This window comes from Carassius gibelio, chromosome A15 (assembly GCF_023724105.1).
Source record: "Carassius gibelio isolate Cgi1373 ecotype wild population from Czech Republic chromosome A15, carGib1.2-hapl.c, whole genome shotgun sequence".
Classification (NCBI taxonomy): domain Eukaryota; kingdom Metazoa; phylum Chordata; class Actinopteri; order Cypriniformes; family Cyprinidae; genus Carassius; species Carassius gibelio.
This window is the reverse complement of record NC_068385.1, coordinates 14,126,535-14,229,181: the sequence shown is the minus strand read 5'-3', so window position 1 is coordinate 14,229,181 and position 102,647 is coordinate 14,126,535. Positions and strand designations below refer to the sequence as shown.

Below are 102,647 nucleotides of genomic sequence, written 5' to 3'. Positions count from 1 at the left end.
CAGGCGAACTCAAAAGCCAAAAGGTTTTCTTTAGAACCGAAGCCTTTAAAGATTATGATTAAATTCCCATGTAATTTAGGGAGCTGCACGTGCAAAAACAAGGGCCTTGATACCGAAAAACTGATAACCAATTAATGGTATACAGATATTAAAATAACATTTTGTTTAAATATAAATCAATTTAGGCATCATGACACTGTAATGTAGCCTAGATTATAAAAAAATGGATATTCATTTTGAGATTTAATAAAGATTGCATTGACAGTTTTATCAAATGATAATTTTTAACTTAATAGCAAATCATTTAATTTAATTACCATTGAGTGAGATGGCAACAAAGGCAATCAAAAAGTATAAATAGGCAAAATTTGCATGTAAAGTAAATCCAATACTGAGCGATATGATAAAATAAAATAAAAATCTCTATATCGGTAGATATATTGTGCATCTCTAAGAAAAATGACTAGTGCTTACGTAATCTCTACATCCTGAACTATTAATTAACTTTCATTTTCAATGTCAATACAAAACAAAAACTAATACTGATTATCCTCATTAGTCACTTAATCAAATAAATTTTGATCGTTTTTATATATACTAGACTATTTGTTCTGTCAAATCAAGACAATTGTAGAAATGACGACAACACTTAAGCAGATGGGATGTTTCTTGTGGTTTCAAATCATTTTCCTCCTTGGCTCCAAGATTAAATGGCAGGGGGTGATTTAGGCACCTTCTCTATTAGCGATCTTGGAAGAATAATGTGAACAGCTTTTATTACATGCTGGTTGTTACTCCGACACCTAATTTACAAAGTCTGTTCATGTCTAAAGGGAAATAACAGATCATTTAGACCAGACAATCAATCCCATAAACATGCATTTATCAAGCTCATTTGTGAAGCCTGACCTAGTTCTTTCACGCCATATAACAGGACAACTCTATAAAAGTCTGTTCAAAAGTGGAGGTAAATCACAGCTCATGAAACCCCCCGACAAGTCTCTGCATTTTAAAGCAATCTTGACCCTCAAACCTATGTTATTATTACGATTGTTAGCAAGAACACTCTCCAAGATGCATGTGGGGTTTTACTGATCCAAAGGTTTTTTAGATGGACAATAAGCAAGCCAGCCATGACTTCCAGAGATAGTTAACCCCCCAAAAAAATGTGTTTTACACCCAATGACTTCCATTGCACAGGCAGATGAAACATTCTTTAAAATATATTTGTGTGTGTGTGTGTGTGTTCCACAGAAGAAATAAAGTCATGCAGATTTGGAACGATTTAAAGGTAAGTAAATGATAACACAATGCTCATTTTTGGGGGAACTATCCCTTTAAAAACCAACCCTTCCTGGATAACTGATGTTTGTCATCTTTAAGTCTACAGCTTCTGAACCTGCAACACTATTTACAAGAGTTACAACCGTTCTGTACCAATACGACCCCTAACAACCTATTGCTCCTCTTGCACTAGTATATTTCAGAGAACTCTAGGCTGTCCTCAACTGCTACATGGTGAGAATGATTGCAGCAGATCACCTTGAGGACATCCAGCCCTAATGTAGTGCCCCAGTAGTGGACCATGAAGAAAGATGAGAGGACTTCAGAGGTATTAATCACCACGACAGTGAGAGGCTGAGCCCCCAGCCACCAAGGGCTCAGGATAAGCTTGTAAAAACTGCACGGCCCTCCACAGGGTGCTCGTGTCTTACTTGTTTATGGCAGCGAGTCCCAGAGGACGTGGCAGTGATGTGCTTGCCTCTAAACCCACACTGTCAGGAATGATGTATGACCGTCATTACCAGAAAATATCACTTCAGCCGACCCATGATCTTGCTCAGCAAAGGGTCATATTATCCATGAAGAACAAATTACCGTCCGCTCCGCACATTTAAATTACTAGCAAAAAAAAATTAATGCTAGTGCGGAGATGGTGATATGTCATCAGTGACAATGCCCCCCAGTGTAACGCAGATAAAAACCCACCTGAGAAATCACCATCCTACAGGATGCTAAAGTTCACTTGCGCTTGCTGTCGAGCAGAAGCAAATATACAGGAAAGGTTGTGCACTTTAATTTCCCCCCATTTGAGCAATTCGATTATTTACCCAACAAAGACAGACATGAAATGGAATCTTCAGATTTTGCGGTTTATTATAGAAGCCCGTTTCAATGGAATAAAAAATAATCATAATAATAGGTAACTTTGAATTTACATCTCGCAGTTCTGAGTTAATATCTTGTCATTCTGATTAATTGCTCAAACATGGAAAAAAAAAAAAAAATTGAGAGATAAACTTAATATTACAAGATAAAAAATTCACTACCTTTTTTATTTTCCATAAATAACATTTTAGTCTTCCATAGTCTATCACTAAATTTTAAATATCATATTATTTTTTATATCAACAAGACAAAGTTATCATTGTTTATCTGAATCTAGTTAATTGTTATACATTATAAACATACGTTTTGTGAAAATACATTTTTTTTATATTGAGCTTTAATTAATGAATAATATGCTAGCAGCCAATTATGCCCTTTCTGATATTTTTTGTTAATCTTGGCAGTTTTTCAATGTTTGTATTTGTTAATAGGTGGTTATGTTCATCAGTATATCCTTGTTTTCTCCATGCTTAAATATCATCACCTCAAAGAGCTTTGCCATCTGTGCTTTTAAGCCATTTCAACTCTCTCAGTGTAAACGAATTTTATATATATTTTATGTAGAGTACATTTATTAAAATTATGGATTTGGCAGACACTTTTATTTAAAGCAACTAACTTACACTCAGGGGATACATTTTTATCAGCGCTTGCATTTCCTGGAAACTGAACCCATGACCATGGCATTGCAGAGATGGAAACACGACTTTAAATCATGAATATAAAAATAGATTAAAATGTACATTATACTTTCTTTTCCAAATCTTTCACAGATATTCATATTTAGATTTAATCACTTTTTTTTCATTCTTGCTTTTTTTTAATGCTCTCATATTTATTTTAAATGCCAATAACTGATCATTCAAATTTTGAAAATAATAATAATAATCTAATATTTTGGAAAAAGTACTGTTGAAAAGTTAGCTATGAATATGGTATGATGCACATTTATGATTTCAGCACCAATAATGGAGTGTCAGTGGAGAAGGTGTATTCAATATAAAATGCTTTTCTGTAAATTTCAAATGTAAACATTAAACTGAATTACTACTGATATGATATGATATGATATTATATATGAGGATTGAATAACATGGTTTAATAACCAGCGGGACCAGAACTTTTATTGCGTGCTGCTCCTATGTAATGCAACAGAATTTACAATTAAAGGCACAGCAGCATGGTCATTCTTCACATTCTCATTGCCTTTGGAAAATGGATCCCCTGATAATTAATAACCAAAGAGAAACACGCGGCTGATGAAGAGTATCCATTATTATGCATCATTTACTGTAATAACAGGCTGCTATTTCCATGCAAAAAATGACAAAAATCCTCCATGAATTAGTTTCGAATTTCGCCTGTGGATGTTGGGAAGAGAATAAAGGAGCTTGTGAGTTCTACCACCCAATATCAATTTCAAGGTCCATTTACTTCCTCATCCCTGATCCCTGCCACGCTGAACAGACGGAGACCCCTGAGTGGGCGCATATGGCAGAGGGCTGGGAGTCCACTGGAGCTGGTAATGATGGCAGCGGTGGACTGGTCCATCACCATGCCAGCGCTGGGGCTCCATTTGCGCAGAGTAATTGACAGCCATGAGCTTCCCTACAGAGCTCAAACACCGCCGCCTGCTTTCTGGCACACACTCCCTAATTCACACACGCAGTCTTGGCTGCTGGCTCAGCAGGGGCAGGCCATCCAATTTACAGCTCTGTCCAGCACTGCCCCGGGAGTCATCTCCAGCCTGCCCAGCCGGCCCAACAGAGACTAATGAAGGGCTCCTCCAGCACCTCATACATTATGGAGAGAGCAGAGACAGATCCGGAAAACACTGCCAACGCACTCCGCTTTTCTAAACGGAAAGAATCAATTGGGTTGTTGTGGGTAACTGCTCCCCTGCTATGACACCGCTCTCCATTATAAACAGTGGAGAGAGCACAAACGAAATATTATTTCTGGCACTCATTTACTTCATATTTTATGCATCACATGTAATACCACTTAATGCTTTGTTTCCACTTACCATCTGCGAAAGCAAAGATGCTTCACCTATCCAGGTTAAAACAACCCTTTCTAGATGACCACCTCTCTTTCCGTTAATCTGTAGGGGAAAAGACTCATAATCCGTTATTGTGTCATTGCATATGCTGCTTAATGTTGACTACAGAGATCTGTCTTCATAAGCATACTTTATGTATGATGGAGCTTTGCTTCATTCTGTTCTTGCATACTTATGAGAGCATAGAGCACACCACCCCACTGCTGAGCCTGCCTTGGCATGCTGTTACAATGAAACAAATTGTATTCTGCGATGGCTCCGCATGAGTCTTGGCTTCACTAACGTCCTTGGGATGCTTACCATCTGGCAGTCCCATCACTGTGCTCAGATACACTGCATTACAAAGCGAGACAGCAGACAATTCAGAAAAAAGAAAGTATTTTCCGTTTTTTTTTTACTATGTTATGCTTACTAGTCAGGTTAATAATTCAATAATCATTCACTGGAGTGTTACTTTTGTTTATTTATGGCTGACAGCTACAACAACTGGCGTGTTTAGGCCAGTTTTGTTATTGTCGACCAAAACAAACTTTTTTTTAAATAAAGCCGAAAATAAAACAAAATATGTTATGTAACTAAAATAAATATGGGATGCTATGTAACTAAAATAAAATAAGTTTTAAGATTGAAAATGATTAAATTTGAAACCGTTATTTAAAATGAAATAAATAGAAATAATATACAAATGACAAAAGCACATTATTACTAAAACTTACAATGAAAATTCAAATGAAAACTGAAAATATAAAAATACAAGCTACTACAAATGATTAATAAATAGTATAAACGTACATAAATAATAATAATAAACATTGATTTAGACACTTAAGTCAAGAATGTCATTGCGCTAGTTAAATCTAGTAATATAGCAATTGTTGTCAGGATCACTGTATATGTAAATATATATATACATTATATTATATATTATATAAAGTCACATGAAATACCTACTAACTTCTATGCATGTGTTGTTTAGAGAGCCTTAGGAATGAGTTGACTACCATGGTCAAATTGGTCAGAGAGGGAATTACTCAGAGTTGAGTTTGACTCTCATTAAACAATTGACCCTTATTTGTGCCCATTTCTGGCCAGGAATCAGCCAAGTTCATCCATCAGCTTTATGGCGGGTGGCAGTGGCTCCTTATGCTCAATGTAGTGGAAAGAAAGGCTTTATTATCTCTGGTTTCTCCCTGAGAGAAATTAAGACAAAAACAACAGTGACAGTATAGAGTTTCCAAGGCTGATGGTCACGGTTGATGTGTCAATATAACTCCATATGTTCTTGAAATCTGTTGTTGCACCCCAGCATTTCAGTCTGAGTGCAGACAAGGATGGCGTCCTTCACAAAAAAAAACCCCTGTCTTCTCGATTTTATCGGCCCCACCAAATGGCGTCAGCCAATTATTCATGACAGGTGAGAACTGTCACCGTGTTTAACACCCTGAAGATGAGCCGATGTCTTTTGACTTCCGTGGAAGCAATGAAATCCACGGATGACAGCTTACTTGACATTTACACACTCTGATTCCTGTCCTTTAATAGCTACGCTCCATCTCCCTGGGGTTTGCCAGCCAGGCCGACTGATAACAAACCTGTCAGGAGGGTTCACGAGGGATATGAATCCAGCGCTGGCGGAGAAATGATGTGTTCAGTGGAGGAATATGGAGAATGACATGAGCTGCACAGCGGCTTAGTGACAGATGATTTGTTACACCGCGTGCTAAATGGAAGTCGCCACAACGGCTGATTAGGTCTTATCAGGGCCGTTTCGAGCGTGCAACTTTTTCATTTCACCTCTCTCCAAGGAGCCACCATCAAAAGAGATCACAGAGGTTTCCTCGGCGAGCCTGTCAGCTCAAGGTGAAGCCGAATTGGGGAGGATAACAGGGATGAGGAAATAAACTGCTGTCTCAGATAACATTAATGCTCAAGCTTCATGGCTGCCAGTTACCTGATAAGACATGATCTCAGCCAATAAAAGACAGGACAGGACAATCACGTCCCCCCACACACAGTTTTTATAACACATTTGGCCAGATTACAGCAAACCGCTATTCATCTGTGGGTCATATTTTGACTCTATAGATCCTTTTAATTTTTTATGGGAAAGGTCACCAATCTCTTTTTTTTTTTTTAGCTGTGAAGGAGGTAAGACTAAATGTATTATTGGACCGGGGCTCCCTAATGGGATTGGATTGGGCAATATTTCAAATGAATTTCAGTTCAATACCATTATACATTTAGTAGTTATTACTATATTTTATATTTATTGTAATATTGTGCAGTCAATAAACAAGACACTAACAGTTCAATAAAAAACAAGATAATAAAGAGTAAATTACATTTTAGATGCAATATTGCCAGTTTAGGCCTGTTTACACTAAGAATGTTTACTATACAGTATAGCGTCACACCAATGCACAATAACATTGTGTGAATTGTTTATTATAAACTTGAACTGCGGATTTATTTTATAAATTGTAAATGCTTTTATCACTCATCAGCTGCTAGAAATCATTCTCAAAAGGTGCGTTCGCATCAAGAATGATTACTGTTAAGATTATATAGTATGTTTATATGACAATGATTGTACTAAAAAATGCAAACGGTTTTCCTTTGCGTTTTTGAAAACGTTCATGTGCAGACATTGTCAAAATGATCGCCATTCACACAGATCCATGAATATGACTAAAAACACTGTATTATGCTACAAGTGTGGCGTACACGACCAGAAAAGTGAAGCTACTACATTTTGATCGCCATCTGGTGGCTGGAGTATAGGTCATATAAACTGCCAAAATAAATAATCAAATGACACTTCAAATAAATTTTTCCCAAAGATGGTTTCTGTTATAATAGGTAGTTCTTGTCAAACTAATGAATGTTTAAGTGTTTGTTTTTCTAATAAGTTTGCTCTTAGTTATTCGACGCTATTAAAAACAGGGTGTGGTGTCATGATTGTGATCTTGTGATTGGGTCCATGGGAGTTTGAATGGGACTTTGATACCACAGCTCGTCCTCATGATCACTACTGCGCAGACTCAAGCTCAAAATGTTTGCAAGACGACAGCGGCCATATGAATGAATCCTGAATCTGCATTTGTGATTGCCCGGGGGATTCGACGAAGAAGCTTGAGGCAACCACATGTGATGACCCTGGGCTGGACTCCGCTTTGTCCACGATGGAAGCCGATCCAGCTATTCACAGTGCGAAGTTGAAGTATTTCCTCAGCTACCAGCACGGATCAGCTGACGAGGCATGACGAAGTAAATATCATCCTCTTCTTGAAGTCCAAACAAAGTAGTTTTGCTTTCACAATGAAAAACACAGCATCTCCACAACATAGCGCCGGCGGCAAAAGAGAGAATCAAAGTTCTGCCTTCTTTCTTTGCGTGAACATTTGGGTGGTGTTATGCAAATATCCCCACATTGTGATGTAGACATGTGGGGGCGTGTTTAAACGAGCCATTTTAGGGGTGCGTGGACAAGTCTTAACTTTGATGAAGAATATCTCTTTGGATTTGAGACTTTAGTCTTTGCAACTTTACAGATCTTCTTCATGCACCAAGTGCTTGTAACACTCCAAGAGTAAGGAAAACTTGAAATTGCATCATATGACCCCTTTAAAATGGAACACAGAATCAGAAATCCTCTCAGCGTGAGCAGATGGTCCTTTCTATATGCAACATCATCCAAGTATTGATTCAATCCAGATGAGACCACATTAGACCGCAAATTGACATCTATCACAAAGACTGAATCTTCCTCTTAGTGGTGCAAAGATCTATATGATGGGCCCCTCACAAATCAATAGCAACAATAATGATCTTGTTTCACAAATATGTAGTATCGATGAATAGAAAATCCATGCACTTCAACATATTGGTAGCTTAAAGTCTTGTGCACACTTTTTTTATGGAACACAAAAGTTAAACCAATCGGTTGAGTTGTGACGAAAATCCACACATTTGCTGGTCTGTTCTCATTAGGACTGCTTGGCTCAATCTACACCCTCAAAGTGTATCTGTTTACCCATGGATCTCATTTGATGAGACATAAGGCAGTAATTGGATGAGGCTTGTGATCAGATGTTCTCTTGGGGAAGCTAATTCCACTCTTTCTGACCTGCCTAATCTTCTAAGACCAAGCTGGGGTTAATGGGCTGTGCTTCCCTCACCAACTGCTGAGCGGTGAGTATATCCAGACTGCTGTATCGAAAACGCTGTATTAGAGCTCTGCAGAAGGATGTGACAGTATAAGCTGCACAACATGATCCAAGATAAAGTAATTTATGCATGAGTACTGGACTGCAAGTGAATAGAAGATACATTTTCATGATTAGTCGAGCAGAGGTCATGCGTAAATGGATATCATATAGCATCCCTTCTGACAAAAATCGTTAATCTGACTGTAATAGTTCCCATTTACTGGAATGTGTGTTTTTTCTCTCTCCACTGGGAGGTAGCTAACAAAACATTATATTTTAACAGAGAGAAACCACATTTGCTGCTGCCTGGGATACTTGTATATGAGTTTTTTTTTCATATTCTCTCATTTAAGGGGAGAGGCTGTAAGTGCTGGCAATTTAGGAGTGGACTGGACAATATTTCAGATTGATTCTCACATATACTACAATATATATCGTTTTAGTGTGATATTTTGTTCAAAACACAAGTCAGTTATAATTTATTTAACGATAAGTTAAAGATAAATTTCTTAGACACATTTTAAAGACTCAAATGAAACAAAAACAGGATCATTACAAGTTTCTGAACAACATAGTGGTGTTTTGTTTCTGAATGAATCAATGTTTTTGAACATTCCTTGAGTGAATCATCAGTGACTCACTCATAAAGATTAACAATATAGTGCAAGAATTTCAAATATTGGGGGAACGTCTTTGACTGCTACAATTGGTTAAAATAATTTAAAATAAGACAGAACATGTTTGAAAATAAGCAAAAACATCTAACAATCAGGATGTAAGATGAAATTGCATTTAATTTTTTATATAAATTTATTTTAACATTTTATTGGGTAGAAATCATGAACAGTGAGTAAAAATAAATAAATTAACAGCTGTAACTACAAACTAGAAATTAATGTAAAAATTAAACCATAACAAAACAAAACAAAAAAAAGTCTAAAGAACATTCACTGATTGGGTTTATGGAATTTGGTTATTTTAAGTATTTAATATATATAATTTAATATTCCACCACGACTATAGTTTCTGTAAACAAAAGTTTGAAATTGTGCTGCTTTGTCATTATTGCAGAAGCACCAGAAATATCTCGGGGTTCCTTTAAATATAGTCCTTGGGAGTCCACAAGACATCTGCTATGAGGTTTCAAACTGGTCCTTGACTTTCTTTTTATTCTCTTATTTAAGAGAAGAGATGGGAAGTGTTAGCATAAATACAGTTTTCCAGCCACTTTTCTTGCCTTTATCTCAAATATCATATAAAAAATCCTCTACACAAACACAATGGCTAACGTCGAGCATGTCGGCAATCCAAATGTACCACCTGCCTCCTCTCAGAGTCCCAACCCTGTAATTGTACGTTGATTTGACAGACAGCTACATTATGATCATATGAAACCGAGCTAATCATGCCTTCCTGTCTCTTTCATCTCCACCAATGAGCTCCTTCCATACGGAAATTCAATGACATCTCGTTTCAGTGCCACAGATGAGAAAAGGTCTTCTGTGACCCCCCTTTTTCAGGCCCGCTCACATGCAAAGCAGGTTATACAAGTCTTAAAAGTGCCTTCATTTCAGCAGGCGACCACAATCGCAGGCCCTCAGAAATAAAAGTGATTATAAACGTCAGCATTATTTTAAGCCTGTATGCCTTTCCATCTATTCTACCCAAAAATGTGTAGGCAATTAATTAAATTCCAATGTCTGTGCCTGGCAGACATTAGTCTAATAAGGGCTTTCAAGGGAGAACAGAGTCGGCGGTCGCAGTGCTCGGTCACATCACAAGAGACGGCGAACCTCTATAGTTCTCATTCGTCCTCTCCTTTTTTCATTGCCATTCATTTTCCATCAGCAATACGATGCCAGCATTACGCTTGACTGATGTGGGGAGACAGAGCAATTTCCTGAGAAACTTAACACCAGGTCACAAGGGGTTGAAATGCGATAAACGGATACTCGAGATGATGCCAACCCAGATGTTATGTCAATGGCCCAGGGTGAGGAAAACACTTTCTCAGTGCTTCGATTTTCAAGGACGGTGAAACTGCGCCTCGAGTGCGCTTTCAATTTGCCCAAAGGAACGAGGCGAAAGCGAGACCTCGTTCGAGTAGACAGACATTCAAACGCATTCATTCGACTGCCTCATGGAGGAGACTAAATATGGAAATTAACTTTGACTGCCAGATGTTTCCTCTGTGTAATAGAAGTCATTACCATCACATTTAGCACTTCGTTACCAAAGCGCCTCACATTATGAGGTGAAACGTATTCCTCTGCGAGCTCGGTAACAGTGCATTACGAGCAGATAATGATGAATTTGTTATCCTGTGGTCTGTGAGGTCCATTTCCCAGATCCCCTAACTACAAATGTCAGCCCCGACAGGCAATTACAGGAGTCCGATTACTCCCTTCTCTGCTATCGCTCTAATCTCAGAGACCCCTGGCGTGGTGAAGAGCTAGAGGTTGTTTTCCCCCGGGCCTCAAACAAGGCCATGAACTTGGCTATTAGAGGCCTAACAGGTTTTGTCCAAGCAGTCTGCTGGATGCCTGAGTGACACCCAGTCGATATCCTCCATCCTCCTGGGTCATCTCAACTCTCAGTGGTCTGAAGGTAGAAAATGCTGCACAAAAAATGCTGAAAGACATGATTCATAAGTAAGGTTGCATAAGGTTGCAGAGGTTAAAGGTTTGCTGCATTAGCTGGAGCACTTCAAATAAAGTAAATAAATATATGTTGTAGATCATGTACGTGTACTGCTCAGTAGACGATAGCGTTTTTTTTTCCCCACGTGAAAGGTAAAGTTCTTCTTCAGCGGCTTCAGGAGGCAATGAAAGCGCGACAGCTCCACCTGCTGCTGGACACATACAGATGCAGGAGGAAATATACTTCACGAAACATGCACTTCTTTTGTCAATTTATTATGGTAACCAAATTATCAACAGGATATATGAAGTTGTTATTAATTTTACACTTATTTTTTACTACTCAAAACATTTTAATAGCAAAATAAAAAATACTAAAACGGTTTTAATCTCGTTTTTGGGACGTTTTTGGGACGTGGTTGTTCTTTTTTAATTAGATACTTTTATCCAAAGGGAATGAACAATGTGAAAAGCGATTGTTATGTAATTTTATGTAAACATATATAATGTAGCTAATAATCTCTCATACTCGGTTCAAGTAGTTTTTGTTCGGGTTGTATACTATACTACATAACAATTTTAAAACTATACATTAATCAATACGCAGCTTGGGAGTTAGTGTACACTTTTGGACTTTAACTAAAAGATTAAATTAAATGACGATTATAAAAACATTTTTTAAATTAAATTTCCGACACCTCTGTACTACCAAGGCTAATTTCAAAGCTAGCTTTAACGAACATTCAGTTTTCACACGTTTTGAATAACTGTCCAAATTAGTTTGACTGGAAATTACGGACAATAAAGACGTTCTGTTCACAGGGATATTTACCTCTTTATTCTCCCCTAGTACTCATATCTCATCTTAAGTTATTCAAGATGTAAACTTCTGAAAAAGCTTCATTAGAATTCATCAGAATCTTTGGTTGTGATAAAAATGACACGACCTCTCTGACATGAACTGCAAGGAGAAAAAAAATCATAATTCCTCAAGAGCCATAACTACATTAAGAGTAGGGATGAAAATATAATGTGTGATGCAGTGCCCAGTATCTCAATGAACAGTAAGAATACTACGAACACAACACATTCACAGCTAAGCCTCTGGTTCAGCTCTATCAGTAAACGAGCACATGCAAAACCAGTCTCCAGGACACACAAACAGGCCTGATGGGAATAGCACCTTGTCATTTCACAGGGATTTGAGGAAAATAAATACACTGCAGTTTCTCCCTCGAGGGCTTATCATATCTGGAGAGTATGATGAAACCTCCTGTAACATGAGGTCTCATTTTTTCCTTAGAAACCCAAGATATTTGTTCAAAATCAAGCAGGATGTGCAATGACGACCACAGGTTTCAGGTTTTACACACTTTATTCCTAAAACATTAGCTGCACCATCCATAGCGGCACACAATTGTATGTACACATTTATATACACACACAATTCTCTAAATTTGTGATATAAAATATATAATCCGACAATGTACCTCTTGTCCTCTTATTTGAACATTAAATTGCTGTACAGGAATTCTGTAGCTACAGCCTTATCTTAAAGTCCCCACCACACAAAGGTAAGAACGGGAGCTCCTGTATACTTCATTCTGTACACTGTGACAGTAAAAATTGTGGAGAAAATATTTCTCTAAATATTCCTCTAAAAGCAACCAACAGCAAATTCACTTGTCGGTTCTGTAATTAAGACAATTACATACATGACAAACCATTTTTAATTCATTTAGGAAGGCAATATGCAGCTTCCTGTCTTTATATAATATAAAAGATTAAGAAATGACATTTAAAAACGTACAATAAATAAGATATATGCAGGCATTTCAACTGGATAAAACCTGACCCAGACTGCACTTTCAGGCCATTATCAGGACTTGAGTCCACTGACATGGACTAGTTTCTTTCCCTCCAGTTGTTGTGAGATGGACACTTGGCATGAACTGGGCAGCTTGGCCTTGCCGTAAGTGCGCGGTCTGATTGAGGTTGGTTTGCCCAGCCGTGTCCACAGCGTGGAGGCCTGCGGCGGCAGTGCAGTGCAGTGATGCTGTGTCTCTGCAGGCTCTTTCGGGAGAAATAATGGCAACAGTTGTGCAGAACCCCCTCGTTGGTTAGAGCATGTTCATTATTAAGTTGTACATTTGGTTGAGCACAACAAAGTGCACAGGCAGACAAGAGCGCCGGTCCTGAGTCGCTGGGTCACAGGTCAGCCATGAAAGGGCATTGTACTGTTCCAGCACAAATCTGCATAAAGAAAAAATGTGTGAGAATACACATACACATTATACTATATATAATACACATTATATATATATAATTTAAAAAATTTAAGAGTTCATTTAAAAATTATTTCATTAATTACACATCTTCATGTCATTCTAAATGCACAAGAGTTGCTCTCATTTTCAAAAGACACAAAAAATATTAATAATAAAAGGCGTAAATTTAAGAATTATGTATCTGAATTGCGTATAAGCTTTCCATCCATTTGGATGGAAATGGTGTTCCAACTTTTTTGAAAGCCAATTTGATCATAAATCAGTTGCGATCCTTGTAATCACAAATTATCGAAGCTCCAACAAGCACTGTTGGGAACGTTACTTTAAAAAAGTAATTAATTATAGTTACTCACTACTTGTTCCAAAAAGTAACTGAATTACTCTATAATAAAAGTAACTCATAACCAGGGAAAGTAACTATTTGCGTTACTGTAAAAAAAAAAATTTTTTTTTTTAGCAGTTTTCACAAGTCAGTTGAAATGAGTAGAACAGACAGGTGTTCATACATAACTTTCGATATTTATTTCACGTCAGCAGACAGCAAGAATTTTATCAAGCACTTCAAGTATTATCTTTGTCACACATTACATGCACGTTCCTGCCTTTGACCACAATGAATTTGAAGTAGCGCTTATATCTCCACTACATCTCCAAAATGCCAACTTTTCATCGGATTGCTCCTGACTCGCCATTTCTGCTGCTGCGAACCTCTGTGTAGCTATTGCGTGTGTGTTTGTGTGTGTTTGGCGCCGCTGGTGCGTGTGCCGGCATGTGTAAAAACACTGGCTCTGATTGGCTACCATGAAACAAATGACTCTGCTTTAGCCAATCATAATCGTTTATCTCGTTTTTAACCCACCTCCACACTCGCTGTGTGAGCCAGGGGTGCGTTTGGATTGCATAGTTTATTAAATCAATGCATAGTAACGCACCGCATTTAACGTTCAGTAATGGTAACGGCATTGTAACGACGGGAAAAGTAATTAGTTAGATTACCCCGTTACTGAAAATATAACGTCGTTACCTAACGCCGTTCTTTTAAACGCCATTATTCCAAACACTGCCAACATTATAAAAAAAAAAAAAGAGCATTACACCATGTGGGAATTTTTGATACATGTACAGAAATACATTAGAGACATGGGATATAGGGAAGAGTGTCTGTAATATTGATACCTGAGCACATCTGAGGTATGGCTGGAGTCCAGAGGGTGAGTGTGTTTACTGTGCAGCAACTCATCTGACTGCACTGATGAAACATTAAGGTGCAGAGAAGCCTGAAAGAAAGACAGAAACATTCATTATATGACACCTGTGCAGGTCTGTTAAATAGATTAGATTGTGAACTTGATTTGGAAAATAAAGCTGTAATGTATTGCTATAGTGAATTGATTAATACATTTACTGAGCAGCTTACCTTCAGGAAGAGTGGACATTGGTTCTTTGCCTGTGGGCAGGAGGACCAGAACCAGTCAGGCAGTGGGCCAGCTTTAGCCGTCGACACAAAGTAGCCCAGAGCCATGGGCTGCTGGAGGATGTTGGGAGACTCGTCGTGAGACTCCATCCTGTCTGTGCTCTGGCCCTGAGGAAGGGGAGAGAGACGGTGAGAGGGTGAATTCACAGCTTTGAGAAATGATATCAGCCACTTAAAACAGTCATGTAAAAGTAAGGGTAAGATTCAAAATAATTTATCATTACTCCTAAACTTAGTTCCTGATATTGAGATATTCAGAGATATACAAGATATTGAGTACACCATTAAAAAAAAAAAAATATATATATATATGCATTTGAAAGATTTCAAATAAATGCTGCTCTTAAACTTCCTATTCATCAAAAAAGTGTTTCCAAAAAAATATTGAGCAGCAAAACTGATAAAAATAAGACATGTATCTTGAGTACCAAATCATCATATTATAATGATTTCTGACGAATCGTGTGAAACTGAAGACTGAAGAAATGATGCTGAAAATTCAGCTTCACGTCACAGGAATAAACTACATTTGAAAATATATTCAAATAAATGTAATAAGAAATTGTTAAAATATTTCATAATTTTTACTGCATTTTTAACAAATAAATGCAGGCTTATTGAGCATAAGAGACTTCTTGATTGATATTGCATGTAGAAATTCTTCAAACGGTCAGAGCAAATCAGTTTACCTTGCTGCCGTCTCCTCCGTGGTGGTAATGTGAGCCTGGCGACTGTACCGGGGAGGTGTTGGGAGAGTTGGGTAAGATGTTAATAAGATCAGGATCAACCAGGTCATTCTCTGACAGCAGGTCTAAGATCCCATCCATGCCGCCCATGCCATCTGTGACATCTGCAAACACAATGAGAACTGTCAGCCTGCTATAAACACAAGAAGTGTTTGGTGGGGTGGATGTGGAAGTGTCTGACCGTTGTTGGGATTGAAGGCCTGGAGGCCGGCAGAAGTGGGGAACACGAGGATGTGAGTGCAGGAGGTGTCCTGAGGAGTGTTTAACTGGGACTGCATGTTCAGGGTCGTGCTGCGGCCAAACACGGAGCCCGTGGACACGGAGTCTATGGAGAGAAAGAAAATGGAAGGAAATCATGAACTTTCATCAAATAGCCATCAAAAGTTTCTAATGGTTTGAATGGATACAGTAAACAAAGACAAAGTACAAAACAACCGCTCTGTGTGAAAGCGCCAAATTAATTACCTGGCATGATGACAAAGGATGCCTGTGGTTCCATGGCGACTAGACAGGTACTGAGGATGCTGGGACTGTCTGCTGCAGAGATGCCGCACATCCTGCACATTTCCTTCAGTCGTCTGCTGAGAGACTGCAAGTTTCGCCTACTCAACATAATACTCCAATCTGATTGGAGCAAAAACAGCAGTTAGATCAATGGCAAAGGGCACATGATGCCAAAAAAAACAAACAAATTGAAAAACCTACCACGCAATTCCCCGTGACCTATCCTTCCGAGCCGGCCAATCACAATGCGCCAAGGAAGTGAGGTCATCTGTACGAGACCGAGGCACCATTCCCAAAGCTTCTGAAGGCCCTGCCGTCGTGCAGAGCCCTTTTTCCTCCGAGCTCTGTGTGAAAACACACACACACCCCAGTCAAAAACAGAGGCCTGGGCTTGAGCAAACAAAGACCAGCTCTTGAGTGCTCACCGGTTGGGTACGTCAATGCTGATGACGCAGGTTTCCAGCAGCTCTCCGTACTGGTCTGTGCATGAAGCCAGGAGCCACCTCTGGTCATGTGACAGGCAGTAGGCCACAAACAGCACGTTGTATTTCTGGGCAGCTTCTCCAAAAGTCTCACCCAGCTCTGTCTGCTTGTCCTTCACTGGTGCCAGGACGAACGGTGGTGCGTAGAGATGTAAACACTCTGGTCTCTGAGGAGGACAAGGACCGAGAGGTCAATATTACGATATTTACACAGTCCTATTTCTCAATATTTTTGTATCTATGAAAAACTGCAAATTGGCCGTTGTTCCAGGAAAATGATTTGTCTCAAATTGAATTTGCTGCCCTATTTTTGATTTATTGATGCCACAAACCCCAAAATATTCCATTAAAACAAAGGCACCTATACACATCTGGTTAAAAGCTTAAACTTATTAACTCCCTTGAGCCATGTGGAGTACTTTTCATTAAGGATGGATGCACTTTATTTTGCTTCAAAATCTTGACCACCATTCACGGTCATTATAAAACTTAGAAAAGGACATTTTTAAAAAGAACTCTGATTGTATTTGTCTGAAAGAAGAAAGTCACATACACATACAAGTTATAGGTGATTTATACCTTTAATATTATGCTTGAGGGGAAACATGACATCCCCACCATTCAAAAGGATTAGGGTATGAAAGATTAAAATTAAGAAAGGTATGAAAGAAAAAAAAAAGAAAAATGTATATAATGTATATATATATATTCAGCAAGAAGTATATCAAAAGTGATTGTAAAGATATTTAAATAATTTAACAAATGTTTTTTTATTTCAAATAAAATATTCGAAATAAGAAAAGAAACCGGAAAAAAAAAAAAACTGGTAAATCTGTATTGAAATATATGTAATGTGAAATTGAAAACCCTTTGCCTAATATATTGGCAATTATTAAGAGTACCTCTTTGCTCTGTAGTGCAGTGTCAATGGCCAGGCCGGGGCCGAAGCCTGTTAGCGTTTTGACATTAGTGGAGGTTGGCAGACGCCGTCTGCACTGAGTGTAAACTGAGAAAGCCAGAGACTTCAGGTGCTGTGCGTATATATGGCGCTCCTCACTCCAGACCGGCTGCAGCAAGTACTGACTGGGAATAATCTGGCGAAGAAAAAAAAAAACACAGGTTGTTTAGTTCCAAGCAACATGACGTTTCAATCAGAAAGCAGTGATCAGATGGATTCTTACTTGGACATATACAGCATTCCTGATGTGAGGAGGAAGAGTCTGAAGCATCTCTAGATAACAGCGAAGAAGACCCATTGTCCACACGCTAGAATTGCCGCCTTGGCCTGTCTCCTCATAGCTGAAAGGGTTTACGATGTAGATCACTATAGCAGGAGGATAGGTGACAGCGTGGGAGTCTCCATCAGTAGGCACCCCCACCTTCTCTCTCTCCATTGTGCTGCCACACAGATAAATCACTGATCAGAGATCACATCTGAGAGAATCAGTAACATGATTGTTTGGATGTGAAAGGTGGTACCTTTCTGCGGGCTCAGACAGGACCTGAGGTTGGCTGGTGGCCGATGTGCCATCATCCAGAGTTCCTGCACTCTGACCAGCAGTCGGCTGGCTGGACTGCAAGCCTCCATAAGGAGGTAGAGAATTGGGCTTAGAAGATGGCATGGGGCCTATGCCCTGAGAGCAGGAGGAAGAGGACGAAGGGGTGGACGTGGTGGTGGTGGTGTTAGTGTTGGAGGTGCAGCTGGTAGACGGGGTGGTATTCTGAGTGGCTGTTACGGGGGTACCAGAGCTGGAAGTGTGTGTAGAGCTGGTTTGGTTTCGTTGGGAAAGCAGTGAGCTGTCCAAAGACTGGGATGCTAGAATGGATGCTAAAGAGATAAGAAATATTATAAGACTGTTAGATTTACCTTGTCCGCACAACATCGAAAAACTTTTAATTTGCATCTGCACATACCCAAGTCGTGACAGCACACTTGTGCGTAGAGTTTGAGTTTGTTAAACGCCTCGCTGCTGCTGTTTATGGTTTTTGAGAGCCAGTCAGTGAGAGTCTGATCCGTGAGAGATTTGGCTCCAGCATCACTCACAGTCACAATACCATCAGCATGAGACTTAGCGATGGGCTTGTGCTGACCGAGCCGACACGACTGTCGAACAACAATAAACCATCAAGTCAATTTTATTTGTATATTGCTTTTTACAAAAGCAGCTTTACAGAAAAGCATATTAATGTTCAGAACATCTTAATGTAACATCTTGCCAAGTCACATTCAGCAGATTAGATTTATATCTACATTTTGCCCAACACAGGTATACTGTATGTCTAAAGAGTTGGAAATATTTATATATCCAACTTCATATAAAAAGATGGGCCATAATATGTGACCCTGGACCACAAAACCAGTCTTCAGTGTCAATTCTTCATTCATCATCCGAAAGCTGAATAAATAAGCTTTCCATTGATGTACATTTTATTAGGACTGGACAATATTTGGCTGAGATACAATTAGAAAATAAACATAATACTGAGAAAAATCACATCTGAAGCTGTCCAAATGAATTCTTAGCAATGCATATTACTAATCAAAAATTAAGTTTTATAAATATTTACAGTAGGGAATTTACAAAATATCTTCATGGAACATGATCTTTACTTAATAATATCCTAATGATTTTTGGCATAAAAGAAAAATCGATAATTTTTTTTGGCTATTGCTAAAAATATACCCTCACGAATTAAGACTGGTTTTGTGGTCCAGGGTCACATATAGTTGTTTAATTTTACAACAAAGCTAAATCAGGTGGTTGAGACTATATATATATATATATATATATATATATATATATATATATATATAGAGTGCTGTACAAATGCAGAAAAAGTTGGATATAATAGATATCCAACTTCTTATAAAAAGCTGGGCATTGACACACACACACAAATACTTTTTTTTTTTTTACTTTGCAATTGAAATAAGGTAGTTGAGATTTTTGCATAAAACTATTATATACTATATAGTAAGTGTACAATACAAAATGAGAATAAAGCTGGACATAATACATATTACGCAGCATTCACTAGTTCTTTAGCACATTCTAACCTCATATACAGCTGTCAAGTCTCTGAAGAAAGTTTTGGCTCCATTAAGCAGGGCTTCGTTATCGGGACACACAACCAAATATTCGATATCCCGCTGAGAGCTGTACGGGTCCAACAGAAGCTTCTCCCAGTATGGCAGAGCGAAAGGTGACAGCACTACATAGTCATACTCGTAACCTACCAGTAAGGTGGGAATGGGGAGGGGCTCTGGAGATTCATCCGTGCCTGAGAGAAAAGAGTTGTGTAAATGTGCCTGTATCATTTATAAACGACGTAGAGGATGGTGCCAGTCGAGTTCTGCCTACCATACGATCCCCTGCCAGCCATCTTGTGGAACTGCTGCCAGGTGAGGGGGCCCTGGACTCCCCAAGAGCGCACGGACCTCTTCTTCTGGATGGTGTCCTGCAGGACAGGCTGCAGTGACAGCAGCATCCTCAGCACGTCCTGAGAGAACAGCATGCTCATATCGAAAGCTGCAAGAACAGAGAGACAGTAGGGTTTTACAAACACACCAGATTCGACTTCAAACAGATTCACTGCTTAACACATTTAGTAGAAAGCTGTTTTTCAAGTTTATTTGCAGAATTTGCTACAGGTCTGCATGAAATGAAAATAGACCAAATCTACTTTTTAAATGCATTCTGATCTTTTTGTGAACAAATAGTCATAACTAGATCACTCAGGTAACACTGTTCTGCCTTCATTCAATCAACAACTGGTGGACTAAACCAAATCCTGCCCTAAATTTGTTTATATTCCGATGATCGGTTTCATTCGGATGTATTTCACAAATACAGAACAAATGATCTGTCGCTACTTCAAATTCAGTGCGACTTTAAGCTGGTCTTCGATTGATCAAATTAAAAATGAATCCTATTTAAATTAATACATTCCTGGACTTAATGAAAATTTTTGCATGGTATTTCAAAGAAAATATTTCAACAGCTCCCCCATAAATATACAAATGAATACACAAAAAAAAATTGAATATGAACAATTTAAAAAAATACCACAATTTAATAACTTCAAGTCCTTTTAATTTAGTTCTACTCTCCAACCACCAAAGAAAATACTTTTCATAAGCCAATTAATCACTGATGGAAACAAGATCAACTCTAGACATTGCATTTTATTCCAAAATTATGTCAGTAAATTGGACTGTAAACTGTTTCATGTTGAATTTAAGACCGGACTAAAATTACATGCTAAATTCGGACTCAAATATGTATTGTGCTCAAAATAAGTTAATGTTTTGAACCATAATAATAATAATAATAATAATAATAAGATAATTTTTCCATAAAAATATAAATTAAAAATTAACAATCTCAAAGCCTGAACCACTGTGGTGCAGTTGGGCTTGGACTGTGCAGCAGACCTCTACAGAAGTGGTTGACTCAAAGCCCTCCCTTTGTCCAACACCATATTCAAGTCTATTTCTGGTATTTATGCTGTAATTTTGAAAAAGCTGCTTATTTTCAAATTTATTTTATTAACAGAACCTGGGGGTACTGATATTAAATGAATGCATCACAATTCATTTTGTGACTTTAGAAGTTAAAAATAACAATTACCGAATAAATAAATTTCAGTTTACATTTTGATTAATGCATTAAAGGATTTTAAATTAAATTATTTTAATATATTGCTATGAATTCGATTCTTCTCAGTCATCTTGTGGACTCCTGGTGGGCACTGGCTTTTTGATTTTAAACCGCTGCTAAAAACTGTGGACTAAATGAGCAGTGTAAAAATAAAAGAACAACAACAAAAAAACTCACCACTGCGTTTGGCCCAGTGGTGTAAAGAGGAGCTCTTGACCAGCATCTCATCGACTTTTCCCCCAGACATGTTGTCCATGAACTGTCTGCCATGCTCCAGAGCCAAGTAGCAATCACAGTAATAGTCCCTCTCCTCCAGGCGCATGGGGGTCTTGAGACTGGTGCTGGGATGTTCTGGCCTGATGATGGGGGAGAAGGGGTTAGTGCACAGGTCCTGCAGCAAGAGGATTAGATCATCCGGGACCTGCTCTTTAAGGGCCGCCCCTATCTGAAGGGAGGCCACGCGTACAGCCTCAAAGTGCTTCTCAGTCTCCCGACCAGCATCTGAACCCCTTCCCATGATGTCCAGCTCATCCTCCAGAAAGAGGCCGGCACCATTTCCATATCGACGGTTCATGACCGCGCTGAAACCGCAAGAGCAGGGGTCCATGCTCGAGTACTGTGAGTCCATGTTGGGATCGCTGATGTAGACGCCCACATCTGCCCCCGTAATGTTCATGTTGCAGACGCAGATGCAACAGCTGTCAAAGTTGCAGTCCTTGAAGAGGTTCATGACCGACTCGGAGAGGATGAGGGTGACGTATAGGCTGTGAGCTTCCGGGATGGAGGGCACGGTGGCCGGCTCCACTGAATTTAAAGGTCGGCAGGTGGAGGGTGTAGAGGCGGGAGAATAGAGGTCGGAGTTCTCGTATTTCAGCGAGCCCTGGACGCTGGCAGGGCCTCTGGGGGTGCGTGGGGTCCGGGGTGTCCGTGGCGTCGGGGCAGAGATTCGAGGGGTGGCCGGTGAGGGCAGGATGCCAGCGCCGCAATTGCTGGGTGGTGCGCTGTTGGACATAAAGGTGTTGTGTGTCTGAGGGGTGCAGCTCTGGTCCTGCTCAACTGCACTTCCTACACTAGGGATGTTACTGTTGAAGAAAAGGAGAAAGTGTCACATACAGTGGTTAAAATATCAAACCAACTGGCATTTATTTTGCTGATAAACAGCACGAGCATACGTTTCAAGCCAAAGTGTGAGAGAAATAAGACTGTTTGGTTTAAAATTATAAAACAATAGAAATACTGTCAAATTATGGGGAAAAACAAAGTTGCTACTTTCTGCTTGTCACACAGTGGGATATTTAGTCACCTCCTCAAATCCTCATCAAGTCAATTCAGTTCAGGGAGACATGATCCAATTCCCAAACGATACCTGAGTCACTGCACACTAAATTATTTAAAGTGATTCACCCAAAATCTTTGTAAGATTCAACATAAAAGCCTCTTATAAAGCATAAAAGCATCTTATGTGTGCTTTAAGAAAGCATAGTTAAGTGGCTCTTTGGATGTGCACAAGGAAGATTTTTGAGTGTGATGCACTGAAAAAATGGGCTTACCATGGGCTGGTAAAATGTTCTTTCTGTTTTTGAAAGAAGTCTCTTAAGCCCCATTCACACCGCCAGTGATATAATCCCATGCGTTTTCAATAGAAAGCTGGCGACTTGCGGCGACCCGAGCGACAGTGACCGCTGGCGACGGAATGTGGGCGTGTCAAGCGATGCGAGTCAAGTGACAAAAGTTGAGAATTCTTCAACTTTATGCAAATAAGCAGTGAATTTCACGAAAGATAACCAATAGGAGTAAAGAATCTGTCAGCAGCACTCATATATTACTGTCTCGAGTGCATGCAAGACAGGACAGATTTCCTGAGTGATTTTACTGTTTTATATGATTCGACTAACCACATACATGGATATAAAAATGATGTGTAGAAAAGAAACAGTTGACTTTCTAAATGCGTTTGAATCATACACTCATGGTTCAAGTTGTTACTTATTTGATGCAGTGAGGAGTTTAAGTTAATGATTTAATGCACGAGCACTGCTGTAGTTTATATAACAACACTCTCCAACAGCAGAATGGCACTTTTATGTCTTTACCCACAGTACTCCAGTTTTCAGTGTCACATGGTCCTTCAGAAATCCTTCTAATTAGCTGATTTGGTGCCTAAGAAATATTTCTTACAATTATCGAAGTTGGAAATAGTTGTATGGAAATATTTTGGTGGAAAACTTATTTTTCAGGATTTTCCAAGTTCAAAAGAGCCTTTTTTTAATCTTTTATAACATGGGTGTCCTTTTCTGTAACTTTTGATCAATTTAATGCATTTCTACTGAATAAAAGTATTTAAAAAAATCTTACTGACCCCCAACAACAGAAGTGTTTGTCTTCTGTGAATGGCCAATAGAAACTGATTAGGTGGGTAAATACGGAGTTAAAAAAGTGACGTGACATACAGCCAAGTATGGTGACCCATACTCAGAATTCGTGCTCTACATTTGGGGGTTCAGTGCCTTGCTCAAGGGCACCTCAGTCGTGGTATTACCACCCCAAGAATCGAACCCACAACCTTAAGGTTAGGAGTCAAACTCTCTAACCATTAGGCCACGACTTCCACTTTAATGACAGAATTTTGATTAGTTGCTTTTGAGATAAAATAAACCATATTCTATGTGCTTTGTTTGCTTGGACAGTGCACATTCACTATAAAGCCATTTTTGAAAACCGCTTATTTGCATCAAACCACAAAATTCACAAGTAGTATAGTCTCGTTTGAGAAAAACAAAAAACTAAATAAAAACAAACAGTGAATCAATGTCTTTTTCTCTTACAGTTTAAGTGAAAGTACACCTGTGGTTACTCTGCTGGGAACGTACTCAACTGTAGGAACGGACTTCATCAATTCACTAAAATTACCTTGGCACCAGTTAATAAGTTATTTGCCAAATAGCATAGTTTTTGTTAGTTTTGAATAAGGTGTTCAGAAGTGGCAGGAAAACATATCTGCATGAAAACAGATGCAGGTACACATTGTAAAAGTTGAGTGTGCTTGCCATCAATGCTTTGGACAATTGCTCAATTAAGGCTGCAGTATCATTAATACTGAACTGCTATTTTGGTCTGGCAGCTGCTTGGACCGCAAACAGCAGAGAAGAGTGTGTCATGTGCTTGTTAAAAACCTGACCCACTTACTTTAACCACCACCCGCTCAATATGTATCCTCCCAAGTAAGGTAAATCAATCAATTAAAAGCCTTTTAGGCTTCCATACATGCCAACAAGCTGATGAAAGCTTTTGTTTGTTGAAAAGGTTTGTTCGTTACAAAATAATTCTGCTAGGGAGGAAGAAAAATCCCTAATTTCTGGGCTGTTGCACCTGTCCTTGTTGAGGAAGGTCATGGCTGCCATTGGTTGCAGCATCTCCAGTTTGCCGACTGTCCAGCTGGGCCGGTACACACACTCTTCTGGAAGCTTGATGGGAAGCAGACAATGGCTGGGCAGCATCTTCAGAGGGGCGTAAAGGGAGCAGCCGATGAGCGCTTGACAGGACTCTTGTTTAAACACATAGGAGAAGTCCTGAAAATACAATAAAGAAACAGTCTTGCATCACAAAATGCCTCTTCACGAAAATATCCCTGGGAATTGACAGCAGTAATTAAGTACTACCTTAATCTCTGAGGGTTTGGGGCTGCAGAAACCCTCCTCCACCTCCATCTTAAAGTTCCCGCTGATGGCCCCATCCAAAAGAGAGAAGCCAGCCCCTGACTCTGTATTGCCCATGTTTATAGGAGAGTAGCCCATGATGATGTGCTGCTCCAGTGATGGAGGGGTTGGGAACATCTGGTGCAGGTCCGCAGAATCTAGATCAATAAACACACACACACAATGAAGGAACAGAAATTTGGCACTATAAATAGAAAATAGGTAACAGATGTTTGCCATTAACTTATCAGTCTGTGATGACTTGTGCAGCACTAAAATGGTTTTTGTTTGATAAAACATGTAGCTCTTGGATTCTGTAGCTTTAAGTAAGAGCAATAAGTAGAAGCCCATGCCATGACTTCTCGAGAATTGCACAGATATTAAGATCCTATACTATTTCCTAATAATAATAATAAATTGATTTAAAAAAAAAGCAGTGTTATTTTACTTTTATTTATATACTATTATAGTATTAATATATTTTTTCATTATAATTTAAGTTAACTTTAGTGTTTTAAGAACTAAAATTAACACTAAAATTATATACATTTTACTTCATTTTTATTTTTAATTTTTAGTACCTTAACACCAAACTTTTATCAGTTAGTTGCCAAAGCAACACATTTTTGTCTTTATATTTAAGTTTGATGTTTCAGTCTTATAATATTTATATTCTATTTTATATCAGTTTTTAATGAAATTAATGAAAATTTTAATAGGAGTTTTGAAGTGAATTTGAGCATCACAATATTATAATGTACAAAAAAATAACATTTTAAGATTTGCTCAAGACTACAATTAAGTGTTACTGTTTTAAAAAATAAACTTTAAATGAAAGAAGCTAAAATATGAACTTGAACAATATCAGATACATTTTTTTTATCTTTAAAATATACTTTTAAAATGCATTTTAAAAAAAAACAAATGTGTGATGATAAATAATTAATATATTTTTTTAAATATCACTCCAATATCAGCCAAAAACCATTGTGGTACAAATATATATAAAGCATTTCTACATATTTAACAGCATAACTTTAAAAATTCCCACTCTCTATGGATAATATGAACTTGCATTAAAGCATTCTAAACCAATCTGCTCACACACTTCCAATAACAGTTATTAGAACAAATGCATCAGTAATGATGCAGATACAGCAGGGGGCATGAATTGAGGCACATACAAGGCAGGGGGTCTGGCGCTGCTGGTTTTGGTTCTTTCCTACCAAATTTTCCCTCTGCTACACCAGCAGCTCTTCTGGATCCAGGCTGTTTGGAGTAAGACAAAGAAATGTTCACTTTAATTGCTCTACTGTTCCACTAATTCAGCAAATAAAGAATTTTATGATCACCTACAAGGTTTTATAATGAGGCAGGATATCCAGCAACAAAGCGGTCTCTAATGGCGCTTTTCCACTGCGTGATACGACTCGGCTCAGTATAGCACAGCTCGGTTTGCATTTCCACTGTCGTTTAGTACTGCTTTAGAGTGGCCGGGATTATTCACGTCATTATAGTTGTGCCGCCTCTACTGTCGCGACTCCTAAAAAAACGTTTTCATTTCGCGTCGCCCCATCAAGCTCTCGCTGGATCCACTCTGCTACCAATGAGAGGAACATCTGTACTTCCTCAACAGACAACGTACTGGGGTTTTGGGTTGTTAAAAAAAAGGTGTGCTCATTCAAAATAGTTGCGTTCTCTCCTTCGCTGGCCGTGCTGATTTAAATCTAGTGGTTCTGTTGTGTTTGTGACGCAAGTTCAGTGATGGAGGTAGTCATGAGTCTCTCTGGCCAGAGTTTACATGTCATGTTTTGGTAAGGGTAAGGATCACTTGGAACCTCAACCGAGGTGGTACAAAAAAAGTACCAGGTACTGCTCCCAGTGGAAAACCCCCCAAAAGTTAACAGTACCGAGCCGTACCATGCAGTGGAAAAGCGCCATAATTTGCTTCAATATGAATTTCACTGTATCCAACTGATAATGATTTTACACTTTGTTTAAATAAGGACAGCTAGCCTTTTCACTTTCCACTTCACTGTTAGAGTACTAACCGTCAGGTCATCCTCGTCAGAGTTAAAGAGGTTGTCCAGGTCATTAATGGACACAACCAGATCTGTCTCGTGAATCAAGCTGGTGGTTGGAAGTGATTTACTGCCAGCTGACCCCTGGGCATCTGTGTGAAAAGGTGTGTTCAAAATGACCCTCAGGAACATTTTCAGAAACAATGAAACATTTTTTATCAACTTAAGTGTAAGGAAATAATACTCACCATCAGAAGATGACAAACTGCCATCATCCCTCTAAAACAAAATAAATAAGATTAAGACTTCTCACTTTGAGAAACATGATATCACAACATTTTTCTAAGAAAAATCACTGCCTGACCTTATTTTTCTTCCCGGTCTCCCTCTCGGCTCCTGTTTTTTTGTCTTTATCAGAGAAAGTAAACTCATCGTCTCCTTCCACAAAAGCATAAGGGTCAGATTCATGCTCCTGGTCCCCATCGCACTCAGCTGCTGAGAGATACTGTTTTTTCTTTTGCTCGTACATCTTCACCAGCTCTTCCGACACTTTCAGAGGCCTTTTGGAGGAGGACATAAACCTGCAACAAAACACCCCACACTATGTTACACTCTAGCTGGAAGAAAGTCATATTGGATAACCGATCAGTTACACAAATACTACTTTGACATTTATTAGTGTGTATTTAGCACTTAAATATTAGTAGCACTAAAAGATTTAGACACATCAGTGTAGTTTTTTTTTTTGTAAGAAATTAGTACTTAAACTATATACATAAAACTTTTAATTTATTGTTTTTAATATATTTGTGGTCTAAAAATTTTAATAAAAAAAAATTAAATCTAAAACATGCTTATTATATTTTAAATATAAAATGCCACATATCAATAAATATATTTTACATAATAATATCTATAATAATGGTTATAAACCTGTTCTATAGCCAGTCATAGCCACTAAATCAAAACATCAAGTGTGTAGCAAAAACCTCAGGGTAAACTCTGCAGAGTCGCTGTCAGCAACTGTTGACTATTTATCTGTTCCAGGAAATACATTATTAGGTCACAGAGAGTGCACCAGAAAATTGGGCCAGGAACAGGGTCCAATTCAACCCATCTGCCCCTGCCATCAACTAACAACCAAACAAAGCTTTTTTTTTTTTAGTTACTGACAATCACTGAAGCAAAATGACTTGCAAAAGGGCCAAATAAATGTTCTTTATGGAAGAGTAACTTGCCTTACAGTCTGTAATTAAGATGTTTAAAAGCTAACCTATTCACAGGCAAGTTAGAAAAGCTTCCTTTTTCAAGAAGGCAAGCACTTGTTTTGAACAGCAATTCAGTTTTATTTTTTTTACAAGGATCCATTCTGCCTGCCAAAAGAAAACTGTTGGTATTCAGTTCAACAAGCCAGAATGACTCAATTTATTTTTAAAATCACACTTCCCAAAGTTGAAGAGGTGCTCCTGTGGCTCAGTGGTAGAGCACTGCGTTAGCAAAAGGTTGTGGGTTCAATTCCCAGAGAATACACATACTGATAAACAACAATGTATAGCCTGAATGCACTGTAAGTTGCTTTGGATAAATGCATGAATGTAAAAGAAAATGTGTTGGTATTTAGTGTCACAATATCACTATTTTAGTGCACAAGGCTAGAGAACTCACTCTGTAACTGACACAACAGCATCCTGGCCTCCAGCCCTGTTACCATCCTCGAATAGTGTGACCCCAGGAAGATGAGGTGTTTGGAAATCCGCATTCTTCCTACCAGGCACCCTAAAGTACCTCCAGGGGTTGTGTGTTGTGTCCTCGTTGGGGTTTATGGCAGAGCCCATGTACACGGAGGCTTCTAGGGACTCTGGGTACGGAGGTGGGCAGGATAAAGGCATTGGGTCTAGTGAAGAATCATCGGGGGGTTTCTGGGGTACCAGGCAGGGCTCAGAGGAAGGAGGATAGAAGTGTTGGTGCAAGGGTGAGGAGGAAGACTTTAGGCCGTCGGCAGTCTCCTCTCCGTGCTCACAAGGGTGCGGGCTGAGGGGCGGGGGTTGAGGGGAACCACCCATCTCATCAGTTGAGCTGTGCAGCATTGGGGTCTTGCTGGAGGTGACGTCAGCATGGTGGAGGTTGGGGTAGCAGCTGTCCTCGTGGCCCTGCAGACACAGCCTGTGAACGCCATCTCCCTGCTCCAAGTTGGGCTGTTCTTCACACAGAGAGCTGCGGTGGTGGAAGGGCGTCTGGGGCCTCTTTTGCTGCTTGTCTCCTTTCTCCAGCTTCTCCGCCATCTTATGTTTGGTAGAGGGCTGAGGAGGTTGGCCAGCAGATGGAGGATGCCCGGGGGTGCTACACGCCCGCTGTTTCTGGTTCTTAAGCCTGGAATGAAACGTGAAAGCTGTCATCAAGCAGGCTTTCATTCATTAATTTCAGTTAATTACATGTCATTTGTTGCAGATGTGCAGCTTGAGAATACCTTGAGCAACTGCACTGCGACCTTTGAGATGACTCCACAAAGTCCCAAACAGAAGCTTTGTCCGTTTCTTCCTCACATACTCCATTAGACATGGTTGAAAACTTTCTCCTGCAAAAACAAACCATACCAAACACCTGAAGTTGCTTTGTTCTTACTCGACAAATTTCCCATTGCCATGTTATTTGCTCTGGCTGATCAGTTAAGCTGCATACTTGTTCTGGGCTCGGTTAATATTGCACTCCTGCCAGACTCTCTCCACCATTTGGCTGGCTAGCCGGCGGGGGATCTTGCCTCCGTGATGACTGCTGCTGTCCACACTAAAGGCGCCTGACATAGCGGAGAGTTTCACCCATTTCTGGGCAGGCTGAGAAACTGCAATAGAGTGGGGGAAATCATTACAACTAAATGTTTTGACAGTAACAGAGAATCCAGGTCTTTGGCATTGAACTTTTTGAAAAAGAAATGCATATAAAAACAAAAATAAACCATAAAAAATTACATTAAATTAGAGGTTTATGGATTTCATAGTTGAATCTGAATTTTCGAATCTTGCCAATATTCGACTGATAGTCGAATCATGTGTTTGAGGACGGGGGCTAAATACATTACTAAGAGCCAAATCAGACATTCGACAGCCATAATTACTGACATTAACACACAGGGAAAATGTGTCACGGATGCCTCGCAGAGACAAAAATAAACTTTTGATGAAAAGCTAGTTAACATTAAACATCAGCAAAACCCTTTTTATAATAGTGCTCTCATTATAACGTTATGTATGTGACAGGAGCCTAGTTATTAATGTTCTGCATTTTTGTTTTGAGTTGTGTGCGCTGAAGATGACCAGTAGAATGAGTCATCTGATAGCAGGTTATTAATCAGTGGGATTTAGCTCATAAGCCCCTTTCACACTCTGGAAAATACACGGGTAATGTGTCCTGGTGTTCTGTCGATTTGTCCTACCCTGTCAGATTTTCCTACCACCCACTAAAACAGTGGGTAGTACAATTATATTTTATTATTATAGTGTCCTCCTCATAATGTTATAGTTATTAATGTCATCGTTATTAATATCATGCATTGCTGTTTGTCCTGCACGCGCTGCAGAGATAATCACAGTAGTATTACAATGAAGTGCTTTAATGCAGTGCAACTCAACCAAATCCATCTTATACGAGATAAATAATGCACAATATATATAAACTGGCTGAAATGTTTTGAAGTCACTTGTACTCTACCTGATCGAAAATATCCAGTCTTTCACACTGTCTGTGTGAATCGGAGTCGTATTAAAGATTTAAATCCCTGCCACCAACATGCTTCTCTATTGGTCACGGATTATGGAAAGTGAAACTTAAATATAGGGGTGGTTGGATTGATTCACGCATGTTAAAATATTTATTTAAAACTTCTTTCTTTTCAGATTCTTATTTACGGCTTCGTTCTTTTCAGATTCAGATTCCCCATATACTCAAGATGGCATGATCATAACACCGCATGAATATTCGACTGTGAGATTGGTAGTCTACTCAGGCTCCTCCTATCGAAGCATTGAATCGTTGACTATTCGGGGTCACCCCTACATTAAATGTATAATTACAACAATAACTACTGCTACTGTTATATGAAGTTACAGTTAATAATAAAAATCACATATACACATTCACAATTTCTCTGGCTTTAAAATGATTCTTATGCTGCCCAAAAAAATACATAAAAATAGATAAGTCACATCATTTATTGATTACATGATTAATATTTTTTTCTTCTGCATCTAAAATGTCAGTTAATGCTGTAGTAAGAAAATACAATCAATCACACAACGTTTGCATTAACACAACCCCAAGTGGAGGGGAAAAGAAATTACTTGTGTAGAACTAAAGTTAAACTTTTTTTTTTTCATTCATTCACAATAACTGAGAATGTGGTAGTGGTACCTGCTTGCGCCTCCTCTGGTGAAGTGGGAGGAGTCAGAGTGACTGAAGAGATGCCAGTATCTCCATGGATCATGTGACTGTGCTGACCTCCTGAGTAAGAGCCCGAGGAGGTGGAAGAGCTCACTGTAGCCATGACTGGGATGTCTGACTGGGCCACCAGCACCAGGCAGGCTGGGTACACCATCCTCACCCCAGCTGTGCAACATAAATGATTACTTGCACTCGTACTTTACTTTAATTGAGATGATGTTGAACTCTCAATATTTACAGCTGACTTACCAACAACAACCTCAACAGCAGCCAAGGAGTCATCCTCCCAGTCGAGGTCATCCATCTTGTCGTCTGTGACCTCCTTGGTGCTGGGGCCTATGGGATAGAACTGCTTCCATTCTTCGATCAACTTCTGGGTCGGTGGATCTGACAGCTTGAAGGACTGGCCCGTCAGAGTCCCACTCAAACCATACGGAGAGAGGATCACTGGAGGAAAACAAGCAGTATACTGTCTCAATGTAATTGCAAGTGTGATACTTCCTGGTAATATCTCTGTTCACTTCGTGGTTTCCCGAGAACAAGAGAAAGAGAACGAAAATGCTTAGGGCCACAAAGAAAGCTATAAAACGAAAGTCATGAACTCTGTCAATAATTCAGTTCACACTAGATCTGAAACAGGACAATAAATAAAGAGCAAAGGTATTTTCTTTTTGAAGTGTATTATGAAACATGGTATTAGATGTTAACATATGTCTCGTAATTATTCTATATGAAAACAAATTAAAAAAATTATGTTTCTTTGTGTGATATAAGTATCATTAAGATAATATTTAGATTATTTTTCATTCTGATTAGAAAAAAAATTATTATTTTTTTTTTTCAAATAATTTTTATGGTTTTAAATTTTAGTTTTTTATATTAACCCTGATATATACTAAATATAACTGCATTATTAACCTCTTTCCTGTCACTTTTGATACATTTTAGGCGTCCTTGTAGAATAAAAGTATGAATTTCTTAAGTGTATAATATATTTGCGAACATGAATTGCAGTGTGCATCTCCTTTAAAGCAAAGGAAACTGACTGGAGCACAAACAGTTGCATTATCTCCACTCCTCCTCCTACAACTTCCGAAGCTTTTCTCACCTACGATTACACATTATTCAAAACTGTGGTGAGATCGGACCTGTGCTGACACAGGTAGTTTCATGACACTTTAACACAAACCAAGCACAAAAGGCAAGCGAAAACTTGCCATGTCTCAATACATGTACAAATAATAAAAATATTCACAATATGAACAAAGAGTTCATATATGCTTGTATTAGGCCAATCGTTAGAAGCAAGAAAGATATTCACGTTGCAGTAATAGTAAAAAGAGCAATTTCCATGTAGATAAGTATTACTTGAGAGAATGTTTGGGTCCATTGTTCAAGACAATAAAACATGATGGGATAATAAGAATGAGTGCTCTTGGCATTCGACATTATTGCTTTTGCAAATACATCTAACAGGAGTCTAACATAAGCATCAGTTGCCCTTTGGGAGATGGTTAATGAACTAACACAAGCCAGACAAGTGAACACAAGCCCCGTGAACAAGCCCTGCCAAAGTCAATCTTCAGCCATTACAGTGAGAACAACTGGAATAAAAAAAAAATTAATTAAACTAAATTAAAATCGATCAATTTGTGACTGCTAGCCACTTAGAATGGAGAAAAAACAAGCTTCAGATAAAGAGGTTTGTCAGCATCTCTTGAAACAAGGACACTTCCATTAAACAAATATTTTACTCTTAATTCAAGTTCAGCCCTATGAGAACTGTGAAATGACTATCCACACATCAGAACTTAATTTGTACTTAACCTGGAATATTGCTTTAAAAAGAAACAGCATTTCCAAAGGTGGATTAACGACTGACGTTGATCCCACATAGGACAACAGGTTGAGAAGAAACACAGATGCATCTTGTTAAGGGTAAAGCATACTGTGCAAGACACGAGCTTGTGAACTCGGCACCTTGGAGGGAACGGTGGTGATGTAACAAAGCTGAAAGCCAGAGAAGTACTGAATCTGGAAAACACCTCATCAGCCACAGTGGGGCTACACTGAGATAATGACTATCACAAGAGAAGCAACGTCTCAGAGGTGTTAACATATTGCAGGCCTGACATTACTGTGTCCTTGAACAGAAGAGAAAACGTGTTTGCCACCAGTCTGACTGCTGGGGCAACGACAAACCACAAAAAAGACAGCAGAACGAAGAGGAGGGCCTGTCATCTTTTGAGTTTCAACACTAAAGTGTAAAATTCCCTCTCATGTCTACTGTCATTATGTGCGTCGCACTGAGTGCTAAACTTTCCGCTTTTGTATATCAATACAACTGTGTCTTAATGTGAGTCAACAAACAACAACAAAAAAAAAACTATCTACAAATGAGTTTAACAGCATTATTTTCACATAGACACTTAAAGGGATAGAGTTAAACCAAAAATAAAAATTAGCCCATGATTTATGCACCCTCAGGGCATCTTCAGACGAATCCAATCAGAGTTATATTAAAAATGGTCATGGTTCTTCCAAGCTGTACAATGGCAGTAAATGGTGCCCCTGTTTTTGAAGCCGAAAAAAGTGCACACATCCATCAGAAAACTGCTCCACATGGCTCTGGGGTATTAATAAAGGTCTTCTGAAATGAAAGATTGCGTTAGTTAAAGAAAAATATTGATTTTATCCCCAGAGCTTACATTGTGCCTTCCACTACGTCTATGTCATACGCTCGAATGCCTTGTCGTGAACGTGCCAGCTTGACTAACCGGAAGCTGGAGATTACAGTTTATACATTTTATATTTTTCATACACTAACACATCATTTCACCTCAGAAGGCCTTTATTAACACCCCGGAGCTATGTGGAGAAATTTTATGATGGATGGATGCTTTTTTATTTTGGCTTCAAAAACAGGGGGACCCATTCACTGCAATTATACACCATGGAAGAGCCAGGAAATTTTTAAATATAACTGATGTCAGATACGCCTAGGATGCCCTGAGGGTGAGTAAATAATGCGCTAATTTTCATTTTTGGGTGAACGATCCTTTGAAAGGGATAGTTCATTTTTGATGTTTATCTGCTTACCCCCAGGGCATCCAAGATGTAGGAGACTTTGTTTCATCAGTTGAACACAAACCACTGCAATCTGTCAGTTTTATAATGGAGGTGAATGGGAATCATGGCTAAAACATACAATAAAAAAAAAAAAAAAAAACATACACAAACAAAACCATGCAGCTCATGACGATACACTGATATGTAAAGACAAAACAATCGAAACTGAACAGTATTTATACTTTTTTTTTTTTTTACCTGATGCACTGCAATGCCTGAACTGTATGAGCTAGAGGTCTTCACAGTGCACCCGAGACTCGTCGACCCAGGACCCGACCCGGGACCCGTACGGGTTCGGGTCTATATTTTAAATCATCAGCCGGGTCCGGGTCGGGTCCAAATCTATTACCTTGGGTCCCGGGTCTGTTTAACATTGTGTGTAATACCCGTGCGATCGCCGATCGGAGTCATCGGACTCGGAGAACATCCGGCCGTTATCAAAGACTGCTTGTGTTTTTTGTAGCTTGCAACTTGTAAAATTAGGAAAAGAAAAGAGTGAGCCAAAAAAAGTGATCTCTCTCTCTCTCTCTCTCGCTCGCAGACTCAAGAGTTAATACAAGTGCACACACGGTAATGCTTGCAGACTTGACACACTCCTGTTTAATATATTTCAAATCAGCAACACAATCTGAAGTGAACTGTCACATGAATGTTTTCTATTACGCTCAAATTGCGTTAAGGCATTTTAGGTTGATAAAGCTAGCACGCATGTGCAGTCATGTTTCTATGGCAAGCAGTGAGGGACACTTCGACCGCCAAACCGCGTTTTACATTTTCTCCCATTTTTATAATATTATAAATGAACCGTTTAATCTTAAAGTTTTAGTGGTTCAGATTAGAGATCGACCGATATGGGTTTTTCTATAGCCGATGCCGATGTTTAGAGGTCAGGGTCAGCCGATGGCCGATATGTGCTGCCGATTTTTAGGGCCGATATCTTGGAGTTTTCCCCTTGATTTGCATGCTAAAATGTCACACTAATAATAAGTGGATGCACAACACATTTTTTCTAAACCTATCATAATTTATTGAGCACTGACTTGAACCATCTCTTCATTCATCTTAATTTAGTGCACTAAAATTAATAAACTGACCAAGTATTAAATATATATATATATATATGTCAATCATTTACATAAAAGTTTTAGAGCATTTACATTTATCAAGTAGAATTTTTCAAGTTTGTTGGAACATAAATGTAAACTTAAATATACATTTAAATAAATACAATTTTAGAAATAAAAATCAATTAAACTGAAAAATATAAAAAAATAAATATATAAAAAATAAATAACAGTGGTGCTGCAAAGACACTAGCAACCAGCAACATTTGTGTTTGGTATAAATGACACAGAACACCTAAAGTGCATTCTAATTTCGAACTTACATCGCAGTCTGTTCATTATTCAAATAAAGTAGAGTCAACCAAACATTTAAAAAGTTACACTGGTCAGTTTAAATACACCCTATACCGGTCCTCTCTGCTGTTATGCAAAGGACGTTTTTGCTCATGTGAAGAGGATGATTTTTCCGTCTAGTTTACATTAAAAAAATATATTATAGTTTAACATTCAGATACATTGCGAATATGGAAACATTTGGATATGTGCAGAACGAGACGTGAGCTATAACCTCCAAATACATCTAGTCAAACCCGCGCTCGCTCGTCCTCGTATGGACTTAGTGCACATGGCATAATATCTTCTTTTTAACATAATAATAATAAGGACTTCTCATCTGCCAGTCTGCTGTGATGAAGTGAGCAGTTATCATCACAGAGCTCTCCGTCCCCCTGCACGTCCACCCGTCTGTCGTCAGCGCAACAGAGGATGCTCGGGATAGTTCATCCACAACTTTTTTCTTCTCCTGTTCATAAAGATCTGGCACAATCTTTTCACTCTAACCTCTTTCCTTCATCATTATATCTGACAGGGAAGCCAAAATGCGCGGGGCGTTCAAGCTCCTCCGCTCGGCATTATCACTGAGTGTGGACTGAACATGCGCAACTTTTTTTTTTTTTTCATAAATCAATCCGCGGGTCACGCGTATGCCGAACTGAAGATATTGATCGGAATGGATCACGGATCAATGATGATCCGTTGCACCACTACTATAGTGTCATTTGAAAACATTGCAGTTGCGTTTCAAAATACAACAACGAGCACCACGAAACCATTTAAAGAGGCGCATTCAGCGGTCTCCTTGACAGAAAACATTCAGCAAAGTAAAATGATCTCAAACGTATGGCGCGCTCTCTTCATTTTATCAAACGATCATAATCACATTTATTCATTTTACAGTCCTGCTACTAGCATTTTATTAATACTAAAACCCCTTTAATTCAGGTGAGAAAGCCTTTTTTTTCCAAGTGGCTTTTGCACATAATAATAATAATACCGCTGCAGACGCATTTTGCAGCATTAAGGTTATTGATTGACCGTTAATTTAAACGACGATCGATCATGGAAATTATCAAATATTGACATCCCTAAATACAAATGAGTTGGATGGAAAACTGGTTATTGTCTGCATCAAACCATGCTTCCGAACACATGTGATTCACCGTTCTGGGCAGCTCCAGGACGGCTGTCTCTCAGAGCGCGGTGCTGTCTGTGAGCGGGGCGGAGTAACGGAGCCCTCAATCACGCTGCAGTGTTTGTAAGAGCTGCCAACTTCTCCACCCCATTTACAGAGTGAAATTCTCTGACTGCCTTTATCTCGCAGCCAGGTCTGTTGTTGAATCTTCCAAAAGCTTCACATGCAGTGGCTGCAGCAGCACTTTCCACCGCGCCAATAACACGGGGCTGCCCGCCGACGTGCCTGACTTTAAATCGGCGCTACTAAACACGGATATCGGCCGATGCCGATATATTAAAAAATGACAAATATCGGCCCGATATATCGGCCGAGCGATATATCGGTCGACCTCTAGTTCAGATTCAGACTCGATGCAGAGCAAAGAGCACAGACAGAGATCAGATGATAGTAAATAAATAATGTCAGCGGCCATGGCATTGCACGAGCTATCGTTATTATAGTTCAAAAGACAAACAGTGTAAGTTATTATGCGAATTAACTCGAGTCAGAATGTACATGTGCACAGTAGCATTTGTCATCCGTCACCGTGACATCAAGTGGACTTTTGAAGCTGAAATAATGAGTGGATTCAGCTTGGACTTGGAATAACAAGAGGAATAACATGAATAACTTTCTTGACGGAGGATTGTAATGCATCACAGGCAGTCAGGTACAAGGAAGAGAGACCACGGCTCTTTAAATTAGGTAAGACAAAAAGCTGTATTCTTCGCAACAGGTTTATTGACTTGTAATAGCAATTTAAGGTGGAATATGTCAACGTCGGGTCCAGTCGGGTCTGTGTCTTCCCGGCGGGTTCGGGTCCAGATTTCAAGTAATATACGGGTCCGGGTCGGGTCCGGGTAGGCATTTCACGGATCTACACGGGTCCGGGTCCAGCTTTTGAAATAATAGACGGGTCCGGGTCGGTTCGGTGTAGTACATTACGGGTCTCTGTCGGGTTCGGGCAAGAATTTTTGGACCCGTGAAGACCTCTAGTATGAGCGCCTCCTCAAAACACAGCCTGCATGTGAGAAGTCTTCTTGCTTTACTGCAGATCACAGACTTATGAGTGCATTACCACCACCAATCTCTCAAGTGCACCATTGATACTCTATCTACAATCTCAATTAGGAGTGTCAATGGTCCACATGAGAGAGGTGTTTTGAGGAGTCGCTCATACAGTTCAAACAATACAAGCATTGCAGTGCATCAGAGGTAAAAAAAAAAAAAACTATATAAATACGGTTCAGTTTGTGGACAGACCAATCGTTTTGTGTCTTTACACGACTGCAGGATTTAATTTTGATTTTTTTATTGTATGCTTTAGCCTTGATTCCCATTCACCTACATTGTAAGACTGACAGACTGCAACGGTTAAAAAAAAAAAAAAGTTGAAAAAAATGTGTTTGTGTTCTGCTGAAGAAACAAAGTCACCTATGTTTTGGAAGCCCTGGGGGTAAGCAGATAAACAGAACATTTTCATTTATGGGTGAACTATCCACATTACAGCTTATTCGGGCTTTCTATATTAATAGAAAGTTCAAAAGTACAGCATTTATTTGAAAATTCATAACATTATAAAATGTCTGCAGTTTTGCACTCACTTTTAATCAATGTAATGCATCCTTAAATAGAAGTATTAATTTCTTTAAAAAAAATCTTATTGACTCCAAACCTTTAAACGGTAGTGTATATTATACTAATATTATAATGTGCAGCATGATAATTATATTTTAGATTTGCTGAAAATTACACATAAATCATTAGTGTTATTAAAAATTGAACTTTGAGTGAGATATAGATCATGGCAAAGGTAACAAAGTAAAAACAGAGGAAATAAGCATGCACAATTAAACAAATCAAACAAATAATAATAATCATATTATATATATACATTTTTTGCAATATTTATCAAACAACCTTTGCATGTCCTGAGGTTGAGACTACAGCAGCATGACATCAATTCAAGACACAATGTACATACAGATTTCACCCGAGTCGACTGATCAGCAATGCTCCTACCTTGAACCGAGCTGCTGCTTTGCTGGGCCAAAGTCAGGTGCTCCTCGCTCAACAGATAGACAGGCTGGTGTTGATTAATCTCCACGCTGGTGCACACATTACTGTCTCCGTGTACGAAGAAAGTAAAGGAGCAGGACAGGTGCTCACTGCAAAGGAGTAGGAACAAATGGAGGATTACTGGAGGGTCTGGAGAGAAAGCAGCACACTTCCTGGAGGTCTCTGGGAATGGTGCGTTGACAGCTGAGGTCATCACAGTGTGTTTACAGGGTAAGTGCCTAAACCTTTGTGACACTTGTCACACAGAACATGTGTTTTAATACATTCAGAAAGGGCTGAACGTTACATCTTGTCTAGGAGTACTATGAAAAGGATACTAGGTGAGTACCCTGTTACAAGTTAAGAGATTTGAACTTTGGAGTTTTATAAAGTGCTGAATTAAATTCTAGAACACATAATGGATGTCTCACACTCTGACTCGCGTGTAGCACACATTCTCAAAGTTAACAACCCAACACCTGTGAGTGTGTGACCTGCAAGCAAGAGTAAACAGCTGTTACAGTGGAACCAAACATGCAGATGATGAGTGATCAAATTCACCCATTCAGGAAACATCAACTGAACCCACAGTTTGTTTGTTTGTTTGTGTTTTTTTTTTCCTCTGAAGCCTTAATTCTGAAGAAATTGTATATAGATTAAAATAATCATAACATTACAAACTTGCATTTGATAAAGCAAAAATCTAAAATGCTTTTATAAGGGATTAAACTATGCAATGCTTCACAGCAGATAACAATCAAACAACAGTAAACTATAAAAAAATAGTTAATAATCATTAAGGACTTATTTTTGGACCTTGTAAATTTATAATGAAAATGCTAACTTGATCTCCCAGTGAAATTACAGCCTTTTCTCTGACAACGTATGCTGGAGTTCTTCTGTCATTTAGTCAACTTAAGATCAAGCCCCTTCTTACAAATGACCTCAAGCTTGCATTCACACCTGCCTACAACCATTTTTTTTTCCTTTTTCAAAAATGAGTTTTACTTAAATGTGTCACAATATGAAAGAAAAGATCTGTCACTAATTCCAATACATCAAGAGACCACCTTATGATAAAAATTCAAAGTCGTGGTTTTATTTCTGATTCAAATTTATTTATACTACAGTGTATGTGCGACGTGACATACAGTGAACACACACCCGGAGCAGTGGGCAGCCATTTATGCTGCGGCACCTGGGGAGCAGTTGGGGGTTCGGTGCCTTGCTCAAGGACACCTCAGCCGTGGTATTGCCATCCCGAGACTCAAACCCACAACCTTAGGGTTAGGAGTCAAACTCTCTAACCACTAGGCCACGACTTCCCTTCAGACAAACAATGCTCTCTGTAATGGCATTTACAATTTGACTTTCTAGACCTTTACAGTGGCAGCTCTCTTTGCATGCCTGTACACTGTAGCCCATTCTCATTCAGAAAAACCAATGCGGACAACCAGAACTTCCTGCCTATATGCCAACAACGCAATGCTCTCACTGGAGGGATCGAGTGATGACCCACAGTGCCAACATGAACCTATGCAATACCAGGGGATGTATGAGAGAAAAAAAAAAAAAAAAAAAAAAAAAGAGCGAGACAAATGGGGAAGCCTGCGTTCCTCAAACGTCTGTTGAGCACTCTTAGTCAAATGCCACCAGCAAACCACTACAAACATCACACTACAAACATGGCACTTCAAAGCATGTGAACTGCCCTATGCACTACCGTTCAAAAGCTTGAGGTTAGTTAAATTAACACTTTTTGGTAATGATGCATGATAAATGCTGTTCTTTTGAACTTTCTATAAAAAAAAATAAATAAACTGAAATAAAAATCATGTGACACTGAAGACTGGAGTAACATTCAGCTTTGCCATCACAATTTTTTTTTACTATGATATAGAATATATTAAATATATTAATATATAAATGAAAGATATTAAATTGTAGATGGTAATGCTCAATAGTAGGGTAAATATACATATAGAGCTCAACGTGACCTATGATCATTCAAGCTCACCTATCTGCCTTAGGGGAAAAAAAAAACAAAAGCACCAGAAATGCTCAGCCATGAGTATCACTGCTTATTAGGAAGAACTCTGGATCTCTGACATCTTTTCAAGCTCAGGCAGAGCTGAACAAGTGAAAGTGAAATAGCGGTTCCTGTTGACCTACCTAGTGTGAAACCGCATAGTCAGTGTTTTGTGAGAAGAGTAAGGTCTTCATTAAAACTTAGACAGAGGAAGCAGCCACACTTTCCAGCTCTTGCATCCTCAACTGACACTGAGCGCACACAGTGTGCACAGCCACAGCAGGAAGTCGTAAACTCCCACCCACAGCCACACCACAACACCTCTACCCTGAGGGAGCCAGTGACATTATGCAAATGAGACACACAATTAGATGGACCGCACCTTTTGCCCCTCCCTACATTTTTCGAATGTTTCACTTAAGACATGCAGTTCATTAGGATGACGACATGCTCTAGTGCAACTCTCATGCAAACAAACAGAGTATCCCGCGAGGATACGTGACAGAATCACTGGCTTCCAGGAGCTCTTCCTCGCACAAGAATGCCAACAGCCTGATGTCACTCGTCTGCTGCGACAAACAACGAGGATCATGCTGTTAAATGCTGCAGCTTACGGCATGCATCCGCATCGCTGGGCATGAACACACACCGGGTTATCTCCAGAATTTAAACAAGGCGCATAGCAGTCACAGTTTCAATCGGCGGTTTGCACAACTTCTCTTTTACCTCTTGTTGATGGGCTTCTCATCCTTCTCGTAGGGTTTGACAAACCACTTGCCGATACGAACAAAGGATCGGTTCATGAGGCAGCGCTCCAGCAGGTTATGGATGGCTTTGAAGAGCAGCGTCCGGCACTCGTAGGTCAGGCCGCTCTCCCACGAACCGTCCTCATAACCTGTGAGTCACAGAGGACAGATCAGTACTCGATTATATCCACATGCTCAACTGCTGTTGGCCCAGTTAAGAGCCTTAACATGACTTTTTAGTTAATCATAATGCACTGGGCAAAGACAGATGGATACTTTGGAAGACCACACATATTGCAATGTCAGGCCAGTAGTCAGTTTTCATTTTAGGAACAAATTATGCAAAGAATCAGGAAATTAACCCCACTTAGCTCTTCATTGACCAAGTATTGATCAAGCTATTATGGTAATAAAAGGTAAATGAGAAACAGATGTTTTGTCCCCTTCAGACTGGAGTCAAATTGCACCTTAAAAAAAAAGAATGAATCATCATTAACCACAGTTTCCTCTTCCATATAAGACGAGCTGCTGCTTATATATTGAGTAAGAATTATTTGCTATGCAGATGAGGTATGCTAAGAAAAATAAAGTCTCACTGCAGACATACTGAAATCCTTGAATAGTTTTGCTTTGACACATCTGCAATGAATGCAGTTAGCAAACCTCAACAACTGCAAAATCAATAACCAGTCTATGACTAATGTCTGGAAAAACACCTCCAAGCTAACTACCAATTTTGCTATTTACAAAAATCAGCATCAAGCCCTTGCTTTAACCCCTGACAAGCAAAATGTCATCTCTGACTACACAGATTTCTAATGGTGTGTGCTCGTGTTACAGTTTGGCAGATGTGTCGGTTTCACATCCAAGCAGACGTACATGATAAGTCATGGTGGACGAGCTCGGCAAAGTTGGGGTCGTCTCCCCACCAAAAGATCCAGAGCTCCCGCCGGCCCGGGGTCTGGTGCCTCCGCCACACGCTCAGCACGTCTGCCTTCAGGCAGCGACTGAAGCTGCACAGGATGGGGTCCTCCTCCGTCACCGGGAAGAGGATGGGGGACGAGGTGGGGCCCTGCCATACAAAACACTTCCATTTGATCCCAGTGAGGTCAGCCTAAAAGCAAAGAGAGAGGGAGAACGTTTGTGAAGGCTCAGCAACCAGTGATAAAGCGACACCTCCACTAGGATTAACAGGCATGCTTATGCAAAAGCACAGCCAAAATGGCAATTTGATTGTGCAACTTTGATAAATGTAGACATGTCAAGTAATTTTTCTGTGACTAATGCAAGATGACGCCATCTAACCATTTAACAACGTGAATCAACATGTAGGCCTATGTGAAATTCATTGTCAGCATTAAGCTCTGAAAAACTTTGACTTTTGCTAAACTTTCTCACCACTTTGATAAGTATCTGAAAACTTATCTCAAATGCATCGTTTGCTTGTCCCAGATTCATCCTACAATTTAAAGTACATTTCATGTTTATTGAAGACAATAAAATGTTTTTTTTTTTTACATTTTCTTCACAAAAATCAAAAATCAGATTACCTCACACAATATTCTGTGCTTGAGATTACTTTGATGTCCCTTAAATTACATCTTTCACAGTAAGTGGATCTTGTATTTAAAGTTTTTTTTTCTTAGATGACTTTAAATGTAATTTAATTCACATGGTTAACATGTACACGGAGCAACAAGCAGACATTGTTACCCTAATTCAATTATATAAACTGAAACCAGCAGTAATTTTGCTGATAAAGCATACTGATTTTGCACTTTTTTGTGAAATGTAGCCCCAATTATAGAATAAGCCCCAAACCAAGACGAGATGACATTTCCACTCATTATTGCATCAAAGATCACTTCAATCAAGTTCATAGTCTGACCTGGATTTGTGTAGTAGTGTAGTTTATCCAACATGTCCATAAAAATATGAGAATTTGGTGCGAGAAGGAAGTGAAATAAGGCCAGCTAGACAGGAAGCTTATCATGAATACTTGGCTCTTGTTTACAGATCACTCTACAACCACAAATTGAAGAAACTGACGTAGGTGTATATAGGAAAATTAGACTTCTATTACCACACAATACATTTACAAAGTTCAACAAGCATTACTAGAAGAACATAACCGATAATAAGACTAGTCCATAACAGACAGAGACAAAAAAACAAAGTTAAATAGCTTTTATAATCTGTCCTTTCTTGACAAAGTTCACACATACTGTCTTATCAGGAGCGATGCAACGTGACATGAAGAGTTATTTCTCCAGCTGACTGATCACAGTACATTAGAACTTTTAATTATGAAAGGTTTTCTTAAATGTTACGTTTAAATAAGCAAAAGAGCCATTATCTAATTAAATATGCATATATTTCCAGAACAGAAACCTAAACATTCAATTAAGACTCATTTCACTCTGTTGACATATTAAAGGTCTTTACAGAGGGGATCTCTTTTTATTACTCCATAAATCAAAAAACACCTTCAACAGCCAGAATTTTATATATATATATCCCATCTTTACAAATAAAATATTATATAAATCAGGCAAATGATACATAAACGAACCCCTCCAACTAAATATGATCACAAAGAAAACAATGTAGAAAGTCAGTTATTGTGCCACTATTTTCATTTTTCCAAGTCAAAAAAAAAAAAATATATATATATATATTTTTAAGACTTGGTACAATTAAATTTGACACAAAATGTCATGATGAAAAACAAATGATAAAAAAAAAAAAAGAAGATCTCAAAAACAATATGTGCAATATAACGTTTTCTCTTGTTGTGTTCTAAACTTCTTTTTAATCGCTCCATAAATCAGAAAACCGAGTCAACAGCTAGAAAACATCTTAAACACATTTGCACCATGTTTTTAGTAATTGAGTTATAGGAAAACTAGACGAGTTATTTATACATAATTAAACAAACAAGCTCTGTAAAAACCTTCAAAAGTTTGTCAACGTTGGTGTATGCAAGTACTACTGAAGTGGAGGTTTCTGACTCATTTTGAGAAAATAATATATTACATTTGAAATCTAAAAGCGCAGATAGAACAGTGTTAATAAAATGAACACTGTAGATTAATTTTGGATGCTTTTTACTTAAACAAAAGAAGGCATGTTATAAAAGCAAACCATCCTACAATCTCAAATTATTATCCAGTGCATGAAAAAACCAACAAAAAAAAAAAAACAATGGTTTTGCCTGTATTGTGCTGGATTTGACTGTTGATATTGTCTCCCAAAAGCTGTTTTTCTACTTAAGAATAACTTCATGACAACAACTTGCAGCTTGTTCCAGCCAGTTAAGTTCAGCAAGTGTTTACCAACGTTAGGCAAACACGACCTAAATAACACAACAAAGCCGTTTCTCATGCGCCAACCTCCGTCTACACGACACAAACACACACCTGAATGTCTAATATATATTTACAAACCGGCAGCGGTTGAGTTCGTATTAAGATCAACAGGCCTCTGTTTGTTTGATTGACTGGCCAGCTAAATATGGCTTTGGCCCTCAGTCAGTTGATCTCTTACCAGGCAGAAGAGATTGGAGTGGCAGTCCTCCAAGCTCGCCCCGTTGGGTACAAAACAAGAACTCATCATCAAAGCTCAGTCCAGCGGGCCATCCTCTCTTTCAGATCCCAGGAACAGATAATGCGAGGGGGGTTGGATAGGGTCTCCGTCTCTCGGACACAATCGGCTTCGCGTCCAGCGAGCTAATTAGCTTAGCTCCGCTACGACTCCGCTAGAGGTTACTCACTTACCAGGAACAGTTGCGCTAAAAACTCCCTGCTTGCATTTACCATGATCCGCGGTGAGATATTGTTCACCCCCAAAATTTGTTACATCAATTAATATGTAATTTTAGCAGTCCGAGAGAGTAGGGAGGTGAATTCAAGCCCTCCCCCTTTAGCTTAGCATAGCATCGGGCTAAGCTAAGCGAGGCAGCAACAAACAGTTCAAGACAGAAGACTTCAGCTTCAAATTTGACTAAAAATCACTCGCTGCTTTCTAGGTCTTCACCGGACGCTCGTCAACGGCCTTTCGCGGAGACGCTGGCGATAGAAGTAAAAGGTTCTGGTTAAAAAATACAGTTAAAAGAGGCAAGGCTGTGCTGTGCTCAGCTGTGTCTCACTGGTTTGTTTGAATACATTGGTCGCATCCTTTAATGGCGGCCACAGGGACACAACTCTACTCTACTCTACTCTACTCTACTCGGCTCCGATTGGCAGCGCTGCGACTCGACAGAAAGAGGAAAGAGTCGGTGCTGGACTCTATAAAGCTCCAGAACACTTGACTCAACAGTAGAGCTGTCAACTGCTTTTAGAGAGATTCTCGATCTTTTAGAAAAAATACTATTCTAAATTTGATCATTATGTGGAATGTGTAGTTTCTATTGTTACATTTTTACTTTTTTATATATAATACTGTACTTTTATATGTTATGTATCTATTTTTTATTTAAACTTTTTTAATTATTGTCATTAATCCTCATAACGAGATCATTCATTCATTCATATTTTTCTAAACCATTCCACAGACTCCCTTGAGTCCCCTTGGAAGTTCCCGGACTGTCATGTGAAGTTGCATTATTTTTATTATAATTAAATAAATAAAATTGTATTCTTTCCACACAATATTCTAACAATATTTGTCTTTATATTATTATTTTATGTACAGTATCACAGTCTAATGATATCATATATATTTTATTTATATAATAGAGTCATAATATAATGATTATATATATATATATATATATATATATATATATAGGTATTTCCAATGATTTCTGGCTAACTGATGAGTTAATGATTGGGTTGATGCTTAATAAAATAAAAATGTTAAAATACTTTTCATATTCATTTGTTTTGATTGACGGTGAAAAGTTCACACCGTGTAAAGTGAAAAGCTGATGCTTAAAATTAAAAAACTTACATTTTGCCTTAATGTGAGACATCATCAAAGTGCTTCATAATTTTGTGTATTTTCACACCCATTATGGGTGCATTAAGTTTTTAAAATGTGTAATGTAATGTACTGCATGTGTCTGACATGACATGACAATAACAACTAATGGTAAATCTAACCAGGCATTACAAGAGAGTGGAAATTAAGTTGTTGCCACTAATTTCCTTTCTCCATGTCAGAATGAATAGTTTTGTAGCTAATGTTAATTAAGTTTGATTAATATAACTAAGATTTGCACTATGCACTAAATAAATACCTAGTTATTTTTCTTGGAATCTTGGAAGCTTATTCATCCCAATTTCACTTGTTATTCAAGCTTCTCATCTATTAACATTTTTATTGGTGAGCTGTGTTTATTATGAGCATGGAAACGAAGCTTTCTGAATCATTCATGAGAGAAGCTGGGCAGGGACATATGATGACATTGACATTAAAATACTAGCATCTGTGCTTGGCTGCATATTGATGGAAATACAAGATCATGCATGAAGTATTATGGCATTTTAAGTTATTCAATGTTTGATGAGTATGGCTAACGACTCGTGGTAAGCAGTGAACTAGCTATTTTAATCTTATGACTCCTTAAAAAGTCTCATGAATTCATATTATAATAGACATCTATGCCACATTAAGTCATGTCAGCTGGATGAAAAATGTCTGGTTTTAAAGCAGAGCCAGTAAAAGGGTGAACTGCTATTTCAGATAAACATTTATTATTGTTATTATTTAAAGACTTGTTGCTTCCAAGTTTGAAATAAAATCAAGTGATGATTGAGTTAATACTTAATCAGTAGAAGAAAAAAAATCTTTTGATACTTTTCAAATGCATTCGTTTTGACTGACAGTGAAAAGTTCAAGTCAAAAGCTGACGCTTAAAATTAAACAACTCACATTTTGCCTAAATGTGAGACATCATCAAAGTGCTTTGTTATTTAATATAGTTTATTTTCACACCCATTATGGGTGCATTAAATTGACCCTTTCCCACGTTCACCCCTGCTGTGTATTTGACATGCTAAGGGAGCTCTTTTGTGTTTAATTAGGTTCAGCAAATCCTTGACAACCTTCTTTCTCCTAAATACTTGGACGTGTCTTACAGTAAAAAGAAAGTGCATCTATGACAGGGCTGCTATTAATCACATAGTGAGCTAAATATACACACTGAATAGATTCTTTAGAATTCATGTGATGTCAGTGTTGTGTGTGTGTGTGTGCGTGTGTGTGTGTGAGAGAGAGAGAGAGAGAGAGAGAGAGAGAGAGAGAGAGAAGCGCGCCATCTAGTGTATACACTGAAAAGGATACACGTACATTTTACATAATAAAACATAATATATACATGGATATATAATCACATGTCCTCACAGGTACGTATGAGTTTATGAGAGCGTAGGTCTACCCTTGCAAAAAAAAAAAAAAATAATAATAATAAATATATATATATATATATATATATATATATATATATATATATATATATATATATATATTTATTAATAATATATATATATATATATATATATATATATATATATATATATATATATATATATATATATATATATATATATATATTAATTATATATATATATATATATATATATATATATATATATATATATATATATATATATATATCATTATAATGCTTTAATTACATTTTAAGTAGAACCACGTGGTGCACAGTGACTACCAGCAATGTTAAATTGATTGCAGTTTTTCTAATCTTTTTTAATTACTGAAACGAAAATCGATTTAAAACAACACAGTTTTATACAAGACAGTTAATGGTTGAATGAATCTGCTCCGACAGATGTACTCGTCAGAAGCCCTATGGGAGAACTGCTTCCAGATATATGATGTTAATGGCATTTTATTACATGACAGTCTTGCATGTATTATTTTGCAAGAATTAGGGGATCGTTGCATGCTGCTCATGAGTATCGAGATGGATCACTTGTTGTATTGACCAAAGAAATGGTTTGATATATGTTTGCTCAAACATTCACAATTGTGTTATTTTTTTATTTATCCACAAGATTTGTTTTAATCAATAGTTGGTTTGTTTAAATTTTGAATGTAGCTAAAGACATGTATGCTGTTTAATGGCACTGATGGACTCGTTTGTCTTTGGCAAGACTTATTTAAAACTTATATGGCTATAGCGAAATAGCTAGTACAAACTGTTTCAATTAAATGAATGATCGCAGTATAGCTTAAGGTTTAAATAGATGCCTACTGCAGATGTTCAATAAAACAGAACAAATAAATAACAAAGACATACCATTCTCTAAAATCTGATTGACTACTGTGCTCTTCAATGTTACGGTGTTATAAATCATATTAAGTGTGTCTCCAGTTCTTGCGCATGCGTCTTTGCTTCGGTTTGGACTTTTGCTCAGCACCAAGGACAGCGGCGACCAAAAACACGCGGAGCCTAGATGATGATGATGATGATGACGTGAGGGTCGATGTGACGTCAAAGTCAACGAATCACAGCAACACACAAGCTCCCAGTGTATCTGACTTACTGTTGTAGTCAGTGGAAGATTTTCTCATGGTGCTGTATTTAACACACACACACACGTTTGTTTTTTGTGAAAAGTGGGGACATCCCATAGACTTAATGGTTTTTATACTGTACAAACTGTATATTCTATGGCCCTACACCAACCCTACCCCTAACCCTAACCCTCACAGGAAACTTTGTGCATTTTTACTTTCTCAAAACAAAAAATCTCATTCTGTATGGTTTATAAGCTTTTTGAAAAATGTGGACATGGGTCATGTCCTCATAAGTCACCCTCTCCTTGTAATACCTGTGTCATACTCATGTAATTATACAAAGTTGTGTCCTGATATGTCACATAAACAAGAGCACACACACACACACACACACAGACAAAATAAAGGCTGAAAAATCTGATCCTCTGTCATTTATTCATATATGGTTTAATATATATACACTGTAAAATATTATATTCCTATAACCAAAAAAGCAGTTTACGTCAAAGTCTTAAGTCTTTCATATGTAGAGTACCCTAAAGTTTACTGAAATTTTCTTTCTTTTCAAAGGCGCTCGCACAGCAACATATACAGACTCATCAAACATATGCTGAAAACACAAGACGGATGAAAAATGTTTTTTTTTGGAAGACAAACTAAATAAATGCAGAATCCTTAAATGTTTGAAAAGTTTCGTCCATCAGGATTTTAGGTAAACAAACCAAAACTTCTATGGCAGTACATTGAGCACAGTGTCTCTAAAGTGATACAATTATTCATGAATTTTCACTAATTTGATTTGGTTGTAGTTATTTGTCGTTGGATTGGTTTCCATTATTGTGGTTTTATCAGTATTTATTACTGATCAATGAAATTACTGGTGTAATAAATAAGTCTTGCAATACATAAATATTCCCTCTTGATTTTTTTCACAGGTAAATCTGAGTGATAAAAAAAAAAAATCTTTCAAGACAAGATGATAGAAGACTGGACCACAAATGATCCATTTAAATGTGATAAAAAAGCTTACAGATAATTGCAGTTGCATAGTACCTTAAAATCAGTCTTCAGTCATGTGCAACTAAAACAAAACATAAAAAAAACTATTTCATAACTATCAATTACTGTCACAAAAGTCAGGAAGATAAATGGTATGATTAAAAAAACATCAATCCCAAAACCAATAAGTGTTTTGATCAGTAGTTATATATATTTTTACAATGTGCACTCGGACCCCTGCAACTTAAGATCATAAAAGACATTTCTTAAGGATGGTTGCACTATATATTCATACAATAACACACATCAATGCCAGAAATAAAATATATATAGTGGCCCCAAAGATTGTTTGGCCATTTCTAGATACACAGAATGTATGAGTTCCATTGCATTAGGCATGAAATGAGGCTAGACCTTTTCACAGAAGTCTTTTTGACATTTTTGCAATGCCTTTTAATAACAAACTGGTCCTTAAACATTTTATTGAGAGACATATAAACACTAACATTTTACAACCACAAAATGTTCTGTTAAATGTTTTTCTTGAAAAGTGTGCTTTTAAAATGAGCTTTTTATTAATATAATAATTTCTATATTTTTTTTATATTTAGTTTTTTGAATGCAAAGACATTCATTTTCGGTGCCACTGTATTCCATAGCCTTTGAAATTAGTTAGTTGTGCAAAAACAGTTGTAGTGATGCCAACTGTAGTGTCATTTTCTCAGTTTTCTCAGATGTTCCTATTTGTCCTTATGATATGACAATGGCACATGCAAACATTTAAGAAACAAATGCTGTGCTGATGGGCATTGCTCCAGTGCTCCATGAGTGCTCCACCTGAGATGGTTTACAGCATGTCTTCCTGGTTTTCCCTGGTTGGAGTCCTTCTGCGTCGGAACCGTATGCTGGAGAAGAGAGACGAGGCGGTGAGGGCGACACGGCTCAGGCCTACATTTAGACAGTGCACTTCTGACGTCACTGGCACCTCAGCGAAGAGAGCCCTGTCACGGGACACCCGCATGACGCTGTCACTGTTCTCGATGTCCTTCACTATATTCAAGATCTCTTGCCTTTCTGTTTGTCGGGTCATCCCACGGATATTGAGCATGGCAGAAACATGCTTCCTCCTTCCAAACACAAGAAAGATTCATGTATGAGGCATATTGTCATATTAACAATAAATGTACAGTGTAATAATACATGTCTAAATAAGTAAAATATTGCATTAATTAAACAGAACAGTAATATGACTTCATGGTGAGTGGTCAGTACTGACACCATACTGAAAAAGATTGATTTGATTTGATTTGATTGTCTAAAGTACAAGCCTATTTTTTTTACAGAAAATATTTTTTGGTTTTCATAACTTTGAATATTTTTCTAAACAGAAAGCTTTTCAAATACAAAGAAAAAAAGGTTATGTTTTAAACTAGAGCTTTAATTTGAAGTTTATTCTATAGATTTGGCAAACTGTAAAAGGAATATAAAAAAAAGACAAAGTTAAGGTCAAAACTGCTAAAAGTGGCAGTAAAGATATTAAAAAAAAAAAAAAAAAAACACGGTGCAAAGAATCCTCATTTAAAGTTGGCTCCTGATCATTCAGAGTTTCCCAAGATCATAAAATGTGTGAAGATATATACAGTGGATTGGAAAGATTCCAAATGTTCACCGTTTTAAAACCCAAAGGTGTTGCTAATGCTAAACAATGGAGCCTGCAGCACATCTGGGTCACGTATTTGAAGTTTCAGGCTTTTTTTTAGCACACATTCCACAAACGAGAGTTTCCTCTGGATTCTGCAGCCGTATAGGGCTCTTTATTAGGCGACTGCCCTCTCTAGGTTAAACCATGGCGCTTTAGGTCAGGCCCTGGCAGGATGCCTGTGTTTTTGCTTTGTCTTTGCGAGGATCCAGAGCTGGACAACTGTACACCTTTCATGCGAATCTAGGCTAACCAAACAGTCTCCCATAAAAATCAGGAAACCTAAAAGGTCTTGTTTGCTTTTACAAGCCCCTCGTTTGCTGTCAAACAGAAGGAGCATGTTTTGTCAGATGACCTGAGATCTCTGCTTTTTGAACTCGATCGTATCAGGGGCATGCTGTCCCTCAAGACACTCACCGTATGTCAGGGAATTCCCGTACCAGGATGCCAACTTCCATTTGGATGGAGGGAGTGTCTTCCAAGAGAATGATCTCCGATAAGTGAGGAATAGCGCTGTCGAGCCATGAGGCGGAGGATTCCTGGATGGGGGCAAACAAAGATAGCATCAGATCTGTCACTGGATCCACAGAATCCTTCATATGCCGAAACCGATCAGCAACTGGAATTTCTATCAGCAGATGAACGTTCAGATTAAACACAACTGCCTGGTGCTATAGACTTTTTCCAAAAGTGCATTGTACAATGACTTCTGTCACACAGCCAAAGACCACAGGGCCCAAATGACTCCAACATACAATTAGAAAAGGCTATTTTTACCCTTGTCTCTGGAAAAATAAAAACCTAGAGGATTAGGAGCACATGTTGTTCCAATTGAGGGTAAATATCTGTATGCCCACGACACCGAGGCGGTTCTTCCTGACTCCCAGTTTGACCTTAAAGGCAAGTCATGACTTCAAAGGCCCGGGCCAGGACATTCTTCCATAAACAAAGGCATCCTGTTGTCCACCGAGGTGACAAACGGATGTTTTAACTGAAGCAAGGGGCGGACGCTGCACAGGGGAAAGGAGCGTTTGGGTGGGTCACAGAGATGCCCTTTGGAGCCAAGGGCCTGTTTGGCCATCTGCCTCCGTGCCCGCTCCAGACGTGCCCATTCTTCAGAATCTCTTTTGTTTTGAAAGTTGTCGGCTGTAGACGGGTTTTAAGTGATTAAAAACAGGACATGGCATTTTGGCAAGTGGGATGAATCTGGGAATAAGGATTTCATGAGAAAAATATATTTGCCAAACAAATAAAAATTAGATGAGGTCATACTTTAAATTTACTTTGTCCCTTGTTACAGTGTAATTATACATTTAAGTGCTGATTAATATCAATTAACTTACTATGTGGTTAGGAGATGGTTTAGAGTTAGTTGCATGTAAGTAAGCATGGTTTATAGTTATTAAGAAGTACATGTAACGTGTAACAAGGACACCATAAAATAAAGTGTTACCTAAAATAATTCAGAAAACAGTAAAAAAAAACAAAAAAACAACAACTTTACATTTCCTAAAGGTCCAGTAATTTTCCATGTTACAGTAACATATGAGGTGGTTAAGTTGTTTCACACGTTTGTGATTAAACAGGAAATCATAATAGCATAAGAGCAGAAGAAAGAAATGTCAAAATGTTTTTTTTTACTCTGCTGATCACACTCAAATATATTTAATTTACCAGTACTAGCATATTTTATAATTATATCATAATTTATAGCATATATCTTGCTGAAAGCAGGGTTGTTATTGTTAAATAAAAATAAACAAAAATTAAAAAATTTGCCTTGGAAAGTAACTGAAATAAGTTTCAGTTAAAGCACTAATATTAGTTAAATCTTAAAGCAAAATCCGAAAAAAAAAAGAAACTAAAAAATTCAAATAAAACCCGAAAAATATACAAATAAAAGCTACATCCGAAATATTAATAAAAATATAAAAACTAACATTCTTTTAACAGAACAGGGCTGGCTTTCACAAAAGCAGTTATTGTCCCAAGCATATCCAATAGTTCAATGGAACTTGCGACCACAGTTACCTATCGATGCTTTTGGGAAATGCACCCCAGTTCAGCAGGAGATAACGGATAATCAGCAGGATCTTTCAGATAAGTGACTCACCAACTCTTTGAAGAGTGTTTTGAGGTGCTTTCCTTCATCACGAAGGCGGCCAGCCATTCTCTTCCTCATTTTGAGTGATGTGCAGATGATTCTGCCCCTCATGATGGCCCGCACATATTCAGTCATCACACGCCGGTGCACCTCCCCAACCAGGACCTGGGAGCACACAGGAAATCAGAGGTTTCTCTCACATTAATCCCAACATAATCATATTTGAAAGAGAAACATCTTATTTCACCCTGAAGAGTTTATTTTGGGATTATGCCTGACTGTCTGCACATCATCTACTCTATTATATGGCTAAATCGACAATTAGACACACAGGTTATTTGGGCTGAAATTGTTTTATGTAAAAAGAAAAGGCTGAGAAAGACAGCTATATAGATTTTAGCAGTAATTGTACAAAAATATTTAATCTCAGAATTGTGATGTACTAATACGAATTTTAAAGTCTGTGTGGATACAAGGATTAAAGAATCAAAATGTACTTGACAAAGCAGTGAAAATACACATTTTTAAGAATCGTTTATTATATTAATTCGATCGAGGGAGGATATTCATGTCACTGGCATCTTAGTTTACCTCATAAGGTGGCTTGTCCATCTTGCAAAACCTCTTGAAGTGCTCTTTTATGAACGCCTCGATTTGCTCAAAAGGTTCAGTGTTGCTCAGCCATTTTCGTTTAATCAGCTTATCAAAGAAGGGCTATATGAAATCAGACAGAATTGATTAGAAATGACATACACAGTACACACTAGACTAAAATGTACTATATTTGCCCTCACCAGGATGTGAGGGCTTTCGTTTTTTTTTAGAGACAAGAGAGAGCGGCTAACTTCCTGTTAGAGCCCCATCTTGGAAAAAAAAGGATGCAGCGAAACTATGTGGCCCTTGAGAGCTGGTAATGCCAATCTGTACAGCAGACACTGAATACTGTTTGGCGTCAGGCCAAAAACATCTAGTGTTTTTCACATAGCGCTGCTATTTTAGTGTCTCAGAGGCAGAGTAGCTGTGCAAAACAACATCCTTGAGAACGGCCCATAGGGGAAATGCTGATAAGATATTCTTTATATTCTTGGACAGATACGCCTGACAAACATGTGCGTGTGTACATGTCTATGTGATGAAGTGTGGGGTGATCTGTGGCAGCCTCACCCTGATATGTTCAAAAAGTCTGTCGCTCAGAACTCTCACACTCAGGTTGACTGTCCTGTCCAGAGCTGTGTTGGCTCTACGAATCGAGTCCTCGCTGGTCGAAGGGTCACACTGGCCGCAACGCTCCACAAAGCTCCTAAACACACCAGTTTATATTACAAAAACACTTAAATAATTTAAAATCATATAAATAAAGTACTTTGAGAAAGCCTACCTGAAAGGTGGACAGCAGTTGACAAGCGCGATTGTTTTTGTGATGTAACCTTCTTCATTTTCTCCACAGGTGTTTACGAGCATCTCATGGAACATCTCCACCTTTCGCTGAAAACTGCAGCAAAAGGATGGCATGATAGTCTGACACATTTCTTTGGGAATTATCCAACTAAAGATATGGAATATATTTATCTAATAAATGAAAAAAGCATTTCTTTAGGCATTTACGACATTACAAAGGGTTGGTCATTGATGGGTTATAATTTGGCCACCTATCTTGGAGCCCCATATAGGGTCCAAGATACAGGAAAACAGTAAGATTGTGAAATAATATTCAAATTAAAAGTACATTTTATATGTTATTTATTCCTGTGATGACAAAGCTGAATTTGCAGCATCATTACTCCAGTCTTCAGGGTCACATGATCCCTCAGAAATCATTCTAATATGCAAACGGCTGAAAAAAAATAGGAAACCAGCTAAATATTTGCTAATAAATGCTTAATGTTTTAGAAACTGTGATATTTTTCTTTGATGATGAACACAAAGTGCCATATGTAGTTGAAATAAATAATGTCTTGTAACTGTAAAAGTATTAAGTGTCACTTTTGATCAACTGAATGCATCCTCGCTGAATAAAAGTATTCATTTTGGCGCGTCAGTGTCACATTTCAAGTATCACTTTCCCACCTGTACAAGAAATCTGCCAGTCCGTTGAGACTGCATTGAGCAACACGTGAGCCCAAATCTCTGTTTATGGCTGCAGATCTCTCAAGGTCTTCTTGTAGACTCTACAATCAAAAAGCATAATTCCTCAATTTAGTCTTGAAATATCTTGCTCAATAATCTTAACAAAGTGACTACTTTCTGGAATATATTTGCTTAGTTTCATTCATGACCACTAGGGTGCAATACAGAGTCTGCAAAAACAATGTGCTGTAATGGAAACATGCGCACGATGGGAAATGTTTATTTATTTTAGCTCCAGCTAGGAGACGATTTTCTTGTTACACGGAGGTGCACGGATAACATTCAACATGTCTTATGTTTTTTTGGGTTCTATCAACAGACCCAGTGTCTAAAACCTGATTCAAATATTGCAGACGGGCAGGAACAGTGGGCTATTATACACAAAATCAGTACTGAGAAAATGGATTTAAAGTAACATGTGATGTCACCATATGTCTAGCACAATATCCTGTTTGATATTAATGGGCATAAATGGTGCATGTGTCCATGCGCTGACCTGAATAACAGTGCAAGCCAGAGGTAACTGATACTCTTCGACATTCAGGGTGTCCAGCCATCTCTTTTCCTCCTCCTCCAAAACCTGAGACAGCTCATTGGTCACTTTCCCCTGGAAAACACAACATCTCAACAGCTCATTAAAAGCGGCCTTGCTGTGACAGGGGACGGCAATATTGGCACCAGTATTGGGTATGTTCGAAGTTATCATGCATGACATTGTTTTAGACTAATGTCACTATTTTCAGGATGAGCTAAATGATTAGTAAAAGCCCAAACATTCACGTTGCTTAATGAATGAAGGGGAAACCTATTGACCTATTGTGTAGTGTTCAATGTCGACAGGAAAACCATTCTTTGACACCAAAATGCCGCAGTCTAATTGACCGTGCAGGTTGCAGTGACCAGCCATCTCTCTGAGTGGACAGGATGTGCTGTTGTTCAGTGTGCACAGAAAATGGGGATGAAGTTTGGGGATTTGGGTTCTTACCCTGACTGAGTTGAGGCAGTCGAGCTGGAGTTTTTCCACCGTCTCCGCCGGCAGCAGTGGGCCGAGCTGCGAGAGGTTAATGGGTGTTGTTATGGTGACTGTTCCAAGGACATCTCTGCGGCAACAACAGGAAGAGCAAATCACAAACCGAGTCTGGACTTCACTCATAAGGAAACACTGAATTATGAAGGAACAGGAATGGGAAGGTACAAGAGTGGCTTTCACCTCCTCATATCAACCAGAAGCTATTTATAACAATCAGTTTTAAGGTTGCTGTTGCTGTATGTGGACTGACAACTGGATACAGTCATTAATAATTAATACAAAATACAAACAGGCCATTGCTGATGTACATTGCCACCGGATTTTCTTTTTATATCGTTCAGAATTTATGGAAAGATAAAAAAACAAAAAACAAAAACAAAAGATAACTGTTTATTTTGCTGTTTTTGATTAAAAATACAATAAAACAGTAATATTGCGAAATATTATTACAATTTAAAATAACTATAAGTTATCTATATTAAAATATAATTTATTTCTGTGATGCAAAGCTGAATTTTTAGCATCATTACACATGATCATTTAGAAATCATTCTAATATGTGACCCTGGACCACAAAACCAGTTTTACGTTGCTGGGGTATATTTGTAGCAATAGCAAAAAAAAAAAATTATGTGTCAAAATTATTGATTTTTCTTTTATGTCTTTATGATTAGAATATTAAGTAAAGATCATCTAGCATGAATATATTTTGTAAATTTCCTACTGTAAATATATTAAATCTTGATTTTTGATTAGTAAAATGCATTGCTAAGAACTTTATTTGGACAATTTTATTTTAGAGGAGATTTTCTCAATATTTAGATTTTTTTTGCATCCTCAGATTTCAAATTTTCAAATAGTTGTGTTTCTGCCAAATATTGTCCCATCCTAACAAACCATACATCAATGGACAGCATATTCATTCAGCTTTCATGTGATGTATAAATCGCAATTAAAAAAAAACTGGCCCTTGTGACTGGTTTTGTGGTCCAGGGTCAGACATAATGATTTGATGCTCTAGAAAAATTTCTTACTATCATCAATGTTGAAAACAGCTGCTAAACAGCAACAACAACAGCTATTTTTTTATTTATTTTTTGGTGAAAACTGTAATACATTTCTCAGTTTAAAAAAATATATATATTTTTTTACTATTTTTAAACAATATGAATGTCTTTACTGTCGATCAACTGAATGCATCCTTGATGAATAAAGTATTAATTTCTTCCAAAACAAAAATCACTTATTGACCCCAATTTTTTCTCTCTCTTTTTTCTAACACAGCTTTTGAATCACATTGTTTTGAGTGAACGATCCTAGTCAAACTGCTGGTGTTTACCTGTTGTAAATGTTGTAGAGCCAGTCTAGTAAAGAGTATATGTCAGTGATTTGCAGATCTCCATTAGTGATAGATTGGAGACGACGGGTAACAGCCTGATGGTAGCTCTCTGTGTACACTTGGAAGGAGTTGTATTCTACAGGATATACAGACACCACATTACGCCGAGCCGCTCCGAGGTCCTCCACCATACGCACTCTTAGCTTATCCAGATAGGCTGCGAGCTCGTCTGCCAGTGCTTCTTCATGCTGGGGTAGGTTTGCATCAGCCAACTCGACTACTGCCTCCCTCCAGCGTTTCTTGAACTCCCTCGGCCTTGGGCCTCCTGGAGCAGCTCCTTCACTCTGAGCCCAGTCCCGATCGGCTTGCTCCTCCTGCTGGAGCACCTGCACCACCAGGCCCAGGTTGGGCCCGGCGGTGGGGCAACGCAGAGCTTCCCTCACCACGTCCCACAACTCTTTCTGCAGGGCCTCGTACAGCAGCTCCACATCTTTGGCTTTGCGCCGACTGCTGTCTTTGCTGCTGGGGCTGCTAAAATCCTCAGTGCAACCCGCTGTTGGGGATTCAGCCTCTCTACACTCCTGCTCCAGTTCCAGAATGTGAGTGTCAGCCAAAAACAAATCTCTTTTTGTCACCAACTGCAGGATTTCCAATACTGAAAAAACAAAGAAAAAGAGGTTATCCATTAGTCACACAGCAGAGACAGAATACTGAATTCTTTCATTGTTTAGTCACCCTCATGTTCAAACTGTATGCTGATATGTTTTCTATGAAACTGCATTTTCTTTACAGTAAATGCGCATTTCTATAACTTTTTCCATAATTAAATTTTTTGAAATGATTGCACTTCTGCATTATTCTTCTGATTGTCTTCTTTAAATATTTAATCACAATTAAAGCACACAATTCATGATCATGACAGGCCTAGCCATAGAACAATTACTTTAAACTTTGAACTCATACACCTGAAATTTATAAATCGTCCCCTTGGAATTATAAGGTTCTATCTGACATTTCTGTCAAAATTGAGTTATTCCTATATTGTTATTCTGTGACAACATATTTATATTATGTTATAGATTTTTTTTTATGTTGTATACATTATGGGATTTTTATTTAAAAAAACCCAATAAGGTTCTATCAACACAGTTATATGTAATGCAAAAACTTTGAAGCTCATTATCTCAAAACTACTCGGAATGCAGATAGAACCTTATAATTCCAAGGGGATGAAATTTAACTTAACTTAAAGCTCTTTTTGAATCTGGGATCTGGACCATGCTCTAATCACCAATGATAATTCTGTTAAATAAAAACTAAAAGAGCAAAATAATTTAGTTTGAACTCGCATGTGTGTGTATGTATAAAATCATAAAGTGCGAGTTTTAAAGGTAGTTTGCTGAGGCTTTAAATAACTAATATATATATATAAGTTATTTATCAAACTACCTTTAAGACGAGGCAAAACAAAATGGCATTATCCCAAAAAATGTCCTTGTCCATTAAATCATGAGAACTTGAACCTGAGGACCACTGTAATTAGATAAGATGGATGTATATGGGAACATTATTTTGGCCATTCAATAAAGTTCTTCAAAATTCCCCCATTAGAAGATTTTATGCCATTAAACCTACAACATAAATGCAGTATATCTTCCAGATGGTCAAAAAGACTGCCAATGCACTCTGCTGGCTATAGTTTATAATGATCTCACTTGTGTTTCTTACATGTAGCAGCACTTTTTGACATTCCTAAGAAATCTTTGATGAAGCAGACAGGCCCTCACTGAGGTCAGCGCTCACACCCATCCTTCATTATATCCCTTCATTTCCTTTGGGATGAACACATTTACTTGGGCTAACAAATTGATCCGATTACTGGTGATAGATTTTGACAAGCTTCAAGTATGGAAAGGAAAGTCAAGAAGTCTACAAGTTCATCTACTGAAAAGACTAGCCGAGCCTTATAAATCATTCATATTACATATTAACACAGTGAATATTATATATTGGTGACATATTTGATCAAAAACACAGTAAAAACAGCAGTACAATAATAGAAAAACTGTAAATAGAAATAAATTGCAATAATATAATATAAAGTACATTTTTACAGTTTTTTTTTTCTTTTTCTTTTTTCAAATAAATGTTATGCCACAACAGACCCCACAACCTTCTCAAGCGTCTCGCATAATAACAGCCCGAGTGTGCCAGTCCATCGGAAGGAGATCTAAATATAAAATACAATACCGGCATGGTTATTACTAACACAGACGGGGGTCAAGCTGGAAAAATCCCTGTTAAAACTTAAGAGTCATTTCCTCTGCAACTCATTCACGTGAAAAGTCCTCCACCCAAGGACAACATGTCACTGTATCATCTCGCTGACTTTGAGACCGGACTACTGATGTTCATACCTGGAGGAAGAAAAAGTTGACCTTGTAGACTTCAGTCTGAGAGGAAGAGTTAAAGAACTGGATTCCTTTTAACTGATAAATGAGAATATTAATAAAAGTGGCCATGCCCCAGAGGAAGTTGAATACAAATGGGAATAACAGGAATTGGAATTTACTGCATTGCAATTCAGAGAAATTCAGCAGGTAATTGCATTCTGGGCAATGAACTGTTTGTTTACCCTTGTGCATGAATCAATCTGTTTGTACGGCTCATAAAACCTGCGACTTTTGCAAACTTTTTAACTGTAAAACAAAGTTTAGTGTTATATAATATATACTTATATATTGAAACTTACATTGAAATATTAAAAATACCATCCTCACACTTTGAACAGTACTGATATATATGCAGTTGGTTGGAATGATAGACATTACTATTGGAAAAGCAATGATCCAGAAGTTGAAATCCACGTTTAAATGGTTTTATCCCACAGTCATTAAAATGCACTGAGCTGTACAGTGGACAACACTAGCTCTTTGTTTCCACAGAGTTTCACGCACTAAATTCATGGTGCGGAGCATACTTCACTTAAGCATGGACATGTCACCACCCTTCCTTAATGAAAACCACAGGGATTGAAGTATTGCCTTTTAAGGGCACATTTGGCACATACGCTACACAAATACCACCACTCCAACTTCCAAGAGGACATAACACTGTTTGCTTTTGGCTGATGATTTAAACTCGACTGAAAAGATCTGACTAAGCAAGATATCCTCTAACAGAGCTCCAACACACCTGCACAACCAACACCTCTCAATCAGCCGTTACAAGGAAAAGATTAGCCTTGATTCTAGGAATGTAATGCAATATGATCTGTTCTTCATTGTGCCACAGGTTCGGGACTATTTTCCATTAACCCTCTGTGTTTCAGAGTTAAAACCCTCCTGTCAAGCCGAAGCACAAGAAACAGAAGAACTTGAGGAATAGCAGCCCACAGAAACTCCTGTTCTCATTTATTTGATTCATTTCCCCTATTTAATGCTCAGCATGTGCAGTATAGACATATTTTCCCCAGAATTGAAATATTTAATAAATAGAGGATGATTGTATTTCCTGCCTCTCGAGCAACACTGAGCCCGTCCTGAAGGAATTCCACATGCTAAAATTTTGTTTCAACATCCAGGTCAAGTGAGATGAAGTGGCTTCCAAGTGACAACTGGTCTCGCCTGCCACTGGAGACCCAAAGGTTGCAAAAATGACTTCATGATCCTTCTCAGGACCGATCGGTCCTACTCCCTTTCTTAATTTATTGGACATGGCCAACATCGATAGAACAAACCTAAATTGGACCATTTGGAAAATGCTAACTCCACCTTACTCTAAGTGCTACCCTGCCCTCACTTAATGTTGGTTTATTTGAGATGCCTTAACAAATCCTCCTGCCAAATGTTGGACAATAGCTGGATGAGGTGGAAGTGTTGGCTATTCCTTTCACGGGTGACTGCCAATTTGCATGAAGGAATATTTGCTTTCATAAATGGGAATGCATTGACTGCAAACATTCCACTCAAGATACGGATTCCATGGTGGCCATGACAGAATGGTTCTCAGCTGTCTTTATGGCTTATGGTTGGATGTTGCGGATTGTAATTTGGAAAGCTCTGGAAATCATTCTCTAGGACGAGGGGTAAACGCCCTTCTATATGGTTTCTTTATCAAATCAGTTAGATGTCATCTTACACTCTGCCAATCCCTAAGACAACTATATTCTTTCAGTCTTGGTAAATACCAGCAACCCGAACGCAGCATAGACCTTGCTCTCTTAACACACAACAAAACAACGAGTTTAAGTTGCAACATGCTTCGTATACCAAGAACATGTTTTTTTTCATTATATTGTTGTGACATCCTCGAAAGGATGGTACTGTTGTTAAAAAAATGCCTAGATTAGTACCCTTGGTGGAACTGTATATACAATATCCTATATTTGCTGTATACTGTATACAGTGGGGCCTGTTGGCAAGGCAATGGGATTGAGAATGCTTTGTCAACTCCTACTAAAGTGAAATCAGATTCTGGCAGCAGAAGCTGACATTTAAAAATTTGAAACACCCTCCACAAACAGCATTCCCCGACCTGTTCTTTGCTCCATTTTCTGGATTTTCTTGCATGTGCAGCGAACAAGGCATGTGTGGCATTACAAGTTATCTGAAGCGCAACTTATGTCCCATATATTCTTTTAATGCATCATTGTGAAGATGTTTGATAGCATTCTTCAAAAAGGCTCTCGATCTGTGAGTTAAATCATTAAAGCCACTCAGGAATGTGGGGCCACTTGAGAACAGCTGGGTGGATGGTGCAATGCTTTCTTTTTGTCACAACACTTATGTCTGCAAAATAAATGAGAAGTAGTCCTATCATTTAAGCTCATACAGAAGAACTCTCCTGGAATACTTAAGAAACTTAAAAGCAGACTAAACTAAGAAAAACGTGTTCACTGTTGGAATGTTGTAGTGGCATCTGATCAACGCATCAACATAAATGCTATTCACCCACTCTCTTCAGCTGAGAGTTACTGAACGATTAACTTGTAAACCCGCATGACTGTTGCGAGAGGTCACAAGAAGGTTTCCCGTCAACATAATGTGGCTAAATACACAAATAAAAAGTGCTTTTTGTGCTGTGTCAGCTGCGACATGCAAACCAGCAAGAATCACTAACCCTGTCCCCCCTGCTGAAACAAAGCAAAGACATGACCAAACATGACACTGTGGGGCACATTCAGTTCCCCTTTGCTCGGATTCCTCTTTTATCATGTTCCATGCTTCATTTACACAAGGGGAAGAGATTGATGGTTTTAAATTTGACAGCCCTTTAGCCCGTATGGTGAAAACAACAGAAAAGTCTTGAAAATCAGCTAAAATGCATGCCGCTCTGAGAGGCATGTTCCCTAGTTATCAGTCTTTCTGCAAAATTTAGTTCCAACTCTAATCAAAGACACATGAACATGCTAATCAGAGTCTTGCTTAAAATGATTGTGTAATTATGTAAGAGCAATTGTGTAAGAGTAGGGCTGAAAAGAAATTCTTCTAGGTTGAACACCACTAAACTCTGTTGACTGTTTAACAAATGCACAAACAAGCAACCACTTACAACTGAAGATATGTTTGCAAGCAGCCCAGGACTGTACCTCTAGCAAGTGGTATTGTTACTGTAGGTTGACGGTCCTAATCTGATCCTTCATTAACATCCTTTTTGCTTGTTTTCTTGAACCAACAGAGCCTGCAAGTTGTTGCTGGTTTTGAACCTTATCTCTCCTTGTCTTTCAGTAAAACGCCTGAAACCTGAGCATGAAATCATGTGCAAATTCCTGCCTTTCATGTACTATGCTCATGCAGGACAAGCTTATCAATCAACCTCTGGTACAGTGCAGCTGTGGTCAAAAGTTTAGGAACAACCATTAAAGATAGTTTTATAATTGCATATAATCCCTTGTTTATTAATGCTTTCACAGTTATGGAGACTTTAGAGTTTCTAGAAGGGCAATACATTTAGGCTTCAAAAGTATAGTCATAAATACTGTATTACAATTACAAAACAACTGTTAAATAAACAGCTAAACTGCCAATGAATGTTTACTGTTTAATGTTATGTACCGTGAGGAATATGAGTCTATGAGTTGCAGAATGGTTACTCTACAAATGCACAGCTTCATATTCAGTTGACTTATTACCTGAGAGTGGCTCCCTGGGTTTGACCTCGGGCACCTCCTCCACCGGCTCCTCCTCAGGCCCCTGAGATGAGTGGTCCTGCATGGACTCCCTCTTCATCTTGCCCTTGCCCACCATCTTCATGAAGGAGAGTCTGCGACTGGTAGAGTCGGCATCAGTTTCTGAGCACAGGTCACCATTGGTAAAGCTCTCCATGCGATCTTTGCACTTTCCGGCCATTCTATAGAAAGGAGAAAGGTGATGAGGAGAAGTCTGTTGAGAACAGTGTCTTTTCTACTAGTGGCCACAAATGTAACTGCAAAATTACCTCCTATTTGCAATAAATCAGCACATAAAAAAACATTGGGATTCAAGTTATTAGTCCTAAAATGTTTATCTCACTATGTTTCTTTCTCATCTTAGTGCTTTTCAGCTGCCTTTTTTCCCATAAGTATAAGTCTTTTTTGAGGAGCTTATATAACATATAACATGCATTTAAATCTCATTAAAATGAGCCAATCTTCAAACAAATCTTCTGCTGTGAGTTGCAGTTCTTTTCTGCACAAATACTAGCCATAGAAACACAGATGAAGAAAACAACACAGTCCACTAAAGGAAAGACACTGGTCTTAGTTTGTCTGCATCTTGCCAACAACAACTGACTTAAAATATTGTAGAGAATGTAGAAAAACTGAGAAGATGTACATAAAAGATGGGAAAAGCACTGACAATATCTGCAAATGATGTTAAAAGAGGTAAAATTGTGAAAAGACTCGATGCGAGGAAGTGCTTTCGTTTGATGTGTGCTGTGTTAAGTGGATAAACAAAGGGAACAACAGCATGTTGTTTATCTTCAGAAAGTGATCGGAAACGACAGAGCAGCTGCTGTGTGTTCTTCTGCGGACTGCAGTCACAGTGCTGTGTGCAGTGTTGGGAAAGTTCACTTTCTCATGAACTAGTTCAAAGTTAAATTCACAAATTTTATAATGAACTAGTTCAGTTTAATAGTTCAAACTACAAAATTTTGAACTAAGTTCACTAAGTTCACAGTTCCAAAAATGAACTAGTTCATAGTTCTTTTTTTCCATATGTTGCTGCGCCATATGTTGCTGCGAGCTATTATTTTTTTTTTATTATTGCAACAGCCCATATAGAATCACAGACAGCAATTATTTTATCAGTTTTAACAATGAAGCTATGTGTCAGATTTCATCTTCATATCCAATTTTTAATCCTTATCCAACCAGGGTTTACATTAGCATTGAGGGGACAGCATTTCCCCATTGTTGCTTTAATGCTTTATCTCCCATTCTCACCGCCCTTGTCAAAAACACATTATTTTTTATTAAAACACATATTTTTAAATGATCCTACGCCTTCTTGCTACATGCTGCTGTCGCCTCCATGCTTTTTTTTTTTTTTTTTTTTTTTGGATGACGCGTCACGCATGCGGCGTACGCCGCTGCGACATTGGTGGCTGGTGTTGCCAGATTGGGTGTTTTTCCGCTACATATTAAGACCCGTTTACGGTGTGTTTTAGCCGGGTTTTCGCTTGGAAGGCTCTATAGAAATCAGGCACCCTATTGAACGAAGTTAACCTGAGAGAGCGTGCCGTTCACAGACACCAGAATGAACGAGTTGACAGTAACATTCATCAGGCATTAATACAGCACGGTCAGTTCACGGTCGCCCAAAATATGAACTATATGAACTAATATGAACTATCGTTCAATGAACACGTTCAGGCACAACACTGGCTGTGTGTCACCCTCAGGAATGAAAATGTGACCAATGAGAGAAACCAGATAATACTCAAGAACACTAACCTAACAAATGAGAGAGAACAGCTAAGAAATAGACATCTAACTCTTGGTAAAGTTTCTTTAGTCTATGTAGTTATTTGCTATCTACCTTCCTAACATATTTGCAAGCTAAATGTGTCCAGTTTCTGTTCTGTTCTTAGCTGAACAAAACAGCTCTTTTATGCTGCTTGATATTGTAAACTGGTATTTCTTACCATATTATTTTAATGTACTGCTGTAATTATAAACAAGCTGGTCAGTAGTGAAAATTATTTTACCGCTTATACTACACTATGTTATTTTTATTCTATTCTATATCGAACATTCACAGATTAGTTCCACCGTTGGATACATTAAGATTAACTTGAGAAAAGTTGGAGTAATATAAAAGTATTGCTTTAAAGATTCTGATAATATATACAGAATTAATATATTTTACATATATATTCATAAATACTCAAGCAACTGGGGAGTGCAGGGAGACTTGATTACACCATTTGTAGTATATATATATATATATTAGGGGTGTAACGGTTCACAAAATTCACGGTTCGGTTCGATACGATACACTGATGTCACGGTTCGGTTCGGTTCGGTTCGGTTCGATACGTTTTAGATACAGCAAAATGTAAAAACATCTCAACTTTTCAGAATGCCGCAAGCGCACCGCGGGTCATGTGACAAGAACTAACCAATCAGCTTCATCCTTTCCCGTAACAACGTTGAGAGCTCAGCCAAGATGAAGGAACAGCTGATCATAGTTGTATATGGATTGCAATTTTGAAATAAATTCAGTAGCAGAGCTACTGCAAGCGATTTTTAGAGCTGCAAATCCATTTATCCTTCGCTGAAATTTCCGCGTCTCATGGAGAGAGCACGTCATTGTTGCTTAGCAAAGACAGACGCCTCAGGAGAAAGACGCGCTTAGCGTTTTCCATGCGTTTTTAGGCACGATATGTGAACGGCCCCTAAGGCGCTCGCTCACTCAGCACGCGCTGAAGGCTCGTTGCAAAATGTCTAATGCATTTAACAGACCAGAAATATAAGATCCTAAAATAACCAACAGGTCTGGTGTTTGGGTTGGATTCCCTGTAAGCTATAGTGTCTAAATGCTGCAGGGATAGTTTGCTGCGTGCATGTTTCTCCTTTTTTTCGTCTTTTCCCAGATAGTACTGACGCATATATCCCAGATATTCCCGCTGGTTTTTTTTTTTTTTTTTTTTTTTTTTGTAATCCCGCTGGTGTACCCTGTCATGTTGCAGATGCGACATACCGTTGTTTTTTTATCCACCACTCTCTTGCCATCACCATTATAGCTTAAAGGGAATCCAAAGTGCACCCAAACACCAGACCTGTTGGTTATTGGAGGATCTTCTCATTTCTAGTCTGTTAAACGCATTGGCTATTTTGCAACGAGCCTTCAGCGCGTACTGAGTGAGCGAGCGCCTGCTGAGTAGCCTAACATAAACATATAAGATGGTGTTTTTTTCTTCTTCGGGAGTGTCAGGGGCGTTGCCTGTTACGTTGTTTGGGTTATTGGGCTACCTTGTTGAACGCATATCATTATATTTCTTTCTCTCTCTCTTTTTTTTTTTTCAAATATAATTAATTACTCCAACGAACCGTTCGGTATACATAATGCGTACCGCGTACCGAACCGAAAGCGTCGTACCGAACGGTTCAATACGAATACGCGTATCGTTACACCCCTAATATATATATATATATAGACCATGACCATGAAGCACTAAAAATGGTGTAATCAATATATATATATAATTGTTTGTGTGTGTGTGATGCAGTTTCAAGTTAAAGTGATAGTTCACCCCAAAATTACAATTCTGTCATCAGTTACTCACCCTCATGTCACTCCAAAGCCATAAGAATTTGGTTAATCTCTAAAACTTTTGATTAAGGCACTTGATTCATATGAATTTGCTATACAATGCTTTCATAACCTTGTTGGATTGTCTATTTTGAGTAAACTATCCCTTTAAAGGTCTATTGTTGGACTGCATTTATGCCACTCCCAAACAGTTGTTAAGAGTTTGTGTAGAAAACCTTGAAGTAATGAACTCATTAATCAACCATTAAGGAATCATTAAGAGGAATTGGAACTTTTAAATTCTTTGCAGCCCATAATACCTAAGTAAGCTCCCTTCTGAACTCCGTCTGCCCTTCTTCTTCCTCTGCATGGGTGAGGCCGAACCTATAGAGCCGTGTGGGGAGGGGGTGTCCTTTCCTTTGCTCCTGCCAGACATGCGCAAGTTCTTGCCCAGTTTGCCCAGGGTCTTGAGGGGAGAGACTCCTTTCATGCGTTCCAGGGTGCCTTTGATGGAGGCTCCTTTCCCTGATCCTCCACGCCGCACCTCATTGGCCTCATTTTCATCTTCCTCATCCTCAAACGGGTTTCTGTCCCGGGGCACACGCCCATCCAGAAGTGAGCCTCCATTTCTTCTGGGCCAGTCCTCATCTGAGCCAGGCTCCTTAAATGGACTGAGGTTAAGACTCATTTTTCTGAGGATGAACTCACTATGTGTAGTCGACAAATCCACGCTAAACCTGCCTCCGTTCAGCCGAGACGGGAGGTTCTTAAGGACTGGCATGTTTGCGCTGGGAGGATGTATGCTGGAAGAGAGATAAAACAGTTAAATGCATTTCTATCAGCATCACCACTACCAGTATGAACTGTTCATCCATTACAGATCTAATCTTCAGGAAATTACTACCACACAGGCCAGTACACTGGCACTTTTACTTTTTAGGAAAACAGTCCTTGGTTTTTTCCAGTTTACAACACATCTGAAATTACATAGTACAATGCACATAGAAATAAAAGAGCGCAATATCAACGCAATATCAGCATTGAAAACAGTATTACATAACAGAGATAACAGATCTGACAGTTTACAAATGAAAGATTAATGATTTTATGATAGGTAGAATCAGAAGCACACCCTTTGGTTAATACTGAAGAGAACATTTGATGTTGCAAGGGTCATCAAATATTTTTTATACTCAATGGGAAGAAAAATGACACGTACAGCCCTCTGAATGAGAACATCCATTTATTCTGGCTAGAATAAGCCACCCAAGACTTATATCTGACACTTTATTTCACGACACAACTCATCTTGTGTAAATAAACAAAAGGAGGCTTCAACTTGATGAACTGAGTCTATTTCAAGAAAACATATTTGCCTCTTTCAAAGGCTTCTAAACTAGAATAGCCCTCTTGGATATTTATGGCTATAGTGACAAAAGGGGATAGGAACAACGCTGAATCACTTCCGTTTTGATAATTTGTGTGTGTGTGTGTGTGTGTGTGTGTATACGAAGGGATGATACTTAATGAATGATTAACTTTGGATTAACAGTCATCTACCTGGCTTCCTTGTGATATAAAAATGACATTCTCCAATTTTAAAAATAATTCACAAAAAAATATATATATTATATTACCAATATGTATCTGAGATTAAAGTCATATTGCATACAGTAGCCTGTAGACCAATTTCACTGTATAACAGCAAACAAGCTTTACATTCCTATAGAGGGTCTATTGTTTGTGGCTTCCTAAATAATTATGTCTGCATGATTTTTCCATATGGGTCACCTACCATTCAGGGCTTATTCTTTCATGATCATTCACACTGGAAGACATGAGTTAGGCCATGAAAGTCTTTCATTGTATGCACAAAAAACAAAACAAAAAAAACACTGAAACATTTGTGTTTTACAGAAGAATTAAAGTCACGCAGGTTTAGAATGGCATGTGCTTATAGTAATGATGAGAGATGTTTCATTTTTTTTACCTGACTTGTCACTTGATCACTGAATCATCAGTGGGATTTAATTATTAAACAAGAAGGGAATTTACACAGCAAATGGAGTGAATGAGGAGAAAGTACTGTAAGTTACGCAACCGCTCAAGTGTTCATTTATGCTTAAACTGTTTAACAGGGGATTTACAAGTTGAGTTAATAAGAAAAATGTGACTGAAATGTCTTACGGCATTTTAAGTTCTATTGCAGATCATCATCCTCTCTCAAAAAAATCTCTGAAACTCCAGCTCTAATTATAAACCTTACACTGGAGCCAACATGGAACCTCGGGTTAGATCATTGGGTAAGATATAAAAGCCATACTACCGCTTTCCCAGACCAACTCCTCTTCCTGTCTCATTCAGGTAGGGGACAAAAGGGACAGGTCCCCCTGGCATTATCTAATAAGTGGATAACTGGATAAATTCAAGAAGAAATCAGACAAGTAATCTATATGTCACTGTAAAAACATATTGGCAGCTGTGATTGTCCGAAATTCACTATAGAAAATACAGTGACAATGTTTCAGGTATTATGGGATGACATCTTGGTGCCTATACAGTATGTTTTTTCAACAGACAAACACCAGATATTAACTATAATAAAATGCAATGAACATTAACTAAATAGATAATGTAACACAAAACACTCTAATGTACATTTGTGATAACATAAGAAATTTAATAAAATATAATCAGATTTGATGTGCCACACCGGGACTTCAGGGAATGCTTTTTTACAGTTTTTCAACGATGTAGTATTTTACAGTACAATTACATATTATGTGATAATAAAAGAACAATTCACAGCTGACAAGATGGGGTTGTAATAAAAATTGGCTGTCTATGCAGTAGAAACATTTTTTTTTAATCAGTGCTACATAACTAAAGTAAACAGAGAAAAAGGACTGTGGTGAAAAAAGGTAGGAAAACTTCAATGACCATAATGCACTGGGCTCGAACAGACTATCAATGAACCGGGGTTACAAAAGTTCAGAATCATGATCTGTGGTTTTCACAAAAACCATCAAGCTGTCAAAAGTCTGACGGATGACCCATATTGAGACTTCAGTGGACGGGAAAAATATACACATTGTTAATTTACTTATATACTACAGAGACTGTAAAAATACAAAGCTGGTTGAAAACTGACATTTTAAACCATTTACAGTTTTTTTCACTGTATGTGATAAGTAACAGTTGACCAATTAATGGGATTTACTGCATTTTAACAGTTCATTTCCCCCCCGGACTATATTTTATATTATTGTTTGTATTTTTTGATTAGGGTCAGTGATGCTTTGGATGCCAAAATACTGAAATCTTGTGAAATCTAAGACACATAAGCTTAGTCTCACTCTGTTTGCACCATAATCCTCCTCATCTGCATCTACCATTTCAAAATGATAAGGAGACACAGACTGCAGTGCCAGCACGGTTCAAAGTCTACAGCAGGGCTGGGCTACACTCAAACAGAGGGAGGACTGCTCTTAATATGTGACAGGCAGAGGCACTGCTTCTGTTATAGCTTTGGGTTTCAGGCTCTGGTTAAAGGAAAAGCACTGGAATGTTGGAGAAAGCCAAAGACAACCTCCCAATGACTTTCCCCAAGGTGAAGTTTCAATGCTCCTGAAGTCATGGGGTAATGCACGCATGTGAAATAGAAATTTAGAGAACTGTTTATAGCCTATATGTTTTAATTAGATAGATAGATAGATAGATAGATAGATAGATAGATAGATAGATAGATAGATAGATAGATAGATAGATAGATAGATAGATAGATAGATAGATAGATTTTAGTTTGCGTGTCATTGAAGCCATAACAGTGATTGAGGACGGTGTTAAAAGGGTCCCTCATGCCATCATTCATCACCAGTATATTATGAACTCAAAACAAGCACATCATTATAAGAGTACCACAAGGTCAGATTACTTGTTTTGACGCAACCAACATTAGCAAATCTTAGTCGTCCATCTTGACATTGGAGTATGCCCCGCTATAAAGGCTTGTGCTTTTCCAGGATATATTATCTTTCCCTTGGGAGTAAATCTTTAACTGTACACCAGGAGAACAAAGTTAGCCTACCTCATGAGATCTTCTGTGAATGAGGATGGAATGTTTCGTTTTTAAAAAACGGGAAGGCTAAACATTTTACTTAATAAGCAGAAAGAGAAAAGTATTAAGTCAGCTACTTTTAAAATCAGCCAAAGTAGGTTTTTTTTTTTTTTTTGACAAGGTTGAAAAATAATATATATATAGATGTGTAAATGGGGATTTAATTGAGTTGTATTCAGTTTTGTTCATATGTTCATATGAGATATTTATATTATATGTTTTATAAGTATCACGCCTCCGATCCACCGATCTAATTCATCATTTTTTTAAAGAAATATTCAACATAGCCGTAGTAATAAAATCCGCCAATATTTCATTTATTTAACACAGTTCTGATCAAAGTTGTGAACAATAAAAACTGCAGCGTTATTACACGCGGTGAAGTCTTCAGAGTTTAACATGGTTATAAATTACACGAGAGCTCATTACAGTGAACTCTACAGGTCCAGTGAAATTAAACACTTTATAATAACAAACGGAAAATAAAAACTTACAGAGTCCATGTCGATCGATCTTCATGTCAGGAACCAGAAGTAAAAAATTATTTGAATGAAATAATGAGATGTTTATTCAATTATCGAGGAAATTCACCCACGCCAGCAGCGTAAAGCAGAGCAAGTGATGTGGAGCTGCGCTGGCAGCACTTCTGCTTTAGTTCGTGGGCTGGACTAAGAGAAAACACATTCATCCGCGAGCACACAAGAGCAGTAAACTACTGAATGAATTTAAAATAATAATAATAATAAATTAAAAATAATTAAATACAATGTTATTTAAACTATTTAAGAATTTACAAAAAAATTATAATGATAAATCGCATTTATCTATTAAAAATGAAATCAGCAAAATTGTTAATTAAAAAGACTTTGAGAAAATTTTTTTTATTCATTTAAAATGTATTATTAGAGTATTGTTGTTGTTGTTTAAAATATATTTTGAAAACTTTTACGGTAAAAGATTTACATAGAGTTAGTGTGTGTGTGTGTGTGTGTGTGTGTGTGTGCGCGTGCGTGCGTGCATGTGTGTTTGTTTAGATAGTTTGAAATCATGTACTGTATTCATGTATTTAGGATATTCTTCATTAAAGTTATTTAAAGGTATATGCGATTTAAAGGGCCATGGGTCATTAAAATTGATCGGTAACCTCACCGCTTTTCCCCCTCTCGATTAACATTTTTATATTTCACAAAACAGGCAGCACACGTGCCAAGGAGAAGTCAGACAATTTGTATCCCTTTGTCTGAACAAAAGAAATGGCTCTGTAGTGTGTCTTGGAGGTCACATTGCAACTGAACAAGGCCTGAATAAAAGAAACTATGCATATTGGAGGAGTGTGAGCTTCTCCAAACATTTGTTGTCTTAAGCATCTTGGCAGCCCATTGAGTATTATGAAATCTGTTTCCTTCAACAATATGATGAACAGTACAGAATAGCTTATTCGCTGATGCATAAACAAAGGATTGCAATGTCACGCCTCCAGTGAATCTCAGGGACTCTTGTGCAGGTCACAAACTTGACATGGCTATTTAACATTAAAAATGAGAGCGCTGACCAGTTGGCCTGATCAAATGGACGGAATTACAAGATTTACATATTGTACTTTCAGGCTTCAAAAAGGTCAAGCATTTGTCTTCTTTTTTGCTTTTGCAGCTCACTTATCTTCATGGATGCACTTTCTCATGTCCTTGACCTTGTATTTGTCTCTGCTAATTATGCAATTATTAGATGCATCATTTTTCAGCTGAAACTGAAAGAGGACATCACATACTTATTCCTGTTGATTGGGCAAAACCAGGAAAGGAAAGCACAACTGGCGCCACATCTAAGACGAGCACTAAATAAAGAGACACTGTATAAAGAGAAGCTGCAAACTGGGGTGAATTCTTGGCTCGGGGAGCAGGAAATAGCATCAAATAACATTAACTTTGTCATTGTTGTGTGTGTTTGCTGGTGCATCCTTTGCTCCTCTTCTGCCTACGATGTTCACCTTGGCGAAGTTTCAAATATTTCTCATCAAGTGATCCAAAAGGACAATCTGGCCCATGTTTTTATTTGGCCACATTTTGTGTTTTTCAGATGTAAAATGTTTTTTAAACAAGATTTTTACCCTCTTTGTGAGGGATTCTCTTTCTAAAATCTAATATCAAATGTTTGTACATCATTTATAAAGGACCATACACTGGTAAAAATACAGTTATCATAAATATGTGTAAAATATTTCATTTCTATTATTTAGTATTTATTCTATAATTTATCTCTTATTATTTTATATTTAAATATAAAAACATTATGAAAAATAATTGTATGCAATTTATTTATTTAAAACATCAGATCATAAAGTATTTATTTATTTATAAAATATAATTTATAAAGACCCATTTATACTGGTAAAATACACTTGTTATAAATATGTATGAAGTATTTTGCATAAAATATTTACTTTTTATAATTTATTATTTCTGCTATTATGTACAGTTAGTAATGCATATTTGTGCATTTATTTATTTATTTTAAGTGTATACCTTTACATTATAAAAATTTAATAATTTAATAATAATCATAAGTATCTAATCTAATCTAATCTAGTGTTAAAAAATTATTTTAATGGCATAGTTCACAATATTTTTGAATCTGCAAAACCTGTTTATTTAAATGAGACTAAATATTTATTTATTTCATTATAAATAGTGAAAAATATTTTATATCATTTACATTAATTTAAAATGCGTTTAAATAAAGACATTACTGCTGTTTTTAAATGTCTGTCCATTGCTGCATGTGAAGTCCTACTGTCATTACATTAAAACACACTATTGTTAGTTTCTCTCCCAAAGTGGTGTGTTCACATCCCTGTTTGTCACTACTATTATGCAACTTCTTGCTGGCACCTTAGTGAAGGGTCAGCAGGGGATGGTCCAATCAGAGGCTGCCTGCATCCTGCAGTGCTGCTCCATATGGACCACAGGAAAAGCCCTCTGCATCTGTGCTGAGAGAAGTGCTCTATGTCATATCACTACAACAGCAGCCCTGGCCACAGCGAGCAATCAGCCACAGCCTTATTGACACACTCCAGTGTGGTGGATGCCAGGAGAGGAACCGGGGTTATCCTTTATAGGGCCCATTTTAGCTGGTAGCATCCTGATTCCGTTTCGCTGGAGTGTGGGCATCTGCAAGCGGGAATGGACTGGATGGACGTCACAAGTGTAACCTTTTACATTGAGCAGGTCAGGTTAAAGCTAATTTGAGAGGTTTGTGGGGGAAGATATCAGTCAGCATGTGAGGAAAGATTGATTATGGCATGGCTTTGTCAATGGTTTTATGGTTGTTATTGCAGTACATGTGTTTTCTGTCATCAGCATTGTCTGTTTACTCTTGGCACAGGTGTTTTTCTTCTCTAAGTAATTACAGTGTATTACTTTTTTATCTGGTTTTGTTATATAATGAATGTTAAGAATGATCATGATAGTATGGTGTTGTACATTAAATGTAAGTGTTTTTATCATTTTAATTAAGATATACCAAATTGAATTATTTTTTGTATATGACATAATATTACCTGGAAGTTTGCTGATGCCCCCTGGTGGGCCCCGGCCCCCAACTGAGAATCACCTTTCTATGGCATATTAATTTGTGAACTAGCAGAAACTATTCAAATAAGGCAGATGCATATGTGGAAACAAACAAATAAACAAATCCCATCCAATCCAACGAATCAAAAGAGAACGAAACTACACAAGGTTAAAGAACACATTCGCCAGACTAAAAAAAAACACTTATTATTCAAATAAATTCAGACTTTTTTTGTTGTTTATTTAAGAAAAACAAAAACATGGTTTCCCGTGTCATTTAAATGCAAATTAATTTTGCACATTGTTAGGCCTATGCAATTCAAGGTAACATGAAAACATTTTTGACAGTTTGATTTGGGGGATTTTTGTTTTTTTGTTGTTTAGAATTTTTAGTATCAGTTAAGTGCCCACATGATGCTCAAAGTCAAATCTGAAGGGAAATTACAAAGTCTGGTATCTTTGACTTCAGTCCACTGAGCCGAGACGTCCAGAGAAAGTGATTTAATGAGAATCAGTACATGACACATGTGAACATCAGGACATAGACAATGCTAAATAAATCAAGATGTATTTAGTCATATTCCTCAATCATAAAGATCAAAACAGCTTTCCAGTTTTGTTAATACAAGAAGGGTACGAAAAGACTGAAGTATACCTGACATTAATGTAATACATTGGCACTGAGACATCAAAAAAACCTTCTTCACCCAAGAGAAAGAGGTGAACCCCACGCCATTTAAACTACTGCCTCCACTTGTCATTTCAGCAATTTTGAACCTTTGAAAAGTCAGAAAGCCCCGTCAAACCAGAAAAACGTTCTTCTTACCTTGTCTGGCAGTGAAGCGTTGGTAAATCCCTAAAAGACTCAGAGCGGGGACATCCCAGTGTCCCAGAGGTTTTGTATCTGTGTATGTTTGTCTGTTAGTTTGTCAGACAGTTACTGTAAGTGTCCAACTCAGAGAGTAGCTAACTATACATGTGCAGCCGTCCAACTGAAAGTGTGTCCGAAGCTAGCTATGGTCGCTTCCTGAGTTGTTTTGGAGTGCAAAAGACGATGCTTTTTCCTCAGGAAGCCGGCCATCCCCTTTCCTTTCCACCAGCTCTGAGCTTCCCCCACCACCTTTTAAGCCTCTGGGATCATGGGCACTATGACTAAATTAATTACTCTGTTTATTTCTTTATTGACTGGCATGGATATGTGTTCTTCTGACTAGCATGATTGGTCATCATTGGTGTGTGGTGTGAGGGTAGTGGATCTGAGTGTGTAGGAGTCCATTCCCGCTCGGCTTTTGTCTGGAGAGTGTTTATTGATGCTAAACGTCCTAACACATCTGAAGGTGTTTTCCCAACTGTGGGTTGCAATAAGCAGGGCAGACTCGCTGGGTTGCCGTGCCCGGGTCAGTGAGTGCACCTGCACCGTCTCTGCGTGGGCTAGTCTGTTTGTTTTCTTACAGCGAGACTCGGCATTGTATTAGACCCACAGATCTATAGAGGCTTTGATCACCACTGTGGTTATCAGTGCTATTTATGTTGTTTACATCATAGGAACAAGCATTGCTTGCACTGCTCTATCTGAAAAGTAATGTTTCTTTTGGTTTCTTTTATCCCTTTGTTGACAGGCCTCACCGTTGACATGGTATGCTTCTGATATTGCATGTGTTTACAAAATGTTATCTTTCTACAGGGTTTAAAAATGCCATTCATGTGTTTCCATCTTTCAGCAAGCAATACTGTTGATTGATTGGCTAACTAGTTGTTTATGAAAGCTGAATAAGAGCTCAAATTTAATGCCAATGACCGTGAATGAAACTATTACAGTGATGATATTAAATTATAAAACATCTTCTGTGCTGTTTTTTAATAGTAAATGTTTTTTTAAGTCAAATGAAACACATTTATGTTATACAATAACATAAACTGTACTAGCTTGTGTTACCAAAATATATATTTAAGAAGATCCATGGTATGAACAGATGCATTACTGCCCTCTTCTGCCTTTTTTAGAAAGTGAGAATACTGTTTTTTGTTTGTTTTTTTACAGGATAGCTCAACTAATTTTGTTAGATAGATATATCCAGAATTTATCCTGAAAATGTCTTGATTTATTGTCAAAAAAAAAAAAAAATAAATAAAAAATCACAAAGTCGTAAATCTGTTTCGTAAAGTCGTAAATGTGTGTGAAATTAAAATGTAGAAAATCAAAGCTGCAGAATCAAACACAAGCACAAAACTATTAACATTTATGCATAATACTTACTTTAGCAAACATAATAATAATAATTAACAGAAGACATATAGTAGATTTATTATAACTTTATTTCACAAAGATGTAATGGGCTAAATACAGCATTATTTATTTATGTGTTCTTTAGCTGGAGTGCTTTTGTTTCATTTAAACTTAAGAGATAGCAAAAGATAAATAGTCCATTATTTATTTATTTAAAAAACTGCTCAGTGTTATATGATTATAAATAGAAAATAAAACAAACAAGGGAAACAAGCAAAGAACAATTAAAAATTCTGTCCCTCTGCCACTGTACAAACATACTGGTGAATTATACAAACTAAATACAGAGCTAGAAGAGGAAAACTCAAAATTCATTCAAAACGTGGAGTCTTCTTCAAACATACAATAAATCTGACAAGCTTGAGTAGTTCATATAGTAGTAATAGTAACAATACCTTATTTTTTTGTCACAAACCAGCCTTCATTTCTACTGGGGAAAAGCTTAAGTTGTCATATTTAATGAAGCATATTAAATTCAAAACTTTTTCTTCAAAAATTATTTAATCCTGCAAAATCCAACACAATACATAAACAACACAACAGGAAATTACTGTAACGGATCTGAAATCTAAAAAGCACCTTGCAAAAAGTCTTTGGTCCATTTGTGGAAAAACTCATGGGTTCAGCATAATCTAAAAAATTAAAAATATTAAAAAAATGTCATGAGAAAAATCCTTCACATGGGTCAGTATTTCAAATGAAAAACTATTGGCTGTTATGCACTAAACAAATTGTTTTCTCAGGTGACCTAAAATTCATTAAATTAACTTTTTATTAAAGCCAAATAAGTTTACACACACACACACACACACACACACACACACACACACACACACACACACACACACACACACACACATATGACTATATTGGGTTATACCAATGAAAGCAATTTTAAGGGATCAGGTAGAAACAATTATTTAAATGAACATGTTTCTAATTGTTTTAAATTTAAAAATTATAAAGACAACTTGTCATAGGTCCATGCAGTGGTTGGTCAGAGTTTTACTCTGAGCTTTAGGCCACCCTAAAGCAATTTTTATAGGGTTTTCCTCTTTTTACTTCACAAATTAAAAAGACAAATTTATTCTTCTGATGCCTTGATATGAAGCATGTTTGATACAGGAGACTGAAGAGCTGTAGATTTTTGAGCAGGTGCTCAGTTTCTCTCAGTGTCAGGAGAGCCCTGGGGATCAGGGAAGATGTGAAGCTGGGGTTGTTCAATCCCATCGTTGTGAAGATCTTCTTGTTTCTGCAAGCCATGAAGTTTATTCACCAATTCTTTGATGAAGGCCTGATGAAGACATGGAGAAAACCACACCATCAGAGAAGAATCTTTAAAGACATGATGAAATGTGTCAACAGTATTTGAATAAAAACAATGCAACTTAGAAAGATAAGACATGAATGGCTTAAACTTCTACAATCTTGTCAACAGAGGGCAGCAAAGGACGATGCAATGGTTGTAGCCCAGCTCTAGAGGTTACAGTTGGTTAGCATGTCTCAATCGACCTACTGGTGATTGCTGTAACTACATCTGGCTATGGAAAGCATTAAAAATAGAATATTTTTCTGTGTATCATCCCATTACACAAACATTTTTTGATAAAGAAATTTGTCTATTCATTAACACCGTCAGTCACTTCCTGCATTGTGACAGTGAGTCACTTTTATGTCTGCAATAAACTTAAACACTTGCAGGGGAGTTATTTCGTTTTAAAGATAAAACATTAAAGCTATGTTTGGAAATTGACTACTCAACTTTGTAGGAAAAGAAAGGTCATGTTTATTTCCAGTTGTGTGAGAGAATTATAACATATGATTAGCAGAAGGGAGGGAGAGAAAAGAGAGGTAGGTAGACATACTTCTGTGTTGTTTCTGCAGGTATGAAGGATGTCCTACAAGAAGTAGAAATTGAGAGATTTAATAAATAGCATGACACAGATCTTGTCATTTAGATGGTTGGGTGGTTAATGCTGGTTTGATATGACCAAAGAGTTATTGCTAGTTAAAGTTATAGTACTTTAAATATATTAATTTGGTTCCAAAACCATATGGGTTTCTATTTTATGTGGCAAACAAAAGAAGAAAAAAAAAAAAAAAATTGGTCATAAAAGGAGTTCATATGATCCATATTTCAGGGAGAACTATTCCTTTTAACTATTTAAATAAACCCCATACTGGTGACCAATAGGTTTTCCTCATGTGTAGTTTCAGAAAGCAGATACCTTAAGCTTCTGCATCCTTTCTTCATCACTTTGTAGATCTAGTAGCTCGTCAATGTTCACTTCTTCTGGCATATCATCTTCCTGTAAGGAGAGAAACAGTCACATTTAAGGCCTCTTCACACCATCATGAAAAATGGTAGGCATGACACTTGTCATGGAAAAGAAAGGAAGTTAAAAAATATTTACAAGAGAGACATTTCTGAAAGCACTTCCGTTTATGTCTAAAACAATTTCAGTCAGTTTCAGTCTGAAACTGAATTTCAGTCAGGTTTCAGTACTCACCATAGCATAGAAACAGCACTCATGTAAATAACAAATTACTTACTTCTTGCATCAAATGCTGCATTTAACACTATAGATCAATATATTCTCATAGATCAAATACAAAACTATACAGGTATTCAGGGACAGGCTTTAAAATGGTTTTGATCCTACCTGTCTGATCATTTACATTTTTTTTCTTTTTAAATGGGAGATCATCTCAGTTTATGCCAGTAAAGTATGGAGTGCCTCAAGTATCTGTCTTAGGACCTCTGCTATTTGCCGTCCTTTGTTAATATTATAAGAAGAGATTAGTTTAAATTGTTGTGCTGATGATACTCAACTATAAATTTCAACAAAACCAATTAAAATTTCTTAATTATCTAAGCAAACAGAGTGTATTAAAGATATAAATGAATGGATGACCAATAATTTTCTTTTGTTAATTCCGATTAAGACAGCATTTTTGCATTTGGTTCCTAAACTCTGGAACAGCCTTGCTGATATTGTTCAGGGCTCAGACAAACTCTCTGTTTAAATGTAGAGTAAAGACAAATCTCTTTAGCCAAGCATATACATAATACATCTAAAAACCTTGAAACTCCAGTTATATCTAATCAAACACATATTATAATTACTTGTTTGAAATGTTAAGTAACTACGTTAATTATTCTCTATCTGCTTTTCTGTTTCTGCCACAAGATGGGAATCCAGATTCAGAATATAAGATGGTATACAGAATAACAAAATCAGTCTGGATCCAGCCTCTTATGAAGATTTGAAATGACCCAAAACCTGAGTAAAGATGACGCCAACCCTCCGAGGACTTCAGATGATGCCAACCTTGAACCGATATACAAAACTACCACATTGTCCTTACATTACTATTATGAACACAACATACTGTATACTTGTTAATACGTCATTAACTAACTGCATGATTTGTCCTATAAAATAACTGTACATCACGTATATCACTGATTTGGTCAACACTGATAAACTGCTCTTAATCGAAATATAGAAACATAATTTTTCTGTGAAGCTGCATTGTAACGATGTGCATCATGAAACACATTATACAAATAAACATTGAAAAAAAGCAATCTCTGCTATTCACTGTCAATTACCAAAATAGTTTGTTAGTTAAAATTTATGTCAGCTGTGAAATTAGTATGGGGACATTTGTGGGTAATATCCCTTATGTGACATTCCAGAATGCAGAAGAACAGAAATGCAAGCTCATGTGAAGAAGTTTTGCATTAGGCTGCTTTGCAAAATTGAAGTTTGAATGTGCGTCTAACAGAAGATCAGTACATCATGGCGTGACCTCTTAGAAGAATTAAAAGAACACTGCAGGTTAAAGCTGCAGGTTAGCAGCATTGCAGGAAGGTTTATTATACATTTTATCATATAAAAATTGTCTAGGTGTGAAAAGATCTTAATGTTTAAACCTTACTTATATCCTAAATCAAACAGGCCTCAAATATCATTTCAAATATTTAGTTCTGGATTTTTATCTGCTCATTATTTGTAATAAATAAATAAAACTTATGAAAAAGAATGCTAAAATCTGAATACATCGTTAACGCATTAATTATTAAATAGTGTGAACAAAGCATTTACAATTAGACTTAATCCAGGACTTAATAAAAGAAATTTGCAACTCTTACATGCTTTTGTAATCAGAACAGGTGCATTATGCACATTCAGATGTGTTCTCACTTGACTGCACACCACATAAATCAATGAATCCCCTGCTAAGTTCTCTCTAAATGTTAGAAGTCATACTAAATGAGAACAGTGATAAAATCAGATGGCGCCATAGTATGCAGATCCATACTTTATTGAGCTCGAATCAAAGTATTGTCTCCTGCTCCATTCAGCAGCTGTCAATCTAGGCCAGACAGCTGTCACTCAGCATTAATCTATTGTGTGGGAATTAACAAGTCCCGCCCTTTCCTTTTATTCAAACCACCTTAAATACACCTTCAGATAGACTACTTACTACGATACTAAGTATCTACATTTATTTTAATATTGTAACTGCAGTGTAAAAATAATTTCCAATAGGTGCCTGAAAAAAATACAAAAATACATTCAAAAATGATGTAATTTTCACTTCCCTTTGTATTGTGGCTTGGTGCCTTTGAAAATAGGCCAAGGTCAATTCATAGATCTCTCCAGTAAATCATTTACAAAAACAAAAATCAAGCTTGAAACCTGCCACCCTCCAGCAAAGCAGAAATAAACACATTACAACATATTATCTATTAGTATATGGCAATCTTATAATTTATTATGATCCCTTGATAACTTCTGTGCTTGATCTTGATCTTAAGCACAAAGGCTATGATTTGATACAAATTCACTGAAAATCAATTTGTATGTTCGTAAGAAAAGTATCAATGTCTGATTAATTAACAAAACATTCAGAACAAGTTCTGATGATTCATGGAAAATATCTGAATCCAGAGATGTCAGTTGTATGAACAATTATTATGATACATCTGTGGTGCTTTTGGAATCCTGTTTTATTTATTTATTTTGGACCAGTCCAATAATTTTTATTTTATTTTTCACAGAAATCAGAAAGTCAAACAAGTCTGAAACAACACAACACATTTTTAGATTTAAAGCAATATAGTTAATGCACCAAAAATTAAAATTTGTTGAAATTTACTCCATTTTGGGCATCCATAATGTAGATGTGAGTTGAGTTTATTTCTTCATTGGAATAATAGTTGTCCTCTCACATCAAAATCCACCGAAATGTTTGTTTAGAATAGTTTTGGACTGTTTCGGCTTGTAAACAGTGCTTCATTTGGGAATATTTCTCTCCTGATTTAGATTAAATTACTTTTTCACTGGAGAAAGCAATATTATGTATAAAGGACATTTTTGTGTAATAATCTTTAAAAGTTTAAAATATAAATCCAGCCTTGTATATTATAAACATGTAGCTTTTCTCTTCACATCACATTAACTGATGGTTTGGAATCGTTTGGGTTACTTGTGGATTAAAGTGATATTTTTTTCAGCAGTTTGAACACTCATTCTGACGGCACCCATTCACTGCAGAGGATCCACTGGTGACTACAAACTCATCTTTCATTAGCAAATTTTTACTTTTGGGTGAAAGATTCCTTTAAAGATGAACTATTGCATTAAATCACAAAAACGAACTAGAACTAACTAGAACTGAAATGACTCACAACATAGTATAGAATGTACCAATTTAACATTCTATGCACATCCACCCACACAGCAGATTATGAGCTGGTCATGCAAGTCAGCGTGTTTCCTGATAAGGTTAGGGAGAACTACAGGGAACAGGGCTGGCGTGGGAGAACTTTCAAAATCCTGAAACTAACACCACCGTTCAAAGGGCAGTCAGAGAAAGATCCATGCTGAAAGCCCTACCGGGGCATCAGTGACCTTTCTTTTATCTCCAAATGCCACTGAAATGCTGTGAAACAAACATAACCCTTCACATGCTGTACATACAGAGCAAACCTTCAGTAATGCCTTTGCTTTCGCTTCGCTCCTAAACATAGAAGTTCTGCACGTTCAATGGAAAATTAGTATATCAAATATTATTTTAGAAATCAATTCCTTAAAAAAATAAAGAATATGACTACACAACTTATCAAATATGTAACTGATAATGCCTTCAGTGATTTTGAGGATTTATACAGGTAAATATTCTTGTCAGTTTTGATTGGTCATGGTTTATTTAAAGCTTGTCTCTGTAGTCATTCCCCAATAACTCAAAACATTTCTTCAGATGAAACATGAGTTCTTTTACTGCATTCATGAGTGCTGAGTGAATCACTCAAACTGGTTTAGCATCAGTTCGGTCCCCCTGGGCTGAGATTCAGTCTCTATTAATTCCAGGCCAGTAGCTAATGGGTAATGGTGTGTTTTTCCCCCCTGTACTCTCTGAGTTGGGCTGTTTCTTTTCCTTATATGCCTTATTAACAGCAATGACCCCAATTCAGAAGTCCATCTCCTTTGGCTTTCTGCAGGCATTTATACATGGACTGCAAGACTGAGAATGTGACTAATAATAATAAAACATTATTCCCAAAACATTATGTGTCAAGACAACTAGTCTGACAAGTAAGGCAAGTTTTTTTTTTTCTTTTTTTAATGAATCACTGGTGTTTGGTACACCAGGCACAATAATTGTTTAATTTTCTGCTCATTCCCAGGGCTAGGAAGTAAAAAAGCAAATGATGACAGAATTTCCATTTTTGGGTGAAACCAACCATATCTAGACACCATCAATTGCATTTTGACTAGTCTTACAAGACAGTCATTTATTTATTTATTTAGTTTAGGTCTGTAATTAACTTCTTTTTTGCCAGTTACAGTAAAAGGTAGATTGGTCGTATTTGAATCCTAAAAGTAAGAATGATTACTCCTAGAAACTACTGCTAGTTCGTCACACACACACACACACACACAATTACTTAATTACACTCATGTTCCAAACCTGAATGAGTTTCTTTGTTCTGTTAAAAACTAAAGAAAATATAATGAGAATGTTGATAACCAAGCAGTTGCTGATAGCTATTGACTTCCATTGTGAATTTTTTCTACAGTATAGATATCAGTGGGAACTGTTTGGTTACCAACATTCTTAAAAATTTGGAACAACTTTAGGGTTAGTGAATGACAGTATTTACTTTTTTTGGAGGAGGAGGGGGACTATTCCTTTAAGATGGTCTAAAATAAACCAAAACAAGCAATAAAATAAGATAAATCAACTAGAAATCAAGATGGAAATAGAGTGATTTCTAGACCTGGAAAAATCATGTAAAATTATCATGTAAAACTTTTTATAATGTATATATAGCTCTAAAATATTTTAGAAAATGTTAGCAAAATTTACCTTTTAAAAATCCTTATCTTTAATCCTTTTACAGTATTTCTCAAAAATAAATAAATATGGGGCATTCAAATATTGTTATGGACAATAAGGGGCCTTGGAGTCAAAATATTTGAGAACCACTGACTTAGAACAGCAATTTAGAAAGTGCACAGCAATCCCCTGTAATTTTTTCCCCTCCAAAATGTAAAAATGTAGTTCTACATTCAAATTATTTCATAAAGGGACATACTGTAGTTTTGCATGATGAACTGCAAGTAATACTGCATTAAATCCAAGCAGAGTAAAACGTCAGATCTTTTGTGCATCATCTGCCCTTAGGACTCTATAAATTGTGATGTAACAGTACGCTGTTCCACAGTAAATGCAAAAGTACATGTGAGATCAACACGAGTTGACATGGTTTAGTCAAATGAATTACATTACATGCATTTGAAGGAATTGTAACTGTATAAGAGACATTTTTTTTGTTCTACAAATATTTGTGCATGCTGAATAAATGATTTAAATCAGCTTGTGGTCAGTGACCTCTTTACAAGCTGACCATATTAGGAACAAGAACCGAAAAGTCATTTTGTTTATAAACATTCTAATTGTGGCTACCAGTTTCATACATCTGCTGTTCTTCTCTTTGGTCCTTGTGATGCCGATATAAGCACTTTGGTCGAATCATCCAAGTGCATTCAATTTCTGATCATCATTAATCATCAGAAAGCTTTTTATGCATTTAACGTTAACACCTGTGTCCTTTATTGTGAATAACACAATATAATAAATTCCAGCTAATGCTAAACTTGTCATCTGAATTTACATTAAGATCAAATGGCGACCCGACCAGTATTTAATGCAGTCTGAGTTCTCTTTTACCTTCCATTTCAAACTGCACAACCATGTTAGCATGTGCCAAATTTGGCTATCTTATACCAAGTGATAGATTAATTTGCATCAAAATACCACAGACTATGATTGAATACATAACCTCTGTCATTATCATCAAGATATACGAAAAGTATTTTTTTCCTTATCAGCCTAGTTATTTAGCTACCCTAACCATGCATGAATACATTTCACAAAACTTTTAGATGTTTTTTAGAATTTAGCTTGGTTTAGTCAGTTTAGATCAACTGCTGTTAACCATTACTCAATTGTGGATTACACATTGGATATGTCACATCTGTAGTATTCACAAAGTTTTGTGATTCTAGGTTTAGCCCATTTATGTTGACATGGAATAAAAGATAAACCAGCCTCTGGACTACAAATAAACATGAATCTGACCACTATGGAACTCTAATCTAGGATTATTTTAAGCTTTGATAGAGGACTAATGGTCCCGTTTCATGGGGCTTGTGATGCCCTGTCCGTGGACCAGTTGGTAGCGGGTAGTGGTTTTGCAGGATGGGGGTGGAGGACAGTGGCAGGAGGGCTTTCTTTGTGTGATACAATGACATATGGGGTCTTCATTTCCACAGCTCCCATCCCCCTCACTCACAAGAAACACCCCAAGAGACAAATATACCATCAATCAATCCCAAAACCATAAGAGCAGGATGTAGTTGGGTCTCCTGCTGACAGGAAATGAAGGAAGGGATCTGATTACAGACTCAATTGGGACTTTCCTTTTAGCACCAACATCACATCATGAAGATTACAAAAAGACCACTGTTGGGATTCATCCAGTTATGATGTACTCTAAAAAGATGATGTTAAATGTTGTCAATTGTGTGGTACCCTTTCAAAAAGTACTAATAAAAGTAGCATTTAGGTACCAATATATATACACTTCAGGTGCTAATATGTACATTTTAGGTACTATTATACACCAATTAGGGGTGTAAGGATAACGTCCCAGTGACAGCCCTTGTACCTATTTCTTAAAAAATATATTATCTAAAAATATATTATCTAAATAATGTAAATTCTTTTTGAAGTTGTAAATAAAACAGATTATTGGAGTGGCTTTTACAACAAAATAATATTTCACATTAATATGTCATGTTTTATTCAACGCGTTCCTTGCGGTTTCTGATTTCAGTGTATAAAGGATTTACATGACAAAACATATTAAGAGATTAAAATATGCCACTTTAATTAGTAGCAGGCAAATTTGGAAATATTCAAGTTGTGAAACATACTGCAGTAAACCACTAATTATAGTTGTCGAAACTAAATGTGTTGCAACACCCCTTGGTCTCCCCTACAAAATTTTTCATAAGCGTTTTTACCATGGCAGGATGCCATGTGCTTTCCAGTGTCAGAGCTCCAGCATCTCCCTCCTCACATCCACCATCACAAAGCCCAGTAACTGTGAATGTTTACTGTTTTCCAGAAGCCTGTTAGCGTCCCAGAGCTCACCATGTAAGGCAGCAAGTGCAACAACAAGTCTTGACCACAACTTTTAAGAATTTAAGATCGGCCGCCTGATCTCGCTGTTCATGGGAACTGGACCCTCTAAGGAAAAGAAGAAATACCCTAAAGATACCCTAAGAAACAGGAATGCAAAATTACTGGATCTCTGCATATCAGACACGTTTACTTGTCCTTCAAGCCTCTCAGGAGAACAGGACAAGTAGTCTTAGTATATTTGTACTAAGTATAAAGACCATTTATTTAGTTATGGACATTTACATTTATAAATAGAGAGAGAGAGAGAGAGAGAGAGAGAGAATATAAATACAAAAAAGTAGCTTGTATAATACACACAAACACGCACGCACACATACACACACACACAAATTTATTAAGAGATTACACATTTAAGAGACTATACATTTGTATAGTCTACATAAATACAGAAAAAATTTTTTAGAAATGCATTACTATAAAAAATACAAATAAATAAAACACAAATATACATTTAGAAAACCGCATATAATAACAGTAAAAGTTGGCATCCATCAGCTTGTCAGTGTTTATGCATGAAGGACACAAAAGGCTGTGGTTTGGTGGAATGACCCAAGAAAATTTTCACGCCCTTTATGAATAAACGTGCAGAACAATCACTGGTTTGCACACCCCAAAGGGACTCCGTCAAGCATTATTTCTAAACTTAGCTACTTATCGCATTTTTCCATCTTTGCCATCAGACACGTTACATTCCATTCAGGATTCTTATGTTGTGACACCTGCTTCACAACTGGGACACGTAGACTAAGTGCACCTTTTCATGTGGGTAGTGATGATTTTATATCAACATCCCAATAATAGAAACTTTCATTATTAAATACTATTGCATATTACTAATTGATTAATTTCACTGACAGTGTAGACATATAATCAGCAATCAAGAAGAGATTTATCATCAACGCCTTTCATGCTACCAAGTCATTAAATGTTCACAGAAATGATTTGAAAGTCTTCATACTCCATTCCATTTATTAAATTGTATCCTATTGTACACATGTAATATTATTCTTTGTTACAAGAGGACTCACCCTTCCCAAATACAGCTCATCAAGTCCACAATCTATCCATTTTTCCACATCCAGGCGCCTCTGGAGTTCCTTTCTGTTATATTTTACTGTGACTCTGGCTTGTCTCTTCTGCACACTCAGTCCAGCTTCCTGGCTGGTGCCTCGGTTCGGTGAGTGGGTCTTATTGTTACTACGCCTCCCCACCCGATTCGCAGCCATCTCCAGACTGACCCTCTGGATAGACACTTGCATACAAATAATTGATCAAGAGTCTGTCGGAGTAGGTGTCCTGCCCCGGCACGAGAGAGTGCTGACACCTCCAGAGCAGCATGCTGCAGGGTCCTAGAGCTGTGAGGTTAGTGCCTTACTTTCGCTGTCAGCTCAGGTTCTTGTGACCACCAGAGGCCCGCAAAGAGATGTTACAATGTTTGGGGTTAGAGAGAATAGTGTGTAAGTTCACCCAAAAATGAAAATTTGCTGAATATTTCTAAACATGTGATAAAAACATCACAATAATCCACATATTATTAAAAAAAAAAAAAAAAAAAAAAAAAAAAAAAAAAAACTCCAGTCCATCAAGTAATGTTTTGTGAAGTGAAAAGCTGCGTGTTTGTAATAATCAAATCAATCAGGTAGCTAAAGTCCAAAATGTATTTCCTTCGGTGAAAAGGTTTATCTCCTGTTGTCCTCTCAAACCAAAATCTACCAACTTGTATAGAACTGTTGTGGACTGTTTTTACTTGCAAACGCTGCTCGGTCTGTGCACATTTCTCTTCTGATTCAGACAAGACAACTTTTTCACTTGAGAAAGCAATATTATGGATGGACTTGTTTAACATTAAAATGACTTAATGATGACTTTTCCCTTCACAAAATGTTAACTAATGGACTGGAGTCATGTGGATTTCTTGTGGATTACTGTTTTATCAGCTGTTTGGGCTCTCATTCTGAAGGCACCCATTCACTGCAGAGGATCCACTGGTGAGAAAGTGAGATAATGCTACATTTCTCCAAATCTGTTCAGATGAAAAAACAAACTCATTTACCTATCTAGGATGGCCTGAGGATGAGTAAATATATGGCAAATTTAAATATTTGGCGAACTATTCCTTTAAACTAACAAACAATAAAGTTTATATTTTTGCTATATATTTCACAGATTCTGTCCATAACTTAGATGTTTTTAATAGAAAAATGCAAATGAGATAAATAACAACAGCAGGCTATAAGGTCTTAATTAATTAATTCAGAAGAGTGCAATTTTGAGTATTCTGTTGAAAAGTGATGAATGACTTGTGACATCATCATATTCTGAGACATCTAGTTTTCCTATTGAACACAATCTGTGACACCCTCTATCTATTTATTTCTCACATACTTGACACATCTTAATATTTTTATTAAGGACTATTTATGATAATAATGGCTTCAAAATGTTGCTGGAAAATATCTGAATATATTTTAGAAAATAAATTTGCTATTTCTTTTTTTATTTCTCTTAATTCTGATTATAGTGAATATATATTTTAAGACTAAATATTATTTAAATATATAGTCTAGTATATACTATCACAGTCTATATAGCTACTAAATATGTAGTCAGACAGAGGCATCTCTTTTTTATTTATTTTTTTTATTTTTTTTAAAGCAACTATTTTTTAATTCTAAAATGCATAAAATCAAGTGCTCATTTAATCTGATATCTGAAAATACCTCAGTTAATTTGTCTTTATCATGTGAAGTTACTGTCATTACTGTCATGCTTACCAATTGAATTTACCTTGACTCTCTGTACAGACAGTTCCTACACGCGCCCAGATTGTTGTTCTGTCATGGTGGGAATGTTTTATTATTGACGCCCACTGTTTTCATACTGACCTCATGATATTCTTTGCTCAGCAGTTATGTCGCTGCATGGGGGGCCTGTGTGTCTGCGTGTGCCTCTGCGATATGACAATCTAGCGAAAGACAAACAGTGACGTCACGTAAGAGGAAGTTGTTTGTTACATTAGTTCCCAGGAGAGGAGGCGCTCACCTGCTATATAAATAAAGACACTGGTTCGTTTACATAGGTGTGGTCATAGACTTCGTTTAACTTTATTTGGTTCGACCCGTCGTATAGGACATAAACGAAAAGAGCTAGGACAGGTAGACGGGAAGTGAAGAATGACTCAGGTGTGGTTCATCGTCGGTTTTCTCTGTTGTCTGTCGGTTCTAAACGCGTGTAAATGGGACCCGGACACAGAGCTCGAGCAGGGGCTTGATTTCAGCTCATTTGATAACGGCGCGGCTTACCTGGCTTACCTGCCGGAGATTTCGGACGCGGAGCAGTGTCAGAGAGCTTGCTGTGAGAGAGACGAGTGCCAGCTCGCCGTGATCGGGACTCCGGCGGACGGCAGGTCGGAATGCCGCTTGGTCAGCTGCGTGAAAGACGGCAAAGACGTGTGTGTTTTGACCCCGAGCACACAGTTTAAAGCGTACCGCAAGATCCTGGTTGGCGCTGATCAAGAATCTCAAAACACTGCAGAAGTTCGTTCTGTGAACACCACAGGTAAGTTAGGCTAATAAAAATTGCCTACAGACAAATATTGACTATTTTAAACCAAAGTTAACGCCAAAATATAGGGATTCATACTATGCTTATTCCAACAATTATAACTTCAATCAAAATCAGTTCGCCTGATAAAAATTGTATATCATAATAAATCATTATGTGACAAACTGTGGTTAGGGAAACTGGAAAATCCCCGTATGCAAAATATAATTGCACATAAATTAGCCTCTTAGGAAACGTTTATGAAAGATCATAATTATTTGAAAAAACAAATAAATAATATAAACTCGTACCCAACTTATTTACAAAAGATTGACATGAACAGTTAGTTGTAACTTTTTTTCCACATTATTATACATTTGTCTTAGTTGCGTCACACAGACTAACTATCAGTTTATCTTGTAACTTGGCCATATGTTACCTTTATGTAAAGTACAATAAAAGGAAGTTCAGCATTTCAAGAATATAATTGAGGATTATAAGTAATTTTATAATCTTTTCATTGAAAAACTGTTAATAATTATCTGTGATCTTAAATAAATTTAAGTAAACTTACCCCCCTCTCCCCCCAAAAATCAAAACAATGCTGTATAGAAACCCTCCTCTTTTTCCAGGTAGTGGCGCATCATTGTTGTCCACTGACCTGTGCAACCTGTAATTCAAGTTTTACAGCTCAGTACTGTAAACAAAAGACTTGAACTGCAGGAGGGAAGGTAAAGTTGCATATTCCCATACCTATGGCAAGCCAAATTAACCTACTCTAATCCCAGTGTTACTTGTCGCAATTGCATTTTTACTAGTTTTCCAATTACAGAGCTCCCTTATCATAACTGTAAAGAACTGAAATTGAGAGCTTTCTAACTGCCATTGAATTGAATTGAATTGTAACTAGTAAAAATGCAATTGTGACTTGTAACTCTGGGAATATTTAAGCTAAAACGGCATGCCATACAAACCTGAATGATATCACCATTTTGGTACCATAATAATGTTACAAAGAGAGAGCAGAGTTTGAACCGAGGGACCTGCAGTAATGTCATGAACAACTGCATTGGCACTTGAAACATATTTCCTACAGTTAGGGCACAATTGTGAACTATATTAAGACTATTCCTTTTCTTCTGTCTTATCAGATCACTGCCGACTCCCAAGTGCGGTGGGAAATTGCCGCGCTGCCTTCCCACGATTTTATTATGATGTCAACAATCAGACATGCAAGCAGTTCATCTATGGCGGCTGTGGGGGCAACAATAACAACTTTAACTCCCAGGAGGAGTGTGAAGCTTCCTGTAGTGGGGTGACAGGTAAATAACAGACAATATTTAGTGAGTGTTAACTCTTCAGTTTCATGCAAACCTTTATTATGTAAAAGGTTTATTGCCTCTAATGTTACTAGATTTATAATCCCAGATGCAATTGTGATGGATTTACTTTGAGATATTGACCTTGTGTAACTCTTTCTCTCCTCTTTCATAATCTGCTTTTATAGCTTCACATACACTACTGTTCAAAATCTTAGGGTTGCTTTTGGTTTATTTAATGGTTGTGAAGTTTTTGCACTCACCAAAGCTGTATTTATTTAATTGAAAATGCAGTGAAAATAGTATTACTGTGAAATATTACTACAATGCAAAAGAGTTTTTTATTTTAATATATTTTTAATTATTTATTCCTGTGCTGGCAAATTGTGAATTTTCACAAAGACTAAAAAATACTGACCCCAATAGCAATGTAAATACGATAATTAATTTAAACTATTTACTGACATGGGTTACGTGCTTTAGAGCAAAGGTTTTGCGTCGGGCCCTTTTCATTGTTTTGTCTTCACAGTTTAGAAGTCTGTACATGAGTACAAGTTAGTCTATTGAAGTGCAGTGACAAAAACAGCATTTGATGACAGACAATAGGAATCTTCTGTAAGGTGTGGTTTTAAGTTGAGGACTTTTATTCGATTTGTTGTAGCACACAAACAGTTTTCATCACTGGAGTGGACTGGAGCATTTTGGATCGCCAATATTTATACTTCATGATCTTTCAGCAGCCTGTTAAGATGTAGTATACAAGAAATGTGGATAAATAAATGCAAATCAATAAACACATCCCAGATTTGAGGCAAGCTGCCATTTGCATCTAGGTAATGTTTGCATAGGCTTACTTTGGACATCAAGAGGAAATGCAGATAAATGTATTGTACTGAAAGAAGAACGTTGTGTTTTATTGAGGATTACATACTGGTACGTGAGGCCAAGGTTGGCATTACAGTCAAGACACTTGGAAAAGTTTTTAGAGCATATCAGTTTATGATTTAACATGTCTGTGGTGATGAAAACAGAGGTTTAGAGAAGGGGACCAAAATATGAGCTTTGGAAAACCATACAACTTTTATTACAGCCGTTCTCCAGTGGAGTGGGCACAAATCCAGTACCCACATTGTAGTTTGTGGTTGGCTGTGTGCTCCGCTTGGTCAGTCTGCTGGTTGGTGTCCTGCTATATTTGAATAGTGTCGAGTTGATTTCCACTTGTAGAGTTCAGTCAGGTTACTTGACATGCAGTCTGTATTGTTACATTACTCTCAGTAAAGTCTTAAAGCTAAACATCTATGCTAGTTGTTTTAATTTTATGGGCTCAAATCGAAACCCGCCAGTTTTCCTACAGTTTGGACAACTTCAGTGAGTTTCAGTGGGTTTGTGCTGAATGTCTTAACAAATTGGTTTCATCTTACCCTGGGTTGTTGAATAACCGGTTTGGTGACCTTTATGCAGATGGATTACCTGTCCTTGACAAAGGCATGCCAAACGCATTAGCTGTTGCAGTTTTTTTTTTTTTTTTAACCTCTTTCCACTTTTTATTACTTCCAGTTGCCTCTTTTCTATTTAGACTGAGGGTTGGAAATAGGAGGGAATATTTTGTTTTCTTTATGGGATCATTGTGCTTCATGCCTGCTGTATCCGAATGACCCTTTGTGATCCACGAAATTCCCAGTTTTAGAAGATAAGATGGCATTTAAATGGAAAAAGATGCCATCTGCTTCCAATAGAGACACTAAAGCAAAATCCTAATATTGTCATCAGGAAGTTATCTGAAAAGTTCTACTTACAACACTTTACAGCTATTTTGTGTTATGCAGTGTTATTGTGTGTGTGTGTGTGTGGGCTGGTGTGATTATTGTGAGGGTGTGTTACAAATTGTGCAAACTGTGTACATGGGACTTGCACAACATTTTTTTTTTTTTTTTAAATAGAACATTCCTTACTGTTAATTTTCCTTAGATACATAGAAAAGATTAGTTTGGTATTTAGTACACTATCATTTAAAAGTTTAGCCTCTGTAAGTTTATATATATATATATATAAGACATTCATTCTTTTATTCAGAAAGGATGCATTAATACAAAGGATTTCAAATATAGGCTTGGTGAGCTTAAGACTTTTTTTTTATAAAAACAAACTCATTGTGTACCAACTTTTAAATGGTATTGTATGTCTCTTGTTCAGAAATATATAGTTACTGTATATAAACGCACAGAAAAGGAATTTAAAGTGTCTCTGTGCTCTCTTCAGGGGCTGTGCTTGCGGACTCTCATTCCATCGCTCAACGCAGCAGAATGTCCATGCCTGAAAACAACTTGGGTAATCAGAGATCTATCTGGATATACCAGTGAGACCGGTTCTCAGACATGAGTAGTTATGACACAGCTGATGCTTATCTGACTGAACATAAATAGTTAGCTCAAGTTGTGTCAGAGCTCCCAACAACCATGCTTAACGAATAATATATAGTAATACATTAATTGATCCTTTTGTAATTAATTATTATGATTTTAAATTTAATTTAAATTTAATTAAAGGTGGGTATGTGGGTCCAGGACCAAGGCACTGTTCAATTCTCATAATTAAAAAAACATAAGAAATGTCATCCTTCAAAATGGATGATAGACACTATTCTGTCTTTAGTTATTTATTTTACCAGGTACTTGTGACAGATAAAACAGTAGATATTCTGTATCTCTTTCCTCAGATGCTGAACCTCTTCCTGAAATGACTTCAGAGGACTTCCAGGGTATTACTTTATTTTTTCAATATTTAAATGAAATACGTTTAAGTGTTTTTACATTGTCCACATCTTTAAGCAGAGTACGGTTGTACACTATTGGTTCTAATCTCTCCTCCCGTCTTGCCGTATCAGAGAAGTGTCTGGCTCCCTCACAGCCCGGACCCTGCAGAGCCGCCTTCAGACGCTTTTACTACAATAATGGCACCTGTCAACAATTCATCTATGGAGGTTGTAAGGGCAACCAGAACAATTATAAAACTGAGGAATCATGCATGACAACCTGCACAGGTACACTTGTGTGTGACTGTTAATTTCCTGATCGTTCGTCATCGCTATAAATCTCTATGAAATAATAACTATTTGTGTATGCATCCCAGTGAGGGTCATTCCCAGCAACAAGGAGGAAGCTGTCCTTCCCACTTCTCCTTACAGCATCCGCAGCTTTGAAGGTAAAACGCCAAAAAAGTCACGTCAGGAATCTCTTGTTCTGCATCAGCTGCCTTGAATTTTTGTATTTCAAACATATTGCCAATAATGCAGTGGTGAATGTTTCTACAATATGAACCAAGCTTTCTTTATCCTGTAATTTAATGCAGAAACCTGTGCCGTGCCATCCGACTCTGGCCCGTGCCGTGCAGCCTTCCCGATGTTTTACTTTGAGTCCAGCACTCAGTCTTGTAAGCCCTTCATCTATGGAGGCTGCAATGGAAACCTAAACCGCTACAACACCGAGGAAGAGTGCATGGCAGCTTGCTCCGGGAAAGATGGTAAGAGGACAACAGAAATTCTCCTTCTGGTAGTGCATTTGTGTCTTTGTTTTGCTGGTAGCTTATGCTGTTGTGTTTCTTTTCCTAAAGGCCGTTTTGATGGCCATGAACACCACAGACGTGGCCGCTGGACTCCAGGTAAGGCATTGTTAAATACCTGATATGTATTTACAACAAATTTTGTTAAAGAAATGAACTTTTATTTCGCAAAAACACATTAAATTGATCAAAAGTGACAGTAAAGGCATTTCTTTACAAATGATTTCTATTTCAAATAAGTGCTGGGACAAAATAAATGTCATGTTTTCAGCAAAAATATTAAGCAGCACAACTGTTTTCAACATTGACAATAATAAGAAATGTTTGAGTTTGTTTTTATTACAAAAAGTAACATGGCTCGTCTCTCTTATTCCCAGCCTTCTTCCTAGTGGCCACCCTGGCCATCATGTCTGCCCTACTTCTGGTAGGTTTGATCCTGATCGCAGTGCGCAGAAACTTCAACAGGGGGTCCCTCATACTGGATGATAAGGAGGAGTTACTGCCTGAGGAGCAGGTGTCCTATGAGAAGCTGCCCGAAGTGTAATCGAGCTAAAGCCAGAGACCTCTCAGTGTCTGCTACGAACATCCATCACAGGGCACTCCAACATTCAGATGAATTAAAACTACTAAGTTACATTAAACTTCCAATTTGACTACATTTTGGAAGCGGTTCCAAATCAGCATACGTAAGAGCATAATACATGTGCACGTTTCGCAAACGTGTGCATTAGTCACACATAAGACATGTGCAATTAATTAAGAATAAAGTTTGTTTCAGTTTTTAAAAGAGATATTCTACTCTATTTGTAACTGTGGGATATGTTGCACTAAAATTGGTAAGTTGGTTGAAATACTACTTTTGCCTTCTCTGACATCTGTCACTTTTTATGGTTAGAATCCTACATAGTAGAAGCTTTCAGGGATGTATTTATTGTCAGAACCATAGTAACAATGCATATAATGAAGTGTTTTTTTTTTCTTACTTTACTTAAATGTATATGTATGTATGCATTTATACATAAGAATAACTGATTGATGAATTGAAATCTTAACCTAATCTTTATGCTTTTACTGTATAACAATAATTTTTATTGAGAATGATTCGATCATTCAAGTCATTAAACCACTGCTAAAATGCATTTTTAAAAAAGCATTGTTATTTTAAAATCTTCAACAATAAAGGCAATTGATTCAGTTTGGGTTCTGTGCTCATTTGTTGATATGTTAGCACATCAAGAAGCAATATGGCAGACCGGTCCTAGTTAAACAAAGAAGTCAGTTGATTTAAATGCAATTTTGCCTGTTGATTTCAAATGCCATTTTTTGTCAGAAATTAGGATTATTTTAGGTTTCACCCTCCAAGAAAAAAATTCCATTATAGCCCTTGGGTTAATAAGTGAACACAATTAAACCATTAGAGCAAGAGTTAATTATGTAATAAAGGTAGATTATACTTTGAAGATCATGACGGAGGGATTTTCTTTTTCATGGATGTCAGGGGCAGGTATGTATGGTTTAAAATCTTACATTATTATTAATGGAATTACTAAGGAATAAACAGGTATCAGTGTAAATAATTGGCATGTTGCCCTTTTTAAATTGGCAGTAACTGAGTGAATGTTAATTAAATTGAAAACTTTAAAAATATCTTCCTAATCAAAAATTGACTTTCAATTAACCTACTTTTGATTCTGATTCGGTTTTAGGTATATAAACGTTTGTAAAAATTAAAATAATGCAAATAAATAATAATACTTGCCCCCTAGTGGTCATTCTAATTCATTTTAATGTTAAAATTATTTTAATAGCCACTAGGGGGCAATGGTGGATTTAATGTTGGCACACGTTTTTAGGAAAACAAGGAAAGTCAGTTCTGTATTATTTTTGTCATGTTTTAATTAATATCACATGTACCATACTCCAATCATGAAAGTGCATTTTATATTCTCAAGTCAATATTTTACTGTTAATAAAGAGTCCAGGCATGGGCAAAGAATAAACCCCCTTAGTATAGTAAAACAAAATAAGCTTTTTAAAAATCCAGCTTCAGCTATGAATGTGTCAGCGTTTGTTGCTGTATGGGGTACAGGCACAGTAAACCCCATTTATAATCTGTTAAGAGAAAGTCTCATGCACCGAGCAGCATTTGGAATGTAGGTTCTGTCTTTGTCTCAGCAAGAGGAGAACTCTGAAATTAGGTCATACAGACCGAGCGATTAGCTCATTTCCCAGTCATGTAAAATCACCCCCTCCACTCAGACAGAACAGGCAAAAAAATGAAGGCAGGAAAACATAAAAAAAAAAGTTTGGCTTACAAGGCAGACTTACTGCAAAGTCTTTGTCTCAAGCATTACAAGTTTACCATGAATAACCTGCCTAGACCAGGATCAATACAATTCACATTGAAATAAATCAATCAATAGGTCTTGATGGAGGTGTTTTTGAAAACTGAGAAAGTGGGAGGAATGAAGGGGTCATGGCTGACACTAGATCACGAAAGTGCAGTGTGGGAAACGCTGCGTTTACAGAGCCCCATACGTCTACTTCAGGGCTCCAGGATATTGTAAGGGGCCTTTGTGTTTGAGTGTGTATCTGAGCCTTGGCCTATGTAACCCCTGCATGTTGTCAGGGCCCGTGATCATCTGGTTTCCATCCCACGTAAGTGTAATTGTGCTTATTTTGTGTGACACCCCTCCTTTCTCCACTACTCCCTCCTCACCAATCACACCAGCTGCCCGACTAACTGCAGAGATGCTCGGCATTCCATGAATGTAAGAGCGCCAAGCCTCCTATTTCCTCCTAACACACAATCATCTTGAGTCAAGTTACTGAGAGTTTGGAAAAGACATTTCTAAACAGACTACAAAATCACATTACCTTTAGCCAGCAAGTAACTGTTACAAGGTGGAGGAATGTTTTAATTCTAGAGAGCATCTGAATATGTGACCAACAGAAGAGCTATGCATCTTGGCATGAAGAAGTACACACATTTTAAAGCTGCTGGTTTGAAAATGTGCAGTATACTTTCCTCTAAAGCTGCAAAGCAGTTTGTGTTCTTCTTCATGTCATGATGTATTACTCTTCAGTTGTTCTCAAGTCTTAAAGTGATACGAATTTGCAGGTCAAAGTTCATCAAACTTGAAGTTTGGAATGCAGGGCATTCTTTTCTCTGTTTACGGATATAAGGTTAAAATTTGCCATGGATCTTACAGGGAAATGTATCTATTTTACGAGACAGTGATTTCATATGAATACAAAAATGTAGAGAGAAAACATAAAGGCCGATCTCCGAACCCCACCCCTAAACATGTCACTGGGGGGTAAGCAGATAGTACAAAAATCAAACTAATGAGACCATAGGTGCTACTAGTTAGCAAAATGGATACCCATTTCTGAAAGATCATCTCTTTCAGTTCAGTCGTTGTGGATTTGTTTGCGGAAGTAGGATAATGATGGCAGGGAAGAACCAGCCAGTACACATGGCCTTCCTTGACCTCGAGAAGGCATTAAATCGCATGCCTCGGGACCTCATCTGGCATCCCCTCTGCTATGGCTGACCCCCCGCAGAGTACATTTGGTGGATTCAGCTCCTCTACACACCAACACCACCAGCATCGTCGGATGCCCTGCCAGCCTGTCTGAATCGTTCCCAATCACTATTGGCGTGCACCAGGGATGTGGTGTGGTTCAAATGGCGACAAGTTACAGACATTCCTTGTGACTGCCATATGCCCATACCACTCAAGGACAAGATCTAGTCTTATGCCTAATCGCTCTGTATGGTTCCAAGAACTGGCCAGCCACCACCAAGCATGAGCAGACCCTCCATGGTATGGAGATGAAGATCCTCCGCTAATCCCTTGGCCTCAAGAGACTCGAACACGTCATGAATGAAGATCTCCAAGGCCCATGGGAAACTCAACTCTGCTGGTATGGCCACATTATCAGAGCTACAGAGGTGAAAATGGCCTATCATTTATCAATATATGGATGACAATCTGACAATATCACCCCGACGATACCCTGGACTTAGCCAAGTGCAAACAAGCTGACCCTGCACCAAGCGCCGCCGCTCCCACCACGCGCATCACGCACTGTGCGTAGGGCACCAAGTGCTGAGGGGGCACCAAAAATAGCCTAATGAATTTTTTTTTTAATGCCAGTATTATTTCATTAGCCTATATAAATATTAGCCACATTTTAGCCATGTATATGTAACAAAAAAGGAGGAACAAGAAAGATATTTAATAATTGCTCTAGTCTAGCCTAGATTGTGACCCCCATCCCCCCACTGTATCGTATGTGATGACGTACTTACAATTCCAAAGATTGGCTTATTAACATTAATGCATTTATTGTATGCGATTAATTCAAAATCCTTGATGCATTAAATAAATGAAAGCATGGTTAAATAGTTAAATGCACTGCTTATTTTCACAAAAATTTTTGCTGCAGGTTATAGCTTTTGTCGTATACTATTGCTGCTGCTGCTGCAAAGCAACTACAGGACCTTGCTACTGCCAATACATACGCCAATATGGTGTTGTGACTATTTAAGACATACTGCTGCTGCATAAATCGCATATATGATAACCCTTTAAAGGTCCCTTGAAATGCTTTGAAACACACAGAGTTATTCTATGTGCCGATTCAATTTCAACCGAAACAGGAAGACAGGGCAGGGCATAACAAGTAGCCCTGCCACTTTTTAAAATAGCCAATAGTCTTTGTTTATACCAGAGCCGTTGAGCTCATTAAAGCCGCATTTGGGCACAGATATGTCCAATATGTTTTGTGGTCTGCGCCGTCACGCGCATGTGATCCGCTCTGTGCTATCATGCCTCTGGACCGGAGCAGAGTGTGTGCAGTGGTTACTGGTTAGCATGACACAGTGTGAAACCAGACTTCTTTTTCCTCAATGGAAAGCATATTTGAATTATATTCTGCATATTCTGAATCATTCCCTGTCCCCTATATAGTGCACCACGTGCCATTCACCGTACAGAAAATACAAATTCTGTAAACAAGTTACCGATTACAGCCGTGGCTTCAGCATCTATTTAAAGTGTAGGGGGCAGGTGCTTCGGATTCTAGAGATCATTTATTGGACAGAAGATTTGATTTGATGAAGTGAAAGACTGTAAGTTTTGAATGCTTATATCTTTTGTCTTTGTTATGGAACACACCAGCTTATTCATAACCTTATTGGGTCTTGACGGAAAGGAGGACTGTAATTTGAGTGACCCCCATCTCAGATTGAAAGCAGTTGTGAATTCTCTTGAGGGTAAACTTTAGCAATCCAGACTCAGCTCACGGTTCCCACGACACAATCCGACCTCCCTCCTCACTCTGTCGCGATGTCCGTTCTTTCTCTCGGTCCTTCCTAATGCCACTAGTCTCCGTGCCTATAAATGGGAAGTCTGGTGGCAGTTTCGAGGAATGGCCTGCACTGAAAAAAAGCAGCAGAGATTATAAAATGCATCTGAAATGGAAAATAGTTGAGGCAGATAATTTAAGAGATGTTTGTGTGGCTAGACTGCACATGTCCCATTTTTTTTCTACTTTATCATTCTATCATCATCTTTATCTTTCTTAGGAAGACAAAAGCCTTTTCTATTTCAGCATCTGGATCAACAATATGGCATTTATTAATTTTTTGTCCAGATCTAGTCATTTAATCAAAGGTACATTTTAAAATGCAATTCGATTTGAATGTGTTTTTGATTCATGAATTAAATTTTATATTTCAAGGGACATAAAGTAAAAATGTCCAGAAACCTTTATGATGAAGGAAAAAAAAGGCTAATTAAGAGAACGAAATAAGTGAAAAGTATATTGTAGTGTTTGGTATTGTACTTATTATTTTTTTTTTTTAAAGTTTTATTTTATTATAATTTTTGTTTAATTTTATCATATATATATATATATATATATATATATATATATATATATATATATATATATATATATATATATATATATATATATATATATATATTATAATGGCAGTGAATGGGGACTGAGAT

The 102,647-nt window shown here is 37.6% G+C and overlaps 4 protein-coding genes across 5 annotated transcripts; 1 reads left to right on the top strand and 3 right to left on the bottom strand.

Annotated features, from left to right (window-relative positions):
• Nucleotides 1–12,434: 12,434 nt before the first annotated feature.
• LOC128029280 (mediator of RNA polymerase II transcription subunit 13-like) lies at nt 12,435–46,185 on the bottom strand. The gene is made up of 30 exons (XM_052616964.1): nt 45,469–46,185; nt 42,802–43,036; nt 41,903–42,071; nt 39,112–39,257; nt 31,633–31,830; nt 31,354–31,548; nt 29,629–29,788; nt 29,417–29,524; nt 28,615–29,319; nt 27,314–27,530; nt 27,198–27,228; nt 26,980–27,101; nt 26,113–26,197; nt 24,893–25,086; nt 24,603–24,802; nt 21,411–22,315; nt 19,935–20,102; nt 19,631–19,854; nt 18,487–18,676; nt 18,052–18,400; nt 17,754–17,970; nt 17,475–17,666; nt 16,516–16,739; nt 16,292–16,434; nt 16,052–16,210; nt 15,768–15,911; nt 15,530–15,690; nt 14,784–14,948; nt 14,543–14,643; nt 12,435–13,331 (listed from the first exon to the last, which is right to left on the bottom strand). Exons 1-30 carry the CDS (start codon nt 45,535–45,537, stop codon nt 13,199–13,201), a joined length of 6,309 nt encoding a protein of 2,102 aa, XP_052472924.1. The 5' UTR covers nt 45,538–46,185; the 3' UTR covers nt 12,435–13,198.
• A 3,638-nt stretch (nt 46,186–49,823) lies between these two features.
• On the bottom strand, nt 49,824–77,137 carry exoc3l2b (exocyst complex component 3-like 2b). 2 transcript variants are annotated; one of them, XM_052616961.1, is made up of 13 exons: nt 76,955–77,137; nt 68,763–69,245; nt 64,839–65,056; nt 58,706–59,360; nt 57,322–57,436; nt 56,833–56,943; nt 56,277–56,377; nt 55,588–55,701; nt 55,374–55,509; nt 54,801–54,923; nt 54,219–54,374; nt 52,523–52,644; nt 49,824–51,533 (listed from the first exon to the last, which is right to left on the bottom strand). In XM_052616961.1, the coding sequence occupies exons 2-13, from the start codon at nt 69,221–69,223 to the stop codon at nt 51,254–51,256; spliced, it is 2,592 nt and encodes an 863-aa protein (XP_052472921.1). In that variant the 5' UTR covers nt 69,224–69,245; nt 76,955–77,137; the 3' UTR covers nt 49,824–51,253. The 2 variants fall into 2 exon arrangements, with proteins under 2 accessions (XP_052472921.1, XP_052472920.1); XM_052616960.1 differs by lacking the exon at nt 76,955–77,137 and adding an exon at nt 73,054–73,217.
• Nucleotides 77,138–78,426: 1,289 nt separating this feature from the next.
• Nucleotides 78,427–89,703, bottom strand: ppp1r14ab (protein phosphatase 1, regulatory (inhibitor) subunit 14Ab). Its single transcript, XM_052616963.1, has 4 exons — nt 89,230–89,703; nt 80,644–80,724; nt 80,281–80,313; nt 78,427–79,709 (listed from the first exon to the last, which is right to left on the bottom strand). Exons 1-4 carry the CDS (start codon nt 89,458–89,460, stop codon nt 79,575–79,577), a joined length of 480 nt encoding a protein of 159 aa, XP_052472923.1. The 5' UTR covers nt 89,461–89,703; the 3' UTR covers nt 78,427–79,574.
• Nucleotides 89,704–91,158: 1,455 nt separating this feature from the next.
• Nucleotides 91,159–97,815, top strand: spint2 (serine peptidase inhibitor, Kunitz type, 2). Its single transcript, XM_052616962.1, has 9 exons — nt 91,159–91,759; nt 92,896–93,066; nt 95,323–95,391; nt 95,780–95,821; nt 95,948–96,103; nt 96,193–96,264; nt 96,412–96,582; nt 96,673–96,720; nt 96,999–97,815. The coding sequence occupies exons 1-9, from the start codon at nt 91,375–91,377 to the stop codon at nt 97,163–97,165; spliced, it is 1,281 nt and encodes a 426-aa protein (XP_052472922.1). The 5' UTR covers nt 91,159–91,374; the 3' UTR covers nt 97,166–97,815.
• The last annotated feature ends 4,832 nt before the right edge of the window (nt 97,816–102,647 follow it).

Bases quoted from the DNA above. Each gene is read 5' to 3' on its own strand.
- LOC128029280 (XM_052616964.1), bottom strand. From the start codon at position 45,537: ATGATGAGTTCTTGTTTTGTACCCAACGGGGCGAGCTTGGAGGACTGC. The intron at 16,740-17,474 runs GTACTCTTAATA...TGTCCTCCTCAG, and splicing joins CTGCACTACAGAGCAAAGAG to AGACCAGAGTGTTTACATCT. The intron at 13,332-14,542 runs GTATCAATATTA...TTCTTTATGCAG, and splicing joins CATACCTCAGATGTGCTCAG to ATTTGTGCTGGAACAGTACA.
- exoc3l2b (XM_052616961.1), bottom strand. From the start codon at position 69,223: ATGCCAGTCCTTAAGAACCTCCCGTCTCGGCTGAACGGAGGCAGGTTT. The intron at 56,378-56,832 runs GTCAGCGCATGG...TTTTGATTGTAG, and splicing joins TGGCTTGCACTGTTATTCAG to AGTCTACAAGAAGACCTTGA. The intron at 55,510-55,587 runs GTAGGCTTTCTC...TGGTGTGTTTAG, and splicing joins AACTGCTGTCCACCTTTCAG to GAGCTTTGTGGAGCGTTGCG.
- ppp1r14ab (XM_052616963.1), bottom strand. From the start codon at position 89,460: ATGCAAGTGTCTATCCAGAGGGTCAGTCTGGAGATGGCTGCGAATCGG. The intron at 80,725-89,229 runs GTGAGTCCTCTT...CTCTCCTTACAG, and splicing joins ATGAGCTGTATTTGGGAAGG to GAAGATGATATGCCAGAAGA. The intron at 80,314-80,643 runs GTATCTGCTTTC...TACTTCTTGTAG, and splicing joins AAAGGATGCAGAAGCTTAAG to GACATCCTTCATACCTGCAG.
- spint2 (XM_052616962.1), top strand. From the start codon at position 91,375: ATGACTCAGGTGTGGTTCATCGTCGGTTTTCTCTGTTGTCTGTCGGTT. The intron at 91,760-92,895 runs GTAAGTTAGGCT...CTGTCTTATCAG, and splicing joins TCGTTCTGTGAACACCACAG to ATCACTGCCGACTCCCAAGT. The intron at 95,822-95,947 runs GTATTACTTTAT...TTGCCGTATCAG, and splicing joins GACTTCAGAGGACTTCCAGG to AGAAGTGTCTGGCTCCCTCA.